The 144179-nt window shown below is 44.4% G+C and overlaps 1 protein-coding gene and 1 long non-coding RNA gene across 2 annotated transcripts; one reads left to right on the forward strand and one right to left on the reverse strand.

The window, feature by feature from the left end:
* Window positions 1-1412: 1412 nt before the first annotated feature.
* LOC138795268 (L-gulonolactone oxidase-like) lies at window positions 1413-74153 on the reverse strand. Its single transcript, XM_069974261.1, has 12 exons — window positions 73995-74153; window positions 69577-69678; window positions 68198-68323; window positions 57437-57531; window positions 49273-49363; window positions 48567-48752; window positions 25614-25721; window positions 23010-23086; window positions 3618-3767; window positions 3039-3203; window positions 2705-2795; window positions 1413-2097 (listed from the first exon to the last, which is right to left on the reverse strand). Exons 1-12 carry the CDS (start codon window positions 74151-74153, stop codon window positions 1969-1971), a joined length of 1479 nt encoding a protein of 492 aa, XP_069830362.1. The 3' UTR covers window positions 1413-1968.
* A 14536-nt stretch (window positions 74154-88689) lies between these two features.
* On the forward strand, window positions 88690-97855 carry LOC138795962 (uncharacterized). The gene is made up of 3 exons (XR_011363691.1): window positions 88690-88821; window positions 88909-89099; window positions 94214-97855. It is a non-coding gene; the product is annotated as an uncharacterized lncRNA (long non-coding RNA).
* Window positions 97856-144179: the final 46324 nt, after the last annotated feature.

A 144179-nucleotide genomic window follows, 5' to 3' on the forward strand; every position in this document is an offset into this window, starting at 1 on the left:
TCCCCCCTTTTTTCTTGCAATGCTTTCAATAAAGTTTTGGGCATATATATCTAAATCTTCATGTGATTTCTTTATTGATTCTGGATGTATTGGTAGGTGTTGAGTTAATAGCATTATCATCCAGAAACCTATGGTTTGGATATTGATCTTCTGACAACAGAATCTAGAATTTATAGGTGTAGTTCATAGAAAGCTCAGTCTGCCTCATGGCAGAAATGGCCCTGAATGTATGATTCCCATCATCATCCCTGACCCCAGGAGCTCACACTCTAATCTCCTATCACACAATGTATCATTCCCATCATCATCCCTGACCCCAGGAGCTCACGCTCTAATCTCCTATCACACAGTGTATCATTCCCATCATCATCCCTGACCCCAGGAGCTCACACTCTAATCTCCTATCATACAAAATGTATCACCCTAATCATCCCTCACCACAGGAGCTCACACTCTAATCTCCTATGATACACAATGTATCACCCTAATCATCCCTCACCCCAGGAGCTCACACTCTAATCTCCTATGATACACAATGTATCACTCTCATCATCCCTCACCCCAGGAGCTTACACTCTAATCTCCTATCACACAGTGTATCATTACCATCATCATTCCTGACCCCAGGAGCTCACGCTCTAATCTCCTATGATACACAATGTATCACTCCCATCAACCCTGACCCCAGGAGCTAACACTCTAATCTCCTATCATACACAATGTATCACCCTAATCATCCCTCACCCCAGGAGCTCACACTCTAATCTCCTATGATACACAATGTATCACTCTCATCATCCCTCACCCCAGGAGCTTACACTCTAATCTCCTATCACACAGTGTATCATTCCCATCATCATCCCTGACCCCAGGAGCTCACACTCTAATCTCCTATGATACACAATGTATCACTCCCATCATCCCTGACCCCAGGAGCTCACACTCTAATCTCCTATGATACACAATGTATCACTCCCATCATCCCTGACCCCAGGAGCTAACACTCTAATCTCCTATCATACACAATGTATCACCCTAATCATCCCTCACCCCAGGAGCTCACACTCTAATCTCCTATGATACACAATGTATCACTCCCATCATTCCTGATCCCAGGAGCTCACACTCTAATCTCCTATCACATTTTACACATTTTTAATCAACATGAAGTGACAGTCTTTACCACTAGAGGGAGCTCACTGCATATGGAATTACACAGCTGTTGTGAATACTGTATGAGGAGGGCCCCTAGTGGCCACTAGGAGCAATGCACAGCCTATTTCTGCAAATCCCAGTCCTCCTTATAAAGAGGTTAGATTAGATGTGAGAACCTGCAGCACTGGTGAGATTAAGGAGTGCACGCTCATCTTCTATATCGCATCCATGTGCTGTGTGTAAAAACTGACAACTGCTGAAATTTATTATATACGTTTATTATAATAGTCATAGTCACATACTCATTACTAGTTATTTTTAGTAAGGAAGAGGCCAGCTGGTACACAAAATAATAGACTTTAAAGTGTTTATTCTGGTTTAGAAAAACATTGCTTTCTTCCAGAAGTATTGCCACTCTTGCCAGTTAAAGTGTGTTATTGCAGATCAGTTCCATTGAAGTGAATGTAATTAAGGCGCAATACCACTCACAACCTGAGGACCAGGGGTGGCAGTGTTTATTTAAGAAAGCAGCTGTGTTTCTCTAATCCTGGAGAACCCCTTTAAAGACTGACAGGTTTCATGTGAGGTGAGTGATGGGACATGTGGTCCGGCCCCCCTCTCATGTATAGGGTGAACATGATGGATGGGGAATCATGAGTTGGTACCAGGTGCTACTGAGATACATCGGGGAAGAATTTCCTTCCACTATAAAAGGTTTCACCAAAGTCCAAAAATTTGGGAGAAAATTGAAACTTCCATGACTGGGAACATGGTGAAGATATGAAGAGACTATGGCTCCCCCGTCGCTCCTCCTCAGTAGAAGACTTTCTCCAAATACGCATTGAGGAACATTCCAGTGGGGTCCAGCTTCTCTCTGATGGATTTGAACCTGCTGAATGCCGGATACATCTTCTCAAAGTCCTTACGGGTGCATGTATGGGCCTAGAGGCAAATACAAAGTCGGGGGTCATACTCAGTACACGGAAGTGAGGGGGGGGGGTCATACTCAGTACACAGAAGAGGGAGTGGGGTCATACTCAGAATAAGGGGGGGTCATACTCAGTACACAGAAGAGGGAGTGGGGTCATACTCAGAATAAGGGGGGTCATAATCAGTACACCGAAGTGAGGAGTGGGGTCATACTCAGAATAAGGGGGGTCATACACAGTACACGGAAGTGAGGGGGGGGTCATACTCAGTACACAGAAGAGGGAGTGGGGTCATACACAGAATAAGGGGGGGTCATACTCAGTACACAGAAGTGAGGGGGGGTCATACTCAGTACACAGAAGCGGGGGGTCATACTTAGTACAGGGAAGGGGGAGAGGTCATACTCAGTACACAGAAGAGGGAGTGGGGTCATACTCAGAATAAGGTGGGTGATAGTCAGTACACAGAAGCTGGGGGTCATACTTAGTACACTGTGGGGGGTCATGCTCAATACATGGGGGGATTTACATATGAGGATCCAATGGGAACAAAATAAATTTTGAGTGGGGGGGGGGGGGGACTGGTTAATCAGGTAAAATGTCATGGGTATGGGCCATACCTTAGCCCAGTGGGGCCGTCCTGACACCCACTTCATGATCCTCTCATACTCTGCCCAGTAGTCCTGGTGGGGAACGTCCTTCCCATACGGCCTAAGGGGAAGAAACCAGTAACTGAACTCAAATAGTGACAAAAATAGTCAATTCCTTGACAGGACATTTTTTTGTGTCTTAAAGGGAAACTATTCACGGCCACATACCCCCATATTGGTGTTCACTATCCACCAGGAAACACTGGCATAAAGGTGGCCGCTAAAAAGCAACAGCTGTTCATGAGGTTGACCACAGGGGGCGCCCTATATGTGATCTGTGATGTCATGCATATGGCGCTCTTACCTGTACATGATTATGTTCATGTAGCAGCTGTCCCGCTGGTAGCATGGACTCAGCAAAATGTCGTCTCCTTTGGCGAATCGAATTTCGACAGGGAAATGTGCTACCACCTGGGGGTTCCTCTCCAGCCAGGATTTCAGCAGCATTAGAGCCTCTTTAGTCTTTTCTCTAGAAAAAAAAAACTCATCAGTCTCCCATCACTGACGTAACATCAGCTGAGGGGAAAAGTGGAGGAGGGGAAAGAGAAAACCGAGCTTCTAATTAGCAGTGGTGAGGAATCAGGGAGGTGAGTATTACTTATTTCATTTTTACAAAAATGTCAGTAAACAATTTTGGGTTCACCTTTCTGGGTGATCACAGTTTGTAGATGGGGGAACAGATTGTCCATGGTGGACATCATCCTCCATACTCAACCCCCCCCACCTCCCGAGCTGAAGCTCTGTCTGTCTGGTGATGCACATGTACTGGAGGGAAGGAGCAGACCTCACAGCCTGTCCCAGCAAATCCCATAATGATTGATGGGGTAAGAGTTTACGGAGTTTGGGGTGTTATGTGGAGAATTCATTTTTAACTTTCACTCACACGGGGATGGCCCAGTCCTGCACATGCTGCTTAAACAGGCAGTCGAAATTGAACACTTTGTAGCTGATGTCCACACGATCGCGTCTACCGGCGAACAGCAACCAGAAGAAGAAACGATTTATCCCCGGGACCAGGCGTGGAATAAAAGTGCTGATAACAGAGAACAACAGAGCAGAGTCGTGAGAGAAAACAACCATATCAACAGTAATGTACTGAGCACAGCAACAACCTCACTAACAAACTAAGAAGCCTAAGAACTGTAATATCTGCAGCACCAGATACGCTGAGCTATGTCACCCAACACGTACAGGGATCTTCTCCATATCACTGGTGGTTCATAGTTACTACTACTTGTGTGGTTGGGGTGGGGGTGGCCTCCTGTAGTGTCCTGCTATGTGTCTCTTTTTTCTTTCTTACACCTAGGCTAAAGAGTTTCTCTGTGGCATCACAGTTAGGACAGTGAGCTGCTGTACCTTACTCCAACCACTAGGTGTCATACAGTATAGCTGCAGTTACCACTGGTTTAGCTATGCACACCCCTTCCCCCTATAGTATGCACTTCCTTTAGTTATAGTTAGTGCTTGACTTCAGGCCAGGCAGGACACGCTATTCCTGTCCTCTGGGTCTAACTCCAGGCAGAGACGACGTTCTACACTTGTTCCAGACCAGCTAGTTACCCAACCTTAGACCAAACCCCTAGGGAAGCCGGAGACGAGGGAATCTCACCCCTTGCCTACGCCGTGGATTTTTCTAACTTCAGGGCAGTCAACCACCTAAAGAAAGGAGAGGACTATAAAGACTGTACCGCAGTAGAGCACGGTACTGACTTATGGTCCTTTTACACGGAACAATTTAATGCTCGTTTTTGCACGATAACGATCAAATTCGAACAATAATCGTACGTGTAAAGGCAGCAAACAATCAAACGACGAGAGAGAAATCGTTCATTTTGATCTTTCAACATGTTCTCAAATTATCGTTGGTCGTCGCAAAAAATTCGCAGATCGTTCCGTGTAAACATTCTTTCAACGATTTCACCTATGTGTGAGATAGGCTAAACGATCGGATAACGATTTTTCCATTCGATGTATCGTTCCGTCTAAACGCTGATCGTTATAAAAAAAAACATCGTTCATTCAAAATCCTTAATCGTGCGATTGGGCGAATTATCGCTACGTGTAAAAGTACCATTAGGCTCCGTGCACACAGAGCAAAAGTGGCGGAATTTCACAGCAGAATTCACCACTGTGGAATGCCTTGAGCCTCCATGTCATAATGACAGTCTATGGGAGGCTCGCGCGCCTCTTCTCTCTGCACTGAAGAATGAACATGTTCTAGAGGAATCTTCCTCATCAATTGCTCAGTGTGCATGAGCCCTTACACCCGGCTGAGACGGAAAGATACTACTAGCTAGCTCCATCCAGTGACAGGAGACCTGGGACTTGTAGTACCCAATTAGGATGGAAACCCGACACTTAGGGTCATATATGCTGAGAACACATATATATATACTTGAGTGTGATGATTACTTAAGAACACTATAGAGACACTTCACCACATCCCGGCAGAGTACTCACTAATTAGGCACGGGGGCCTTCCTATCTGGCCCATGACACCTTCTACTGTTTATTTTCCTATCAACTCATCTTTTTGTCCGTTCCTATTCCTGCTGTGGTTTTTTGCACCTGAGCCCTGTTACTGTACTAAAGATATTTTTGCTAAGTAAAGTTTGGACTTTGTTAAAGTGGGACTCCGTCATCTCTGCCGCTGCACCTGCACTTCACAGTAGTCCTAACCAAGGTCTGGTTGCCGTGTGTCCGGAGGTGGGTGTTACCGCTCATGGCCACCATGACAAGTATCCCCCAAACACCAGAACCCACCAGCAGGCCCAACACCAGTTCCAGCAATCAGGGTCACGGCACTCCTACTGTAAAGTTTTATTCTGGATTATAATGATCCCAATAGAGAAACTTTTAGAAAGATCACTTGTAAGGGAGAGAATCTCGTCTGTAAAGATGTAGAAACTCCCTTCTGGATTAAGAGCGAGGAATATGTAAGGATTGAGCTCGAGCACATTGTATAGAGTCTTCAGCGTCTTTACAGATTATGTCCTTAATGAAAGATCTGTTCAATCCTAAATAGACAGATATTTTGAATATTCAGTGTTAGAGGAGGATTATAGCTCCTGGGATGGAGGATTCCTAAACCCAGAAGGCTTCCAGTCTCCTAAAGTTCACACATACATTTCAGCAGCTTGTAGGATGTGCTCTGGATTTTGATGTTAGTATCGGCTGTTCTTCGCAATAATCCACACAAGTAAGTAGCATACAAATATCTGCACAGGAATTTTATTTATATATATATATATATATATACAGTATATGAATCATCCATAAAGAATAAAAGGTATAGGAAATAAGACATGCCATCTAAAGTATATATGGAAATATTAATCTTTTCTGGTGAACCCCGACACTAGGTGAGGACAGTTCAGACCTCAAAGAGAACATGGACCAATGGGCTTACATAGTATTTTGTATGATTGCACTCATGAACACTTTTAAAAATGGTAATGAACGTAGAGTAGAAACACATGGAAATGCATGGAATTCACTATAGTTATTTACATGTCCTGTAGATGAGAGTTCAGGGACATTGTGCACCAGCACCTCTCATGCCTGAGGTCACAGGTTTGGAAGCCCCTTAGGTTATTATAGAGGAGGAGTGGGAGAGCTGTGTATCGGGAAAGGAGACTGCATGCTAAATAGACCTGAGACATTACAGAGGACCCCTACTCAAACCAGCAAGTATGGAGGAGTACAGCCCCAATAACATAATCATGCCGGAGAACCTGTGTGTGCACAAGTCAGTTATCAGACAGTTAACTTGAAACTCCAAGTTTTCTGGTTATTATTTACTACCTGGGTCCAGTTGAGTGATTGGCGGAGTGGCTATTTCCCATATGTTGGGACACAGAAGAAGAAGTAGTTTCTCACCTGCACCTATTCAAACTAGCTCCATCTGCCCCTCCCTGCCTGAGTGTTATTGCATTTGTGCATTCCAGTTTTTAGGCACTGTGCATTCCTGTTTTTCGGCACTGTACTGCCTCTCCTGCTGACAACCCAGCTTGCTGACACTGTATACTCGTCCGGTTCCCTGGTGCCTTTCATCAACTCTGCTTTCGCATCCTGGAGTGGGATAAAGGTGAAGACCTAGAGGGCACGTAAGACTTTCCTCCCTGGTGTGGCCCAAAGCTAAACCAATAGAGGAGCCCAGTGGGTCCACACGCACTGTCTGTTACACACTTACAGTGGGGACAGACACCTTGAGAACGACACTGGCAGGGGTTCAGCAGCACATTAGTAAAGCTTTTTATGTTATACTGTAAATGTACAATTTATCATTCAGAATATCGTTTAAGCCTTGGTTGATCCATATTCTTCCAAAAATCATGAAGTTCCAACCACGAAGACTGGAAAAACCTCTTAATATCTTCATAACGTATATGTTTTCATGGGGGGTCCCTAAGCTGAACCCACTCCATTCATGGTAGGTACTGGCTGCTGTCAGTGGTCTTGATTAGAGATAATGCTGATCCTGTCCAATAGTGACCATGGGGCAATCCTGTCTCCTTGTAAATTGCCACTAATGGCCTCTGTAGCTGCCATGCTTGTTCGCCTATTACACCCTGCCAGAGGGTATAGGGTTTTGGCTTAACAAGATGAAGTAAAATGAAGGATGGCCTTAAAACATACAACTGGTCCCATAAAAAACATACAGCTCTGTAGATGGAAAAAAATATAAGTAATGGCAAGAAGAACAAAATAATAAAATAAAATAAAAAAAGCTAAATTTGCTAAAATTAGTTTTGTAGGAATGACTCCAAAAAGAGAGAACTGTACACTTGCCACCAGTTTTCCCAACAGATCACAGCTGATTGATGGAGCTGCCATCATCTGGTCAGCCTCATAGAGATTGCTGAGGGCCCCTTTGAGACAACCGGCAGTGATCAGTCAGTGACCCTGGGCATGTGGCTGGTAGCATTACTCTCACAATATCGATGTCAGTGCTTTCCTACCAGCAGGGACATATACTGTATGAGAGGCACTGGCTGTGTCATCTCGCCTCTATCATTGTGATTCATTCTCGGACTCCATTGACCGATCTCATATGTTCTCATCAAGAAGAGTTGAAGTATTATGTAAATAGAACATGACATTTCCACTAATCTCTCCCCGCGGGCGGCCGTCAGATTTCGTGGTCATCTGGTGAAGCAGATGTTACCGTCCCCAGGCCAATAAAAGATGTAAATGTCTGAGAGATTCCGACAAACCCGCACTAAGCATCCTGACAAATATCCATCCTTCACTCGACTGGGGACACAGAGCTAAACGTTAAAGGAACAGGAACTGGCTCTGGCCATATCCTACATAGGACTGACCAAGATTTAAAGGGCAACTCCATCCAAGATGAAAGTTAAGCCGCCAGGCAGTGATAACATAGTGATAACACATAATATAATGTGCCACTGACATGATGCTATTTCCTTGTGACAACAGCGGACAGACAGGCCATAGATTAGGGTTGCTACTCCTGACAACAAGGAAGAAGGTGACAACTGCAGAAAGTGGTGTATTCTTTCCAATCTGACACAGTGCTCTCTGCTGCCACCTTTGTCCATGTCAGGAACTGATAGAAAACCACAGAAAACTTCTGCTCTGGACAGTTCCTGACATGGACAGAGGTGGCAGCAGAGAGCACTGTGTAAGGCTGGAAAAAAGACACCACTTCCTGCAGGACATACAGCAGCTGATAGGTACTGGAAGACTGGAGATTTTTAAATAGAAGTCATTTACAAATCTATATAACTTTCTGACACCAATTGATTTCAAAGAAAAAAAAAATAATGACAGAGTACCCCTTTAATGGTTCCAAACCACTTAGGAAACAAATTGAAGTAATACTCATTCATGTGGAGCCATTCTGACACATTTACCTTGTTCTCCATCAATCTCCATGGGTTTTCTAATCTTTGTGTGCAAATGCTTTATATAGACCAGGATGTATCAACTACTAATTTACTCTGTGATGTAGACATGCTATGTAGACCCCGCTCACCACAGTCACTCATACACATACAGTATGCTCCTGGTGTTATCCCCTGCAGGGTTCCCATATTCTGACCATATCCTGACCTGCTTTCAAGGAGGATTGGAATCCTGGGGGGTTTAAGGGTGTACAGGGTCCTGAATGTACAGTACAAACACTGAGCTCGCTTCATAGTGGGTGAGGACCGGCTGCTATCAGCAGTCGGGTCTTTACTGGTAATGACGTGCCGCCGTGATTGCACGGCTTCATCCCATTAACCCCTTCAATGCCTTGATTGTGGCATTTAACTGACAGTGACAGGAGCTTTAACTGACTGCTCGAGGTCTAATACTTACCTCTGTGCAGTCAGCTCGGCGATCTGCTCATAGAGTCTGCCACAGGTCAATGCCATAGCACTGACCAGTGCTTAAAAAATTATATATATATATATATATATATATATATATATATATATATATATACACACATACATATACCACTTCATATATAAAACACATAAAAATAATTAAACATTATCATAGCATGCATAATTTTCCGATTTATTAAGCTATAAGATTAATATCCCAGCCCCCTCAGTAACACCCACTGCTGCTAATCCAGCCCCCTAAATACCACCCACTTCTGCTAATCCAGCCCCCTCAGTACCACCCACTGCTGCTAATCCAGCCCCCTCAGTACCACCCACTGCTGCTAATCCAGCCCCCTCAGTAACACCCACTGCTGCTAAGCCAGCCCCCTCAGTAACACCCACTGCTGCTAAGCCAGCCCCCTCAGTAACACCCACTGCTGCTAAGCCAGCCCCCTCAGTAACACCCACTGCTGCTAAGCCAGCCCCCTCAGTACCACCCACTGCTGCTAATCCAGCCCCCTCAGTACCGCCCACTGCTGCTAATCCCGCCCCCTCAGTAACACCCACTGCTGCTAATCCAGCCCCCTCAGTACCACCCACTGCTGCTAATCCAGCCCCCTCAGTAACACCCACTGCTGCTAATCCAGCCCCCTCAGTAACACCCACTGCTGCTAATCCAGCCCCCTCAGTAATACCCACTGCTGCTAAACCAGCCCCCTCAGTAACACCCACTGCTGCTAAGCCAGCCCCCTCAGTAACACCCACTGCTGCTAATCCAGCCCCCTCAGTACCACCCACTGCTGCTAATCCAGCCCCCTCAGTAATACCCACTGCTGCTAAACCAGCCCCCTCAGTAATACCCACTGCTGCTAAACCAGCCCCCTCAGTAACGCTCAGTAATGTTTTTTTTAGCGGAGTACCTCTTTAAGAGGTTAAGTGTGCAATGGCAACAAAGACTATTTCCCTATTATTTCAGTGATGGGATGTCATTGTAGTGAATGAACACTAGGTGGCAGCAGCAGACTGTTATTAAAAACGTCCGTATACAAGGTAATCAAACTATAATCTACCATAGGGTCTAAGTATCTGTCTCTAGTTGTTCAAACTATTTTAACATATTAGGAGTTTAAGGGTTACTCCGGGCTTGGGTTAGTTTTATTGTATGGCCGGGGAAGGGGTGGAAATAGAGGCCGCCGGTCACTTACCTCCCCGGTTCCAGTGCCGGGGCCCAGATCGTGCCGCCCCGTTCTCCCGTCCCGCTGCTGCTTCCTGGTCTGAGCTGTGGATCGAGACGTGACGTTGTGGGACCCCGGGACCCCGCTATGACCACTTAATCGCTGAGCTGCCTTGAGACGTCACGTCTCAGGCCGCAGCTCAGACCAGGAAGCGGCAGCAGGATGGGAGAACGGAGCAGTGCGATCTGGGACCCGGCTCTGGAACCCGGGAGATTCTTTTTAATATTAGCAGATGTCATATACCATTTATGGCCGGGTTCACACTATGTATAACACTATGTGTCACAGTACCGGCTGGATAAACTTAAAGGAGAAGTCCGCTGAAATTTTTTTATTAAAGTATTGTATTGCCCCCAAAAAGTTATACAAATTACCAATATACACCTATTACAGGAAATGCTTATGAAGTGCTTTTTTCCCTGCACTTACTACTGCATCAAGGCTTCAGTTCCTGGATAAAATGGTGATGTCACGACCCGACTCCCAGAGCTGTGCGGGCTGTGGCTGCTGAAGAGGATGATGGCAGAGGGATGCTCAGTGTCCCTCCAGTGCTGTGTCCCTCAGTACAATACTTTAAAGGACAACTCCGGCGAAAATTTTTGGGGGCTTATTTAACACACATTACAAAGTTATATAACTTTGTAATGTGGTTAAATACCCGGTCTGGCCCCCTTCCCCCACTTTCCGACCCCCGACCCCCCACCCCGGAAGTTAAAGAATATATACATTACCTATTACGGTCGTCACGGTCCTCTTCTCTGGTGTCGGGTGACGTCAGAGCTGGGGGGCGGTCCGGGTCTTCTTCCTCTTCGGCGTCTTCATTGAGAGCGAATGGGAGAGAAAAGGCTGCTGGTGCACATGCGCACCAGCAGCCTTTTCATTGGCTGGAGCGCATCACATGGCTTCCAGCTTGCTCAGCCCTGATTGGCTGAGCTTGCTGGAAGCCATGTGATGCGCTCCAGCCAATGAAAAGGCTGCCGGTGCGCAAGCGCACTGGCAGCCTTTTCTCTCTCATGGACCCGGAAGCAAGAGACATCGCTGGACGGCGGAGGCAGGTGACGGTGAGGAGGACGGCGGGCGAATGGAGTGGCGATCGTCACCGGAGGGATGGTGAGTATGGTGTCTGTGTGTGTCTGTGTTTTTTTTTTTTTTTGGGGGGTCCCGCCGGAGTTGTCCTTTAATAAAACATTTTACCAGACTTTCCCTTTAATGTCTTTTTATTTGGGATGTGGGCGCATTCCGGTGTGCCCGCATTCCAATTACCCATAACCGACAATGTAAAGTGCGGCCGGAGCCACACTTTACATTGTCTGCACTGTCAGTCTTGTGCGGCCGCTATTCAGTAAATAGCGGCTGCACAAAACTGACATGTCAGTTTTCGGTGCGCCGCACGGAATCCCGGCCGGAGTGTATACTATGTGTATACACTCCGGCCAGGATTCCATAGTAATTAAAGCAAGCCACCATTTCATAAAATAACGTTTGTTGAATGAACAACGGCCGTTGTTGAATGAAATCATACGTTGTCTGAACAGTGTTGCACAGGTACTTTAGTGCTTTGCAGGGAATCTGTTGTCTGTATTTGCTGCCATAGCTTCAGACACGCTTGTACACCTTGACATACTGGACATTTCCTAAAGCCGATAGTGGCTGACAAACTTATATAATGCAGACAAATAGCTGAAATAAGCATCAAACTCCTAGATGCCAACGCTGTCTCAGAGGAATCACAGGAACGATGATGTTAATATTTAAAAGGTTTATTTGGAATACGCACAGAGTATATATATAAATATATATAATCTCCTTTTTATTTTTAGCCAAGTGTCAAGGAGGTGGAGCCGAGCTGCTCTGCTCCACCCTCTCCTCCCAGCCTCTCCTGGTCTGATGCACTGGGCTTTAGCAGCAAATATAGACTCCCCTTATTTTCTATTTTCTTATTGCTGTGGTTTTGGAAGTGATCAGGTGAATGTCACCTCTCCTTCCAGCCACATTTTTTCTTTAAGGGTATAAACACACACACCGTATACGCAGCGTATTTACTACTGCGATGCGCAGCAAATACGCAGCAAATATGCAGCAAATACGCAGCAGATTAGATCTAAATAACTGAACACAGCATCAAATCTGCACCATCAAATCTGCTGCAGATCTGCTGCATATTTTCTGCGTATCTGCTGCGTATACGGTGTGTGTGTTTGTCCCCTAATGGTGCGTTCACACCTACAGGATCTGCAGCTTATTTTCTGCAGCAGATTTCATTTAAATAACTGAATACAGCATAAAATCTGCTGCAGATCTGCTGCAGATCCTGTAGGTGTGAACGCACCCTGAGGCTGGGTTCACACTACATATATTTCAGTCATATTGTCGTCCTCATATTGCAACCAAAACCAGGAGTGGATTAAAAACACAGAAAGGATCTGTTCACACAATGTTGAAATTGAGTGGATGGCCGCCATTTAATGTCAAATATTTGCTGTTATTTTAAAACAACGGCTGTTGTATTGAAATAAAGGCCGTTATTTACTGTTATATGGCGGCCATCCACTCAATTTCAACATTGTGTGAACAGAGCCTTTCTGTGTTTTTAATCAACTCCTGGTTTTGGTTGCAATATGAGGACCACAATACTGACTGAAATATACGTAGTGTGAACCCAGCCTAAAGGGGTATTCCTGCCTGAAGTAGTTATGCCTTATCCACAATATCCACAGGATACATCATAACTAAGAGCTATTACATGGAAAGATTTGTTCAAATGATGTGATAATCTTTCCATGTGACTGTGGGCAGTGATCAAACAACAAATGAGAAGTTGTTTGTGTGTTGTTGGTCGTTTTAAAATGTGGTGAGCGATTTCTGATCCTTCTCAAAAGTGCTTATTTAGCGATTGTTTAGCGTTGATCGGAGAACAGGGAAATTGAATGGAGCTGTGGGCCACTGAAAAGAGCCAAATGCAGCAATCATTTCTCCATTGTACTCCAGAGCTGCAATCACTATTCTGCTAGTGGATATATTTCCAGACATAAATTTACTTTTTTTCCTCCCTGCATAGCAAGAGATGCAATTTCCAGACTTTACCACTAGATGGCACTCACTCCCTGTTTGACCAATGGAGATTATCCAGGCACAGTATTAACCCTTTTACAGAAATTTTGGAGAATTTCACCATCGTTGCTGATATAACAAATAACAGGTTTTCCGCAGTCACACATAATAAGCTTAGATACCCCAGTTTGGCAGTAGAGAAAGACACCTAATAGGCCTAGACACAACAGACAGTATCACAGATGATAGGATTAGATACACAAGCTGGATAATCAGAATGGTGGTATATGATAGGTCTAGATCACAGAACCTGCAGCCTAAACAGCTTTGGCTGTCCAGACATGATGGGAACTGTAGTTTTGAAACAGGTTTGATACCTGTTGCCTTGATACACAATCTCCACTGGCAGTATCACAGGCTTAGATACACCATTTAGAACATCCCTCTACTGAAGCTTCAACCAGCTAATGACTATACAGCCTGTGGGGAGTTATAACATCCGTCCACTTGGGTCCATGATAAAACATTACTTACTCAGCCGCCATCGTCACGGCTGCTGCAGAACCTCACCAGATAGTAAATAATTTGGCAAGCCTATTCTCTGAACTTTTAAAACATATGCCCCAGCTGCTGCAGAACATCCAGTATACAGGCATATAAAAGTATGGAGGAGGAAGATGAGTTTGTTGACAGATAACACATGAGATAACGTGGCCGACGCGGCACTCGCTGTGTATTATGATTAATACGGATCTTACAAAGTTCTTTTGAAGAGTCATTAAGGGTTCAGTCTGTCGATTAAAGGCAGCGCCATCCTTTCAAGTCTCAACGCCTGTGGCGCCGTCTGCCGAGGCTTCCGAACCAACCTCCCTCCACTCATGCTTCTTCTTTCCAGCTTTGAAACAAGAACTTTTATGCTAATGAACATATAAAGCAAGGAGTAAAATGCGTCGGTCCCAGCCGGGTATGGAACTAAAAAAGACGCTCTGCATGGGGTGAGGACATCAGTGTCCTAGGACACCTAGGACAACCGGAATCTGTCAATCTACCTGCAGAGGTAATATCATGTGCTAATTAGCGAAACGCGTCAACGTCTACGAGAAATAGGGCGTGAAATGATTCATTTGTTACATTTCTCAAGAATAGAAGAAGAAGAGAGAGCCTTAAAGGGTGTTCATGTAATTGCTAATGATGATGTTACCTACGGGAGATTGTGCTGAGATCAGAGACATTGATGCCTGCCAGGGGAACAGTTGTTAGGGATGGCAATGTGCTAGGTCGGCTGACACGCAGATGTCATCTGGGGAGACGGCGATGGATGGGATAAACCAATTGTCTATGCACTAGAATCCTCTCTATATAAGCCTTATGTCTGCTATCTAAACGCCAAGATCACAGGTATCGGCACCAAATCTACCGGCACATCAGGCAACAAACTAAATCCTGCTTGTCCAGAGGACAACCCCTATCTATACAGGGTATGTGCACACTGAGGAATCCAGGCAGATCACCTGCCGCAGATTCCGCAGCTTGCCCTCGCGGCTGCATGCATCTCCGCCTGTGCCATAGACTCCATTATATGCACAGGCAGATTCTGCCATCCGCCAATTAATTTCCCTTAGTCAGGTATACAGCTCTCTAGATCTTGGGATAGGATCCCACATTTGCCCAGAAGCAGATAGGTGTAAAACATGTTTACACTGAAAGGAAGATGCAGATAATGGCAAATGGACCCAGACAAAGCAATAAACAGGATGGAAACCAAGGACGGCAGCTTTCGAGGTGGGAGCTTCAAACTTTAAACTTTCTCAAATCTCCTTCACAGGCTCTACCAAAAATTAGTTTGCTCATTCTTAAGTCTGGTAACCCATCAAACTATCATCTTTGGTCTGGCACCTACTAAGATTGGTTTCTTAATCAACTTTCTATCTATGGTCTAGAACATTAAATAGTCAAAATCTGTAGTTTTGGCCCAGAATCATTTCATGTGTATGAGATTGGGTTGCTCTAATAAGCTTTGGGTTGCTTCATGTAGTAAACTCAATCATCCAGGGTTCCTTCAGCATGTCCTTGTCTTGGGAATAAAATCAATGAAAGTTGAGGTTGCTCTGGTGCCCTATATGACCGCTATTCCCATTTTTTCCTGATTTGACTTCCTGTTCTCTTGCGGTATTGACCTGACCTGCTTTGTCCCACTTTTGAGTCCATTCTTACCTTTATTTACAGTACATCATGGCACTGCAGACCAGTACAGCCTTACTGTCAATACCCGATCCCGACTAATGTACATGTGGATGATCTACACCTCATTCTCATTGCCCTTAGTAATCTTCCTTTCTACTACAGGATTCCCTTGTATTCTGTTTTTACCTAAACCAAATTAGGTATCATGCATGAAGTTGTTTGACCAGTTGAGGACCTCAATCCAATGCCTAAAGGTGAACTGTGCCATGTCGGTTGGTTCTTCTCTGGATTATTGTACAGACTACAACATTTTACTTTATCAAATGTCCATCTTTGGTGGATAGATTCATTACAATTCTGTTTGTTCCATTGAAGTCTTGCCTTGCCAACAAAACTTCATCACGTTGTTGGTTCTGCTTACTCTTGGCTTTGTAACATAGTTTGTTTTCCCACTTTTTATTGCCATCCTTGTTTCAACACAAATCTGAACATCCCATCATGGCTCCATAACAGGGTTTTCCTGGCTCATGAACACTCAGTCACAGGTCCTTCCCATCTGAACCATCATGGATCAAATATAGGTTTTGTCATCATATGTATTCTCCATCACAGGTTCTCATTTCTAATAAGGAACCATAACCTGTCTTGTTGTTCCATCAAGACTCCAATTACATCTATCCCTGCAACAAAACCCTTGTTGTATCAATAAAACCTATTGGCTGGTCTGGCTATTCCATCAAGGCTTCATCACAGTTCTTCTTGCCCAGTCAAGGTTTGGTCACAGGACTGTCTGAATCATCATGGCTTAAAGACAGTTGTCTGTTTTCTACCTCAAGTCCTATATCCAATTATGGCCTCACCACAAGCCGTATATTCTATGATGAAAACAGCGATCTCTCACTGTTAGTCAGCATAATTTTCATGTTCTTGGCCGAAGATTACGCCAACTAACAGCATGGGACGAGCGCCAAGGAGGAAGGTAAGACACATACCTTCCTCGGAGTTCTCAGCCTCCCAGACGCTATAGGGGGCTATCAGCAGGTTAGACAAAGCTGTTCCCCTTTGGTGGAGCCTTTTTGGATAGCTAGAACTGTGCTGGAGCTTTGTTAGTGCAGCCAGACTGTGATGGAGTCTTGATGGAACAGCAAAATCTACAGTGGTTTGATCATGGGATATACGACTTATTGTGTAGTTTCCCTTTAAAGGTCATGACACACCCTGAGGCTCAAATTAAGGTTCATAGAAGATTCGTGACAAGGTTGGGTTGACTGGTGACGTGACGAAGACTTTATTATGTGTCTGTGTAACCAATGAACCAATCTATTGTAGGTAAGGCTACACTATCAAGGCTCCATTTTGGTTCTAACCTCTTATACAGATTTCCTCAATGATCATTCCACCTTGAACAGGCTCCATCATAAGGCAGATCAACCCATCAAGGCTCTTATAGAAGTCTGTCACCTCATCTGGTCCTCCCAGGAAGACACGATCATTGGTAACTCCCCTTAATCATCCTGTAGACACCCACAGTGATGTTTCTGCCGCCATGTTTTTCTAATTCTGAACATCTCATTTAAACTTCTGGAATCCGAGGCCCTGCTATATAACTAGCTGCCAGATTACATTGAAATTACAGTCCAGCCTTCTGTTAAACATGGATACGGTATTATATGTCGCTATCAATCTCCGCTAGATGTAATTCTCCAGGTGATGACTATGGTAGTCACAGCAGATTATATTCCAACACAACAGTAAATGCCGTCCCTAAGTCGCCGTCACATTATATCTAGAAGAAATGTCTGGTTCTCTACATCCTACATCATAACAGGACGTGAGAGTGACAGTAATGATCTGGAGTTATGGATGGAGCCATCATTTACTATACACTACCAGGCGGGAGACGGGAGGCGCTGAGTAATAAAGACGTAGCACAGATGTTCTAGAAAGAAATGTGTTCTGGTACAAGGAATACTACAGGATAAGAGAGAGAATTACAGAAACATTCTATCTATCTATCTATCTATCTATCTATCTATCTATCTATCTCCTATCTATCTATCTATCTATCTATCTCCTATCTATCTATCTATCTATCTATCTATCTATCTATCTATCTCCTATCTATCTATCTATCTATCTATCTATCTATCTATCTATCTATCTATCATTTATCTCCTATCTATCTATTTATCTCATGAGAAGTGACTCTCCCAGTCATCTCCTATTGGTATGGGGCTCTATGTAATGGGGGCCGGAGAGTTGTTTCTGTATCTTCCATAGTTGTAAAGCTCACTCTCTATCTTCCCCTTTCCTCATAGACACCAGAGATAAAACATTTATACCTTAGCTGATGGATAGGTCCTATATTTGATCAGAACAGCCCTTAAAGACCTTCTGTTGAAGGAGTAATGATCATGAAGGGAGATCGGCAGTGAATCCATCCTCTCCTGAGCTCACATGTCCAGCGCTGTATCCACACCTCTCATCACCACAGAGAAATGTGTCCCAGAGCCAAGGAGCAGAGCTGTGATTGATCCGCTGTCCGTTGCTCTTCCATTCACACCACACACAGATGAATCCGCTGCTCTCTTCCCCGGCCTTATACTGTATATATATATCTCCTCCTGCCAAAAGCTAAAACCCGCTAATGTCTCTATTTATCACTGTCTTATGAGATCTTCACATCATGTCTTCTACACCCCATTATTATCCATGATAGAAAACCACCAGACAAAAATGTGTTTATAGATCTTGTTAACCTGATTCGATAAAGACTGACTCTATCTATCTATCTATCTATCTATCTATCTATCTATCTATCTATCTATCTATCTATCTATCTATCTATCTATCAATCTATCTATCTATCTTATGTGTGATAGTATAAATGCAGCACTCTGGATAAGTAGGTAGGTAGGTGCCACGGGGTGTCTGTGTGTGACCAAACGGGCTGTAGCTAAATGTAGAGAGTCACCGCAGAACTCCAAAGAGTGCTGCGGTGACTCTCTACGTTTATCTATCTAACCAACAAACTTCCACAACGGAGAGCACTCAGTTCGTGATGCAGGGTGCCAGCAGCTGGAGACTGATTCCATGTCTCCCCACCATATATTCACAAGAATTCTGCGGCACTTTCTTTAGTATTAAAATTCCAAAGTGTTTTATTCCATAAGAAGTAAAAATTACAAGCAACGTTCCCACCTCATCTCAAGGCCTCGATGCTTGAGAAAGGCCTCTTGTGTTTTTGCATGTGGGAGCTACAGTAGCGTAGAAAAAAAAGGAAAAAATTGGTCAGCTCTCGTAGAACACTGTTCACACTAGGCAGGAGCACGTTGCCATGGCTGAAATTGCAAACACACAAAAACACAGAAAAATGCAACGGCTCACCGCGAAAGCAAGATACAGACCCACCATAGATGTGAAAATAATTAAAAGCAGCCCCCCCAACTGCCCAAAAAATTCCCACAAAAATAATGAGTCTCTTGGTTACTATTTGCAAACAGCGTAAACTGCCTCACCACGATAAGGTGGACTCATATCGAGGCAGACCCTACACTGTATGTACACTATGGCCTCTCCATGGCGTATAATATGCCTATGCTCTGGGCATGCAAGATCCGTCTAATACCTGCAAAAATAATTGCATCACCTGGGTGAGACAGGTGGAGTGCACGACCAAATAGAGGCAGCCACTCCCCCATGGCAACGTGCTCCTTCCTAGTGTGAACAGTGTTCTAGGAGAGCTGACCAATTTTTTCCTTTTTTTTCTGTTTTCCAGTTGGGGGAGTGGCTGCCTCTATTTGGTCGTGCACTCCACCTGTATCACCCAGGTGATGCAATTATTTTTGCAGGTATTAGACGGATCTTGCATGCCCAGAGCATAGGCGTATTATACGCCAAGGAGAGGCCATAGTGTACATACAGTGTAGGGTCTGCCTCGATATGAGTCCACCTTATCGTGGTGAGGCAGTTTACGCTGTTTGCAAATAGTAACCAAGAGACTCATTATTTTTGTGGGAATTTTTTGGGCAGTTGGGGGGGCTGCTTTTAATTATTTTCACATCTATGGTGGGTCTGTATCTTGCTTTCGCGGTGAGCCGTTGCATTTTTCTGTGTTTTTGTGTAGCTACAGTAGCGTACCACTCAGATCCTCTGTCAAGTGCTGCAATGGTACCGCAACACCTGCCAGCCCTGCGTTACACCATGTTGCAGACCCCTCTGTCACCCTGCCACCAAAAGAGAAGCTTTTACCTCTTCAAAGCCTTTGAACTCAATCTACTTGAACCCAAGCCTGAAGTGCCAGCAAAAAGGACAAACCAACGAAAAGAGAAGATTTTGCCTCTTTTGTGCCTTTGAACCTGACCAGCTTTTTTACGATTAGCAAGATAGTCAACACTGTTCCACTTGCTACATTTGCTCAGGTACAGATCTGGGCCATATACTGTACATGGTGGTGAATCACGGCATTGAGTGGAGGTAGGAAGTTTTACCCAGGACTCTCTACAGTCCACGCTTGTTTTTAGTCCAAAGAGGAAAGTCAGGAGAGGGATCGGTTCTTCGTGGTCTGTCTTGCTAAACTTTGTCAGCTTAGGTCTGAATTAGTGACTCATGTAAGCCATTTATGTGGGACTGTGTTACAACTTAACAATGGGTAAAGTCTTCCTCAGTACTCCAAATCTGAGAGTCTGATTGGACACTACTACTCCCAGCTAGCCCCCAGCGTAATGCTCATCATTCCTTGTGGCTACCACATATCTATTTTATCTTTCTATCTATTGATCATGTATCTATATATCAGTCTCCATACAGTGGGATTGGGGTGATATGGATGTGCTATTAACTTCTATTGGAATCACCATATAATTTTGCTTTATATAATGGTAAGTCCATGAACAGTCGATTACTGAGGAAACGTTACGTTCAAAGCCAAGATAAAAAGGTAAAAGTTTTTTTCATGTCACTCCTCAAAAATCATCAAAAGACAAAGTCGGAGTATCCAGCGAGTTCATTATATCCTGTTATAACCATAGAGAAACCCTGCAGGGCAGAAATTAGGAGGGCTGGGGTGGTCTGTGGAGAAGACAGCTTGTATGTACAGTGCTGTCATAGTACTGTGCAACTAACCAGCGTTGCATGAAGGCTTAAAGGGTTTATCCAGCATTAGAAAAACATGGATACTTTCAGAGGCAACACGACTCTTGTCTTCAGTTCAGGTGTGGTTTGCAATTAAGCTCCATTCACTTCAATAGAACTGAGTTACAAAAAACTCCCCTCAAACTGGAGACAAAAGTGGTGCTGTCTCTGGAAGAAAGTAGCTATTTTTACTAACACTAGTAGTAGTAGTTCAGTGTAGTCCAGAGCGGCGGTTCGGCGGGCTTACTGTGATGGATATCAAAATGTACTGTTTGATTACATTTATGGAATACTTTGGGGAGCAAGGACACTTCCTCCCCAAAGTATTCCATAAATGTATTCAATCAAAAACATACTGTATATTACATTTACATACACATCCATTGTAATTCCAATGGAGTGCCCAGCAGGAGCGCACTATATATAGAAGTCAATGGAACTCATTGATTTCTATATATAGTGCGCCCCTGCTGGACACTCCATTGTAATTACACCCCCGGTTCGTGACGTCACTTTTTTTTTTATAGAGAATCTGAAGTCTCCCTGATCTACTAAATTAAGGGAAATAGCCCTATATGTGCATTTCTCATAATTAATGTACATTAGAAAATTAATAAGTAATAACATATTAAAAAATAGTTTGGGCCGGACTTCTTTTTTTAAAGGAGAAGTCCGGCCAAAATTATTTTTTTATATGTTATTACTGATGGAAAGTTTTCTAATGTACATTAATTATAGGAAATGCTCATACACTGCTATTTCCCTTAATTTAGCAGTGACGTCGCGACGAATGGTGTAATTCCTATGGAGTGTCCAGCAGGGGGCGCACTATATATATATATATATATAGAAGTCAATGAGTAACATATATAGTGCGCCCCTGCTGGACAATCCATTGGAATTACAATGGATGTGTATGTAAATGTAATATACAGTGTTTTTGATTGAATACATTTATGGAATTAGTATTCCATAAATGTAATCAATCAGTACATCACAGTAAGGCCGCCGAACCGCCGCGGCCCGCCGCTGCCGCCGCTACTGAGCGCCCGCCGCTCTGGACTACACTCAACTACTACTCTCATCACCTGCTCATAGCATGGGAGAGTAGTAGCTGGGTTATATCTCTGAGATCGCCGCCGCCGCTGATGCTACTGATGCCGCACAGGGGAGCCGCTCATAACTGCAGCCATCATCCTCCTCTGCTCCCCCCTCCTGCTGCTACTTCCGGGATCCGGGCAAACTTTACACTATATGATGGCTGACTCCCCGCTGTAAGGAAGAAGCAGGAGGGGGATGATGGCTGCAGTGAAGAGCGGCTCCCCTGCGCGGCATCAGCAGCATCGGCAGCGGTGGCAATCACAGAGATATAACCCAGCTACTACTGTCCCGTCACCTGCTCATGCTATGAGCAGGTGATGAGAGTAGTAGTTGAGTGTAGTCCAGAGCGGCGGGCGTTCGGTAGCGGCGGGCGGCAGCGGTTTGGCGGGCTTACTGTGATGTACTGATTGATTGAAGGACACTCTCTCCCCAAAGTATTCCATAAATGTATTCAATCAAAAACACTGTATATTACATTCACATACACATTCATTGTAATTCCAATGGAGTGTCCAGCAGGAGCGCACTATATATAGAAGTCAATGTTACTCATTGACTTCTATATATAGTGCGCCCCCTGCTGGACACTCCATAGGAATTACACCATTCGTCGTGACGTCACTGCTTCTGAGATAATTCTAACACTTCCTGATACACTAAATTAAGGGAAATAGCAGTATATGAGCATTTCCCATAATTAATGTACATTAGAAAATTGTATAACTTTCCATCAGTAATAACATATAAAAAAAATAATTTTGGCTGGACTTCTCCTTTAATGCCTCTTATAACCTATGTGCTCATGGATACACTGCCCCCTAGTGGCAACAAAGATTAATATTCAATATCCCTGGTGGTCTAGGGGAGTTACAGATTCACGGTGGTCTAAGAGGGTTATTGGTTAACTCAAAATACTGGCTATGGGGTTATGGGTTATCCTCCCACTACCTCTGGTGGTTTTGGGGAGGGAGCATATGTATCTAATATTATGATGGTTTTGCTGGTGGTGGTGGTGGATAATAATAATAATTTCGTAACATACTTTACTAGTGTATAGTTTGGGATAGCAAAGGGGTCAATGGAGGTGGACTGGGGGAAAACAGAACATTGTTTACTGTAACATAACGACTGACTGATCGGCTAGGATTCAGGGCACATATAGTATGGGTGGTGACATTGCAGCCATGGGTGGTGACATTGCAGGCATGGCTGTAGATCTTTGCACAGTACCTTATCCAGAGGAGGAACTCCAGCAAGTAATATCCCACAAAACAATCCCAGAACCAGCTGGTCTTGAAGGAGGGCGTCTGCCGGAAAGAGAAACCACAGCATTAGGGGATGTCTATAGCAATTCATCAGACTGGTGGGTGTTCACAGAGAGAATGATTTCCTTATAGATTGCAAGCACTCGCGGGCAGGGTCCTCTTCCCCCATGTACCAGTCTGCCATTTGCCTTCATGTAATGTGTTTTTGATCTTGCAATGTTCCTGTTTGTTACCCCTATCGCTTGTATAGCGCTCTGGAATTAAGGGCACTTTATAAATAAATAATAATAATCCCTCATTTATAGAGAGAAATCATGACATCCATCCTCTATAGAGAGACACTATGCCGATCCATCCCTTATCTATAGAGAGAGCCATACCAATTCCGCACAGAATCCAGCCACTAAGTGGGCCCCACAGGGGCAGGGGGCCTGCACTTCCCGGGTGCTGATACCGCCTGGGGGGCCCACTACAGACATCTGCCATGCTGAGCTGACACTTTAGAGTCTGAGCCTGGTGGGCCCCTCTATTGGCCTGGGCCCCAGTGCAGCTGAACAGGCAGCACAAGGGATAGGTCCACCTCTGCCGATCCCTCATCTATACAGAGACACCTTGCCGATCCCTCATGTATACAGAGACACCATGCCGATGCCTCATCTATGGAGAGACACCTTGCGAATCCCTCATCTATACAGAGACACCTTGCCAATCCCTCATGTATACAGAGACACCTTGCCGATCCCTCATCTAAGGAGAGACACCTTGCTGATCCCTCATCTATACAGAGACACCATGCTGATCCCTCATCTATACAGAGACACCATGCCGATCCCTCATCTATACAGAGCCACCATGCCGTTCCCTCATCTATATAGAGACACCATGCTGATCCCTCATCTATACGGAGACACCATGCCGATCCCTCATCTATACAGAGACACCATGCTGATCCCTCATCTATACGGAGACACCATGCCGATCCCTCATCTATACAGAGACACAATGCCGATCCCTCGTCTATACAGAGACACAATGCCGATCCCTCATCTAAGGAGAGACACCATGCCGATCCCTCATCTATACAGAGACACAATGCCGATCCCTCGTCTATACAGAGACACAATGCCGATCCCTCATCTATACAGAGTCACCATGCCGATCCCTCATCTAAGGAGAGACACCTTGCCGATCCCTCATCTAAGGAGAGACACCATGCCGATCCCTCATCTTTACAGAGACACCTTGCCGATCCCTCATCTATACAGAGACACCATGCCGATCCCTCATCTATGGAGATACAACATACCAATCCCTCATCTATACAGAGACACCATGCCGAAACCCCATCTATACAGAGACACCATGCCAATCCCTCATCTATACAGAGACACCTTGCCGATCCCTCATGTATACAGAGACACCATGCCGATCCCTCATCTATACAGAGACACCTTGCCGATCCCTCATCTATACAGAGACACCATGCCGATCCCTCATCTATACAGAGACACCTTGCCGATCCCTCATGTATACAGAGACACCATGCCGATCCCTCATCTATACAGAGACACCTTGCCGATCCCTCATCTATACAGAGACACCTTGCCGATCCCTCATCTATACAGAGACACCATGCCGATCCCTCATCTATGGAGAGACAACATACCAATCCCTCATCTATGCAGACACCATACCGAAACCCCATCTATACAGGTCCAACAATTCAGTATATAGTCAGATGGGCGTGAACTTTATTTTGATAGTGAGCATGACTGGGTGTGGTTACACAGTCGAGGGTGTGAATATTTAACAATTAAGGAGCATGTATGCTTAATATATATACCCCCTGACTGTATAATAACTCCTATCGCCTGAAGGTCGCGCTCAATATTAAAATTAGGTTCTCGATCATCTGACTATAACCTGAATAGACAAACTATAAATCCTCAAGTCTAGGGAATAGGAGGACAGGGCTACAAACTGCATCAAGTAAGGTTTGTACTCAGGGCACCCTAAGCTATTACTTCTATTTAAAAAATCTCCAGTCTTCCAGTACTTATCAGCTGCTTATGTCCTACAGGAAGTGGTATAATCTTTCCAGTCTGACACAGTGCTCTCTGCTGCCACCTCTGTCCATGACAGGTACTATCCTGAGCAGGAGAGGTTTTCTGGTTCAATGTTTTTATTAGTTTTTTTAAGAACATATTACAAAAGAGAAAATCTATGTTAACTTTACTGTTGGCAGGAGAAGTTTTCTATGGGGATTTGCTATTGGTCAGGACAGTTCCTGACATGGACAGAGGTGGCAGCAGAGAGCACTGTGTCAGACTGCAAAGAATACACCACTTTCTGCAGGATATATAAATGTGAATGTGAAACAAGAATGAGCTCTGATTTAGGAGAAACATACAAAGTGGCATTGTATAATAAGTGCCCCCTGCCTGTGGATGACTACAATATACAGTATACCTGGTCTGCAGATAGAGAAGTTGGATAGCCGGAACTGGAAACACAGAATCCCTTAGAGAACAGACAGTGGTGGAGTAATATACAACATAACCGCTGATACCTTGTCTGTAGGGTCTTGATAAGTGATGCTGACATTGTCCGTATGTGGAAACCAGAGGAAGCGGAAATATTCTGTGGAGTTTAAGTGTCTGTCAAGATTGTCAAGAACCTGCAAAGAAATAAGAGAAGTGATCACAACCAGAGCAGCAAATGGGATAAAGGCTGGGGGCGGTGAATTAGTTGGTGATTTAGCAACTACATACAGACTACAACTACATCTCACTGGAGGGTGCTGGCGTGCCACGCCGGCGTATCTATAGATTGCTTAGATGCGATTTTAATGGACTAAATAAAAGCAAGTTTTAATGGTGAGTGCACTCTCGTTTCTTTTCTACTACAAGTATTGGATGGACTGTGCCTTTCTGAGTAGTTTGCACCACCTGAACTTCAGTCACGCTCTGTTTCCCCAATCACCTGCTAATCCCAAGGGAACCCTGTCCCTAAGTATCCCGTAGTGCCGACCGCTTTACCTGTATTAACTCATGTATCAGAGACCTGCACGTGGTACATGAGGCAATATGGTTTGATCAAATTATATACCAACATCCTGGCGAAGTTTTTTAAATGTAGCCGAGAGGCATTGTTGTAAACCATGGCTGTAAGGTACAGCCACTCCTCTTTCGCTAGGTCTGTATTATAGTAGTTATATTCTTGTATATAGGAGCAGTATTATAGTAGTTATATTCTTGTACAAAGGAACAGTATTATAGTAGTTATATTCTTGTGTATAGCAGCAGTATTATAATAGTTATGGACAGAGAGAGAAAGGAGCGCTGCACTTCACACCTATGGCTGACACTAATGCCTCACGGCTACATTTAAAAAACAACTCCAGGATGTTGGTATATAATTTGATTAAACCATATTGCCCCATGTACCACTTGCAGGTCCCCTGGTTCAGTAACTCACCACTGTGTCAGTCAGCGGCCGCTGACCCTGCAAAGCAAGCACAAACAGGGAAGGGAGGCCACAGAACGGCCCTGCAACCCCAATGTCAGAGGACCAATCCCCAAGGGCCCCCCAAAACCCAGCAGGCACCACCGGCGGTGAAATCTGCAACCAAGCAACAGAAGTGTGAACATGGTCTAATCACTCACTATTGCTGCTACAGGTACAATGGGAAAGATAGGAGGTACTAGTCATGTGTGCACAGGTGCCTCCTGCTGATTGGGGTCACATGGGTCTTACCAGGAGGAGTGCAAGGAGAGAAAATAGCGTTGCACCTCACACCTATGGCTGACACTAATGCTGAAACCTGCACGTGGTACATGGGGCGATATGGTTTGATCAAATTATATACCAACATCCTGGCGTTGCTTTTTAAATGTAGCCGAGAGGCATTAGTGTCAGCCATAGGTGTGAGGTGCAACGCTCCTTTCTCTCCATGTCCGTATTATAGTAGTTATATTCTTGTATATAGGATCAGTATTATAGTAGTTATATTCTTGTATATAGGATCAGTATTATAGTAGTTATATTCTTGTATATAGGGGGTAGTATTATAGTAGTAATATTTTTGTACATAGGGGTAGTATTATAGTAGTTATATACTTGTATATAGGAGCAGTATTATAGTAGTTATATTCTTGTATATAGGGGCAGTATTATAGTAGTTATATTCTTGTATATAGGAGCAGTATTATAGTAATTATATTCTTGTATATAGGAGCAGTATTATAGTAGTTATATACTTGTATATAGGAGCAGTATTATAGTAGTTATATTCTTGTATATAGGAGCAGTATTATAGTAGTTATATTCTTGTATATAGGGGGCAGTATTATAGTAGTTATATTCTTGTATATAGGGCAGTATTATAGTAGTTGTATTCTTGTATATAGGAGGCAGTATTATAGTAGTTATATTATTGTATATAGGGGCAGTATTATAGTAGTTATATTCTTGTATATAGGAGCAGTATTATAGTAGTTATATTCTTGTATATAGGAGCAGTATTATAGTAGTTATATTCTTGTATATAGGAGCAGTATTATAGTAGTTATATTATTGTATATAGGGGCAGTATTATAGTAGTTATATTCTTGTATATAGGAGCAGTATTATAGTAGTTGTATTCTTGTATATAGCAGCAGTATTATAGTAGTTATACTGTTGTGCATAGGGGGCAGAATTATAATGTTACTAGATTTACATGTTTTCCCCAGTTACATAAATCTCAGCAGTGACTGGAGTTGTCCTTTAATTAAAATCTTAATCAAAATAGAACAAGACACATGAACACAGTTTTGCCATGTAGACTATAAAATGTGGTTAAATACACCCATAGCATGAGGGAGGTGACATTAATGTAGGATCTGTCAGTGTTAATTTTGATAATGCAGGATGTCAGTGATGGGGGGATGGGCGACGCTGCAGGCGGGCGGTAAATGCTTCTTATATGTTCAGCCATACTTCTAAGTCTCCTTCAAGGAAAAGAGCATCTGTACATCGCTCCTTAAGGAAAGCATACATTTGCTCGGCATTTGGCTTCCCAGCAGGCAGAACATCACTATGGAGACCAGCAATGTAATATACAGAGATTTATAATGGAGTGCCGGGATGATTTACAAGCCTACTGACAAATGTCACGGCCATCTTAAATATTGCTACAATGTTGCCGAATGTAAAGATGAAATAAAAGGCGATTTATTGCAGCGTGTGAGATTGAAGGGCGCTGCAGGGAGATTACATTGATCTATATTATCTCCTGTCTGTTTGTTTAAAGCTTCAAGTATGAAAACAAATAAAAGGGAAAAACTCAAATATTTTGAACTTTTTGATTCATAATATTTGGATTTGGATTTTTTTTTACAGATGCTTCAAAAGTATGCCACAGATGTAGGACAAATTCAGGTTTGTTAACGGTGGTGTCTATCGATTTAAGGAATATATGGGGGGGGGTGCACTGTTCGAGGTCTCATCTCTTAGGGTCTGTTCACACTGAGGAAAACAGACGGAAATTCTGAGCGGAACCCCTTTTGTGTTTATAGCTGAGTTTGAGGGCAGGCACGTTATAGCAGCAGTGTGTATAGCTGAGTGTAAGTGCAGGCACATTATAGCAGCAGTGTATATAGCTGAGTGTAAGTGCAGACACATTATAGCAGCAGTGTTTATAGCTGAGTGCTAGGGCAGGCACATTATAGCAGCAGTGTGTAAAGCTGAGTGTAAGTCCAGGCACATTATAACAGCAGTGTTTGTAGCTGAGTGTGAGTGCAGGCACATTATAGCAGCAGTGTGTATAGCTGAGTGTAAGTGCAGGCACATAATAGCAGCAGTGTGAATGGCTGAGTGTACGTGTAGATACATTATAGCAGGAATTGAGAGGATGGGAAACACAAGGGCTGATAGAGACTGCAGGGAGCATGAAGGTATGAGCAGGGTATATGTGGGCACAGTATAGCAGCACTCTTTGTCCGGGGAGAGAGGGATTACAGCTATGAAGAGATTACCCCCACAGTGCTGTCCCCTGATGCAAGCCCCAGCCTGAGGTGGATCTGCCCTGATTTGGAAGGTGAGGGAGACTTCCTGGGTCAGAGTACAGGGCTGTAGACCCCGCTATGTAGACCATACCCCTCCCCCACTCCCTCTCCCACCCAGTATAGGGACCTCTTAAACCAAGTTACATTTTGGAAAAACTGAGCTCTTCTGGCAAAGCGTTCTCAATCCAAGTTACTGTTAAACCAAGGTAACACTGTATACTGCTAAAAGTAACAATAAATGCTGTGACTGTAAAGGCAGATTTTTTCTAGGTCAGAGCCAATCACTGTATAATATTATCAACCTAACAATAGAAGGTGTCCCCTTCCCACACTGTACATAAGTTTTTATATGCCTACATTTGGAGTTGTGCCCCCACCATCCACAGTGTTACAGTGCTATAATATGTATCCTACCGCAATGTGATAGCGATCACTGCATCAATGGCAATGATGAAAGTCACTAAGCCCCACATTTTTACCCCAGTAACCATTATCAGAGGGGTACTGGAAAGAGCCGGGTACCAGCAGACCCAAAGCATCAAAAATATGGGGCTCTTGGTCTGGGGCGGTAGCAGGCTGGTTTTATTAGGCAAAGAGGGGCCAAATAATTTCCCTTCCCTTCCCACCCTGGTATTACTAGGCTGCTGCTGTTTGGTTCATTACCTGGCTGGTTATGGAACAGAGGGGAAACCTATACATTTTTTAAAATTATTTATTTTTTCATGAAACAGTTTGGGGTCCTCCTTACACTGACAGTTTTTAGGTGTATGTGCAAATGCACGCACACCTAAATAGTAGCACCACGGATCTAGGGAAGGGACAGAGAGTGGGGTACCTCTGCCAGCACCACACAATGTAATCACGGGTGGTCACTCATATCTTGTCATGTATGTGAGATCATTGGGCTCTACTACATTCACTGCACAACATAAGTGCTATATACTACAGAAGCAATCAATAGACCACAAGTTCAAATCCCCTTTGGGTCAGAAAAATTGGGCAAATATGTAAGTATGGCAAGATATATATATATATATATAGTAATTTAATAAAAAATACACATTTGATACCGCTGAGTCTATTTCATCCCGTATCATAGATTTAATATCCTGCATGGATAAAACTAAGATCCTGAAACTAACATATGCCGGTCTTAAATAAAGCCCCACCCCCCTTCACCCTGCAGGGTTTAAGAGGCCCATCTAAATCATGATAAATAAGGCTCCCCCAGTCGACCTATCGGGTGAGAGGGCTGTACATCACCAAAAAGTGCAAACTTTTTATGTACCACCCGGTGGTACATAGTCATAATGGTTCATATTTAAAGCTTCAAATTGTCCTGCAAATATGGCTTGTGCAAAATTATTATATTATTGCTGCATTGGGAAGGAAATAAAGTTGTTTTTTTTTTAAGTAAAAAAAAAAAATAAAGGAGTTATCCGGTGAATTTTGTTTCTTTCAGATCCACTGGTGTCAGAAAGTTGTATAGATCAGCAATTTACTTCTATATCAAAATCTCATGTCTTCCCATACTTATAAGCTACTGTATGTCCTGCAGGAAGTGGTGTTTTATTTACATTCAGACACAGTGCTCTCTGCTGACATCTCTGGCCAAGTCAGGAACTGTCTGAGCAGGAAAGGTTTTCTATTGGGATTTGCTACTGCTCTGGACAGTTCCTGACATGGACAGAGGTGGCAGCAGAGAGCACTGTTTCTGAATGTAAATAAAACAACACTTCCTGCAGGACATACAGCAGCTGATAAGTATGGGAAGACTTGAGATTTTTAAATAGAAGTAAATTACAAATCTATACAACTTTCTGACACCAGTTGATTTGAAAGAAAATAATTTTTCGCTGGATAACCCCTTTAATTATCAATAACTACTGCATGCCGTCACAGGATGGCAATAAAAAAAAAAATTAGCCCATCTATGACTATGGAAAAATGAAAGTTATGTCACCCTGAAAGTGGGGATGAAAAAGTGTTAAAAATCACCCATAATAAAGGCCATAACTGGTTGCAGCGGCTATGAGTTAAAGAGGTTCTCCGCTTTAGACAACCACTTCTTAGGATCCGTTCACTATATGCTGATCACAAGGTATCACTCCTGCTAAGACCCCAGCGATCAGTGGCTGTAATCTGTGGCTGTAAAGTGTTTAGTTACCCAGCAGTGCCACACCTGGAGAAATGAAGAATTACACCATCTATAGACTGTAATGCAGGACAGGACAGACACCCTCAAAGAGTTACGCTTTCTACACTCAACTCATCACAAGCAAAATCAATGGATCCAAATTGGAATTTACCCAACATTTTAATGAATTTGCTGAGCGAGTCTATGGGTCACTTCTGGAAGGTTGGGAAATTGATTTGCCTCCTGTATCCTATGGATCGGATGAATGAGTATATCGGGCGACAGATCTGGCATCTCCCACAGCGAGCTGTGAACTTTCCCCATCGGTGGCGCGACGCTCTGCAGTTCTTGTGCATCGCACCTTCCTGGAAAGATTTAATTGACTACAGGAAATCATTCCATCTGGAGAACATCAGAGCAGAAATAATAGAGAACACGGCCTATCAGGCAGATTTACACACAACGCTGAATCTTAATTCAATTCCTTACGCACATTAAGCAAATTAAGTGGTGTGGATTCTACAATTGCATCAAGACAGGTCTCTAGGTAACCAAAAATATACGGATATGTGTATATATGAGTATATATAGAACCAATGCCGCTCCAGGCACTGAGACTGAATGTGCAGCCAAGGTGCTAGACAGTATATAAATAATAGTGCCATAGGGGGGCCACATAATTGCATCTTCACGCCTTTCATATGTGTCTTTATATTTCCGCCATGCAGTGCCCAAATGATACCGCCACATGTACACATACTATCTGAAAATGCTGGAGTGTACATAGAATAAGAAGGGCAAATATGAAAGTTCTAGAAGAAATAGAAGGACTTGAGAATTTTGATTACAGGTAAGAAAATTGGTGATTCTTAATGTCAGGTGGCTGCCGCAAAAGCTTAGAATAAAAAGAAGATATGCATCGCCATATTCTGACCCCTAGGGAGCTGTTTACATGGGCTGTCACGGGAGAGAGGAAGGAGATCAAAGCAGAGACAGAGAGAACAGCTCACAGACCGTTTTTTGTGTCTTCAGCAGAAAACAGCAGCTTAGAACTGGGAAAAGGAGACTGAATAGATTGTAACAAGTATGGAAGGAATTGTTAGGCACTAGGAGGCGGTATAATTCAACATGTATGGATTGGAATAGCGCTTTAAAATCTAGTCATGTGATCACTTATACACTACATTGTAATAGGGTACAAGATAGAGGATTGGTCATTTTACAAAGATGCAATTTTGAGAAACAGATGACTGATCTCAGGGAGACAAGCCAAAGATAACACTGTAGGCTGCTACTTAAAGCGCTCAATGCAGTGAAATCCTAGGTTCATTGCTCCCTGGGACACATGAATATGCAAAAAAGAGCCCGTGGAGCCTCATTTGAAGGACCTGGCCAAGGGGTGGCTCCTGTAAGGAAACCACCAAACCACCATACTAAGTGGGCCTATAGGTCAGTGTAATGACAAGGGAAAAACCAAGGCCAGGTATCCATCCACAGACAGCTGTTTCGGGGTGTTGCCCCTCATCAATGTGGAGCAGGATTCTGGCTAGGTGTGAGCAATGCTTAGTAAAGCCATATAGAAAACAGATCACTGATTTCAGGGCTGCCGGCTAAAGCGCTCAATGCAGTGGAATCCTAGGTGCATTGCTCCCTTGGAAACATGAATATTCAAAAAAAAGAGCCCGAGGAGCCTCATTTAAGAGTCTTGAAACACAGAACTAGCCAGATATTCCTCCGTTTTTGGTAGTTTCAAGAGGTGGTTTTGGTGGTTTCCTTATTGGAGCCACCCCTTGGCTGGGCCCTTCTGGCTAGTCCTGTGTTTCGAGACTCTTAAATGAGGCTCCACGGGCTCTTTTTTTTTGCATATTCGAGTACAATTATAGCAGACCAGGAGGCCTTCTGACTGGCAACGGGACTGTGATCAGTGCTGACACTAATCAAGAGACCAGGGCGTGTAACACCCAACACCCACCACCCACCACCACTGTTTAATAGTTCAGTCCCCGACATGGTCATGATCAGAGTTACCTCCAATCCTGAATGATGTCATAAGGAATAATAGCAAGCACCCAGCATGTATGGAGCAGGCTGAGCTGCTAAGCCTGCTCCAAATTACCCTACCACCGCCATCATGTAATAGTAGATAATATCGCTGTATCCTGTTATCCAGAGTCTCTAGGTACCCTCCTAGAAAAGGAGATGCGACTCCATATTAATATGAAATCATGTTTTAATAAAACGTACAAATACTCCAAACCAGTAAGTGCTGGACTTACTTACTTATCTTATCTATATTAATGCTTTAGCCGTGTATGAATATTTTTATTCTATAAATATTCTATTACATACTAAGATCTGAATACAACAATCGCTATCACGGAAAGAAAAGAAGAATCGTTAGGATGTTCGTCAGCTGTCCCCGCCGCTCCTTTTATGTAAAGCTGAGAAGTATTTATACGGTGCGGAGGAAATGAAGAGCCGCTCCGGAGCGCGGCATCCACACAAGAACATCTTTACAACAAAGTCATTGTTCATCCTATGGGTGGAACAGTTTTCTGTCACCATCGTACAATACGAGCTCGGCGCTGCATTTCCATATTGTTTTTTCTTTTTTTTTTTCATTTCTTAAAAGCGGCACGGCGCTGACAGCAACAGATGTAGCAGAGCTGAATGTGTCATTTAAAGGGAACACCCGAAAAGTTTTTTTTTTTTTTGTGTTAAACCATAGTTTGGGGAACACAAGTTGTACAGGTCACTGGCCATGAATGCGTGGTCACCCTACACTGAAGTAAATGGGATTTATGGAATCCAGATCTCATTTCACCATGTATAATTCCATCTCAGGCAGTAATTTTCCCTGGAGAAGGTTATTTTGGCCGCTTTGGAAACTTTCCACAGTACAAAGAGCATGAGAGATAATGTGAGCCGATCAGGGAAATCTGCACAGAACAGAAGCCGGAGGATTAACCTGCGCTCGGCATCAGACACCCGGCATTATATAGATACACGGAAGCCTTTTATCGTAATGGCAGGCACCGTGCCCTCTGCGGGATATCCTCCTGCCAATCACAGGCTGCCTCACTGAAACCTAAAAAAATCTTGTTTTATCTTTGTATCAAAGTTTTAATTTTGTTCTGATGTTTGGGCTGACCTTGAGCCTTGTGTCTTATACTCCAATCGCATCCAAAGCTCCTATGACAACTCTGTAACTATAAAACTATACAGTGGCGAGTGTGAACGCTACATCTCCCACAATGCAATACAACAGGGCAATGCTCTATTGGAAGGGCAGGGTCATGGGGGGTTATTTGAACCCATAGAAGTAAATAATGTTATGTACTGCACCACCTACTGGAGGTAGACACAGTAGTAATGAATGTATGTAAAAATTATAGGTTGGGTCCCCAAGAGTGTGAGTGGATTTTCTATCTGGCTCATCTCATAACAGTAGGTCCCTGAGGAGGGGGTCCTCACTACAGCCATAGGGCAAATGCATATTAATTGTCTTTATTATTAAACAAGACATCAGTGTTTAATATGACTCATCTGGTATATATGGTATTGTAGTATGCCCCCCTCCTTTAGGTGGTTTTCCTCCCTGTAGGTAGGACCCCCATAGGTAGTTTGCCCCCTATTAATAGAATGCCTCTTAAGGCAGTTTGGGCCTGTAAATAGGATCCACCTGAGGTAGTTTACCTCTGTAAGTAGGAACCCCCTATAAGTAGTGTTGCCCCCTGTAAGACATCCCTGTAGATATTATTCTCAATGAACAATAGGACCCAATATAGGTAGTAAGCCCCCTTTAGGTAGGACTCCTTTAGGTAATTTCCCCCATTGTAATTAGGACCCCACATTAGTAGTTAGGCCCCTTTAAGTAGGACTCCGTAGTTAACATCTACAAATTACTAGGACTCCCCCATACATAGTTAGCCGCTTTTAGGTAGAACTCCTGTAGGTGGTTTACCCACTGTAATTAGGACCCCCATATAGGTAGTTATCCCCCTGTAGGTAGGACTCTTGTAAATAGTTTAGCTCACAGTAAGTAGGGCTTCTCTATGTAGTTTTCCCCCAGTAAGTAGAAGCTCCCCCATTGGTAGTTACCTTCCTGTAAGTAGACCCTTGTAGATATTTTAATCCCTGTTGGTAGGACCCCTCTAGATAGTTTGCCCCCAGTAATTAGGACTCCCATAGATAGTTAGCCCACTTTAGGTAAGACTTCTGTAGGTAGTTTGGCCCCTGTAATTAGGACCCTCCTATAGGTATTTAGCCCTCTGTAGGTAGGACTCCAGTAAGTGAGACCGCTGTAAGTAGTTTGCCCCAAATACATAGAATCCCCCAATTGGTAGTTACCCACCAAGTAGAACCCTTGTAAATAGTTTAACCCCTGTTGATAGGACCCCTGTAGGTAGTTTGCCCACTGTAAGAAGAACCCCCTGAGCAAGCTTCTTGTTTACAGCTTGGTCATTGGCACAGTGTGTTATAATATGGCTCCCTCAGACTCCATCCGAGGTGGCCATAACTGCAAAAATTCTTATGCAGGCTGCATGCAGCCCTGGTATACACACATATTAGTTGTCTTCCTAAAGCCAATTTATTATGGTAGAATTAGTTTAAAACTTCTGATTTTGCTGTATGAGAATAAAAACAGGGAGTGCTGTTGCGTTAAGGTTAATCAGACATATTTGATGCCACCTTTGGTAAAGAGCAGTACTGCAAGTTAGAAACAACTAAATTACACAAAGGATTCTCTAAATGCGCGTCCTGCAAATGTCAGATTGTAATTGTAATCCCCCAAACAGAGATCTAGAACATTCCGACACATTCTTCAGCTATTTTTATTAGAAAGATAAGATAAATCCCCTCCAAACCAGCAGGGTGGGTGGGATTATTAGTCGAGTAGGGCAGACTTCATTTGGATGTATGACACCTCAATGTCCTGTAGTGAGAGGGATGGAAACTTGTGGGAAGATTCAGCTTTATACACATCAGAATGGCTGCGGAGCTGCGCTCACTGTCCTACTGGGAATTAATTAGGGCTGTGCGGAGCCTGACCCAGAGAACAGCTCGGAGCATTTCTTACACACATCTCACCGTGTAATCTGCCTGAAATTGCTTTATCCTAAATACCACAAGCGCCCACGTCCACCACGATCTACAGACACGACGGATGGATTATCTATTTACATAAAGACCTTTCATGGTGATAAATAAGAGAAAACAATGAGAAATGTGATAAATAGGAAGGAAATAATACACTGCTGACAGCTATACAGAGCGTATAGAGCACTATATCATACAATCCAGATCCCCTATATTAGTGACATCCCAGTGCCCCATAGTGTCCCATAACACAGATCATTACAACACCCCATATTAGTAATATCCAAGTATCCCATAGTGTCCTATAACATAGATCACCATAATGCCCCCATATTAGTAATACCCCAGTGCCCCATAGTGTTCTCTTACATAGATCAAATGCCCCAGTGCCCCATAGTGTTCTATAACATAGATCACCATAATGCCCCCATATTAGTAATACCCCAGTGCCCCATAGTGTTCTATTACATAGATCACCATAATGCCCCCATATTAGTAATGCCCCAGTGCCCCATAGTGTTCTATAACATAGATCAAATGCCCCAGTGCCCCATAGTGTTCTATAACATAGATCACCATAATGCCCCCATATTAGTAATACCCCAGTGCCCCATAGTGTTCTCTTACATAGATCACCATAATACCCCCATATTAGTAATACCCCAGTGCCCCATAGTGTTCTATAACATAGATCACCATAATACCCCCATATTAGTAATACCCCAGTGCCCCATAGTGTTCTATAACATAGATCACCACAATACCCTTATATTAGTAATACCCCAGTATCCCATAGTGGCCTATAACATAGATCACGTGGTGCCACGTGGTTGGTGCGTGACCTTGTGGAATTATACCTGTACTTTGTGTTTGCCAGCATATGGTATTAATTGTTTGTGGGTTTTCTATTTTAATTGTATTATTAAAAGTTTAAGTTTTAATGGTGTTTTCCCCAAGTATCCGTAGTAGATATTTTTTGATTTATATATGATTGCCGTAAGGGGAATTTATTCCAGCACTATAGCTGGATTTGGTATTTTTCTGTTTTGATTCATAAAGCATGGCCGGCTTTTTGGCCTCCGGAATCAATACGGAACAGTGGTTAACCGAGGCATCTGATGTATTTTCTGATAAAATCTATGCACAAAAAAAATACACACCGTCTTTGAAATCTGCTTTCAGAGAATTGACCAAGTTATACAAGGAACATACCACTTCTTGGTGGGAACTAAAAAGCTTGGAAAATTACCTGAAAAATCAAACTGTACCAAGGGGTCTTAGGATTAACCTGGTCCCCGCACCACGAATTAAGTCCCCTGCATTAATGGTTAAATGGGAGAAGGAAGCCACAGCAAGTTCACTTAGGTTCATGCAGCATTTGCTGGACGAGGAAAAAATTAAATTGGCTTCCATTGAATTGAAACTTAACGAGCAAATAGAGGTCACCAAACAATTCTCTAATGAGTCCGAGTATTTGACTAAAGAAAACCAGCTGAAGAGTAGTATTGAACGCTTTCAGTATCACTTGAAGGAGAGAAAACACAAGCAATTTGTACGAGACCGACAAGATTTTAAAGATAACAAGGTCTATAATTTCTTTAACAAAGGAGTACCAAAAGAGTCTGATATTGAAGCGTCTTCAACTGATACTGAATATTCGGACTACGAGCAAGAAGCACCAGTAAGGGGCAGAGTGAGGGGTCGTAGAGGGAGTAGGTGGGGCGGAGGAGCCTCACGGGGGGGAAGAGGGCGTGGTGATCAGCCTTTTTTAGACAAAAACTACCCAGTCCCATACCCCCTGCGGAATCGGAGACAGTTCGATTAAACGGTAATTTGCAAGTTATTAATTTGTCCAGGCGCTGTCTCTCCACGACAGAGATGTGTGTGTTGAGCAGAGGTCTGGGCTTTGTGCCCACTGGCTCTTTTAATAAATTTAATTGGGCAAAGGACCTTCACCTGTTCGCACGTAAGTTACATTGGCACAAGTTCCATCGTTTAAAAGAAAAACAGAAATGCCAAGAACTAGGCCTTACTAGAGATGTTCTGGAAGGCGCAAATATATTGGTGGATCTTTTGGTTGAGGGTGAAAGAGCTAGTGGGCTGGGGCCATTCACCACACTCAAACACAAGAGTGTGAGAATGCCTCCATCAAGTGAAATTTCTTGTGTAGACGTTTTTGTAGATCGGGTCATGAAAGACCTAGAGCATGTGAAAACTGGATATTCCCATAATTTGACTAAGATGGAGATGGATGCGGTTAAATCTCTAGAGTCAGATAGGTCAGTGGTAGTTAAACCCTCTGACAAGGGGGGGAATATTGTTTTAATGGACAGTGATCAGTATCGTATCATGTGCATGAATTTATTGTCCTGTACTGACTGTTATGAGATTTAGCGAACTAACCCCACCCAGATGTATCTACAAGAATTAAAAAATCTGGTGGAGAGAGCAAAAACCAACAATCTTATTAGCGACGAAGAGGCAGAGTTCCTGATACCCAAATTTCCAATAATGGCCACATTTTATGCTTTACCAAAAGTCCACAAGGGGACGACACCATTGAAAGGGAGGCCGATAGTGTCTGGAGTTGGGTCTCTGTCACAGAATGTTGGTATTTACATCGATAGGGTTCTTCAACCTTTTGTGACGGGGTTACAATCGTATACAAGAGATACCACTGACCTCTTGACTAAATTGGACGGTATTGTTCTGGAGGAAGGTACTCTATTAGCCAGCATTGATGTGGAGGCTCTATATTCATCAATTCCACATCAGGCTGGTTTGGTAGCAACGAAATACTTCCTTCAGACCAGAGGCTGTCAATATGATGCACATAGTTGTTTTGTGCTGGACCTTCTGGAGTTTACCCTCACAAGGAACTATTTCACCTTTGATGGACGGATCTTCCACCAGCTCAGAGGGACCGCAATGGGGAGTTCGTGTGCCCCGGCTTACGCGAATCTCCTTCTGGGCTGGTGGGAGGAGTCCTTGGTGTTTACGGAGGACAACTCTGTTTTTGTTGATAAGGTGGGCATTTGGGCCCGCTTCATTGATGACATTTTTGTCACATGGAGCGGGTCCAAAAAGGATTTCTCTGACTTTGTGGCAAGACTGAATGTGAATGAGGTGGGTCTTAAATTCACCTATGAGGTTCATGAGACTAGATTACCATTCCTAGATATACTCATCATCAAAAATGAAACAGGGGGTCTAGAAACAACGGTGTTTAGGAAACCTACCTCAACTAATGCGTTACTATCTTGGCAGAGCCATCACCCCCGTGCTTTGAAAGCGGGTATCCCAAAGGGACAATATTTCAGGATGAAAAGAAATTGTTCCACACAGGCAGAATTCAAAAAGCAGGCGGATGATCTGCGTAGCCGATTTGCCAACAGGGGTTACCCTGATGACATCCTTCGAAAGGCATACCAGGAAGCAAAAACAATAGAACGCACACAGTTATTAACACCACGCCAAAAACCAGTTAGTGAAAACACCACCAGACTTATAGCCACCTTTGATGGAGCCACAAAAGAGGTAAAGAAAATCTTAGAGAAACACTGGGACATACTTCTCCTAGATCCAGATCTCCAGGATACTGTGGCTGAGAGACCACAGGTGACCTTTAGGAGAGGTAGAAGTCTTAGAGATAGACTAATCAAAAGTCATTTTGAGGGTCCTAAGGGACCGGGAACCTGGTTGGACAGACAGATGCCTGGCTGCTTCAGATGTAGCGGTTGCATAGCGTGTACCCACATTGACAAGTGTAAATATAAGTATAAATATATATATATACATATATATATAAATTTATATATGTATACATATATAAATAAAATGTAAAATAAGAGTAATGTCAACGGTAGACGCTATGAGATTAGGGATTTTATAAACTGCCGTTCTAAGGGCGTAGTGTACAAGGTATCATGCTCTTGTGGATTGGAATATGTGGGGAAGACGCGTAGGGAATTGAGGAGGAGGGTGGGGGAACACCTCAGAGACATTAGAGTAGGAGCTGATAAACCATTGGCAAGACATGTTAACAGTGTGCACGGGGGAGATGTCAGTGATGTGAAATTTGTGGGCATAGAGCTGGTCAGGCCAAATCCCAGAGGGGGAGATTGGGACAGATTGATTTTACAAAAAGAAGCCCAGTGGATTTTCCGCTTACAAACTGTGGTACCAAAAGGCTTAAATGAACAACTAAATTTTGCGTGCTTCTTATAAACTGTCTTACTCATTTATTTTCTCCCCTTTGTCCCTCCGTGCCTTTTTCTTTTCTTTCCTCCTTCTTCCCCCCCCCCCCCGCCGCAAATCGTCCCCCCTCCGCTGCAACTAGTACCCCCGCCCCCCCCCCTCCCCCTCCCTTCCCGTCCCCTTACCCTTCCCCCCCCCCCCCCCCCCCCCCCCGCTCCTTTCTAACCCGTCTCTTTATTTTGGATTTCAGTTTTTCAAAATGATGTTTCTCATACCCGTCCGATTTGTGTTAGTGTACAGTTAGTGCTTAGGTTGATCTAATTCAGTAAATGATTTTCGGAGGATTCCATATACAAAGCCGGTAACGGCATAATGTTTGTTTATTTCTGTTGCTGGGGGCGTGGATAGACACGTCACGCGTCTCCATGGCAACAACCGACCCCATACGGTGTATGCGCACGGCCGGCCATTCTTTGTGACGTCATTGGTCACCGGAAGCCGAGCCGGCGTCCAGGGAGCGTGGATCATGGCGTCCGGAGAAAGGTAATTACATAAGGGACCCCATACTAGACGATACCAGGGATCACTAGTTCAGTCTACAGGTAGCCACTGCACCAGACTGCATCTCGGCAGGCCCCGGAGCTAATACAGTGCATCGGCTTATTACGTACCCACTGGTATAGTTTACAGCATCTGGCACTTTAGCAAGGGGATATGTTTACCTGCACAGGACACTTTTTTGTAGTCACTACTGTGACTACAATTAGGTACTTTGTTATTTATGCACTTTAATACCCAGATTAACTCATTCCCTCTTTTTCGCCATTCCCCTGATGATAATTGGTATATCCAATAGAAACGGGCTACGTCGGGAGGCAGATTTAGGGTTTTTATAGGGATTGTATTTCAAAGGATAGATCGGGGCAGGGGTCGCCCTTATTAGGGCGAGTGCCCCGACAGACCCTGTGCGAGCAGGGGTAGAATCATATATACACACACACATACTTAGGGGCATATAGGGAGAGAAAAGTAGGCCTGCTAATTGTGAGTGTATACCCCTGCTACATACTGGACCATGGAGTGACACACCATGAAGGATTTGGACAACTGAATGGGTGAGATCGTACCTTTTTGCTTTTTCTACCGCATTCATTATCTTGGTGTGGATTAGGGTCCAGGAGTGCCACGTGGTTGGTGCGTGACCTTGTGGAATTATACCTGTACTTTGTGTTTGCCAGCATATGGTATTAATTGTTTGTGGGGTTTTCTATTTTAATTGTATTATTAAAAGTTTAAGTTTTAATGGTGTTTTCCCCAAGTATCCGTAGTAGATATTTTTTGATTTATATATGATTGCCGTAAGGGGAATTTATTCCAGCACTATAGCTGGATTTGGTATTTTTTTATAACATAGATCACCACAATACCCCCATATTAGTAATACCCCAGTGCCCCATAGTGTCTCATAACCACCAGATCACTACAATACCCCTGTATTACTAATACCCAAGTGCCCCATAGTGTCTCATAACCACCAGATCACCACAATACCCCTGTATTACTAATACCCAAGTGCCCCATAGTGTCTCATAACCACCAGATCACCACAATACCCCTGTATTACTAATACCCAAGTGCCCCATAGTGTCTCATAACCACCAGATCACCACAATACCCCTGTATTACTAATACCCAAATGCCCCATAGTGTCTCATAACCACCAGATCACCACAATACCCCTGTATTATTAATACCCAAGTGCCCCATAGTGTCTCATAACCACCAGATCACCACAGTGCCCTCCAAATTAGTAGTACCTCAGAATCCCATAGTGTTGTGTAATACATATCACCACAGTACCCCCATATTAGTAATACCCCAGTATCCCATAGTGTCCTATTACATAGATCACCACAACCCCCCCATAATAGTAATACCCCAGTATCTCATGGTGTTCCATAACATAGATTACCACAGTATCCCCATATTAGCAATACCCCAGTATCCCATAGTATCGCATTACACAGATCACCACAGTATCCTAAATTACTAGCTAAATTATAACATAAAAACTGCAGGGACACTATATTAATGTTAACTAAAACTTTGGTAATTATGAAAGGTGGTAGGAGGGTGCTGCGCCTTCAGACGATTACCTCGCCAGTGAATCGAGACCACAGTTCTCATTAACTGAAGATTTTGATTTTGTGGTTTATAAGACTTTCTCCTTCTTATTAATCGTTTTCACACTCTCTGTTCTGAAGGTTTTACTGCAGGATTATAAGTAAATTATCATCATTCCTCTCTCGGCACACACCACAATCCCAGACTGCAATATGATTGGTCAAGAGGGTAACCAATACATCCAACAGTAATACACATTCACAGTAATACACATCCAGATAGTACGCGCTCCAGCACACCTTTGTCCTCCCCCCCAGGCTATGTACCACTAACGAGAAAATAAAGATTGTCAAACGTGGTGAGCAGGACCGCCATCAGGAATTTCGGGGCCCCATACAACCAAAGTGTCTGGGCCCCCCACATTAATAAAAAAAAAATTGTGTGTTCGACCCACGCCTTGCTGGGAGGTATAATTTGGTTCAGATCAATTCTAGAGAACTGGCTCATATACCCCATTTTCCCCAGTGGCTTAAAATGTAACCTCTGTTATACAGTTATAAAATTGTAGAAACTAAATGTGAACAAGGTGCAATTCAAATAGACACTTACTTGTATAGCTGTCTCTTGTGCTCTGTATGCAGTGCATTATATTCACCCTTGCAACGTACAATTTATAGCGTGTCTACAAGCCCAGCGGGGCTCATTATGACGGAGACTAAAACTTATACAAGAGTGGGGTAGGGGTTCCCCTGTATTCAGAATGCTGTTGAGCACTAGGCAATGCCCCGTCTGGGATTATTGTATTTCGAGGGTCTGGGGGGCTGTTTGATTTGTATATGTTCACCAATATCCCCCCCCCTGGTATGCTCACTAACATAGAATATGTTGATAAGGCTAATATAATGAGGCTGTTCCATGTTAGTGAGCATATACAAATCCCCCCCCCCAGGCAGACTAGTTTAGCTCACCCAAGACAGTGATAGCGAATACATGGCGGTGAGAACGCTTTCTAGGAGATCCTGTTTGTGCAGCAGAGGTGTCTTTATCCTGCTCTGCATAGACCCTCGAAATTCAATAATCCCAGACGGGGCATTGCCTAGCACTCAACAGCATTCTGAATACAGGGGAACCCCTACCCCACTCTTGTATAAGTTTTAGTCTCCATCATAATGAGCCCCGCTGGGCTTGTAGACTTGCTATAAATTGTACGTTGCAGGGGTGAATATAATGCACTGCATACAGAGCACAAGAGGCAGCTATACAAGTAAGTGTCTATTTGAATTGCACCTTGTTCACATTTAGGTTCTACAATTTTATAACTGTATAACAGAGGTTACATTTTAAGCCACTGGGGAAAATTAGATATATGAGCCAGTTCTCTAGAATTGATCTCACACACAGACACCAGCACACATGTATACAGACACCAGCACACATGTATACACACATACAGACACCAGCACACATGTATACAGACACCAGCACACCAGGGCACAATAAAGTTTGAACTTCTGCAACCTGGAGAAATCACCTGATATCACCTGCAGTCCTATGTAACACCACATAACACAGTGGTATCTCTGAGTACAGATAATGTAGTAGATTTCACCTGCAGTCCTATGTAACAGCACAGATAACACAGTGATATCTCTGAGTATAGATCATGTAGTAGATGTCACCTGCAGTCCTATGTAACAGCACAGATAACACAGTGATATCCCTCTGAGTACAGATAATGTAGTAGTCACCTGCAGTCCTATGTAACAGCACAGATAACACAGTGATATCTCTGAGTACAGATAATGTAGTAGCTGTCACCTCGGGGCACCCCTACTAAATGATGTTCTACAAAATAAGAAAAGTGTCATACAGTGACTCACAGGTGATGTCTTCTTTGATCTGAGGCGTCACTTTCCCTTTTCCTCTCCATCCGGCCCAGATCTCCAGGATGATTCCTTCCAGATATGTTTCATCTTTTCAGAACCTGCGAGACAAACAATTTAGGCTCCGCACATTTCTAGCAACTTCCTTCCCTTTCTCCCTCCTGTAGGCTCCCATAGTAACTGCGCTGTTTGGTGTTATGTGCAGTAAAGCGAGTAGGAATGTGGGATGCCCCCTGTATGTAGGATTCCCTGCTGTGCCCCCTGTATGTAGGATTCCCTGCTGTGCCCCCTGTATGTAGGATTCCCTGCTGTGCCCCCTGTATGTAGGATCCCCTGCTGTGCCCCCTGTATGTAGGATTCCCTGCTGTGCCCCCATGAGCTAATAATGCCCCCAGAGGTTCCCCATGAACTGTTAATGCCCCCAGAGGTGCCCCCATGAACTAATAATTCCCCCAGAGGTGCCCCCATGAACTAACAATGCCCCCAGAGGTGCCCCCATGAACTAATAATGCCCCCAGAGGTGCCCCCATGAACTAATAATGCCCCCAGAGGTGCCCCTATGAGCTAATAATGCCCCCAGAGGTGCCCCCATGAGCTAATAATGCCCCCAGAGGTGCCCCCATGAGCTAATAATGCCCCCAGAGGTGGCCCTCCTTTAAAAAAATAATGCCCCCAGAGGTGCCCCCATGAGCTAATAATGCCCCCAGAGGTGCCCCCATGAAGTAATAATGCCCCCAGAGGTGCCCCCTTGAACTAATAATGCCTTCAGAGGTGCCCCCATGAGCTAATAATGCCCCCAGAGGTGCCCCCATGAACTAATAATGCCCCCAAAGGTGACCCCATGAGCTAATAATGCCCTCAGAGGTGCCCCCATGAACTAATAATGCCCCCAGAGGTGCCCCCATGAACTAATAACGCCCCCAGAGGTGCCCCCATGAACTAATAATGCCCCCAGAGGTGCCCCAATGAACTAATAATGCCCCCAGAGGTGCCCCCATGAACTAATAATGCCCCCAGAGGTGCCCCCATGAACTAATAACGCCCCCAGAGGTGCCCCCATGAACTAATAATGCCCCCAGAGGTGCCCCAATGAACTAATAATGCCCCCAGAGGTGCCCCCATGAGCTAATAATGCCCCCAGATGTGCCCCCCATGAACTAATAATGCCCCCAGAGGTGCCCCTAAAAAAACACAAACATCATACTCACCTAATCCACGCTGTGTGGCTGCAGGGAGCAGCTCTCTTCCTCTTCGGGCTCCATCTTGTGAGCCGCAGGGACGGGACCTCCGGCAGGCGTGATGACGTCACATCATCACGCCTGCCGGAGAGGTCACGTCCCGGCGTCCCATAGGCTGCTGGCATGAAGTTTCGTCAGCCTATGGGAGGGAATACAGGAGGAGGACGCTGACAGGTCCTGCTCCTGCATTCTGATCGCTTTAGTGTTCAGCCCGCTCACTGTGCGGGCGGAACATCAAAGCGATCTGTGCATCCCGAGAAGCTGCGCGGCCGCAGCTTCTCGGGATGCTCAAAGAGACAAGTGGCAAGGGGGGCCGTGCGGGCCCCCCTAGCGTAGGGGCCCGGTCGCCATGTCGACCGCTGCGACCCTTATAGCTACGCCACTGGTCCAGCGTCTATACAGTCGTGTCGCAGTATTATGGTAGTTATATTCTTGTATATATGAGCAGTATTATAGTAGTTATATTCTTGTACAGTATATATGAGCAGTATTATAGTAGTTATATTCTTGTACAGTATATATGAGCAGTATTATAGTATACTTGTACTTCTATACTCCCTGCCCTGTGACATGTAGAGAATTATTTTATTCTCTGAAAGTCTTTCCGGATTTAGATCCTATTACCCATGTACCAGAAGCATCTATGGAAATGCTTTTTAAGTCTTTGGTAGAAACTATTGATCACAATGTTGTTTATGATGAGGTCACATCTTATTTGAAGTAAAAATGCGATCAATTCTCAAGGGACTTTGATTTCAGCCAATGAAATGACAGAGAGATAGAGAACAGTTATGACCGAGCCAGAGGGTAAGGGGTAATGGCCTTTCTGCTAAATTAAATGTAAATCTATGTAATGTATGAAATGAGATGGATCGTAATTTAGTAACTTATATAGCTTCACAATCACACATGACAGATTTAGATACAGCAGCTCAGTAGAGTGTATCACACATGGTCAGACAGTTGTTCACATCGCATCATAGCAGTACTCTATTTTTTATAATGTGCTTAAGCCTGATGTAAATACATGACACATGGTAGGCTTAGATACACAGGAGGGGCTGACTATGTATGGATGTATACAGCTTCTATTAAATGTGGAATATTCTACCATTAATGGAGTCAGAATGGTGGCCATATTTAAATAATATAAAGTTTTTTGTCTTTTTTTCACTTAAAGGGGTATTCCCCCCAAAATTATTTTTGCATTAATAGGTTGCCCACCCGTAGCTTTCCATCTTTCCAATCTAAAGTTATTACGGATTCTGCACAGTTTTGCCGTTATCTAGATGTAGTCACCCCCACGGAATGCATAGAATCATCAGCAATGAGTCCAACCCGACACGCTCCCTGCTCCCTGCCCCGACCCTCCGAGACGGCATCACGTGTCCTCAATGGGCCGGGTTAGGCTTCTAACCCAGCCAATCACACACTGTTTAACCCCATTAACGCCCACCCTCCATTGTGTGCTCCCCCTCGCCACGGAGCGCACCTGGCTCACACCCTGTATCCCTCCACCCGGAGCGTACCCGCACTCTGTGCTAAAAAAAAAACCTCCCCCCCCTGCAGCTCACTCGGTGGCCGTACCTGCGAGTGCAGTCCCGTCCCCAGCCGCCTGCCTCCACCGTGTAATGTAGGCAGCTTCATGCTCCACTACCCTGCGCCTGTCATCCCCATAGAGCCGGCTTCAGTGCGGGCTCCCCGCATCACACTGTGCCCCCACCCCCCTTGCTAACACCTGGTGGACGCCCGTGGACCCCCGCGCCCCCCTCCGCAGCTCACCCGGTGGCCGCTCCTGTCAGCAGTGCATTCCCGTCCCCGGCCGCCTGTCCTCACCATGTAATGTACACAGGCAGCTGCATCACACTGTGCCGCCGCCAATACCCCGCCCCCCCCCCCGCATCACATTGTGCCGCCACCAACCCCCCCCATCACACTGTGTCACCTTCTCAGCTCCGCTACAGTGATCACCTTTCCAGCTCCGCTACAACCTCATCACCTTCTCAGCTCTGCTACATCAGGACCAATCAGGCAGAAGCATTGCATGATGGGAAATGTAGTTTCCTATCTTGATTATAGACCATCTTTTAGAAAAACTTGTAAGTCAGGAACAGCAGCAGCTAGAAAGACGGGGGACGGCTCAAAATACTCAGGGGGACTTGATGAGTAAGACCAGCTAGGTTTAGGGGCATTTAATTTTTTTAGCTCTTGGGGGGAATACCCCTTTAAATCACTTGGATCAGATGTCTAGAATTGATCAGAGGTCTGGGGGACACTAAGGGGCCTATTCCACTGAGCGATAATTGGCCTAATCGGCACAATTCAGCCGATTATCGCTCCGTGGAATAAAGAGAACGATCAGTGGATGATCGGGTCATCGGCTGATCGTTCATTTAGGTTCAAACCTTAAATCGTTGGTTGCCACCCGCGCATCGCTACGTGCGGCGGGCGACCGACGATTTGAAAATATCATACTTTACCTCACCAGGCTGCAGGTCTTCCCCTTCTCCTGGCCACGGCCAGTAATTGGCTGAGCGGTCTGTCAGTTCAAACAGGCCGCTCCGAAGCTGATGCTGCTGCGCGGGACCGGAAGAAGGAGAAGACCTGCAGCCTGGTGAGGTAAAGTATGAAACAGGGGCTGCAAGGACATCGGTACCAATGTCCCTGCAGCCTTCACTAAACAATTGTCGGGCCGTGGAATAGGCCCAGTGAACGGCGCTCGTTTACATAGTTGATCGGGCCCTGGTCAGCCCGTGGAATACCACCCTAATTCCCATAGATGAGACTATGAATTACCTCTTGCAGGGTGGAGGAGTACTGTATCTCTTGCAGGTGGAAGGCAGCTTTGCATTGCAGAGTGATGGTGAGAATGACCCCCAGAGACCCTAAATGAAGTCTGGCTGCTTGGAAGATATCAGAATTCACGGACTCTGAGCACTCCATAATCTCACCCGATGCTTTCATCATGGTCAGTGCCACAACCTGTGTATAATAATAAGGAGTAAGTTTAGTATTGCGGTCATCAGTCTGTAGTCATACTGTACCCAGAAGTTTTTATACTAAGGACATTTAGCGTGTCTTCTGAGTTAATCATTGGGGGTCCTTAATTCAGGATTCTCCTTTGTTATCCTGGAGGACCCTGCACATCCACATAATACACAAGCAGCCAGTTGATTGTAATTAGAAGAGTGTAATACCTCAGATCTCCTGCGGGGGCACTGTAGAGAAGCTAAACCAAAACTGAATTTAATAGCAGTTCCTCCCACAGATTCTAGCTTATACCTGATTGTCCCAAAAAATAAACATTATATTTTTGAGACTATAGAAATGATTATTATTATGATTTTTTTTTTTCTTTCCAAAAACGGCTACAGACAGCACTTCCATACATTACAAGGATGTTCATTAATTTAAATGGGGATTAAATAATACTTTATTTAGCCACTGGTGGCACTGTAAGGAAATTGAAGGCTTGACCCCATCTTCTATCATGTGACTGTACCTGTGTAGACAGAATGCCATGCGTGATGCCCGTATTGTGGGTTCCTGTCCCGATAACTCCACCAGCTGCGACTTCAGACACCGCTCCAATACTGAGGAATAAAACAAAATGTGATGGGAGTGATAAGACTGCACCACCTGCACAAGATCCCCCAGACAGAAGACCATATGATTTCAGATTACCACTGGTTTCAAGCATAAAAGGCTCTATAGAGAAATCAGACCCCTTTGGCACCATGTATAGACTCCTCTCACTAAGAACATAGAAATCTCTGGGCTATACCAAAGGTGTCTAATTCATCCGTAGAGCCGATTCTCCAAGATCACAGCTGTTCCAATGAGATCTTTGCAAAAATCTATTATCTATTAGATCTGGATTTCCCCTTTAAAAAGGTACTCGGACAAAAAAAGAAACCTTTCAAATCAATTGGTTTCGGAAAATTACCGTATTTTCCAGCATATAAGACAACTTTTTAAACCCCCAAAAATCTTCTTAGAAGTTGGGGGTTGTCTTATACGCCGGGTACGTTCGCCCCATACGGTTGGGGGGCCAAAAATGGCCCCATCCCCACAGTATGGGGCGACCACTATAAAAAAGAACCAAACATTTAACTCACCTGGGGCCATTCCGGGCATCGGTGCTCCTCCCGTACGGTTTCCGGCGCAGGCAGTGAACAACGTACAATACCTGCGCCGGAGACAAAAATCATCAAATCTCTCCCGGGCAAACGAGCGTCTCATCGGAGAGGCTCGGAGACGCTTGGCTGCCGAAAGAACTTCGGGCGAATAAGTGAGGTCCTTGAAAGTTCCCGAAGCCGCTCTCATTCTTCCGAAGCTCTCCTGGCAGCCGAGCCTCTCCGAGCCTCTCTGATGAGACGCTCGGCTGCCCGGGAGAGGCTCGGCAATCTCCGGCACAGGTAGTGTACGTCAGGGGCTGCTGTCAGGGAGAGGTTAACATTTTCTGGCTATGAGGTGAACCCCTGACAATCTTCTTAAGAGTCAGCGGTCGTCTTATATGCCCAGTCGCCTTATACGCCGGAAAATACGGTATATGGATTTGAAAATTACTTCTGATTAAAAAAAAAAAAAAAAGGTGCTGTATATGCTGCAGGAAGTGGCCAGAGTAGTAGCAAATCACCAGAGCAGTAGCAAATCCCCATAGAAAACATCTGCTGCTCTGGACAGTTCCTGACATGGACAGAGGTGGCAGCAGAGAGCACTGTGTCAGACTAGCAATAATACACCACTTCCTGCTGGACACACAGCAGCTGATAAGTACTAGAAGACAGGAGATTTTTAAATAGAAGTCATTTAAAAATCCGTATAACTTTCTGGTACCAGTTGGTAACAGTTGATCTTTTGACAAATTACCCCTTTAAATGCTAACAATGTCTTTGCATATGAATCTATAGAATAGAATACGAAACGTTGTTGTGTTATGTTTCCACGTCCAATCACTTTCTATCACCAGTGAGCTCTGGACAACTGTCACCCATTCAAGACCTTGTAGTCTTCCAACAGCTAGAAGGATTTGGAATGATATAAGATCTTCATAGTAAACCTAAACTTACAAACTTTTTCCAGTACAAAGTCCATATAGTGGCCACAAGATCTCACAGCTCGGCCCAAAATGATCAGTTGGCAATTTGATATGCAAATAGCGACATATGACAAAGAACACCCGTCCGCGGATCAGACAACCTCATCAATATTCATTCCTCCAAATACTGCAACACTGTGTCACCTCCGTTCCCATGAGATGGAAAATTCCATCATCTCAGGTGTTGGAAGTGACGTTCACGGCGCCGCGCCAATTCATCAAATGTCAGTGGCAATTAAAATCTCGTGTCAGCCAGCTGGGCCCGCGTCTCCTGGGAAAGTCTTGTGTCCACACTTATGTCCTTAGAGAACTACCCAAGTTTTGGTAAAGTTCCTCACATTTGCATAGAGATGGCTATCTTACCAAACTACAGGATCAGAACACTCCTCTCCTGAAATACTCTGTGCTGCTGGGGATCCTGCTCCTCCCACTATAAATCTGTCTGTGACTATCCAAAACATCAGCACACTCTCCTGAAACACTTTGGGGGAGATTTATCAAACTAGTGTAAAGTAGAACTGGCTTCAGATTCCACTTTTCATTCCTCATATATTCTTTAAAATATGAAGGGTGGAATCTGATTGGTTGCTAGGGGCAACTGAGCCAATTCTCCTTTACACCAGTTTGATAAATCTCCCCCTTTGTGCTACTGCCAACCATGCTCTCCCTTCTCTAAACTAGTATGCCTGTGGCCACCCACAAGATCAGCAAACTCCTCTTCTGAAATACTCTGTGCTGATGTACCTGGGTACCGACTGGAAAATCTTGGGACTAGGAGAGGAAACCATACTTGGGGACCATCCTTTAACCCCCACACTTTGTTGCAACAGCATTGTTAGGACATATACACATTAGCATTAACTGTGTGGTTAACCCATGCAGAAACTATTTCTGTGCAGCTCCAATATAGTAATCGGCCTCCTCTGTTCTGGCCCCATATAGTATTAGACCCCTCTGTACAGCCCCCATATAGCATTAGATCCCCTCTGTGAAGCTCCCATATAGTATTAAGCCCCTAAGTGCAGCTTTCCTATAGTATTTTTCCCTATGTGCAGCCCCCTTAGTATAAGGCCCCTATCTGCATCTACCTTATAGTATTAGACCCTTTGGTGCAGCTCCCATATTGTATTAGGCCCCTCTGTGCAGCCTCATATAGTATTAGGACCCTTTGTGCAACGCTCATATAATATTAGGCCCCTCTTTGCAGCTTCCATATAGTATAAAGCCCAGCTGTGCTGCTGCCATATATTATTAGGCCCCTCTGTGCAGCCCCCATATAGTATTAGGCCCAGCTGTGCTGCTCATATATAGTATTAGGCACATCTGTGCGTACCAATATACTACTAGGCTCCTCCGTGCATCCCTTATATACAAGTAGGTCTCTCTGTGCACCCCCATATAGTATTAGGCCCCTCTGTGCAGCCCTGACACAGTATTAGGTCCCTCTGTGCAGCTCCCCTATAGTATTCGACCCCTTTGTTCTTAATTTCCCAGAAGATTAGCACACTCCTGTCCTCAAACACTCTGTCCTACTGGGGACCCTGCTCCACCCACTTAATAATTCTCAGGCTATGACCTCTCACAAGAATGACTGCTCTCCTTCAAAGAAAATTCAGTGATGAAGGTGAACTTAGAAGGTCCCTACAGATTAGCATCTGCTGCCCTGTACTTTCATCTCTAACATCAGCATAAAATATAAAGAATAGAAAAGGGCCCGACGCATTTCAGGTCCTTGTAGCCCCAGGGCAGATTTTTTTGGCAGCGACCATCAGCTTTTTATCTTGACTTACAAGAGAAATGATTTTGTACAAAGAAGGACGTATAAAACTCCATCGCGCTGTAATCACTTTCCCTGTTCTTCTCAGTAACTTTTAGAGAACTTTTCATGTTTCAGAAATGGAAAGATGAAGAGAAAGTTTATCAACAGGAAACTAAAATGTCATCATAAAAACACTATGGAAAAGCGAGTATTGACTTTTCTATAAAACAAGAACAATCCACACAACATAGAAACAGTTTAATGGGGGCGTCTGCGTCTTGAAGCCAAAAGCTTCAGAAAGTCCTTCAGAACAAGTCCTTGAAACGTCTCTTTCTCATTTATGTTGCATCTGTTGTGTCAGGATTACAAGCAATATGGCCACCAACATACATGGAAATGTATGTTCAGCCAGGAGCTACTACTCCAGCTGATATATATATATATATACTGGCCAGTTCAGCCGGAAAAGAGTAAAAAGCTATGGGCAGACTCCTCTATCTGTGGCCTTGTGGTATCCCACCATGGGTGTTTCTAGTTTGGGCACCTGTCGCAAAAGCCTTGTACTTTAAAGTAAAGTGGTGATGTAGGTGTATGAAAGTTTCACCACTAGATGTCACTATGTATCACTTTGTATGTATTGCAAAGCTGTAGTCATTCAAGAGTTACTGTCTTATTATGTGATTCAGTCAGTGCACCAATGAGAAATGCCTACCCATCTCTATTCTCTTCTCTTCTGCACACTCTCTTCTCCACCACTCACAGGGACTGTTACACACACACCATGTAGAAAGTAGTCACATGGTCACCTTTAGTTAGTTCTTCTTTGAGGAGTTGGACACGCATAGATCAGGCAGCCCTGCTGTACTTAGCCAAGAGCCTTGCTCTGCAAGTTTCCCTGTCCGGGAAAGACCAGCTGTGGTAGTGGACACACGTATGGAGAAAGCAGAGACTCTTTTCCTAGCAACTACACTTACAGTCAAGATGCAGTGCTAAGTACATAAGGAGGAGAAGTCAAAGAACACCCCAACCCACACCGTGAACCTCTCTGTACAGAGCAGGGCAGTATCCTAGACAGAGGAACTAACCCGGATAGAGAAAAGCAGCCATATGTAAGGCCTACGTACTCTTATCTTGAAGCGCAGGTGCCACCAGGACATGCTCGGACACTTAACTCAACTCAGGTAACCAGGACTGGGACTTGTGTCACCCTCGTAGGGCACTGCAGGGCAGAAGGTGGTATAGCAACACTCAGGTCAAAACACAGGCACAAGTATTCTCTTCTTCTCAAGAATCTTCCAAGTATTTCTTCTCTCAAGTTCCAGCAGAGCTCATTACTAAACTTGGTCGGGGCTCTTCCGACAAAGTCCTCTCCACTTCTCTGAACTCTTCCCTTCTCTACTCAGCACTCAACTAAATCAGAACTCCTTTATTCTGCCTCAGCACCTCGGCATCTCTCAGCACAGATTCAGTGAACTTAAGTTTGTATCTCAGCTTATTTATTTTACTGGGACTCCGGGTGGGTCATCTCTCCACTCCAGACCACCGTGATAAGAGCCCAAGGGCCCAAGTTGTAAATCTGTTTAGGTCCTGCAGGAAGTGGTGTTTTTTTTCTAGTCTGACACACTGCTCTCTGCTGCCACCTCTGTCCATGTCAGTAACTGTCCAGAGCAGTAGCAAATCCCCATAGAGAACCTCTCCTGCTCTGGACAGTTCCTGACATGGACAGAGGTGGCATTAAAAAACACCATGTCAGACTGGAAAGAAAACATCACTTCCTGCAGGACATACATCAGCCGATATGTACTGGAAGACTGGAGATTTTTAAATGGAAATAGTTTGCAAATCTGCAACTTAAGGCTATGCTCACACAACATATTTTTTCGTATTTCTACGGCCGTTGTTGCCGATTGCAACAAAGGCCGTAGTTAATACGAGAAAATACGTTGGCCAGGTGTCTATGGGATCCCGGGCGGAGCGTATGCACATAGTATACGATCCGGCCAGTACCCCTAGCGGTGCCCCAAACAACTGACATGTCAGTTTTCTGCAGCCGCTATTCAGCGAATAGCGGCCGTAGAAAACCGTGTCAGTGCACACTATGAAGTGAGCGGCTGCTGGCTCCATAGCATGCAGAGGGGAGTTCTGATGCCGGCGCACACGGATGCACCCGCATCAAAACTCTGCGGGCCAAAAGATTATCCGGGCGGCGATGATCTTTTCAGAGACCGGCCGATCCGTGACCCGGCCGGGTCATGGAACGGCTGGTCTCTTACGCCATGTGAACATGGCCTTAATCTGTAATTTTTTCATTTACAACTTTCTGACACCTGTAGATTTAAAAGAAAAAGATTTTCGCAGGCGTTCCCCTTTAAGCAGATAACATCTACTATCCCTGGCTTTTGGGGAGAATCTGCATAACTGCTTTAAACTCACTGAAAACTACATAGAACAAACCCAGATTGTGCCAACATATCTTGATTCCACAAATATTACAATCTATTGGCAGAGCCAATTGCTCCCCACAGACCCCAAAGTCCATGACGCACAATGTAACATTGATCACAGCATCAGATCACTGTGCCGGTCAGAATGTAGGGATAATGGGGCACATGATCCAAAGATCCCGACTCCCGGCTGAGCGGACATTCTGCCCTCGGCTGTAATCATGGCGCTGGCCGGGTCTCTGCTAATCATTTACTTTGATTTTTTCCTATTATGTCGCCATGTTGTGTAATGGCGCTCTACAGATTTCCAGGAAAGGTGAGCGCCGCAACACGTATCTCATTTTACCGGCCCCGAAAAGTGACAGCCAATCAATAGGAAGAGGTCAAAGACGTGACAACACAATCCCAGCCCAGCTGAAGCTGAGATATAAATCAACAGCGAGTGCTGACAGCTGACGACCAGACCATGTCACATGGAGGAGACCGGCGTCCCTGAGATTCCCAGATACGGAGGATTACTACACACTGAAGTCCTATGTGACCTGCAGTCCTATGTAACACCACAGATAACACAGTGATAACTCTCTGAGTACAGATAATGTAGGAGATGTTACCTGCAGTCCTATGTAACACCACAGATAACACAGTAATAACTCTTTGATAATGTATATCTCAGCTCCTCTACATCTGTATCGTGTATAGCTGAACTGTATCACCCCGGTATATAGTGCAGAAAGCTGTGTCCCCCCTCTGCAGTAATATTTGGGGGCTCCCATCTCCTGGATGTTCCTATATTAGCTGAATTATTTATTGTCCCCTATTAAATCCCTTTGTGGCTAATCCCCGGCCTCCTGACATTGGCCTCACACCGAGGGGGGGCACTGCTGTAAACACTTCAGCCGATCAATACTCAATCAATGGCCGCAGACATTTATCAGCACATCTCGTGACCCCTGTCAGACAGGATAGGGACGTGCAGTAAAGTGAGGAGCTGTCACTGCTGCAGCTTAGAATTATTCTCCGCTGTAATGGCAGTCATTTCTCCAAGCACTGACTCCACATATACAGCAGCTAATGGGAATGAGCAGAACTGCAGTGTAAAGCATAGGGGGGACTGGTGTCAGGAATCTCTGATAAGAAATAAGGCAAGGAGCAGTAAGTGAGTGAAGGGGGTCTGGGCTGCGGTTTGAGGGTCCGGTCTTGAAGTCTGGTCTAATGGTCAAATTAACTTGGTCTAAATTCTGTAGTTTGGTCTGTGGTCTCAACTATCAGTGGTCTGATCTGGGGTCTGAATTCATTTTGGTGTTTGGTTTGACACCTGAAATTTTTAGGGGTCCAGCCTGGAATCTTGTTAATATTAGAGGTCTTGTCTAGGCTAGTGTGTCATTAGGGCCCGCTCACACTACAAAATCGGTGCCGAGATTCTGTACGGAACCCCCCGCGCGGCCTTGGCACTGAAGCCTGCCTTCTATCTGTTTGAATGGGAGGGCTCGCGTGCTTCTGCTCTCCACACCTCTCTGCTCAAAGAAATGACATGTAAATTCTTTGAGCAGAGAGGCACGGAGAGCGGAGGCATGCGAGCCCTCCCATTTAAACTGATAGAAGGCAGGATTTGGCGCCAAGTCTGCACGGAGGGGTTCAGCAGGGAATCTCTGCGCCAATTCCGTAGTGTGAACGGGGCCTTAGTGGTCTGGTCTGGGGTCTCATTACTGGGGTCTCATTATTGTTAGTGATCTGGTCTGGGGTTTTATTACTGTTAGGAGCCTGGTCTAGAGTCTTTTTATTGCTAGTGATATGGTCTGTTAGGGGTCTGGGGTCTTATTACTGTTAGGGGTCTGGTCTGTGGTCTCAAGTTACTTAGTGCTTGATCTGGGATGAATTGATTTCGGGGGGTGTTTGGAAATAATTTCGGGGGTTGGTCTAGAGTCCCAGATTATTTAGCACACATAATTCACACACACACACACACACACACACACACACACACACACACACACACACACACACACACACACACACACACACACACACAGATTTATCAAACATGGTGTAAAGGCAATTGGCTCACTTGCCCCTAGCAACCAATCAGATTCCACCTTTCATTCCTCACTGACTCTTTGGAAAATGAAAAGTGAAATCTGATTGGTTGCTAGGGGCGACTGAGCCAGTATCACTTTACACCATGTTTGATAAATCTCCCCCACTGGGGGCTATTAGGATTTTGTTCTAGGTGGTGGAACAGGAGGGGCCCTTACTGAGCCTTTTTGACCAACCGCAACTACTAGAACCATGAGGAGAGCAATACAACATACACAGCATACAGGACAGGATTCCCACAGTGCCACCTGCTGGAGATACTTACTTAGACAAGGCCATCCCATTCCTGGCGAGCACCTCATTCACCTCGGTCAGGAGAATCCCGGCCTCCACTGTCACCTGCTGCTTATCCTTATCCATCTGCGGAAGGAGACAGAAGAGCAATGAGAACAGGAGGGCAGTCACAAGAGCCCAGACCATCCCCAATAACTCACACAGATGTACAGGACAGCCATGTCCTGAAATACTCTGTACTGCTTCTACTTCTAAAGTCTCAGACTGTGACTCCCCCACAAAATCAGCACACTCCTCTCCTGAAATACTCTGTAGGAATTGATCCTACTAATATGTAACTGACAGTCTGTTAACTTCCATAGCCATATTCTGAAATACTCTGTGCTGCAGGGAGACTTGCTCTTTCTGGTAGTCTATGACTTCCCACAAGAAAAGCACACTCCACTCCTGAAATTCTCTCTGCTGTGGGGGGCGCTGAGACTTCCACTATGTAATCCTGAGTCTTTGACCTCCCACATGATCGGCATGAAATACTCTGTGCTGCTCTTTCTATTACCACATGTTATCTCCTTGCCATCCTCCCTTTATATGCAGCCATGTCTAGAGGACAGGTCTGGACTGTATAGTCCAGTGCTGAAATGCTCTGTGCTGCTTGTAAAGTACACTCCTGATGTGGTGGGAGCCGGGGCGCAACAACCCAGGGGGGCAGATCTTGGGGGCACCACAAGGGCACTTATCATGATAGCCAAAAGTGGGACCAGCTGGCCACCCCTGGATACACTGGCTTGGCAGCACTGTGCACTACTACGCATTGTAGTCAGGGGCGCCGCAATGATGAGGCGACCTGAGTCGTCTGCCTCAGGCGGCGCCACCAGCTATCTTCATGGGGGCGGCATTCAGGGCTGCTTTAACCAGAGGGCACATGGTGCACGTGCACCGGGCCCACTGGTTAAAGGGGCCCCCCCCCCGAGCAGGCCGGCCGTTGCTATGTGCGACCAATGCGGTCGCACAGGGCTCCGGCCACCAGCCTGTCAGGGGGGACCGCCATGGATGGGTAATCTACTTACCCCTCCATGGCGCCCCCTGCAGGGCCCCCCCGTCCGCCGCTGCCCCCGTCCGCTGCTGCTGCGGCGCTTCAGCGCTGCAGCAGCAGCGACACTGACAGAGAGAGAGCGCCATTGGCTCCCTCCCTGTCAGTCACTCACTCTTGTGGCCGCACTTCCTGCGGTCACAAGAGGCCGCACTCTCCCTCTAGCGGCCGACGTCACTGGAGCGTCGGCGCGAGGGTAAGGGGAGTGCAGCCTCTTGTGACGGGAGGAAGTGCGACCACAGGAGGGAAGAGAAGAGGAACGCGTGGACCCAGGTGAGTAACAGTGTTTGTTTTTTTCAATGTTATATGGGAGGGGGAGCTATATACTACGGGGGGGGGGGGTTTAGGGGGGGCACAGGGGGCTATATACTATGGGGGAGGACGGGGCTATATACTATAGGGGAGGACAGGGGGCTATATACTATGGGGGAGCACAGGGGGCTATATACTACTGGGGAGCACAGGGGAGCTATATACTATGGGGGAGCACAGGGGGGCTATATACTATGGGGGAGCACAGGGGGCTATATACTATGGGGGAGCACAGGGGGCTATATACTATGGGGGAGCACAGGAGGCTATATACTATGGGGGAGCACAGGGGAATATATACTATGGGGGAGCACAGGGGAGCTATATACTACTGGGGAGCACAGGGGAGCTATATACTACTGGGGAGCACAGGGGAGCTATATACTACTGGGGAGCACAGGGGGCTATATACTACTGGGGAGCACAGGGGGCTATTTACTATGGGGGAGCACAGGGGGCTATATACTACTGGGGAGCACAGGGAGCTATATACTACTGGGGAGCACAGGGGGGCTATATACTATGGGGGAGCACAGGGGACTATATACTATGGGGGAGCACAGGGGAGCTATATACTATGGGGGAGCACAGGGGACCTATATACTATGGGAGAGCACAGGGGACTATATACTACTGGGGAGCACAGGGGTCTATATACTATGGGGAGCACAGGGAATCTATATACTATGGGGGAGCACAGGGGGCTATATACTATGGGGGAGCACAGGGGGGCTATATACTATGGGGGAGCACAGGGGGCTATATACTATGGGGGAGCACAGGGGAGCTATATACTATGGGGGAGCACAGGGGAGCTATATACTACTGGGGAGCACAGGGGAGCTATATACTACTGGGGAGCACAGGGGAGCTATATACTACTGGGGAGCACAGGGGGCTATATACTACTGGGGAGCACAGGGGGCTATATACTACTGGGGAGCACAGAGGGGCTATATACTATGGGGGAGCACAGGGGAATATATACTATGGGGGAGCACTGGGGAGCTATATACTATTGGGGAGCACAGGGGACTATATACTATTGGGGAGCACAGGGGAGGTATATACTATTGGTGAGCACAGGGAGCTATATCATATTGAGGAGCACAGGGGTCTATATACTATGGGGGAGAGCACAGGGGGGCTATATATTATGGAGAGCACAGGGGGGCTATATACTATTGGGGAGAGCACAGGGGGCTATATACTATTGGGGGGAGCACAGGGGGGCTATATACTATTGGGGGAGAGCACAGGGGGGCTATATACTATTGTGGGAGAGCATAGGGGTCTATATACTATTGGAGAGCACAGGGGGACTATATACTATTGGGGGAGAGCACAGGGGGGCTATATACTATTGTGGGAGAGCACAGGGGGGCTATATACTATTGTGGGAGAGCACAGGGGGGCTATATACTACTGGGGAGAGTGCACAGGGGGGCTATATACTAATGGGGGAGCGCACAGGAGGGCTGTATATAACTGGAGGAGCACATGAGGGTCTATATACTACAGGGACACCTTAAAACTATGGAGGCACAGAGGGGTGTAACTATGTAGGAGTACAGAGGGGTGTAACTACTGTATAGGGGTACAAGGGACCTAACTACTGGATGTGTTGGAGCCTAAAATATTTGTCTGGCAGATTCTGGAGAGAAGATTCACAGCCAGGAGAAGACTTCAAGGTGGCCCAGGCTGGATGGAGAGAAAAAGAAAAGGTGACAGACTCTGATTGGAGAAAACACCCCCGGTGAGTCACTGGATGTAACTGCACTCTGTTATAGGATTGTAGTGTTAGGGGTCATGATGTGGCGGTATTATGTAATGGTATCATTGGTAATATCTTTCTGTTTTGTTTAGTGCAGTTTTTATGTAATATGTAATCACTGTATTGTGGAAATAGTGTTATAAGGTAACTACTGTATGTATTGGGGCTCTTGATACAGTGTGGGGGCAAATTCAGTACATTATACAATGTGCAGAAAGGTAAGGGGGGGGCCACTCTTGAGGGCTGTGCACTGGGCCCACCAATGTATTAAAACGGCTCTGGCGGCATTCAGTGGCAGATTATAATATGGGCGGTTCGGGCGGCCGCCCACATTATAATCCGCCACTGATTGTACCATGTACTGGAGTCCCCCCGCGCCCGGGCAGTATCTGTAATGAGATGCTGTGAGCGGGGGAGACTGTATTCATAAGCGCCCCGCTGTACTAAATCAGCCACGCCGTGCTGATACTACAGCGCGGCGCTTATGAATACAGTCCCCCCCGCTCACAGCATCTCATTACAGATACTGCCCGGGCGCGGGGGGGGGCTCCAGTACATGCATTCCACGTCCGTGATCCGTCAGGATCACGGAACGTGGGAATGCAGCCTTAGTCCCCCGGGTGATGTGCGGCTGCCGGGGGTGTCCCGTCCTGTCCCCGGCAGCGCACGCATCAGAGAGCTCCCTGTGCGCCGGAAGTCACAGGCGCACGGGGAGCTCTGTGATGCGCGCGCTGCCGGGGACAGGACGGGACACCCCGGGCAGCCGCACATCAGCCGGGACCAGACCAGAGAGGCTCGACGGGGGAACGGAGGGTAGGTGAGTTGTGTGCTGTTTTTTGTTTTTTTTTTTTTATCTGCTGTGCAGGGGGGGGGGGAGAGGGGGACCATCTATAAGGTAGGGTGGAAAGAGGGGGACGATCTATAAGGGAGGGGGGAAAGAGGGGGACGATCTATAAGGGGGGGGGCATCTATAAGGGAGGAAGAGAGGGAAGAGGGGGACCATCTATAGGGGGGGAAGGGGACCATCTATAAGGGAGGGGGGAGAGGGGGACCATCTATAAGGGGGGAGAGGGAAGAGGGGGACCATCTATAAGGGGGGGGGAGAGGGGGACCATCTATAAGGGGGGGGGAGAGGGGGACCATCTATAAGGGGGGGGAGAGAGGGAAGAGGGGGACCAACTATAAGGGGGGGGAAGAGGGGGACCATCTATAAGGGGGGAAGAGGGGGACCATCTATAAGGGAGGGGGGAGAGGGGGACCATCTATAAGGGAGGGGGGAGAGGGGGACCATCTATAAGGGGGGGAGAGGGGGGACCATCTATAAGGGAGAGGGGACCATCTATAAGGGGGGGAAGAGGGGGACCATCTATAAGGGGGGAAGAGGGGGACCATCTCCTAAAAGATCAGCACCCTCCTCTCCTGACATCCTCTGTGCTGCTGGGACTTCTCCTATAGGATTAGCACCCTCCTCTCCTGACATCCTCTGTGCTGCTGGGACCTCTCCTATAGGATTAGCACCCTCATCTCCTGACATCCTCTGTGCTGCTGGGACCTCTCCTATAAAGTCAGCCCCCTCCTCTCCTGACATCCTCTGTGCAGCAAGGGACCAAACATTATGTTTATTGGGGACAGCAGTGGGGGGGGGGGGGGGGCAGTAGTGGATTATAATGTGGGCGGATTGACCGGGGGGGGGGGGGGGGCGTCATTATATAGTTCGCCTCGGGCAGCAGAGAGGCTAGAATCACCCCTGATTGTAGTTGCTGCAGCTGAGTAAAGTAGTGAGTGTTGTACGTGGTGCAGGTGCTGTGTAGGAGGAATGACAGAGTCTCTGATAAAACTTAACCACAAAATAGTTTACTGAATCGCTTGAAGGACAGTACAAGATCACAGTCTCTGAATACAATAGGAAAATGCAAAGTAGTAGAGGTGGTCAGCGCCCAGTAGAATGGATATTGTTTCCTTATAGCTCAATTTCGGAGCCCGAAGGTATAACCCCTGGATACCGGGGTGTGCACATTAGAAGAAAGAACTGGATTCCTTCAGCTCACGTAAAATCATTAAATTTTATTTCAATAATTCATTAAAACGACAGCCGACGCGTTTCGAGCCTAGCCTGGCTCTTAATCATGGCATCTGGAATTTGTGCGATCATTGGAGAAAGAAACAAATGCCTCCCATATCAAACACAGAAAGTCTCTGAACGGGAATGGGACAGCAGGAAAGACGCTGGTAGCGCCGCAAGGCATGGCTAGCATCTCTTTAGTTAGAAGAAATAAAGAAGCAGTCCTGCACAAGGCACCAGGCGTCAGGCCTGGAAGAACACTCTTAGCAGGCTCTGTGTATACTCTTTCTCATATACTGACAAGAATAGCAACAAGAACTGAGCCTATTAGTCCCACCCCATTATAGATATATAAGGCTAACAGGGGGGGGGGGAATATGATTGGGCAAAAGACACAGGATAACCCTCTCTGATAGGGTAAAAGCCCCTGAGGTAGCTAGCTCAGTGATTGGTTAGTAGAAATCATCAGACAGTGGCAGGAAATAGGCATCATCAATCAGTTAACCCTTACATACTTTTGGACCATCAGCTGTGCAACACATTAGTGACATCTCTCAGCGCGTGCACCGGGCTGCAGCGGCTGAGATCTTCATCACCCGACCACCTCCAGAAGCGGGACCCGGCGGGATTAGGTGAGTATAGGGGGCTCTAACGGGGTCGGGAGCCTGTCACCCCAGCACGGGGGGTGACAGGTTCCCTTTAAACATAGATATGGTACCGACCTATATTTGTTAGGAAGAACAGTGGACCCCGCTCTGGGACACTGCACTGACATCCTCTGTGCTGCTGGGAGATGTTGCTTTCCTTTACTGCCCCCACCCCTCCCCTCTTTCTTAGAATTAATGACACTTTGACTCCTCGGGTCTTTTCTAGAGGAGTCGGATTCCCAGCCTCTTACTGATAAGGCAGCGGCGCACGCAGCTCTGAGGGAATAAGCAAATCTTCCTCCAGGCGTGAGAAGCTCCTTCACATCAAGTATGACATCTGCCCAATTACAAGGCCCTGATGTTCGGCTGAGGTTTACAGCCTGCGTGCCGAGATAATAGAGAGTGCTTCCTGAGTGCGGTAATGGCTGCACCTGGATCCAGTGCCCTCCATAGTGCGAGGAGGAAAACAAATAAAACGCAGAGAGACAGCGGGGCAAAAGCGACCTCCAACAACGGCCATGGGTAACAATGAGGATTCAAAAAAAAAAAATATATATATATATATATATATATATGACATATAGGTGACCACCACTGATAGCTGCCATGGCACCTGGGGCAGCTCTGCGTGTGTCAGTCTTTACAGCCGTTCTGGAATTCCATTCAATTCTTATATACTTCCATATTTATAATCACTTATATAGCACCAACATATTGTGCAGCGCTGTACAGAGATGGGAGAGTAATCAGGCCTTGTGTAGCGGAGCAGTGTCCCGTAGCAACCAATCAGATTCAAGGTTGGAATTTGATAGGTTGCTATGGTAACTGCTCCACTGCCCCTCTGCATAAAATTTGATACCTCTCTCCAATCACAATTTGTCCCCATTAGGAGGGTAAATCCTGAATTAAAGAGGTACTCTGAAAAAAATTCCTTTTTTTTCCTAATTAACTGGTGTCAGAGAGTTATAAAGATTTGTAAATTACTTCTATTTAAAAACTCTCCCATCTTCCAGTACTTATCAGCTGCTGTATGTTCTGCAGGAAATGGTGTGTATTCTTTCCAGTCTGACACAGTGCTCTCTGCTGCCACCTCTGTCCATGTCAGGAACTGTCCAGAACAGGAGAGGTTTTCTCTGGGGATTTGCTACTATGCTGGACATTGAACTGTTCCTATAGAAGGTCCCCTTTAAGAGATTCCTATGTAATATCAATGTCATATTAAGCCGTCACTGGCCCTTTAAGGTCGACAATTCAGCCCCAGTCCATTAAATTACTGGAACCAGTGATGTCAGTGAAGCAGAAGGCAATCTGTGTCCCAGCATGGGGGTGCAGAGCTTCGAGGCAGAGGATCCTCTCCGGTGTGCAGCGGGAGAGACACCATGAAAAATCTGCTTCGTTTTACTTTTACAACTTTGTCGTCACAAATCAGAAATCTCAAGGTGATCTGAGACATAGAACCCCAACCGGGACCGTCTTGTTATACCTCTGGCTGCTACAGTCAGCTCTGTCAGATGGTCCTTAAAGGGGAAATACTTACAAACCCTATGGGATAGAGTGTGCATAGCAACAGACATGGTATTAACTCAGGACTGCGTTGTTAAAGTAATTATCCAAACCTGGAAAAACATGGCTGCTTTCTTCCAGAAACCTTTTCTGTGGGTCATTGTATGGATGTAATTTTGCTCCTCAGTTCCATTGAAGTGAATGGAGAGTGATTGTAATGGAATACCTAGTATGTTCTCCAGGAAGTGGTGTATTCTTTCCAGACTGACACAGTGCTCTCTGCTGCCACCTCTGTCCATGTCAGGAACTGTCCAGAGCAGGAGAGGTTTTCTATGGGGATGTGCTACTGCTCTGGACAGTTCCTGACATGAACAGAGGTGGCAGCAGAGAGCACTGTGTCAGATTGGAAAACATACACTACTTCCTGCAGGACATACAACAGCTCATAAGTATTTGAAGACTGGAGATTTTTTTTTACAAAGAAGTAATTTAGGAATCTGATAAAATAGTTAAGGAGTCGGGGTTCACATACTTTTGTCCGTGTGTTTATAAGCCACAGATGAGCGCTAGATCGTCTCTCCGTCCGTATTCCTATCACCTCCGCGCAGAGACATAGGGCTTTGAACATCCGAAATGATATTTCTAAAGAAGCTATTGAGCTCCTTTGTGGCGGCAGACGCGTCCGTGAGGCTTTATTTCCTAAGACGGATTTATCCCCGAGAAATGATTTATTTATCCGGCCAATGTAATAGAATAAAAGGGCAAATTAAATGGGACTTTGTGTTTGAATAGAATTTATGTAGAAGAAGAATCAGGACGGGAGCGGTGTGAATCATATCAGGCTCCAGGGGGAGGAGGAATGAGGTGGAGGATTATTAATGCCCGGAGTGGTAGATGGGGGGGGGGGGCGGACGCTCTCCAAGTGTCTTCTAACAAGTAGGGCCAGCGCCTTCTCCCTAGGACAGACATGAAATGACACTAAGCTGCGCTACCAGCGGATACACTTTATATAAGAGGCTGTATAGCCCCGGGATCTTATAGAGAAGTAATAATGCACCCCCTATGCTGATCAGGGTATGGGGCTGCACTTCTCTACTCTGCTTATAGGTGGAGCCACTGAGGTAGCTCAGAGAGAAGTCTTGTCCTAGATAGCTTGGACTGTAGGTTGTGGCAAATCCTGTACCTATCATAAGTGTCTATGGGGATACTATTTTAAAGAGTACCTGCCTGGTTTTTAACCCTACAGAGGGGTGACAGGTGATGGTAGTGCTGTCACTGCTGTTATTGAGAGTCCCTTCCATGGTTTACAGCTATTTTTCATTCCCAGGGGGCAGACCCAGAGCTAGGCTGTTTAGTAGTAGTACACACAGTATCCTTTCCCTTACTTCTCTGGCCAATGACAGCATATACTCCTCTCTGCTACTCCATGACATAGTGCTGGTGAAAGTGCAGTGGATACTCTAGCTGGCACTGTGCTGGGATGATGATTTATACAGTACACACTACTGCTATCCAGCTAAAGAAAGGGTGATGATATACTGCAGCCATGCGGACATGCAGCCTAGATAGACTAGCATCACACATGGGGCAGCTGCCCTAAGCTTTATAGGTGGTGAGATTAGAGCAAGCTTAGATTTACCTTTGAGGAACAGTGTGGATCATCTTCAGCAGGGAAAATGGCTCAGCTTGCAGCTACACAGCCCAGACTTTCTCAGGCTCTCTTCTGCACAGAGCACATGCTACGCACCCCCCCCCACACACACACACACACACAAACAGGTAACGCACACCAGATTGCAAAAAAGTGAGACACAGTGATGAAGACTGTGACCCCAAGTGGTTAAAGTGGACCCCAAAATACAGGGCCTAGGTTTTATACTTGTCCAGCCCTTAGTTTACTAACATGGACAGGCTGTGCATTCTACCACATTGTTATCTATAAATTAGATTGAGATACCGCCACACTGCCCCTTGTGGTCATCAGTGGTACAAAACTAAAAAAAAATCCAGTGTGTGCAGTGGGAACCAAAGTTGTACTTCCCGCCCCCTCGCCATTAGTTTGCTCTCACCCTCTGGTCTCCAGTTACTCCCGGGTCCCTGTATCATCACATGGGCATTCCTGAGTCGGTGAAGTTGCAGGAGCTGCAGGAGGCTGGCGGGGGTCCATGAGCAGTAATGCATCGTCGAGGGTCATGAGGACCAAAAATCCTGTGCTTGAGTTTTCCCTTTTCCTTTTACCCTGAACGCCCCCCCCCCCCCCCCCCCCCCCGTATTATACACCAAGGGGGGGGGGGCAGCCTTCTCTATTGCTCCCTTACATTCCTTTATTTCCCCATTGCCCTAATGTGTAAAGCAGGACGCCGATAAATTCTACTTTAAAGAGATATTTCCAGGACGCCGCTGCTTGTTAAGAGGATTAAATATTGACTGTGTATTGTCCCAGCTCCGTCCGCTATCGATCACATCAGTTACTCCGTCCTTTCTTTTATTCTGCATTTTCTTGACTTGCATGTAAAGCGCTATACGCAGAGAATAATCAGCGTATTGTGAACAGCGGCAGCGTGTAGAGCCGGCAGTGATGGCACCAGCAACGTCCAGCCTGGGGATTGTGGGGGATGTTATTCCTTAGGGTCCTTTTTTATAGCAGATAGTGGGCCGTGTATGGAGTCAAGCGAGTAGCGATCAGCGAGATTAGTGCTAACTTAAAAGTGTGATTAATCGTACAGCCGGGCCACACAGAGTAGGACAGATCTAGATTATATACATGCTGTTCACAGCAATGTGTGGAGTTTAGACATAGTCAATGCTGAGAGGACAATTCCACTCCAAGAGGATGTTTCTAATCCAAACAGGGAAAACTGGCAAGTCAGGAGAGGTAACAGATCCTCAAGGACTCTCTTGCATCATCAAACCCTTTATGGGTTTTTAGTCGCAGTAAGTGTACGCCCCTCTAGGTGTTTTACAGTAACGTTACCATGAGTCTTCCTCAGTATACCACAACGCAACTGCTAATGGGAAATGGGACCAAATGCTTACTGTAGCGTTAATTGCTCTGGAGGACGAAATTCTGTCCCGTATTACATAGACAGGACTCCGTCCAAAGGACTCTTCCAACAAGTACGGATTGTTTAGAATCCCTTAATGGGTCAACCTGAGCTCACAAATAGTGTGGACAATGTATAGAGCAGTGTTTCTCAACTCCAGTCCTTAAGACCCACCAACAGGTCATGATTTGAGGATCTCCTTAGTATTTCACAGGTGATACAACTATAGATGTTCTTTTATTTGGGAAATATTCAAAACATGACCTGTTGGTGGGTCTTGAGGACTGGAGTTGAGAAACACTGGTATAGAGTATTAACAGGGATGGTCGCACTTCATTATGACATTAGGATGGTCTATACCTTTAAGACTTTGTTCATTTTATCCATTCGGATCATGAAATCGTCGGTACAGGCGATGTCCGAGGGAGAATGTCCTCCCCCAACCACCTTCACCCTCTTACTCCTCTGCCGTGCCAAGTCCAGGATCTGAGGACAAAGAAGAGAAATCCCATCACTATTCAGGCATCACTATTCAGGCTATAGTTTTACTTTTATCGACCAGCACTTTGCTCTAAAAGCAGTGGTCTGACTAATATATATATATATATATATATATATATATATAGTATGCATATGTATATGTATTATAGAGTATATATACACTATGGGGGACATTTATGGAGACCAGCATACTCGTACACCGGTCTAAAATTAAGCTCCTCCTCCAATTACTCCCTGGATTCAAACCAACCTGACCTGCACCTGCCATATGGTGGGCGCAGAAGTCTACACTTGCACCTGTGCAGGTATAGGTTTCTGACATGATTTACGCTGAGCATGGTAAATAAATCTATTGGGCGAGCAGAGGATACAGCTTGTGTACGCGAGGGAGAAGAGGAGATTCTGCGCCTTCTCCCTGGTGTATGCCAGTGGCGAATATTTTATAAATGTGTCCCTATATATCTTTACATCTGCACTTTATTGATGTATATACTGTATATATCAGCCAGACCACTGCGTTTAGACCAGAGTGGTGGTTGGAAACCTACAAAATTATTGGAGGTAAAGAGCAGCCTATCAGGAGAAGGAGACAGGTTTGCTGTATGAATGTATTTGCAAAAATGTTCAACCTGACGAGTAGTACAAGTATGACTATATGAGCTGAGATGGAAATATCCCTTTAAGTATATCAGCAGCAAACCCTTCCCTGCTGTCACGTTTGTTACAATGTACCAGCGCCGGTAAATTGTATCAGTCTGGAGTCTAGAGGATTCCGCTGACTGGATACAATTGTACTTAACCCTTAGCTGCCAATAATAGAGATTTTCTTCAGCTGGAGCAGGCAGAGAGGAATGTGGAGCCCTGGGAAAGTTGGGTCTTGGGGTATAGGCTCCCAGTCATATAGGAGAGTATGTACAGCAGACATTGCAGGGCTAGACAAAGAGTTTTAGTATTACAAACATTTGGCATTAGAGTGTGGCATTAGACTTCCATTAGAATTGCTCATAGCTAGTGATGAGTGAACTTGCAGAATTTTGGGGTTTGACTAAACCCAAACGCTCAGCATGAGACTCCCAGCAGCTGGAGAAGTTGGATGCTGCCCTAGGGAGTCATGGAAAACATGGATACTGCTATAGGTGGAACTCGAACGTTTAGCAGGATCGCTCACCTCTACTCATAGCACACAGGATAACATAACATTGGGGTTTTATATGACCGCCCATGGTCATTGCACTCACTTCTTTAACCTCTTCCGCACTTGTTGGTTGGAAGTAAAGTTCAGGGCTGGACCCGTAGGTCTGAGCCCAATTTTGGAACTTGTATCCTCCCCGACCCAGCACCTAAAATAGACAGAAATGTCAGTACAATATAGCATAAGGAAAGCAAGATTCTGCATGGCATGTAGTAACTGACACCTGCATAATATAACTGTAGATGAAAAACTGATTGCAGTAAAACTTTCCACCAGGTGGTGGCACTCTACTATACTACCACATGGGCTTGAACTCTCTGGTCTCTGTGGAGCTTATGGACTCTTTTTTACACCATGTGGGCAAACCTGGTACTGCAAGAAGCAAACTTACCAAAGATTTTCCATGCTATGAGGTGAACAAACTCTGTCAGAAGACAATCTTCCTATCATTAATCACAGTAGGCTATAGGTATCGTAAGCACAGCATCCATATTAAACAAATCCAACCTTATGGGGTCAGAAAAAAAAAGAACCGCCATACTATGTATATAAAAATATGTCTAAGCCTAAGCTATCCTTCCCTGTCTTTGGCTTGTATATCCAAGTGCAAGTGGCTCTTCATTATATGCCACAATAAAGGATGGCCTCGGTTCTGACATAGTAAATAATACCGCTGCATAGACTGAAGTACATGTAGTAGTAAGGAAGGAAGGAAGGAAGAAGAGAGCAGTGCAGAACATATACTGTGGCACAGCTAAAGATCAGTGTAGTGCATGGAGTACAAGAGCAGTACAGTACCTATAGTACAAGTAGAGAGCTGTACAGTACATGTAGTCCAGGTACAGAGCAATACAGTACATGTACAGGTAGAGAGCAGTACAATACATGTACAGGTAGAAGTCGTTCAATACAAGTAGTACAGGTAGAAAACAGTACAGTATATGTAGTACAAGAAGAGAGCAGTATGGTACATGTAGTATAGGTAGAGAGCAGTACAGTACATGTAGTCCAGGTAGAGAGCAGTACAGTACATGCACAGGTAGAGAGCAGGTACAATACATATACAGGTAGAAAGTCCTTCAATACAAGTGGTACAGGTAGAAAACAGTACAGCACATGTAGTACACAAAAAGACCAGTATGGTACATGTAGTATAGGTAAAGAGTACAGTACATGTACAGTACAGTATAGGTAAAGAGAGTGCAGTACATGTACAGGTAGAGAGCAATACAATACAATACATATACAGGTAGAAAGTCTTTCAATACAAGTAGTCCAAATAGAAAACAGTACAGTACATGTAGTACAAGAAGAGAGCAGTATGGTACATGTAGTATAGATAGAGAGCAGTGCAGTACATGTAGTCCAGATAGAGAGCAGTACAGTACATGTAGTACAGGTAGAGAACAGTACAATACAATACATGTACAGGTAGAAAGTCATTCAATACAAGTGGTACAGGTAGAAAACAGTACAGTACATGTAGTACAAGAAGAGAGCAGTACAGTACATGTAGTACACAAAGAGAGCAGTATGGTACATGTAGTATAGGTAGAAAGAATCACAATCTATGTAGTACAGATAGAGAGCAGTACAGTACATGCAGCACTGGCAGGCAGCAGTATATGTGGTACAGGTAGAAACAGATAATAGGTGAATGCATTTAGTCATACAGATGTGTCCCAACAATTCATACGCATCCCATAACAACAATCCATGGTATTGTATAGTGAATGTGGTTTACAGTGAGCAGAAAAGAACATTATATGTTAAAATTAATACAATTTGAGGGGCACATGATGTCTTTATAAGAGTCTGAGCCTGAAATCCTCTTTCTTCAGAGAGATAAATAATAAAATCCTGGCTTATACCCACCACTAGAGGGAGCTCACTGCATATGGATGTACAAGCAGAAAGGAATTACTATTACTTTCTAAGGGGCATTACTAGCTTTATATTCACATCTTTAGTGCGTATTACGGGGACTTTAACACATTACTTTGGGCAGTTCCCCTTTAAGAGCACTGAGAATCTGGTCCCTGGTCTAATTACTTTAAGAGACCCGGTCAGCCATATTAAAGCTCTACTTACAATATTATCATGACAGGTCTGAAGATAAACTGGGGATGCAGAATTACACTGCCAATCACTGACTATTGTAAAATCAATGTCTGCCTGAATACATATATACTGCTCAGGATAACGGATGGGGGGCAATGTCCGACCTTTATGCTGAAGACATAATTCAGTGGTTCATTCCCATCATAAACCCAGAGTGTGACAGAAAACACAGCCAGGCCCATATATTAAACTAGTTTTACACCAGGTGCTTCCAGGAGAACTGCTGACCGTCTATAGCTGCAACCATCAATTGTGAGACGTGGGGCAGGAGCAATCTGTTATAGGCCGCGCTCCAAAGACTTCACTGACGTTACTAAGAATCCCAGCCATGGACTCATTTATAGGAAGAAGAGGAAGAGATATACAGCTCAATGAGATGTATTCAGTCTCCTCACATCAACAGCTGTCTGGTTTGGCAAAATTGTTCCAGACAGTATTGCCATTCAGTGGCGATGCTAATGCTGTGCAAAAAGGACATGGTACTGTTGTGTGGGGGCACAAAAAGAACATGATACTGTTTGGTGGCGGCACAAAAAGGACATGGTACTGCTGTGTGAGGGCACAAAAAAGACATGGTACTGCTGTGTGAGGGCACAAAAAGGACATGGAACTACTGTGCGAGGGCACAGAAAGGACATGGTCCTGCTGTGTGGGGGCAAAGAAAGGACATGGTAATACTGTGTGGGGGCAAAGAAAGGACATGGTACTACTGTGTGAGGGCACAAAAAGGACATGGCCCTGCTGTGTGGGGGCACAGAAAGGACATGGCCCTGCTGTGTGGGGGCAAAGAAAGGTCATGGTAATACTGTGTGGGGGCAAAGAAAGGACATGGTACTACTGTGTGGGGGCACAGAAAGGACATGGTCCTGCTGTGTGGGGGCACAAAAAGGACATGGTACTGCTGTGCAGGAGCTAAAAAAACCCATGATACTGTTGTGTGGTGGCACAAAAAGGACATGGTACTACTGTGCGAGGGCACAAAAAGGACATGGTAGTACTGTGTGGGGGCACAGAAAGGACATGGTACTACTGTGTGGGGGCAAAGAAAGGACATGGTAATACATTGTGGGGGCAAAGAAAGGACATGGTAATACTGTGTGGGGGTAAAGAAAGGACATGGTACTACTGTGTGGGGGCACACATAAGCACTTTTGCTTACTAGGACATGACCATATAGACTGATATACAATGCAGGGATGAAGCATGAAAGTGGCAAATACAGATGTGAAAATGGAGGCAGCACCTTATTAACTATTATATACAAGGCAGAGGACAATATGCAATGCAGGGAGTAATATTATTCTATTAAAGGATTGTCTCTATCTATGAATCCATGAGCTGCACTCCACCCTCAGCCCTGCATTAGGCATAGCACATTGTATGAGTTGTATCTAGATTGTTCCAGCTCAATGAAGGATATTGACCAAGTTAGAGTAGCAATAAGTCTTGATTTTAAAAACATCTAAAGTTTTGTGTCTACAGCTCCATTGCAGACCTGTGTGTCTCCATGGTTACAGACTACAAACAATCCTGCAGTCAGGGGTTAACTCTCTTCCATCTGTCTGTTCTACTACTGTCAGGTCAAGAGAACAGAAGGAGCCGAGTAACACATGATGAATTACCAGACTACATAGGATTTGCTTGTAGTCTGTAACCATGGAGACACATCGATCTACACTGGATCCCAGTATGATTTCATGCTGGAAATGCAGTGACAATGATTCGTACAACATGTATAAGTTTCAGTGACACTATGGTCCACCTTCATTCTGACTGCTATCAGGATTGAAGTAAAAATTTTACATGCAGTAGTCAACAAGTATCCTAAAGGATGTGTTTGTCATTGGAAGGGATGCTGCAGATATAGTTATCTGAACTATGAGAAACCTCCAATCAAGAGCACGTGGAGGTTTCTCAGATGGTACATGGTTGATCAGTTATCCACTGGAATTTGGTCACGTTATTACCATGATCTATGAAGGTTCCAATACCCAATGGGTAACTGGTAAACTGTGTACCTCTAGGAGGTTTCTTTACTGACCACACATGGTTTGACACTTAGGGCCCTATTACATCAACAGATATCTGACCAATTTATCTGACAGATTTTTGAAGCCCAAACCAGGAATGGACTATAAACAGAGAACAGGTCATAAAAGAAAAACTGTGATCTCTCCTCTTATCAAATCCATCTCTGGCTTTGGCTTAAAAAAATCAGATAAATTGGCCAGAAATCTGTTGGCCACTGTGATGGGACATCTTCTTTCTTAGGATCTATGGAGGTTCAAATACTCAGTGGATAGCTGGCCGATTGTATAAATCTGGGAGGTTTCTGAGACTGACCACACATGATTGTTCATTTATACAGTAATATGGGAAATCTTCTTTCTTGGACTCCATGGAGGTTCCAATCCTTTTGGATAAGTGGTCTATGGTGTGCCTCTTTAAGGTTTTTGAGGCTGACAGTACAAGGTTGTCCACTCGTGCATTGGGTTTGGACATATTTTTACCTGGGAAACAATGCAGGTTCCAATACCAGTGGATAAGTTGTCAATCAAGCAACATAGTTGTCAGAAACCTTTAACTGCTCTAGATGGTTGCTGAAAGGGTGGACCACTTTCTGCAAAGACTGGGACACTTTCTTGTCTGGGATTCATGTAATTTCCATTCCCCTGTAGATAAGTGGTCAATCTGTATCTCATGGAAGTTCCTGAAACTAACCACACGTGTTTGGCCACTTATCCATTAGGTTTCCGATTTCTTTTCACCTGGGATCCATGGAGGTTCATTTTCCAATGGAAAAGTAGTCAAACCTCTAGATGCTCTAAAAAATTGTTGATGGAATTGGCCATGTATGAATTTGAAATGGGAAACCTTCTGGATAAGTGGTCAATGATGTTTTGGTGTAAGGTGTATGAAATGGGAAACCTTCTGGATAAGTGGTCATTGATCTTTTGGTGTAAGGTGTAAGAAATGGGAAACGTTCTGGATAAGTGGTCAAGGAAGATTTGGTGTAAGTTGTATGGTTATCTACTTACCCTTTGAATTTTAAATGCCTTTCAACCTGGGGTTCATGGAGGTTCAATTCCCAATGAATAAGCAGTCAATCGGGTAACAGAGGTCTCAGAAGCCTCCAAGTGCTATAGGATGTTGCTAACAGGGTTGACCACTTATCCATTAGAATAATAACATCTCTTCATTCAGGATCAAGATGCACCATCAATATTCTGGCAAAGTCTTCTATTGAAAAGCCTACCTAATTCCAGTTTGGTATCGTCACTTACCATTGTGGCCCTATGAGTCCCTTAGATGATCCGGCCTGGTTATCCTGGTATTGGGATGTCTAGTTATGATAAGAGAGGGTGACCTTCATCTCAGGGGTATTTTATCAGGTAGCATGAGGTTGTCGACTAAGCAGATGTCTCGTAACACTTGAAGGCACCTGAGTTACAGATTCATGGTGCATATTAAGAGCAGGGTAATGTATAACCTACTAGAGGCTGCTGGCCCATATCTACAGGGATTCCCCGGACTGGCTCCATCATTCACCAAAATGGCTTTTTAATGACAGCCGGTTCTCTGATAAATATCCAGACTCTCGATTCGAGAGGGAAAAATATTGTGCAATGTCAAATATCTGATGAGACGTTATGACCCCTCATATATTATCGAGAACTCAGAGTCCTTAGAACCAGGGTTCTGCCATATTAAATGTAGATTATAGGACCGTCTATCCTATATCTTGGTTTCTGTACAGCTGCTTATAAAGTTTATGTTTATGTATCTATATAACATTTTCTGTCACTAGAGAAAGATTTTGAGAAATAACTGGTTTGGGCAAAGAAAAGGAAAATTAAGCACCAGCAGTTATAAATACAGAATAAAGTCGAACATGTGGGACTGGGAAAATGTCCGTATTACTATAGGTGCATTAGTCAGGGTTGCAACTCCTGGGGCCTCAGGGATTCTTACAAAAAAGAGGACAATCACCTTAAATTATATTCTCATTCTGAAGGCGGCATCCACCACCATTAAAGGGGTTATCCAGCGCTACAAAAACATGGCCACTTTTCCCCCTCTCTTGTCTCCAGATTGGGTGGGGTTTCAAACTCAGTTCCATTGAGGTAAATGGAGCTTAATTGCAAACCGCACCTGACCTGGAGACAAGAGTGGGGCAAAAGTGGCCATTTTTTTGTAGCGCTGGATAACCCCTTTAAGTGGTTGGAGTTACCTAAGTAGAACATTGCGGCAAACACGGGGGGACATTGGAGCTGTCGTTGTCTGTCATAAGTCTGTTGTCTGTCATAAGTCTGTCGATAAGGCTCCTGAAGAGGGGAAGGTAGTTTCTGTAGAGGAACCTGTGGCTGTTTATTAATGCTAATAATGGGGAATACAAAGAATAACCCCTACTACACAACCTTAAAGCGAATATACCAGCAGGTACATTACTTTAAGATTTTTACATCAATAGACCGGCACTGGTGCGGGAATGCCGGTACTGCTGTCCTCTTTTTTGAACGGCAGTCTGGTTTCCAGTAGTCTGGTCACCGGCCCGGCCTGGAGCACTGGAGGTCCCCCAGTGTGACGAAATTGATTCTAATGGAGCTGTGTCACAGAGGAGAGACAAAACGTCACACTCGGGACAGTGCTTCAGGCTGGGCCGGTGACCGGGAATAGACCGGCGCCGGCATCTCCGCACCAGTCTATTGATGTAAAAATCTTAAAGCGGTGTACCTTTTGGTACATTCACTTAAACTCTTACCCTAACTCCCCCAACCTGCTAGAGCCCTAGTCTCAGGTCGCAGGGATGAAGCAAAATTGGTTATGAGTTACGCCCCTGAGCATTACATAAGGTGGGAAAACACCAGGTGAAAGTGAAGTATAAAAGTAGACAAATATTAATGGACAGAAAACTGAAAAGTACCAACCAATGCCTGAGATATACATTGCATTCTTCCCACTTCTCATCTCTTACTCCCTTTAGTGTCCTAAGGAGTCCCCATTGTTTTTACAGTCTAGCAATAATAATAACTTTTATTTATATAACACCAACAGATTCCACAGCACTTTACAATTCTGGGGGTACATACATAGACAAAAATCAGACATTACAGAGATATACATATAATTATCCATACAGTACATGAGGAGTGAGGTCCCTACTCGCATGCATGAGCTTACAGACTATTAGCAAATCTCCTCAGGGGCAGGGAAGGGGAGGAACTAAATTATTTAGTCCTGAGTTACGCCCCTGAGGATTACATAAGATGGGAAAACACCAAGTAAAAGTCAAGTCTAAAAAGTCCTGACAATATTATTAGACAGTAACCTGAACTGGATTAACCAATGCCAGGCAGCTGCTAACAAGACAAACAAAATAGTCGGACGCCTGTGGCATAATACAACTTTGCCTAAAATGTTAAGGCCGACACAAGCCCAGACTGACTAAAACTGCAAAAAAAAAATCCTGAATCCCGAAATGTATGGCAGAATTCTTCACTTTATCGCTAAGGCCTCTGCGTACCCGCAATCTGATAACCAGGCAGAATCCCTTCTGACAAGTCTCTGTACGCGGCTAAACAGCGATGGTATCCGGCCCAACGTGATCCCGATCTGCACTCCATTCAAGGATTTTACATTTGCGCTTGGACAACAGAATGAAGGCTTTTAACTTAGATCTGGATTAGCCGCTATAATACAATTTCTAAATGGAAAAAAAATTGTTCAAGCCGCAGGCGAGATGGCGGCGTCTTTTCAATCAGCTTAAACTTGTTGGTATCTTTTCAATTTAGCAGTGTAAAGATTTGCCAAGTAAATGGAGAATGCCGGCCGTGCTCGGGAAGTAAAATACTGCACTGCTATTCTGTGTCTTCTGTGTTCTAATAACTGATTGAGACTGAGAGCTAACAGGAAAACAGCAGAATTGTGAATGCAGCTCTGGAGGTAGCTAGAAAACATGATGTAAATCAAAGTATGTTATGCTGCGTTTACACGGAACGATTATCGTGCGAATTTGCACAATAACGATCAAATAATAATAAATAATAAACAAATAATAATCGTACGTGTAAACGCAGCGAACGATCAAGCGTCGAGCGAGAAATCGTTCATTTTGATCTTAGAACATGTTCTAAAATCGTCATTCGCAAAAAATTTGCAGATCGTTCCGTGTAAACAGTCGTTCACTGATTTTTCCTATGTGCGAGATAGGCACCCTTTAAGGACGGGGCCAATTTTCGTTTTTGCGTTTTCGTTCTTTCCTCCTTGTGTTTAAAAGGCCATAGCACTTGCATTTTTCCACCTAGAAACCCACATGAGCCCTTATTTTTTGCATCACTAATTGTACTTTGCAATGACAGGCTGAATTTTTGCATAAAGTACACTGCAAAACCAGAAAAAAATTCAAAGTGTGGTGAAATTGAAAAAAAAAAAAGCATTTCTTTTATTTGGGGGGTATTTGTTTTACGCCATTCGCCCTGGGGTAAAACTGACTTGTTGTGCATGTTCCTTAAGTCGTTACGATTAAAACGATATATAACATGTATAACTTTTATTGTATCTGATGGCCTGTAAAAAATTCAAACCAGTGTTAACAAATATACGTTCCTTAAAATCGCTTTTATCCTTTGGTCTATGGGGCTGTGTCAGGTGTCATTTTTTGTGCATGATGTTTACTTTCTATCGGTACCTTGATTGCGCATATACGACATTTTGATCGCTTTTTATTACATTTTTTCTGCATTTGATGCGACCAAAAATGCGCAATTTTGCACTTTGATTTTTTTGCGCTTACGCCATTTACCGTGTGAGATCAGGAATGTGATTAGTAAATAGTTTGGGCGATTACACACGCGGCGATAGCAAACATGTTTATTTATTTATTTATTTTTTTACTTTTATTTAAAACATGGGAAAAGGGGGGTGATTCAAACTTTTATTAGGGGAGGGGGCTTTTTACTAATAAAAATACTTTTTTTTTTTCTTACACATATACTAGAAGCATATACACTCTGATCTCTCATTGAGTACTTTGCTGTGTATATATACAGCAAAGATCAATGAGATCGGCACTCGTTTGCTTTTGGCTGCTGCGTCGGCTGGCACCAGACACGGAGATCGCTCCTCCGGGACAACGTCCCAGAGGAGCGATCTCCGCCGCTAGACACCAGGGAATGGCTGCATACGATAATCGGAGGCAGCTGTCAACTTTGACAGCTGCCTCCGATTACCTGATTAGCCGGCACGGCGATCGAACCGTGCCCGCTAATAGCCGCGGTCCTGGGCTACACGCGGCACCCGGGATCGTGGCGGTTCAGAACACCTCCTGGGGACATATGACGTACGGGTACGTCATATGTCCCTAAGAGGTTAAGCGATCGCAAAACAATCGCAAAACGAATTTTCTGTGCGATATATCGTTCCATCTAAACGCTGATCGTTATAAAAAAAATTGTTACTTCGAAATCGTTAATCGTACGATTGGGCGAATTATCGTTCCGTGTAAACGCAGCATTATACACTCAAGTATTATGCATTGGTGTCATGTAATTTCACTTTATGGGTGTGGATACAAATGGCGCCACCATGCAACTTTGCTCTAGGTTACTAAAAGACATATTGCATAAACATTTTTTACCACAAATAGTAAAATTATAGTAAAAAGTATTATGCATGAACCATATATGGTTGCCATATTTTCCTATTGTGTTTAGCCAACCTTGCAGATAAAATTGGCGCCAACATGCAACTTCTCAATGAGCTACTCACATCTCATGACAGTGTTTTTAGAAGAATTTTTTTTCCTGACAATACTGAAATGTTGCAATATTGGGTGTGTTGTTGTCTCCAAGTAAATCAATATTAACACAGTCTCAATACTTTCTGCAGAAAGAGCCGCACTCCATGTTTCCTCCCGGTCATACTTCATCTGCATCGGCAATCCTCGTACTCAGCACCTTCTGCCCTGTTGTCTACAAATCCTGCAAACATAGTGACATCAATTACTGGGGACTGTACAGCTGAGTGGAGCAAGACGGATGATATAAAATCAATCTACAAGAATGAAAACATAAAGCCACCTGTAAAGCCTTATATCATAGCGCACAACAAAGTGCATCTGAGAGACTTAGAAAAATAAGTACGAGCAGGAAAGAGCCGAGGCCACACTCATATACCTAATACTATACAGTAACTACATATCCAATATAGTAACCTACACTACAGAAACACTCATCAGTGATAAAAATACTTTCATACCACAATGTACAAATATTTACCACTATGTAGATATAATACTGCTCCTATATACAAGAATATTACTACTATAATACTGCTCCTGTATACAAGAATATTACTACTATAATACTGCCCCTATATACAAGAATATAACTACTATAATACTGCTCCTATATACAAGAATATAACTACTATCATGCTGCTCCTATATACAAGAATATAACTACTATTATAATACTGCCCCTATATACAAGAATATAACTACTATAATACTGCTCCTATATACAAGAATATAACTACTATAATACTGCCCCTATATACAAGAATATAACTACTATAATACTGCTCCTATATACAAGAATATAACTACTATAATACTGCTCCTATATACAAGTATATAACTACTATAATACTGCCTCCTATATACAAGAATATAACTACTATAATACTGCTCCTATATACAAGAATATAACTACTACAATACTGCTCCCTATATACAAGAATATAACTACTATAATACTGCTATATACAAGAATATAACTACTATAATACTGCCCCTATATACAAGAATATAACTACTATAATACTGCTCCTATATACAAGAATATAACTACTATAATACTGCTCCTATATACAAGAATATACCTACTATAATGTATAAAATAGAAAATAAGTCCAAGCACTCACCGGATGAAGGGATCTCTTTGTGCGTTTATTCAGACATCACAGGGAGGGAGCGGTGGCAAGGGTGCGGGAGCGTGTAGCAGACAACTGTTTCGCGCCTCAGCGCTTTGTCTTTGTCTTTGGTAAGACTTGACAAAGCGCTGAGGCGCGAAACAGTTGTCTGCTACACGCTCCCGCACCCTTGCCACCGCTCCCTCCCTGTGATGTCTGAATAAACGCACAAAGAGATCCCTTCATCCGGTGAGTGCTTGGACTTATTTTCTATTTTATACATCGTACTGCCCTTGTCTCTGTTCGAGCACCGCGGCTACTTACCAGTGCAGTTTATTAGCCCTTAATCCGACTCCAGCGCACAGCTACTGATTGAGCAGTATTCAGACAGTGCCGGCACCTGTATCTTCCTGAAGCATTATACCTACTATAATACTGCTCCTAAATACAAGACTATAACTACTATAATACTGCTCCTATATACAAGAATACAACTAGTATAATACTGCCCAATATACACATACACAATCGGAAACGGGATTCATCAGAGAAAATGACTTTACCCCAGTCCTCAGCAGTCCTCTCCCTGGACCTTTACCCCAGTCCTCTCCCTGTACCTTTTGCAGAATATCAGTTTATCCCTGATGTTTTTTCTGGAGAGAAGTGGCTTCTTTGCTGCCCTCCTTGAGACCAGGCCTTGCTCCAAGAGTCTCCGCCTCACAGTGCGTGCAGATGCACTCACACCTGCCTGCTGCCATTCCTGAGCAAGCTCTGCACTGCTGGTAGCCCGATCCCGCAGCTGAAAAACTTTTAAGAGACGGTCCTGTCGCTTGCTGGTCTTTCTTGGGCGCCCTGGAGCCTTTTTGGCAACAATGGAACCTCTCTCCTTGAAGTTCTTGATGATGCGATAGATTGTGGACTGAGGTGCAATCTTTCTAGCTGCGATACTCTTCCCTGTTAGGCCATTTTTATGCAGTGCAATGATGACTGCACGTGTTTCTTTAGAGATAACCATGCTTAACCCCTTAGCGACCCATGACGTATCTGATACGTCATGGTGCCGCGGGGGGTGTTCAGAGCGGGGTCCCGCCGGGACCCCGCTCTGAACGGCGCTGATCCCGGCTGACATGTGCAGCCGGGCAGTGCCTCTGTTAGCCGGCGCGGGTCCCGTTGCCGCACCGGCTAATTAAGCACTTCAATGCAGCTGTCAAACCTGACAGCTGCATTGAAGTGCTGTATGCACACTATCCCTGGTGTCTAATGGGTCGGGAGATCCATTCTTCTGCCCGTGCCGGGCCTCAGCGTCGGAATGACGCCGATCCCGGCTCGGCAATAGATTGCTATGGCCTGCAGCAGGCCATAGCAATCTATGACCGATCTCATGGATCTTTGCTGTGTATATACACAGCATTGATCTGTATGAGAGATCAGTGCTGTCTATATACAAGTCCCCCAGGGGGGCTTCTAGTCCATGTAAAAAAGAAAGTAAAAAAGTGTTTTTATTAATAAAAAATCCCCTCCCCTAATAAAAGTCCAAATCACCCCCCTTTTCCCATTTTATAAATATAAATTAATAAATAAACAAATAAATAAACATATTTAGTATCGCCGCACACGTAATCGCCCGAACTATTAATTAATCACATTCCTGATCTCGCACGGTAAACGGCGTCAGCGCAAAAAAATTCCAAAGTGCAAAATTGCGCATTTTTGGTCGCATCAAATCCAGAAAAAATGTAATAAAAAGTGATCAAAAAGTCATATATGCGCAATCAAGGTACCGATAGAAAGAACGCTTCATGGCGCAAAAAATGACACCTCACACAGCCCCATAGACCAAAGGATAAAAGCGCTATAAGCCTGGGAATGGAGCGATTTTAAGGAACGTATATTTGTTAACAATGGTTTGAATTTTTTACAGGCCATCAGATACAATAAAAGTTATACATGTTTCATATCATTGTAATCGTAACGACTTGAGGAACATGCATAACAAGTCAGTTTTACCATGGGACGAACGGCGTAAATGCAAAACTCCCCGAAATCAAAACAAATTAGTTTTTTTTTCAATTTGACAGCGCAAATGATTTTTTTCCGGTTTCGCAGCATATGTTATGGAAAAATAATGCCTGTCATTACAAAGTACAATTGGTTTCGCAAAAAATAAGCGCTCATATACGTCTCTAGGTGAAAAAATGCAAGCGCTGTTGACTTTTAAACTTAAAATGGAATAAGCAAAAGCGCAAAAACGAAAATTGGCTTTGACCTTAAGGGGTTAACAGAAGAGAAACAATGATGCCAAACCAAATAATGATGCCACAATGTTAGCTGGTCCTTTTAAGGCAGGGCTGTAGTGATATTGAAATGTGTTTTGGGGGATAAAGTTCATTTTCTAGGCAAATATTGACTTTGCAAGTAATTGCTGTTAAGCTGATCACTCCTTATAACATTCTGGAGTATATGCAAATTGCCATTTTAAAAACGGAAGCAGTAGACTTTGTAAAATTAATATTTGTATCATTCTCCAAACTTTTGGCCATGACTGTACATATTAGTTCTATCACATAGGAATGAGTAGAAATCAGAAATCTGTAAGTAATTGAGGGATCTCATATTCTATACTGACTGAAGTCAGGGATTCTGGGAGATATGCAGAGGTTCCAAAGATCAGTCAGTATTGTGAATTATTAACCAATGTAGAATAACACTCAGGTATTTTATTAACCCAATTACAAGTAAAATTAGGTAAGTGTCCAGGTAATGTAGCTGCTAAATAAGCCGCATGTAGGTAAATCTACTTCTGGATACAAAGAACTCGTATGACCCCAGTATAATTTAAAGCAGAATAAAGAAAATGAATCATCTCTATTGAGGTTTTCACAGTGGACACAGTGAGCTGATGTTTGCTTTGCTGCATAGACTAGGACAAGATAAGCAGAGCCATCTCATGTCAATAGAGAGTAGGCCAGATAAAGAATTGCATAAAATGTTGAATATTTGACAGTGTTGTTAAGATTTGAAAAAATATTTATAATACCGCCATAGTGTATGTCACAGTCAATCATTTGTAGGGGGAAGGGCAACAGAGGCAGTTGTTCTTATTGCTCAAGTTCTGTGAATCTCCTTGAAGAAGACTATTGTCTTTTCTCTGTATTTGTGGCTTAGATGAGTATATACCGCTATATAAACTCTTCCATCGCTGCACATAATTAACAGAGGGTTCATTACATTTCTCAGTGCATTATGAGTTCTGCTGCAGTCACTGGGAGGCAGGAGGGCGGATGAGCCGAGAAGGTCGTTGAGTCCAGTTTTATTTCCGTCCTTGTGATTAATTTCATTGTAGATATTACTCCAATTCAACTGCTGTAAATAAAATCTCAATGTCCTGACCCAGAAATAATGCCGCCATCTCTGCAGCATCAATGAGCTCTCAGTACTGACAATATATTATCTATTCTAATCAGTATCAAGAATGTTTGCCAATTATTTACTTGTTTGTTGCTTCTCTACCAGCTTCAGGGTGGGCAACCTGTGTGGTCTCTCGTTCCTTAAAGGGAAAACATCTGAGACTTATGACCACAAATCTGAATAATAATTGTATTGCATTATTTTTTAGACCTTGCTATAAGGAGATGTTATGTATGGAGCTCTAATTTAGTCATTAACTGTATGTTGGTATCATTTGTGCAATGTCTAGAGACATTATTGTTCAGTGTATAGTGTGGTGGTTCATTATATGGTGGTAATATTACTGCACTGTTCTAAGGCATTATTTTTGCTGTATATAATATAGCGGTATTATTTGTACACTGTTCTAAGGCATTATTTTTGCTGTATATAATATGGCGGTATTATTTGTACACTGTTCTGATGTTTAACCTTTGCTGTGTATGAAATGGTGGTTTTATCTGGTCTGATCTTCAAAAAGGGCTCTCGAACTTCCCCAGGTAACCATAGACCCGTAAGCTTAACGTCCATTGTGGGGAAACTATTTGAGGGGCTTATAAGGGACTACATCCAGGAATATGTAGTGGCTAATAGTATTATAAGTGATAACCAGCATGGTTTTACTAAGGACAGAAGCTGTCAAACCAACCTAATATGTTTCTATGAAGAGGTAAGTAGAAGCCTGGATGGCGGCGCGGCTGTGGATATCGTGTACCTGGATTTTGCAAAAGCGTTTGACACAGTTCCTCATGGACGTCTGATGGGTAAGTTAAAGTCTATCGGTTTGGAAAATTTAATGTGTAACTGGATTGAAAACTGGCTTAATAATCGTACCCAGAGAGTGGTGGTCAATGATTCCTACTCCGAATGGTCCCCGGTAATAAGTGGTGTACCCCAAGGGTCAGTACTGGGCCCTCTTCTGTTTAACTTGTTTATTAATGATATTGAGAATGGAATTAACAGCAATGTTTCTATCTTTGCAGATGACACCAAGCTTTGTAGTACAGTACAGTCTATGGAGGATGTGCAGATGTTACAGGATGACTTAGACACACTGAGTGTTTGGGCGTCCACTTGGCAAATGAGGTTCAATGTGGATAAATGTAAAGTTATGCACCTGGGTACTAATAACCCGCATGCATCATATGTCCTGGGGGGAGTTACTCTGGGAGAGTCACTGATGGAGAAGGATCTGGGTGTACTTGTAGATAATAGACTACAGAACAGCACACAATGTCAGTCAGCTGCTTCTAAGGCCAGCAGGATATTGTCATGCGTTAAAACAGGCATGGACTCTCGGGACAGGGATATAATATTACCGCTTTATAAAGCTTTGGTGCGGCCTCATCTGGAGTATGCCGTCCAGTTTTGGAACCCGATTCATAAAAAGGATGTTCTAGAGCTGGAGAGGGTACAAAGACGGGGAACTAAACTAATAAGGGGAATGGAGCATCTTAGTTATGAGGAGAGATGAAAAGAATTACATTTGTTTAGTCTGGAGAAGAGACGTTTAAGGGGAGATATGATTAACTTATTTAAATATATAAATGGCCCCTACAAGAAATATGGGGAAAAGATGTTCCAGGTAAAACCCCCTCAAAGGACAAGAGGGCACTGCCTCCGCCTGGAGAAAAAAAGGTTCAATCTCCAGAGGCGACAAGTCTTCTTTACCATGAGAACTGTGAATCTGTGGAACAGTCTACCACAGGATCTGGTCACAGCAACAACAGTAGAGGGCTTCAAAACAGGGCTAGACAAGTTCTTAGACCAAAATAATATAAATGCATATGTATAGAACCTATCACCCCTCCCCCTTCCCTGTATCCATCCCCTCCTTGGTTGAACTTGATGGACATGTGTCTTTTTTCAACCGTATTAACTATGTAACTATGTAACTGTTCTTAGACATTATTTTTGCCGTATATAATATGGCCCTATTACTTGTACACTGTTCTAAGGCTTTATTTTTGAAGTGTATAATATTGGCATTATTATTTGTACACTGTTCTAAGGCTTTTATTTTTGCTGTGTATAATATGGCGGTATTATTAGTGCACTCTTCTTAGGAATCATTTTTGCCATATATGATATGACGGTATTATTTGTACACAGTTCTGATGCTTTATTTTTGCTGTGTATGATATGGTGCTATTATTTGTACACTGTTCTGAGGCTTTATTTTTACAGTGTATAAAATGGCGGTATTATTTGTACACTGTTCTGAGGCTTTATCTTTCCTGTGTATGATATGGCGGTATTATTAGTGCACTGTTCTTAGGCATTATTTTTGCCATATATAATTTGTCGCTATTACTTGTACACTGTTCTGAGGCTTTATCTTTGCTGTGTATGATATGGCGGTATTATTAGTGCACTGTTCTTAGGCATTATTTTTGCCATATATAATTTGTCGCTATTACCTATACACTGTTCTGAGGCTTTATTTTTGCAGTGTATAACATTGGCAGTATTATTTGTACACTGTTCTGAGGTTTTATTTTTGCTGTGTATGATATGGCAGTATTATTTGTACACTGTTCTGAGGCTTTATTTTTGCAGTGTATAATATGGCACTATTATTTGTACACTGTTCTGAGGCTTTATTTTTGCAGTGTATAATATGGCAGTATTATTTGTACACTGTTCTGAGGCTTTATTTTTGCAGTGTATAATATGGGGGTATTATTTAGCACTGTACAATATATCGTCCTGGCCGGTACATCGCACCGGCTGGTGGTTGTTACCTCGGTGACACTGATTTTCCCGCACTGGTAGTAATGTCGGATTCTATAGCCTGTTTTTTCCAAAATATCTTCACCGGAATAGAAAAATGTAAAACACAAAGGAAATTGGATAGGAGTTGAATAATGGGAGTCTAATATCTTGTCGGTAATACGGTATTATTTGTCCAATATTACCCTTAGACGGTAGTTTTTACTTCTTGTCTGCCCCGGCCCTCTTTAGTGGTTACATATTCAGTAGACATCAGGGATCTGCCCGGAGTTTTTTGTTATCGACTTGATATTAATGGAGCCGCTCAGTCTTCTTGTTCAAACATAAAATAATTCCTAAATGGGATGTAATGAGTCGGAGAAGAACGTGAGCGGAATGATGTAACGCTGAGAGCGTGTGTTATATCTATAGCTATATCTTAGCGTTACGTTATACAGCTACAGTATACTGTATACAGCTCCACATCTGCTACAGCTACAGTATATACTGTACAGTAAGCTCCACATCTGCTACAGCTATAGTATATATAGTAAGCTTCATATACTGTACGCTACAGATACAGTATAGACAGTAAGCTTTACATATGCTATAGATACAGTATATAGAGTAAGCTTCACATACGCTATAGATACACTATGTAGAGCAGGAATGGGGAACCTTCGGCCCTTCAGCTGTTGCAAAACTACAATTCCCATCATGCCTGGACAGCCAAAGGCTGGAGGACCAAAGGTTCCCCATCCGTGATATAGAGTAAGCTTCACATACGCTATAGATACAGTATATACAGTAAGCTCCACATCCTCTATGATCTTTCCTAGATAAATCCTTTACAAGCTATTGCAAGGAGTTTTTTTTCTCAGAAGGGTCGTGTAATGGTGCGTGTGCGGAGATCCCCTTTATATCCGTAGTGCAGGCAGGGGTCTGTATGGAGGATATTAAAAAGACAAACGTCTGCTCTAGACTTGGACAGTGCTGAAATGTTAAATGGATGTTAATTCATTTTCGCGAACTTTGCAGGGTTAAAGTAGTGCTCAGGAAGGTTGAGCTGCAGTTTCCTATCAGAGGATGCAGGTCTGTATAATATGACCGCCATGAAACCTGAATTTAAAACTGTGCAGGTATAAGGGGAAAACAAGCAGAGAACTTTGTGAATGTTATCCTCTTTCTTTCTCGGTAATGATTCTCTCTTGGAGGCAGTACACTATGGGGGAGATTTATCAAACATGGTGTAAAGTGAAACTGGCTCAGTTGCCCCTAGCAACCAATCAGATTCCACCTTTCATTACTCACAGACTCTTTGGAAAATGAAAGGTGGAATCTGATTGGTTGCTAGGGGCAACTGAGCCAGTTTCACTTTACACCATGTTTGATAAATCTCCCCCAATAACTACATGTGCTCTAGACTAGGACGTGGCTAGGACTCAACTAAACCAAGTCCTGCCCTTATCTAAGAAGTGGGCTGTGCTAATGAGGCTTCACACATATAATCTAGCTAATTCTGCATGCCTTGCACTTTCCATTAAAAAATCTTAACTATTTCAGTATTAATCTATGTCTTGCAGGAAGTGGTGGATTCTCTTCAGTCTGACAATGCTCTCTGCTGCCACCTCTGTCCATGTCAGGAACTGACCAGAGCAGTAGCAAATCCCCATAGGAAACTTCTCCTGCTCTGGACAGTTCCTGACATGGACAGAGGTGGCAGCAGAGAGCACTGTGCCAGACTGGGAAGAATGCACCAGTTCCTGCTGGACATACAGCAGCTGATAAGTACCGGAAGACAGAGATTTTTAAATACAAGTACAAATCTGTATAACTTTATGACACCAGTTGATTTGAATTTTTTTTTTTCCTTTGGTGTACCCTTAAAATGTTTTTCATATTATTTACTTAGTGAAAAAAAATCTCTACAATTCAAATTTTACCCCAGTGTAAAATATTTGTGCCACTTAGGCCACCAGTTTGTCATCCATCATAATAAGTGTTATAAGGAACTATTGCAAAGTTAGAAAACTTTACTGTCATTCTTCTTAGGAAATCTCCCGAGGACGCTCTTCACGGCTAATCGCATTACCGACATAAGGTAACAGCACGCAGCAATCTGCTAACAACGCTAATTACAGAGGCGGCTTATCTGACAATAACAATTCCTGTTTATCTTCATTGCCAGGGACGTGCGCGCAGCCAGGGTGAGCGTCCTTACAGGGAACCGATCCCTCGTATCAGTGACAAGATAATAAGTGACTGCGCAAATCGTATCGTAATAAAGAAATCCACAGTCACAATGATTTATCACATAGCAAATCCAGGAGCAGACGATACTGTGAGCACTAATGAAAATCCGGGAACTAACAATAACTGGTAAGACTCTCAAAGCTATGTGACTATAAGTAGACATCTGTAACCCAACCAGCAGAATAGTGAGTGCAGCTCTGGAGTATAATACAGGATTTAACTCCATTTTGTATATATTATAAATACATTGGTGGTAACTGTTACTGTATAGGTCAATGCCATTTTGTATATCAGTCAGTGGGCACAGAATCTTCTATTCTTACATAGCGCAGCATCATATCTCTGTAGTGACAGCTGACTCAGCTTAGTCTCTTCATACAGACGACTGAACAGGAGCGATCTCTGGATCTGCATTGTTCAGCACCTGCACTGTTCTTGTCACAGATCCAGAAATAACTGCACAGCGATGCTGTTCCTTAAAGTTGGCTACAGGATTGTGTTTCTACCATTTAAAGGATCAATAGACCAGACTGAACCTTTCCATGTTTCCACTGAAGAACACAGCAGTCAGTCTGGAATGGCTGATAACAGCCAACAATAGAATGTCACCAGCACAGCAAATGAGGAGGAGGCAAAATGTAGGTGTAGTCAGGGGTGCTTCTGACATGAGGCCAGTTGAAGTGGCTGCCTCAGGCGGTGCCACCTGCTGTCAGGGCCACTTCTCCCATAAGGCGGAATGAGGAATCCATGAGGATTCTGGGGTCCCGGAGGGGGCAGTAATTGCACAACTCTGGCTGCTCTATGTAATCTGCTAAACTGCTGCCTGCCTCCTCCCCCATCACAGTCTGTACTTGGAATAAGCTAAGCTGCTGCCTGAATCCTCCCCCTGCAGCACAGTGCCTTCTGGGACAGGCTAAGCTGTTGCCTGGCTCCTCCCCCTGCAGCACAGTGCCTTCTGGGACAGGCTAAGCTGTTGCCTGGCTCCTCCCCCTGCAGCACAGTGCCTTCTGGGACAGGTTAAGCTGCTGCCTGGCTCTTCTCCCATCAAAGTGCCTTCTGGGACAGGCTAAGGTGCTTCCTGGCTCCTCCCCCATCACAGTGCCTTCTGGGACAGGCTAAGGTTCTTCCTGGCTCCTCCCCCATCACAGTGCCTTCTGGGACAGGCTAAGCTGCTTCCTGGCTCCTACGCCATCACAGTGCCTTCTGGGACAGGCTAAGCTGCTGCCTGGCTCCTCCCCCATCACAGTGCCTTCTGGGACAGGCTAAGCTGCAGCCTGGCTCCTCCCCCATCACAGTGCCTTCTGGGACAGGATAAGCTGCAGCCTGGCTCCTCCCCCATCACAGTGCCTTCTGGGACAGGCTAAGCTGCAGCCTGGCTCCTCCCCCATCACAGTGCCTTCTGGGACAGGCTAAGCTGCTGTTCCCTGATGAACCCCTAACTTCCTGTGCTGTGCTATGGGCCTAAAATTAGTCCACACTGAAAAATACCCCCAGCCACCCTGTTTATATGGTACACACTTGCCTACTTGCATCCTGTCACTGTCAGGGCAGCAGATGCATGAGCCCCGTCACTGCCTCTCTAAGCCCCGCCCCCTAATTGTAGAGAACTCCTTACTCCAGAATACAGGAAATTAGACAAGGTAAACTCTGGGCCTGCAGTATATATTATAAAATCAGTCTGCCATTTGCCTTCGTCAAAATGAGGCAGTTGACGAAGACAAATGGCCGAAACGTGTTCTGCTGTTCACACTTTTATGGTTTATGGAACCGAATAAAATTACATGATGATGAAAGTGGTGAGTGCTGGGATTTTCATCTAATTTGCTGTACGCTACTTTCCTCGTGCACCACCTGCATACACGGAGTGCCGCTCTGATCTTTTTCCTGCAGCATATATTATGACACTGGTGAGGAATATGAGGAATGTCGGCTGGTCTTTTCTACCTTCTTCTCTCTTCTTGTGCAGCTTCTTAGTAGTACTGTCTGCATATATTGTATACTGTATATGTAATGTACATACATGTGACTGAGTGTATGATAATGTGCATACATGTGACTGAGTATATAATAATGTGTGCATACAGCATGCATAAACTGTATAGTCAGAATATATGTTGTTATATCAGCATTCCAGAGGCTCCAGAAGACGCTAACCAGGGAGTCTCAGCATAAATTAGGTATTAGGATGACACTTTCTCTGCCACCGCTCCTAACAGTGCTCCCAGCCAAAGATTAGGACAACTAACAGCGTGGGACCAGTGCTGAGGCGGAAGGTTAGACACCTACCCTCCTCCTCAGCTTCCCGAGTGTTATAGGACACTATCAGCAGGTTAGATTCATCTAACCCCTTTAACTGTAAATGCCACTAATGAGCACTTAGTTATATGTGATACTCTGATTGACAGAGTGATTAGCCAGTGGATCCTCGCTCTGCCAAGTCGGTAAACTTTTCTTTATGGCATCAAGGGAGTAAATTATACCTCTGTATGTCTATCCTGCCCGTTTATATCTCTGACAGAAAACTCAATTGTAATGCGACTTCATCCGAGATACCGACTCATGGAGCACACCCACAATTTATTATTGTCACAGAACCCTTATTTATGGATCTGGATGGGACAAAACATGGCTGCAACGCACAGGCAACTCTCCAAACTTTCCTTATGTCTCTACAACACTGAGTTTTTAAAAATGTTCATTGTTCCTTTCTGAATATGCAGTGGTTCAGATTACATAGAAAAGCAACAATTGTGTAGAATTCATCCCGGAGAATAATAAATCATAATTAAAAACAGCTGCCAGCCGCTTCTTATTTAACTAATGAGGGTTGTCTATTAGTATTGAGAAGAATTACAATTCATATACTATACAGAACTAAAAAAGAAATGATTACTATTAAACTGCCTCTTACTGACTCCTGAATACAGGAATACTACAATAATACTGTATAACTACTATAATACTGCTCCTATATACAAGAATATAACTACTATAATACTGCCCCTATATACAAGAATATAACTACTATAATACTGCTGCTATATACAAGAATATAACTACTATAATACTGCCTCCTATATACAAGAATATAACTACTATAATACTGCTCCTATAAACAAGAATATAACTACTATAATACTGCTCCTATATACAAGAATATAACTACTATAATACTGCTCCTATATACAAGAATATAACTACTATAATACTGCTCCTATAAACAAGAATATAACTACTATAATACTGCTCCTATATACAAGAATATAACTACTATAATACTGCTCCTATAAACAAGAATATAACTACTATAATACTGCCCCTATATACAAGAATATAACTACTATAATACTGCTCCTATATACAAGAATATAACTACTATAATACTGCCTCCTACATACAAGAATATAACTACTATAATACACGAACTGGAGAGAATGGAACGGCTGCACATCCCATCTATGGCTGATACTAATGCCGCTAGGCCTATATTAAAAATCAACACCAGAGTGTCTGTATATGAATTGATCAAGCCATATTGCCCCGTGTACCACCGCACAGGTCCTCTGGTCCACACTGGTCCCTACGCTAACTCCACACCGCAGGGTTGGTGGCCACTGACTGGCACGGTGTGGACTTAGTGTAGGGACCCATGTGTATCAGATACCGGCACGAGGTACATGGGGCAGTATGGCTTGATCAATTCATACACAAAATTCTGATGTGTTTTTTATTTAGCCTAGGGGCATTAGTATCAGCCATAGGTGTGAGGTGCAGCACTCTTTTTCTTCCCTGAACCGCATAACTACTATAATACTGCTCCTATATACAAGAATATAACTACCATAATACTGACCCCATGTACAAGAATATAACTACAATAATACTGCTCCTATATACAAGAATATAACTACTATGGCCTCCCTTCCCTGACTGTGCACGCCTGCGGGGGTGGTGGTCACTGACCGGCACAGTGTGGACTTAGTGTAGGGACCCATGTGTATCAGATACCTGCACGAGGTACATGGGGCAGTGTGGCTTGATCAATTCACATACAGAATTCTGATGTTTTTTATGCAGCCGAGAGGTACTAGCATCAGCCATAGGTGTGAGGTGCAGCACTCTTTTTCTTCCCTGAACCGTATTTTGTTTCTCTCTTTTCTCCGTGTTTTGCACTCCTCCTGGTGAGTCCCACATGACCGCAATTAGCAGGAGACACCTGAGTGCTCATGGTTTTAATCCCTCCTGTCTGTCCCATCATTTCCTAAACCTCAATAGATCCGGACTGTCCCTTTGGGCCATGATTGATACATCTCTTCCTATACCCAGAAGAAAGGTCTATCATTCAAGGCTTAGGATGTGCGGCCCCAGGGATGTTCAGGTTTTAGCAGGTTTGGACAAACCCAAAAAAAGTCATTCTACCCTGAAACATATTCTGTACTATTATAAGTCCTGGGGGTATCTAAGTACTGGGAGCCATTGTTAGGACTGCTATAGGTGAAGCCCGGGTCTGCAGTCTAGTGGCCCGCCAGCGTCCTAACAATACTGTTTTATTTCTAATGTTATCAAAAGAACGAGCAAAACCTGATAAGTCTCCACTGTACTCACTATAATACCGCTATCCGGGTCACTAAATATTATCCATACAGACTGCAGCCATCAGTCTATGGGCATCAGAGTTATTATTGAGATTTATTGGATGATTTTGTCTTTGGGGAGAAGAAGCAGGCGGTTATTATGGGATTTATTGCAGCGTCTATAGCGGTATGTATTCCAGGATATTAGTGTGCGGCACATTGCCGATCCTCACACTCACACAGACTGTTCTGTTTTCAGTTTCGGATCATCTTTGGGGAAATATATTTTTCATTATACACAGAGGCAAAACTTCTCATTGTAAGAACACTGGGGAGAGGCAAATAAATAATTTATTATCTAGTATTACATACATAGCGGGCGTCAATTACTGGGAAAATTATTCTCATGCTCTGACATCACGTGTGTTAAAGTCTCTGTTCACATCAGAAACTTCAGAGCTGTAGGAAGTTCACAATATTGCTTCACATTTTTCTACCATTGTCTCGCTGTGCCTCTGCCTGAGTGATGGTGATTTCTGTGGACAGCACACCAGGTGGCTAGGTGGAGTACTGCATGTAAAAAAATACATATAAATAAATATGAACTCAAACCATTAAAAGTGTATAATTGGTATTTGCTCACCTTTCTTTTTCTTTTCCCTCTAGTGTGGACGGAATCTGTCTCTGCCTAGAATGGAGTCTATGGCACAGGCGGAGATTCCGCGAGCAGCGGCCAGCGACGGAATCTGCAGCGGCCTTTCCACGCATATTCCGCAGTGTGCATGCATATGCTTCACATTCATCTGAAGTGGAAGGAGTCTTTCTATTGTCGTTTATGTCTATGATGCTTGCCATAAAGCATGTAACTAAATGCTGTTAAAAACAGCTCAGGCAAGATGGCAGCCCCCATCCCCCATTTCCAAAAAGTGGAATTATTTTCAGGAAATAGAAACAGATTAGGAAAAAAGTATTAGTATCTGACTCTAATCGGTAAAAGAAAATCTAGGTAAAGCATTCCCTTTAACATACCGCCCCCGTAAGTAGTCCCTGTGGTAGCCCTTTAAAGTAGATAATTTCCCCAATGTAAATAGTCCCCCTGTGGGTAGCCCTCCATGTAGATAGGCCCGCGTATAATTAAAAAACTCAACTGCCTTGCAGCTCTGCACACTTCCGACATATGTCAGTGCTGCATTATGTAACTGTGAGTGTTTCTTACAATTGCTCACAGTTAAAGAGCCAGGTACAGGTTCGATGAGCGCTCTTCCAACGGCAGGGGACACCACCTGAGGCCATGACTCCATGTGGCTTCATAGCATAGGTGCCCCAGCGTGTGGCCTACCAGACAGTGGTGTGGCCCATCGTAAAATCCATGTAAAATAGGAAGAAAGGGGTGTGGTCTATCTAGATAGAGCTGTGACACTTGAGAAAAGGGGTGTGGCCTATTGGGATAGAGATGTGACATTGGAGGAAAGGGGTGTGTCCACCCAGGAAAGGGGTGTGACGTGGAGGAAATGAGTATGGCCTATTGGGAAAGAGATGTGACATGGAGGAAAGGGGTGTGCCCTACCAGGAAAGGGGTGTGACATGGAGGAAATGAGTATGGCCTATTGGGAAAGAGATGTGACATGGAGGAAATTAGTTTGGCCTATCAGGAAAGAGATGTGACATGGAGGAAATTAGTTTGGCCTATCAGGAAAGAGATGTGACATGGGAAGGAAGGGGTGTGGCCTACTGGGAAAGGAATATGTAAAAAATGATGGTATGTTACCTTTGCCTTAAGGAAGCCAATGGTTGGTATAAACTGAAACTTAACAATGAAAATTTAGGCTCCATTACACCCAGCAGGCCGCTTGCCCTGGTCATTTTAAAAAATGGAGAAAAGATCATCAGTTGTTGCCCTCAATTGAGCCTGAAGAGGTAAATAAATGCAGGCCTAATCTGAGCCCTGAAAAGCTCCTATGTCAGGCCTAGGTCTGTGTCTATTCTGGGTCACATGGTTGTAATTTTATTATCTTCAGGGTATTTCGGGAATGTAAACGATATATAACCGCCCAGTCTATATGTTATAAATTATACACAAAAAAATTCCACAAATCACCATAAATTCTGTGTCTGCATCTTTTAGGGAAAGGAAATCCTATAAGATTATCCCATCAGAAAGCAATCAAACCCCTGAATGTAATGTATATATATATATGTATGTATATATGTATAGGTCAGTATTTTTACTAGATATTCATTTTATTTCAATCTCTTTCCTTTGCAATGTGATAGCCCTCGCGGGGCCTGTAATTCCCCTCTGGCGCTCGGCTTCTATATAAAGGAAATTGCCCTCCCATATGTAATAATAGCCGCATTATCAGTTATAATGAACGTATATGAGGATTGTGGTTTCTTCCTTGTAATTTGTGCTAATCCGATATCCCTCGTGTTTCATACCATTAATCACCGACACACGGAGCCGCAATATCCAACATGAAGGATTCCAGCAGAATCCCGGTCCCTCCGCCAGCCGCATCTCGTTCTGTGATATCGGTAAAAGCTTTCTGATGGCTTTTGAGCGTAGATCCTCGGATACATTAGACGCCGCCGCTCGTGCGCACCGATAGAGGTAATGTATCTCAGGACGTAATGAGCTTGACTCGTAGGCAGAATCACATTAATGTAAAAGCAGGAGACAAACACAAGGGTCAGGAATTCTACCTGGGGAATATAAAGCGGTAGTGTCTACTGAGGAGCCTGTCTTATCAAGGGGAGAATCAGGTATAGGGGGAAATGATGAGAGGATGAAGGGGTCACGGATTGTAGCTGGCCAAACACATGATTTGGAAGACATCTAATGTGCGTCAGAGCAATGTTCAGCCTTCAAACATCATTTAACAAGAGTTCCAGGGGTTAAGAGAAATTCTAGGACCCAATTTATGTCACGTACACAGGGCTCGCTTTATCACGTGACTCGGGTGCAACTGCTCAGAGTCGATCTTTCACGCTCTCAATCTCTCACGCCCCTACACTCAGGCCTTAGATTAGAACAAGGATCACCCTGACTCAGCCTTCCACACACCCACCAACACAATATGCTGCCACCACCCTATCTATTACGTTATTGGGGAGACAGGGAACCCCAATAGTGTTCCACTTGCAAGCAGACACACCCACACGGTAGAGTAAGCCAACTGGTCATACACATGCACTCTTGACGGAGCTACCTAGGTTCGTTTTAGGCTACAAGACAAACCATCAAACTTTTAGGTTTAATGAATTAAAATGGACAGTACTTGGTTACAAAAAGAAGGTTAACAAAAGATATACAGACACTGCAAACAATGAAAACAAAAAGGATAAAATAAGAAAGTTCTAATACTTAGCACAGGATGCGTTGTATAGGTTCTTCCTTCCCAGGGGATATGGGCTTACAACGTGGTGCACAAACCAATTCGATTGGATCCCCATCCCGCTGTACCCTGCCGTCTAATCTGACAATCACTATCAATGGCTGCACTCTGTCCCCTGTCCCCTAAGTCTACTGCCTTGGGGTCACCTTTGACTCTGCCCTGTCTTTTAAACCGCATATTCAGGCCCTGACCACCTCCTGCAGCTTTCACCTCAAAAACATTTCTAGAATCCGCTCTTTTCTCACCCCTGACTCCACCAAACTGCTGGTGCATGCTCTCATTATTTCCCGCTTGGACTACTCTAACATCCTCCTCTCTGGCCTTCCATCTAACTCCCTTGCTCCCCTCCAGTCTATCCTTAATTATGCCGCTTGACTAATCAACCTTTCCCCTCGCTTTGCCTCAGCCTCTCCCCTCTGCCAATCCCTCCACTGGCTCCCCATTGCCCAACGTATTCACTTTAAATTATTGACCATGACGTACAAGGCAATCCACAACCTGTCCCCTCCGTACATCTCTGACCTTATATCCTGTTACCGTCCCTCACGCCACCTTCGATCCTCCAGTGACCTCCGTCTGCGCTCCCCCCTTGTTTGTACCTCACACAACTGCCTCCAAGACTTTGCCCGAGCCTCCCCCATACTCTTGAACTCACTACCCCGACACATCTGGCTCTCACCCACCATCAAGTCCTTCAAAAGTAACCTAAAAACCCATCTCTTCAAACAAGGCTACAACCTACAATAACTCTGCATCCCACTTGAATGGCTGCACTTTACCTCCTGTTTCTCTCCCATTACCTTATAGATTGTAAGCCCTCGCGGGTAGGGTCCTCTTCCCCATGTATCAGTCTGCCATCTGCCTTCATGTAATGTGTTTTGATCTTGTAATGATCTTGTTTGTTACCCCTGTCGCCTGTATAGCGCTCTGGAATTAAGGGCGCTCTATAAATAAATAAATAAATAAATAAATAAATAAATAAATAATAATAATAATAATAATAATAATAAAGGGCTTCACGCCAGGACTGGTGATGAAAAGTGCCTACCACTGTGATGTGCCTAATCTTTGGTGTTCTGTGGAACAACAAGAATCAGGAGTTCCTCTTAGGAGCCATCTGGTGAGCAACCTTCTCTTTTTGAGACAGTGAGTATACAGTATGCAATCCTTCAGAGACTGAGCAGGAAACAAAATGAAAAACGTCACTGTAGTTAAAAATAACTTTTGACCTGGACTGACGCGTTTTGGCAGTACAAACCTTCCTCAGTAGTGTTGAGCAAACCTGTCAAACTTTTCAGGTTCAGCAATGTTATTCAAACCCAAACGCCCTTTGTTCCTCGCGGCTGCCAGGATGTTCCTTGGATGCTGCCCTAGGGCTGCCAGGAAAACATGGAGACAGCCATAGGCCATAGGTTGTATCCATGTTTTCCAGGACTCCCTAGGGTGGCTTCCAAACTTCTACAGCCACAGGGAATCAAACACTGAGTTTTTGGGTTCGGATAATATTTGACAGGTTTGATTAGCACTACTCCTCAGCTGTCTGGCTTTTACTGTCGGAAAATGTCCTATGTTATTTACATGAAACTGTGAACATGTGATTCTACAAATAAATCTGCTGGAGAGTGCCGGGTCTTCTACTAACTTCATGTAGGATTCCTTTACCTCATGCACCACCGGACTATGGAGTGCTGTCTCTACACAGGTACTCCTTAAGGACCTTTATAGCTCCTAAAACTCAGGGACTCCCCTTGCTGTTTTTTACACCAGTGGCTCAGTCCTCTTTTCCTGTGGCCCCTGTGCAGCCCTTGGCATCGGGGCCCCATTGTCATCCTTGCTTTCAGTCACTTTTACAGTTCCATCTGCTCACCCAGCCTGCTGACTACATCCATTCATCCTGTTACTCCATTGCTATGCACCAGCACCTTGTGTGTCAGGACTGGCCACTACCCATACCAGGACCACCTTGTGTAGTGACCTGGCATCTTCCGGCAGCGGAATTCCAGCTCATACGTCCTGTAATGGGACAAAAGGTGAAGACCTGGTGGGCAGTTAAACTCCGCTCCCCGACCTGGCCCGAAGTTAAACCAGTGAGTTGCAGTTTATTGAAATCTGGATTGTCTGCATTCACTACTGTTACTCCTGTTTGTTTGTTTTTTAGTTTAGTTTTTTTTTTACTAAAAGACTTTTGGTGAAGTTAAAGAGTCACTGTCGTATTTTTTTTTTTTTTGCAGAAATCAATAGTCCAGGCGATTTTAAGAAACTTTGTAATTGGGTTTATTAGCCAAATCTGCCATTATCTGCATGTAAAAAGCCTTTTCCCAGGTCCCCCCCTCCTTCCTCTTTTTCATCCACTCTGAAAAATCTGAAAATTGTGACTTGTTGCAGGAGTCGTACCCTGTCTGTTCTAGGGAGAGGGGAGGGGGGAGGAGGAAGGAGGGAGTTAGCCGGCAGCAGAAAGCAGATAACAGAGGATTACAGGCACGGAGCTGGGTGACAGCTGTAATCCAAGCTCAGACAGGTCACTGGTGACTGTCACAGGAGATATCCCGTGAGGGATTTGTAGATTAACTCTTTGTTGTCCTGTTTTGGTCTTTTCTTTAGCTCTCTCCATAGGAGAACAATGAAGACAGGGGGGAGAGCTTCAAACTGCTTTTTCATGATAAAAATGCATTTTTTCGGATAATAAACCCAATTACAAAGTTTCTTAAAATCGCCTGGACTATTGATTTCTGCAAAAAAAAAATTCACGACAGTGACAATTTAACATCTGGCTACTGGGGACCATAAGAGATGAGGTGACTGGCCAACCACTTACAAGTTGGGTAAGGAGAGCTGAGATCAATATACTGTAGACATGGCAGTGCCCAAATAATAGAGCCCATAGGTGAGAGTTATGGCTGTGCCATATGCATGTCGGGTGGAGCATGGAGCTACATGGCCTCAGAGGACTTCAGTTTTGTATGGAACTCTCTTGGCTTCTTGTTCCTCTACATATACTGTACATAGTGTGATGGAGCATGCCATCATCCCAGTTCTGTTGGACTGGTATATATCCCTCTATTGTAAATCTGAACTATCCAGAGGTACAGCAGAAGCCCTATTATAGCTGTGACCATGTCCTAACCGTGAACTGCAGGGACCATACACGACGGACCATGGATTCTAATAATGCTTCTACATATGTGTATATGGGGGCACATACCCAATCCTTGGGACCCTCGAGGAAGTCACAGATTGTTCTGGGGACCCTGTCATGTGACCGACTCCACGCTTCCCATCCCACAGCAGGGCCTCCTCTCTGTACACAGATATCCACAGCCGCTCCACTTCCCAGGACTTCATCCTCTTTGATAATTGAAATTAGTTGCATGTAAATCCTGGGAAAAAAGAGACAAAGGAGGCGAATAATTGGATCAATATGAGAATAGGAGAAGAGCGTCTTCAGGGGGGAGAGATCTCACAATGAGAGCTTCATTAAGGGAATGCTCCGGATTTACATTGGTTCAAGTTCATTCTTTAACCCTTTATTGCCTGCAGCCAGCTGAAGCTTTTATGTCGCTGCTACATTTTATAATAATTTTTTCCATGCGTCCAGGAAGCCAAAGCTTTCAGATTTCTCTCTCCGCGTCGTCCTCTGAGGGTTTGTTTTTATTTCTGTCATTTTAATAACATCTAAATATAATGTGTTAAATATGTTTTATTCGTTTTTTGAGAACAAACAAAAATTAAATGATGATTCCGCAATTTTTTATTTTTTTTTTACTCTTAGGCTATATTTACATAATGTATTTTTTTATGACAAGAACGACCATTGTTTGCAATGGAAACAACGGCCGTTCTTGTCATAGAAAAATCTATGCAAAGACTGGCCGTTCACACAATGTATTAACAGGTCAATTATTTTTGGCCGTTGTGCATTAAAATCAATTCCATTTTCAGTGCAACAACTGCCGTTGTTCTTACATTGTTTAAACATGGTCTTACAGTGATGCCCAGTTAATTTTTTTTTTCATTATTTACTTCTTTGGGGCCAGTTCACACGGAGTAAAACTGGCAGAATTCCAAAGCGGAACTTTTCGCCGCGGTATCCCGCCAGCCTCTGTGTCATACTGGCAGTCTATGGGAGTGCTCGCACCTCCTCTCTCCTCGTGGAAGAATTGACGTCAATTCTTCCGAGCGGAGATGCAATGAGAGAGGAGGTGCCCAAGCCCTTCCATGGACTGCCAGTATGACATGGAGGCTGGCAGGATTCTACCAGTTTTACTCTGTGTGAACTGGCTCTTACACCTAAACATGTAAGAAAAAATATATTTTTTTAGTCGCTTAAAGGGGTATTCCCCTCAAACATTACTTTTGATATTTTCCTGCCCATGGTTCTCAGCTGCTGCTTCCTACTGAAAACACAAAAATCTGTGTGTGAGCTTTACTCTCCGTCTCCCCCTCTTCCCCCTCCCTTCTGAGACAGCTGGCAGGCTTTATCTGCAACATTGTAGCTTCTTTGTAATGCTGAGAGGATTAATCACAGTTAGTTCATCAGCAACTAGACCTCAGATAAACTCTCACAGCATTACAAAAAAGTTACAATGTTGCAGATACAGGCTGCCAGGGACTTGTTTACATCAGCCGTCTCAGGGAAGGGGGAGTAGGGGGAGACAGAAAGAAAAGCTCACATACAGATTTTTGTGTCTTCACCAGAAAGTAGCAGCTGAGAACTGGGGGAAGGATACTGAATAGCTAATAATAGTATGAAAGGACTATGGGTAGCAACATATGAAATGTTATGTTTGAGTGGAATACCCCTTTAATTCAAAGAACTAAAACTTTTACCTTTTTATTGATGTAGCTGTAGGATAGTTCATTTTTTACACAATGAGTGGTAGTTTTTTATTACCATTTCATTTAATATTCTTATGACTATTTTTAGGGGCATATGACTTTTTGATCAGTTTTTGTGTAAGTTTGGGGAGCACATCGGTCTGTATGATGGCGGCAGCAGCCATTCCTTATAATGTTATTGACCATACATGATGCTGCTGCACCAGGGGAATAACTTTTCACCCCCACCTGTGATTTACTGACGTGACCCGAGACCATTAACCTCCCAGCTCTCTCGGTAACACACAATATGGCTAAAATATAGGCTTTCAAGTTTATTGGTCGTCCTCCAGCAGGATTAATGCATTTTATGTTGCATTATCGATAGAAGTAGTTGACCTTGGTGATGGCGGGATACGCGGAGGTTACAGAAATGACGGTCGGGTCTATGGACTTAAATAAGGGGGTGACGAGGATGCAGGAACTCTATTAAGGAATTCATTATACTGTCGGGAATGGTCATGTGTATAAAGCAGCTGCCAGGCTTATACTAGAGAGACAATTCCTATTAAACTGTACAGAAAAGGAAAAAATATCTACTGCTGCAACAAATCATCTCATCCCTAGCAATAGATAGATAGATAGATAGATAGATAGATAGATAGATAGATAGATAGATAGATAGATAGATAGGAGATAGATAGATAGATAGATAGGAGAGAGATAGGAGATAGATAGATAGATAGATAGATAGATAGATAGATAGGAGATAGATAGATAGATAGATAGATAGATAGATAGGAGATAGATAGATAGGAGATAGATAGATAGATAGATAGATAGATAGATAGATAGATAGATAGATAGATAGGAGATAGATAGATAGATAGATAGATAGATAGATAGATAGATAGATAGATAGGAGATAGATAGATAGATAGATAGATAGATAGATAGATAGATAGATAGATAGTTATGGTAAATAGAAATAATATAGAGGCACTCTGAATTTGATAATTCCTTTTCTTTAGAAGGATACACCAGCTCGTAGTGAGTGATATATCTCTTCCAGGGCTGCAGTCACAGCTTATACTGATCAGTACTGCTCTATAATGTGCTCCATGCTGTTGCTTCTGATATAGAGATATAGGGCGGCAGGATCTCCTCTTCTGTATTTGTGCAGCATCATAACAGTTAGTCTACACCCACTAGCACAAGGACAATTATCTTTAGCAGAGGAACTGTATATTTTTCCACTTTTGTTTTTTTTCCTAATTTCTGACAAGGACTGCCACATGTCACTAAGGAAGGGTAACAGAAAGCAATTTTTAGACAGCTTGTAAATGGTGAACTTTTATTGTTGGGGCAAATTTATTTTTTATTAATATGATTCTTTAAAGGGAATCTATCGTTAATGTCACAGTGCATACCCAGTATACTCCCCTGCAGAGCATTGTGTGATGGGCACGGTTCAACTCCGCTCCCCCTGCATGCACTATGTTACAGAGCATGCCCACACCACTCTCCCGTAGATCAGTATATGGCAGGTACACCTCAGCTCTCCTCCCCCTTCCTGTACTATGATCTCTGTCTATGTTACAAAGCATGCACACACCACTCTCCTGTACAGTGGCTTAGCTATAGGGGTTGCAGGGGTCGCCATGGCGACCAGGCCCCTACGCTAGGGGGGCCCGCACGGCCCCCCCTTGCCACTTCCTCCTGTGCTCCCACAATCCGGGGGGGGGGGGGGGCGCGGCAGGGGCGGGCGGGGCTGGGGAGCATATGCCCACCGACTCAGTCCCCCCCGTGCAGTTAAATTGCCGCGGTCGCCGGACCTCTTGTGAATTCAGTGAGCTTCCGGGACGCCGGCCCCGGACGGAAGCTCACTGATGCAGGACCGCGGCGCCCGGATTTCTCCTCGCTCCTCCTCGGCAGCTGACATGTGACGTCATCACGTCCTGGCGCCGCGGTCCTGCATCAGAGAGCTTCCACCCAGGGCCAGCGTCCCGGAAGCTCACTGAACTTAAAAGAGAAGCTGCCAGGCCTGAGGGAGATCAAGGATCCAGGTGAGGTGAGTTTATTTATTTTATTTTATTTTTTCATTTTTTACATAAATGTTGCAATGTGGGGGGCTGCACAAGGGGTCTATACAGGGGGGGGGGGCTGCACAAGGGGTTTTTACTATGAGGGGGCTGCACAGGGGGTCTATACAATGGGGGGCTGCACAGGGGGTCTATACAATGGGGGGCTGCACAGGGGGTCTATACTATGAGGGGGGCTGCACAGGGGGTCTATACAATGGGGGGGCTGCACAGGGGGTCTATACAATGGGGGCGGCTGCACAGGGGGTCTATACTATGAGGGGGGCTGCACAGGGTGTCTATACTATGAGTGAGGCTGCACAGGGGGTCTATACAATTGGGGGGTGGCTGCACAGGGGGTCTATACTATGAGGGGGGCTGCACAGGGGGTCTATACTATGAGGGGGGCTGAATAGGGGGTCTATACTATGAGGGGGGGCTGAATAGGGGGTCTATACTATGAGGGAGGCTGCACAGGGGGTCTATACTATGAGGGGAACTGCACAGGGGGTCTATACTATGAGGGGGGATGCACAAGGGGTCTATACTATGGGAGGGGGGCTACACAGGGGGTCTATACTATGAGGGGGGTTACACAGGGGGTCTGTACTGTGGGAGATCTACACAGGGGGGCTACACAGGGGGTCTATACTGTGGGGGGCTACACAGGGTGTCAATGCTGTGGGGGGCTACACAGGGGTTCTATACTGTGGGGGGCTACACAGGGGGTCTATACTGTGGCGGGGCTACATAGGGGTCTATATCTACATTATCTGTACTCAGAGATATCACTGTGTTATCTGTGCTGTTACATAGGACTGCAGGTGACATCTACATTATCTGTACTCAGAGAAATCACTGTTATCTGTGGTGTAACATAGGACTGCAGGTGACATCTACTACATTATCTGTACTCAGAGGGATATCACTGTGTTATCTGTGGTGTTACATAGGACTGCAGGTGACATCTACTACATTATCTGTACTCAGAGATATCACTGTGTTATCTGTGGTGTTACATAGGACTGCAGGTGACATCTACTACATTATCTGTACTCAGAAGGATATCACTGTGTTATCTGTGGTGTTACATAGGACTGCAGGTGACATTTACTACATTATCTGTACTCAGAGATATCACTGTGTTATCTGTGCTGTTACATAGGACTGCAGGAGACATTTACTTCATTATCTGTACTCAGAGGGATATCACTGTGTTATCTGTGGTGTTACATAGGACTGCAGGTGACATCAGGTGACTTATCCAGGTTGCAGAAGTTCAAACTTCATCGTGCCCTGCTGACAGTTTATTATGGGAGTTGTAGTTTTGCAGCATGTAGCTCTTCAGGTTGCAGCACTACAACCCCCATTGTTTCCAACTGGCAGTTTATGATGAGAGTTGTAGTTTTGCAGCTGGAGAGTCAAAGATTGGAATACAATGATTAGACAATGACACAGTACAGTCCATTAATTATAGGGGGCAGTAGTGCAGTACATGAGGTGGAGGCAGTGACAGTGCATTAGAACATGGTGGCACATTAGAGTAATTGGATATAACATTAGATATGACTTTGCCTGATCGGGTGAGATGGGGGGCCCCAAGCTAACATTTTGCACCAGGGCCCATCAGCCTTTAGCTACGCCCCTGCTCCTGTAGATCAGTGTATGGCAGGGACACCTCAGCTCTCCTCCCCCTTCCTGTAAGTAATTTCACGACTTTAAATTAGTAAAGCGAAAAATCATGGCCCCTTTCTTCCAGAGACAGCACCACTCCGATTTCCAGTTTGGGTTTGGTTTTGCAACCCAGTTCCATTGAAGTGACTAAGCCTAATGGGAAAACCCTGTCCGAACTGGAGACACAAGAGTCATGCTGTTTCTGGAAGAGAGTGACTATGTTTTCTAAATCAGAATAGCCCCTTTAATGTATATGGTACTATACACTGCATGTGTGTGTAATATGAACCCATAAAACTCTATGGTCCCTTCTTGTGGCACGATGAACATCTATAGGCCTGTAATATGAGCCTGTAGGGAACATGTGGCTCTTTGATGAGATTTGTTGGCAGTGACTACACAATGTTATTGGTCAGTATCCGGCATCTGGCACTAGTATATAATCTGATGTATACAGCAGCACGGTGGAGCTCTGATCCCTGCTCAGGAATAAGTGCTGATCTGTAGGTATCCCCCCGGGCTGGATTTGCTGTCCAGGCACATAGTATTAATCACTTAGCAGATGGAAAGGTTACGGCTTATGTTGGTCAGCACTCACCTACCTGTGAATGATTACTCCAATCTCCTGGATTGCTATGCGGGTCCAGCGGTGCGGAGCACCAGATGTAAATGCCAAAGTCCGGGGACGGAATGAGAAAGTGCAGGATTCATGGAACATCCAGTAACTGTACAACCATTTCTAGCTGCTGGTTAATAATCATTTCCCTCGGACATTTATAACCATTATAATATGGAGATAATGACCCTAAGTACAAGTGTTATAATGGCGATTAGACATAATGGTTGATCTCGCTGGCAATGCTGTCATCTGTTCTTCTCTCCGCGGGTTATATGGGTGATACTCTTCTCTATTCATGATCTAGGTGAGGAGTCTCCCTCTAATGGTCATGGGCAGATTTCTAGCCAATCACAGACTAGGACAGGCTTGGTGGCCACTATGGGGCCCTTGTATAGAAAGGGGACCCACCCGTAGTTGTTTTGTCCCTTTTGGTGGGTGTCTCCCATAGTGGTGAGAACCTGTGCAACTGAGAGGAGTGTGTCAGACTAGAAAGAATACACCACTTCTTGCTGGACATACAGCAGCTGACAAGTACGGGAAGACTAGAGATTTTTTTTTAGAGGTAAATTATAAATTTATATAACTTTTTGACACCAGGTGATTTGAAAGAAATAAAAATCACTGGAATATCTCTTTAAGAATTTAGATATCAAATAAGGCTGCCAAAAATTTGTGCATTGGGGTACGATAGGATATGGATAATGTGAAATAGGACATCAGGCAGGGGTTATATACTGATGTACCTTAGTGATGTTCGTGAAGGAAAACCCTAGACAGACTGCAGTTCCTAAACAGACTGCTGACAGTCTTCTTCTGCTATAGGGGAAACAGCTGCCATGAAGGGTTGACCTTGGTCACCACTAGAGATGATCGAAACAGCGCTAATTTTCAGGTTCGGACCATCGGCAATTGACTCCCCTTGCCTTCCTGTTCCGTATCTTACAGGACAGGGATACAGCCTAGGTAAAAGGCTGTATCACTGTTTTTCAGGCGGCACTCGGGCTGTCTCCACCTTCCCCACGGAACGGGAAGGCAGCGGGAGTCAAATGCCAATGGTTTGAGTTCAAACGAACCTAAAAATTTGCGCTGTTCGATCATCTCTAGTCACCACTAGTGATGAGCGAACTTACCGGAAGTTTGTGCTTGGCAATATTTCTCTAAATCCGAATGCTCTGCATTTGATTCATGGTGGAGAAGTTGGATTCCACCCTAGGGAGTCTTAGAAAACATGGATACAGTCATAGATGGTATCCATGTTTTCCTGGCAGCCCTATTGCTGCATTCAACTTCTCCACCAGGAGTCAAATGACCAGAGTTCAGATAAACGTTGCAGAACACAAACTTTTGGCAAGTTTACTAATCACTATTCACCACCATGTTTTGATAAGCCCTACATATACATATAGCCACAGTTATTAGGGTACTCAGGGTGCACCAAGAAAACATTCTGCTCACCATTACTTTTCCTCCACCAGCCTGACTTGTTGACTGGTGCTTGTGCGAAATTCTAATAATTCTAAAAATGACACAAAAACTCCAAAACCATCCCTCCCATTCTTATGATTCGGACATTGGCTGCGTTCTGTGTTCTATACTGATTCTTTTCTAGAGTCCAATGAACATAAAATCTAGGAGTAAATGAACCTGTTAATAATAAACTCCTCTTGGCCGGTGAACAGGATAATAACAATTACAGTTCTACACAAAAATATTACACCTAATGAAGAATGTCACCATGAATTATAGAGGGAATCCATTCTCATCTGGAAGCCGGTAAAGACCAAGACATTTCCACGACTGCTGACTTGGTTGTTTGAGCCTGGAGTATTTGTTGGAGTCAGCAAAGTAAACAAAACTTATGAAGAGGATCATAAACTATAGTCATCCACCGCAATGGAGCACTAAATTCCTTAACAAGAGGAATGGGAGAACAAGAAGAACAACAAATCCATGAAGATGTCACCATCTACACCAGGGGTGGTATACAATGGAGGAGACCAGCCAACTTAATGAAACCCAAATCTGGGGGGATAAACTGAATTTAGGCAAATTTGGTTAAGTTTAGACTAGAACATTTGGAGGAATTCAAGAGAAATGGAAGATTAACATATCAGCAAAGGTATCAACATCTAAACCACATGTGGGACATAATGGAGGAGACCAACCAACATGCCAGTGCCCAAACATGGGAAAATAAATACAATTTTAGGTAATTCCACCAAATTTGCTTTGCTTTAGACAAGAACATTTGGATGAACTCAAGAGAAACAGCAGATCAATAAGGACAACGTCAGCGAAGGTGTCAACATCTAGACCAGGCACTGGTGGAATTACCAATATATAATAGTCATGTCTGTACATCAGAGTAGTGTAGTAGTGTCCGTACATCAGAAGATTTTTTTTTTTCTTACCATCAAGAGCCTAACACCACAGTGGGGTCTGTTCACCGCTGCAGCCACTGAATGGCAGAGTGGGCTAAATCTTACCTGTTTGTGACATATCCCAAAGCCAGGAGAAGATAACATCCAGCAGGATACAGGAGCCCGGTGATGCGGCCCAGTGCGGGCATAGGGGCCAGTAAGCATACCTTCTTTATTATATTCCCCCAATTCCTGTGGGTAATGATTTTTTACCAACTGGCCAGACTTCTCCTTTAAGAGTAGTCAGTATAGATGGTCATATGAAGGACCCAGCACAGCATTTTGCCTGACATTGCCAAATCCATTGTTTTTGACATGAAAAATAGCAAGAACTGCAACCAATCTGCAAGTCCAACCAAAGAATAGACAGATTCCAATATAACACAGTGAGGTCCATCGGCCACTGTTGTTGTCTGCTGTGTGATGTTTGGGACTGTTGGGACTATTGGAAACCACAATACAAATGTGAACAGAGTTAGAGGGGATTCATAAGATATATTGAATATAATGACTCCATTCCTAGACACACACGATCGCCAGATCAGTTTGTTTGTAGTCTGTAACCACAGAGACACGTGTAAACAAATCGGCAGAGAATTCTTAAACAAGACTTTCTGCAGTGCATGTAATTACAGGGCTTAGGATAATAACCGGGTGATAACATAGAGACTGTCTCTCCCGGTGTCTATACTTGAGAAAAAGTTGTGTTCTCATTAGGAGAAGAACCGTCAGTGGAAAATCTGACTCCGCTCGGTTAATTGATGCTGATATTTCATATGAGAGGAGGAGAAAAGAGCGGAAATAAAGCCTGTAATCAGCATTTACCTAATTATACGGCTAAAAATATAAAGCATGGTGGGAGCGACCGACACTCCGAGGAAACAGGAATAAGAAGAGTAAAAGCAGAAGTTGTATTTATAGATTTCCCTATTTTCCTTAATATAAAATGAGTCACATATAAAAAAAACATCAACTTTTATAACTAATATAGTAGTAACTGTATAGGATGTGTAGTATTATACTATTGTAAAGAATAGAGTCTTGGATTCCCTTGACCTCCGCTAGTGATGGTGTAAGCTGCACCAGGGATCGGAGTCTAAGGGTACTATTACACGGAACGAGAATCGGCCCGATTCTGCCGATTATCGTTCCATGTAATAAATACAACGATCAGCCGATGACAACGATCATCGGCTGATCGTTGATATCGGTTCTAACCTATTTTCGTCGGGCGCCGACCACGCACTGCTACGTGTAATAGCGGTGCGCGGGCGGCGACTAACGATATACATTACCTATCCACGTTCCAGGGCTGCGGTCTTCTTCTCCCCGGGTCCCGCGCTTTGTAACGTCAGAGGGGCCTGTCAGCTGACAGGCCGCTCGGCCTGTGATTAGCTTAGAGGCCTGTCAGCTGACAGGCACCTCTGACGTTACAGCGCGCGGGACCCGGGGAGAAGAAGACCGCAGCAGCAGCCCTGGAACATGGATTGGTAATTTATGCAGTTATGCAAGGGCTGCAAGGACATCGGTAACGATGTCCCTGCAGCCCTTGTTTAACGATTATCGGGCCGTCTAATAGGCCCAGTAAACGAGTGGCGATCTAGCAGATCGCTGCTCGTTTACAGGTATTATCGGGCCCTGCTCGGCCCGTGTAATACCACCTTAAGGGGTTGCTGGTCTACACTTTGCGCAGCAGGTGACCCCCAGGTCGCTTACCCTGGTTTGGCTTGATAGGGGGGGAGGGCGAGATGCAGCTGGAGACACATAGACAGGACAGCAAGCGGGCACACAGCAGGAAGCTCTGCAGGACTCCTGGACAGGAACCAGGAGTCATGGTCAGGAATCTCATGTAGGACAGCTGGGACCACAATGCTTAGGGAAAGGGTCCATTTACACAGGAAGATTATCTGCCAAAGATTTGAAGCCAAAGCCCAGTACGTGAGCTCTGGTGTCCACTGCGAGAGTAGAGGAGAGGGAGTGGATGTGGTGGTGGCCTGGGAGATAAGATGCTGCAGCAGCTGTAACAACTAGCTTTAGTATTGGAAATAGTAGGTATATTCTTGTATATAGGAGCAGTATTATAGTAGTTATATTCTTGTATATAGGAGTAGTATTATAGTAGTTATATTCTTGTATATAGGGGCAGTGTTATAGTAGTTATATTCTTGTATATAGAGGCAGTATTATAGTAGTTATATTCTTGTATATAGGAGCAGTATTATAGTAGTTATATTCTTGTATATAGAGGCAGTATTATAGTAGTTATATTCTTGTATATAGGAGTAGTATTATAGTAGTTATTCACGGACTGGAGAGAGTGGAACGGCTGCACATCCCATCTACGGCTGATACTAATGCCGCTAGGCCTATATTAAAAATCAACACCAGAGTGTCTGTAAATGAATTGATCAAGCCATATTGCCCCGTGTACCACCGCGCAGATCCTCTGGTCCACACGGGTCCCTACGCTAACTCCACACCGTGTCGGTCAGCGACCGCCAACCCCGCAAGGCGTGCACGTACAGGGAAGGGAGGCCATGGAACGGCCCTGCAACCCCAATGTCACAGGACCAGACCCAAAAAGCCCCACCAAAACCCAGCCAGCACCACCGGCGGGGAAGGCTGCCCCCAAACGACACAAGTATGGATATGGTATTATGGTAGAATGGTATTCTGCTCTCACAGAATGGGGAAGACATAGGGTCCAGACATGTGAGCACAGGCATATCCTGCTAATTTTGGTCATGTGGGTCTTATAAAGGAGTGCTAGCTGTTCAGAGAGGGAGAATTGTGAAACACGAACTGGAGAGAGTGGAACGGCTGCACATCCCATCTATGGCTGATACTAATGCCGCTAGGCCTATATTAAAAATCAACACCAGAGTGTCTGTATATGAATTGATCAAGCCATATTGCCCCGTGTACCGCGGGGTTGGTGGCCACTGACTGGCACGGTGTGGACTTAGTGTAGGGACCCATGTGTATCAGATACCGGCACGAGGTACATGGGGCAGTATGGCTTGATCAATTCATACACAAAATTCTGATGTGTTTTTTATTTAGCCTAGCGGCACTAGTATCAGCCATAGGTGTGAGGTGCAGCACTCTGTTTCTTCCCTGAACCGCATTTTGCTTCTCTCTTTTCTCCGTGTTTTGCACTCCTCCTGGTGAGACCCACATGACCGCAATTAGCAGGAGACACCTGAGTGCACATGGTTTTAATCCCTCCTGTTTTTTCCCATTCTGTTTGCTGCAGCTATGGTGAGTGTAATTCCTTATCCAGACTTGTGCTGCTTGGGGGCGACCTTCTCCGCCGGCGGTGCTGGCCGGGTTATGGTGTGGTGTTTTTGGGTCTGGTCCTGTGGCATGGGGGTCGCAGGGCCGTCCCATGGCCCCCGTTCCCTGACTGTGCACGCCTGCGGGGTTGGTGGCCACTGACTGGCACGGTGTGGACTTAGTGTAGGGACCCATGTGTATCAGATACCGGCACGAGGTACATGGGGCAGTATGGCTTGATCAATTCATACACAAAATTCTGATGTGTTTTTTATTTAGCCTAGTGGCACTAGTATCAGCCATAGGTGTGAGGTGCAGCACTCTGTTTCTTCCCTGAACCGCATTATAGTAGTTATATTCCTGTATATAGGAGCAGTATTATAATAGTTATATTCTTGTATATAGGGGGCAGTATTATAGTAGTTATATTCCTGTATATAGGTGCAGTATTATAGTAGTTATATTCTTGTATATAGGAGCAGTATTATAGTAGTTATATCCTTGTATATAGGGAGCAGTATTATAGTAGTTATATTCTTGTATACAGGAGCAGTATTATGGTAGTTATATTCTTGTATATAGGGAGCAGTATTATAGTAGTTATACGGTTCAGGGAAGAAACAGAGTGCTGCACCTCACACCTATGGCTGATACTAGTGCCCCTAGGCTAAATAAAAAACACATCAGAATTTTGTGTATGAATTGATCAAGGCTCACTGTCCCATGTACCATCGTGCAGGTATCTGATACACATGGGTCCCTAGACTAAGTCCAAACCATGCCAGTCAGTGGCCACCAACCCCGCAGGCGTGCACAGTCAGGGAACGGGGGCCATGGGACGGCCCTGCGACCCCCATGCCACAGGACCAGACCCAAACACACCAGACCAGAACCCGGCCAGCACCACCGGCGGAATTATAGTTGTTATATTCCTGTATATAGGAGCAGTATTATAGTAGTTATGACCTGGAGTAGAGAGAGCGGTTGCCGGCACCACGTAAAACACAGGCGTCTCGGACCACTAAAAAGTGGCACGCGTAGCTCCCACGTTTGAAAAACAGACCCATGGAGGTGCTCAACTGAATTGCAGAAAAACGCACAGTGTAAATACTGATAAAGGAACAGAAGTTGGCACTCACCGCTTGGGGTCGTGAATATCCTTTATTGGAAGAACGTGGTACACTCAGCTGGGAAGGGGGAAGATGGTCACTAGTGCAACGAACGTTTTCGCCCTGTGATGGGCTTCGTCTGGTTGTGAACACGTCAGAGGAAGGGGAGGTGCTCTTATAACAATTGAATACAATGCAGATCTTTTTTGCTACAAACATGTTAACAAAAAACACTAAATACATTAAGGCAGTAGTACGTTCAAGTCATTTCTCTCATTAAGCCCCAGAGGACCAACAGCATTCAACTTTGTAATCCATAAAGTTTCTCTCACTAATAAGTTTTTTAACCAGTCGCTGCCATCGTTTGGAGGGTTAACCTTTTCAAATCCGATATATTTCAGACATTTAGGGTCGTTAGCATGTGTTGTACGAACATGATCTATTAGTCGGGGAACCCCCTTCCCTGTTCTAAGGGAGTAGAGATGTTCTTTGAATCGGACCCATAGTGCCCTTTTGGTTTTACCCACGTAAAAATAGAGAAAGGGGCAAATGATGGCGTATACGACATGTGTTGTCTTGCACGTTATCATTTCTTTGATGAAGCACTCCTGGTCTCCCAATCTAATATACGCTTTGGTGAGCAATTGCGGGCAATACTGGCATTATCCACATTTCTTATTGCCCTTTGGTAGAGAGCGTTGTAACCAGGTCTGTTTAGTTTTAGGGGAGGTGGCTTTGAGGGAATCGCCTATAGTCACGTTTTTCCTAAACGTGAGTATCGGCTTTCTCGCAGCTACATCCCTGAGATCAGTGTCTTGTTCCAATAGGAACCAATGTTTGTAAATTACATTACGGATGAACTGATTCATGGGTGAATTTTGTAACGCAAATGTGAACCTTTTGCCCATTACATCATAATTATTAGATCGTGTCTGGCTATGTGACTTGCGAAGGGAGGGGCGACTACGGGCTGCAGCTTTTTTATATGCAATGTCTACAATATTTTCTGGGTAGCCTCTAACCAAGAGGCTTGTTTTAAGTTCTTCTGCTTGCAGGTGGAATGCCTCATCCGTGTTATTGATCCGGCGGAGGGGGACCATCTGACTGTAAGGAATAGATTTTTCAACGGTGTCAGGGTGGGAACTGGAAAAGTGGAGAAGAGAATTAGAGGCGGTACTTTTACGGAAGACTTTAGTGTAAATCTTGTTATCTATGACGTCAACTTTTACGTTAAGAAACTCCAAGGATTGACCCCCAAAGGAAGAGGTAAAAAACATATTAACCTGGTTAATGTTGTTAAGAAAAGAAACAAACCCGGTAAATTGCTCTGGGGAACCGTTCCAAATAATAAAAATGTCATCAACAAAACGAAAAAAAGAAACAATGTGTTGTATAAAGGGATTTTGAGCAGAAAAAACATATTTATGTTCAAACCAAGATAGAAAGAGATTGACATACGTACAGGAGACCGGCGTGCCCATCGCAGTGCCGGTCATCTCCCTCGTACAAGAAACAATTGTTGCATAAAACAAAAAGCAAAGCCTCTTTAATAAAACCTCTAAAGGGCATAGATTGTTCTGCACGCCCGAGGACGTGGTCGATAGCCTCCACACCCGCATCATGAGGGATGCGGGTGTAGAGGCTCTCCACGTCCACGGACGCCAGAGAAAATCCGGGGAGCCATACAACTTCATCCAAGGCATCTAGAAAATCATTTGTGTCTTTCAGATATGTTGGGAATAAAGGAAGGAGGGGACGTAGAACCCAATCTAGATATTGGGATAGCCCTTCGGTCGCAGACCCGACCGCCGAGACGATAGGACGTCCCGGCGGCCGGGTCTGCGATTTGTGAATTTTGGGCAATAGGTACCATTTTGGGAACCTCGGGGAAGCCGGTATGAGCTTCTCAGCCGTTTTTATGTCCAAAACCTTGTTGGACACAGCAGAATGCAGCAGTGTCCTGAGTCCCTCCTTTATCTTGACTGTGGGGTTGCAGTCCAATTTGGCGTAAGTCCCACCATCTCGAAGTTGTCTGTTTGTTTCTTCCTGGTAGAGGATCCTTGGCCAAATTACGGTTGAGCCACCTTTGTCGGCTCTAATGGTAATTAGATCGGGGCGATTCTTCAGCCAGATCAAGGCCCTTTGTTCTTTGGCCGACAAATTGGCGGGGGCTGTAGGATAGAGTAGTGCCTTGGTGTCTTTCAGTACGGATTTGTAGAAAAGATCTATTGCTCCTCCCGGTTGGATCTGGGCTGCAAACGTTGAGGGGTTGCCTCCCATAAAGGGTCCTGTCGGACCTACGTGGGTAGTGGCTTGTAGTTCGTCTGAGCTGTTATCCAGTGTTGCTAATATTTTAATATTTTGCAAATCTGTCGGAGATGCCTCCTCGGGTCCGAAAAAGCCCAGTGGTCCGATTTTATATTGAGGTTTGGTAGATTGCTCTGTTTCTCGACTGAAAGTATGAATAGAAAAATATTTATGTAAGTTGATTTTGCGGACAGATTTATATAAATCCGCCTCAAACAGTTCATATGAAAAATCTTCGTTTAGCCCAAAATTTAACCCCTTAGACAGGAGTGATAGACAACCCTCTGGTAGTGTAATGTTAGTAAAGTTCACTACGTTAGGTGGTAATTGGTCCCCATCTATTGTCTCCACGACACCTGTTTCCTTTTGGGGTTCCTTTGGTTTTGCCTGTTTTCTCCTCTTCGTGCCCCCCCCCGGTGGATCGGGCGTCTAAAGGGGCCGACTGTGGTCGATTGGACTGATATTGTCCTGTTGTGTTATCGGACTGACTAGAGTCTGAATCAGTGGTGCCATAATCCATTGCTTTTTGTCTAAAACTTGTACTTCTCTTGCTTTTAGCTTTTTTGTGGTTCCAACTGAATATACGATTTTGGTCATAATCCGTTTTGTCACGGAGGAATTTAGACTTTTTTATTTCCTTGATTTCCTCTTGGAATTTTGATAGATGTTTCTCTAAGTTGTTGAAAAACGTTGCAGCTGCAGTGTCACCCACTCTGGATCGATATTCACACTTTGCTTTGCCTAGTTGCTCATTCACAAGTCCGTATTCAGACCTGTTCTTTTTAAGAACAATTGACATTAAGTTCATAGCGTGCTGGTGATGGGCCTCCTGCCACTCTTGAACAAAACTTTCATCTTCCTTGTATTGAGAGGGCATTTTATAGGTGCGTAACCCTCTAGGCACCCTTTTGCTGATGGCATATGACTCGAGTGAGTTAATAGTCCAGAATATTCGCGTTTCTCTCTCTGCCAGAGAGGAAATGCGATTCTCTAAGGATTTCAAGTTAATGACTTGAACTTCTTCCTTTGTATTGCAATTGACAAAAAACGCTCCTGCATCCACCCTTCCAGCTATTAGTGAATCACCTGCTACTGATGTGCTAATGTCCATGAGAAATCCGTCTTGTGAACTGCCGTGTGCCAAGGCAGGAGAGGTAGTCATTATGACCTGGAGTAGAGAAAGCGGTTTCCGGCACCACGTAAAACACAGGCGTCTCGGACCACTAAAAAGTGGCACGCGTAGCTCCCACGTTATAGTAGTTATATTCTTGTATATAGGAGCAGTATTATAGTAGTTATATTCTTGTATATAGGAGCAGTATTATAGTAGTTATATTCTTGTATATAGGAGCAGTATTATAGTAGTTATATTCTTGTATATAGGAGCAGTATTATAGTGCAAATTTTTTCATACTTAATTTACTTTCTTCGAGTCTAAAGGCAGCACAATAGGGTTATTCAGCTCCTCCTTCCATCCTCCTAGGAACGCCCACCTTAAAAAAACTGATTAAGCAGCACCAATACGGTAGTAATGTTCCCTTTAAATCACTCCCACTCACTCACTGACACGTGTAATAACATAGACTCCTAGATGATTCAAGAATTTAATAGGGTGGGTATATTTGTGCTGCCTTTAGACTTGAAGAAAGTAAAATTACGTAAGTATGAAAAAATTTGCACTTTCTTCTTCGTCTCAAGGCAGCACAATAGGGAGCTAAATAGCTACTAAAGGGTGGGTCTTACTGCTGCACACAGAACCGCCGTGCTAAAGGCTGGACCTTTACCTTGCATGTCTAGTCGATAATGACTGATGAAAGTAGATGTCCAGGATGCGGCATTACAGATGTCGGCTATAGGCACTTGTGCTCTCTCTACCCACAAAGTTGACGTAGATCTTGTCGAATGGGCTCGGAGTGCCTCAGGCAGAGGTTTTCCCTGAATCTTGTATGCTTCTTGAATAGCTGTCTTCAGCCATCTGGCTAAGGTATCGAAACTCGCCGACCTTCTCCAAGTAGATCTTCAGCGCTCTGGCTACATCGAGCGTGTGTAATCTCCCCTCTTCTTCTGAGGCAGCATTAGGGATGAATTTCTGAAGAAAAACTTCTTTATTGATGTTAGTGGTCGATGAGACTTTAGGCAGGAAGGACGGAACCGTTCTCAACAGAACACCATCTGGAATAAATTTCAGAAATGGCTCCTCCGAGGATAGTGCCTGTAAGTCGCCTACTCTTTTCGCCGACGTTACCGCTGTCAGAAAAACTGCTTTACATGATAGCCACTTTAGATCTGCTGACTCTAGCGGTTCGAAAGGCGGGCCTGTTAAGGCATTCAGCACTGTAGTTAAATCCCACGAAGATACAGGTCGTTTTACGACTGGTCTCAAATTCCTCAAGGCCTTGAAGAAGCGGATAATCAGCGGATGTCCTGCGAACTTCCCATCTGTGAAGGAGTTAATGGCAGTCATGTGAACACGGAGCGTGTTGGCCTTTAATCCTTTCAGGAACCCTTCTTGGAGGAACTGCAAGATCACAGGTAATTCTACAGCGGGAAAACTCTTTTCCTGTCTCCAAAGAGTAAACTTCTTCCACAATTTGGCATAGACTCTGTTTGTAGAATGCTTCCTAGCCGATAAGAGAGTATCTATTACCTGCTCTGAAAGACCTGATTGTCTGAACTTAGACCTCTCATATTCCAGGCAGTCAAGTGGAGATGGGAGAGTTGTGGATGATGCAGACCGTCCTGGCTCAGCAGATCCTGAACTTGAGGCAGTTTCCAGAAGATCCCCTTGGATAACCGGAGCAGTAACGGGAACCATACCAAACGGAAATGAACCTGCCTTTCCATGACGCTGAGAATGCATCGAGGATATCCGGTTTGTCTTTGCGATTCAGTGATGCGAACTTGTGAAGTTTCCGATTTTGTCTTGTCGCCATCATATCCCAGTGTGGTTTGCCGCATTTGCTGACTATTTGGGCAAAATAAGCTGGATTGAGTTGCCATTCGTTGGGGCTCAGGGTCCTGCGACTCAGAAGATCGGCTAGAGTATTGCTGGATCCTCTTATATGCAGCGCTGAGATGGACGTTACTGTAGCTTCCGCATTAAGATCTTGCATTCTCTCTCTAAAACCGGACTCCTGGTTCCACCCTGTTTGTTGATATAAAATACTGTGGGTGCATTGTCCGACTTCACCAGAACTGTCTTGTTCTTCAGCTGAGGCGTAAAGAATTTCAGAGCCAACCTCTCTGCTTTGAGCTCTTTCGCATTGGAAGACAACTTCTTGTCCACAGTTGACCAGGTTCTCTGAACCCACGGATCCCCCAGATGAGCCCCCCAACCCATTGCTGAGGCATCCGTGGTCAAGATCACTGGCTCGCTGGGACGAAAACTGCTGCCCTTGGTCAGATTGTTCATCATCAGCCACCAACGTAACTCTTTCTTCGCCTGCGTAGATAACATCATTGTTGATGAAAGAGAAGATGTTCTCCTGTCCCACGCATACAGGATCTCTTTCTGAAGACATCTCATTCTTGCTTTGGCCCAAGGGACTGCTTCTATGACAGAGGTCAATAAGCCCAAAGCACTCATAGCTTGCTGAATTGATACTCGAGGAGTCTTGATCAGAAGTAATATTTGAGCACGAATCTTTGTCACTTTGTCCGGCGGAAGAAAGAGGCTCATCTGTGACGTATCTATCTGAAAGCCCCAAAATTTCTTCCTCATTGAAGGGGAGAGGTCTGACTTCTTGACATTGATCAAAAACCCCACGGATTCTAGTAGCTGAAGAGTTAGAGACAGGTGATATAGAAGACGATGAGATGTTGTGGCTATGAGGAGCCAATCGTCCAAGTATGGGACTATTTGGACCCCCTGTAGCCTCAGGTGAGCTACCAGGACCACCACCACCTTGGTGAATACTCTTGGGGATGAGGTTAGACCAAACGGTAATGCTTTGAATTGGTAATGTTTCACCTTGGCTCCCACTTGGACTGCCACTTTGAGATATCTCCTGGATGCTGGATGAATTGGAATGTGGAGATATGCATCCATAAGGTCTATGGACACCATTACGTCGTCTTGCTGGATCAGACTGATCGCTGAACGAATAGACTCCATCTTGAACCTTTCTTTTCGGATGAACTGGTTCACGTACCGTAAGTCTATGATCAGCCTGGACTTTCTCTCTGGTTTGGGCACAGGGAACACCCTGGAATACACGCCGCTTCCTCTCTCCCCCTCCGGTACCTCTTCCAAAGCATGTTTTATCAGGAATTCTTTTAGTAATGATGGTACAAGGCTGCAACTTGGTTTGTTGACTAAGAAACGAGGTCTTGGCTTGTGGGCAAAATGTATTCTGTAACCTGTTCTTACGATATTTAGCACCCATTCATTGGTGGTGATGTCTTCCCAAGCTTGCCAGAACTTTAAAAGCCTTACACCTACCGGAGGAGGGGGGTTGGCGTCACAACTCATTTTTGGATTGTCTTTCGCCCTGTCTTCCTTTGAATTTGTTTTGGCTTCCTTTTTTGTCTGATCTGTACTGGAAGCTCTTGCGCTTAAAGGTGTTGCGGCCTTTACCTCGAAAAAACTTAAAAGGTTTCTTCTTCCCAGACATCGGAAATGCAATTCCTTTACCTTCCTTTGTGGGTTCTAAGATCTTCTCTAGTTGGTCTCCAATAAGTTGGCCGGGCTCGAATGGAAGACCAACAAAATTGTTCTTAGAGGCCGCATCTCCCGGCCACAGCTTGAGCCAAATTGCTCTTCTGACAGAATTCACTAGAGCTAGTGTTTTAGCTGAAATCTTCAGAACGTCAACCGGGAAGTCACACAGAAAATCGGCCACTGTTTTAAGACTCGAGACTTGTTCCAGCAGTTCGTCTCTCGGAACTCTGTCTTCTATTTGCCTGCTTAACTGGCTGAGCCATACACGTAAAGCTCTGGAAACTGGCACTGTGGCCAAGGCGGCTTTACTCAGGTCTGCGGCATTATAGTGAGCTTTTTTCAAGAGAACATCCGACTTCCTGTCCATAGCGTCCTTAAGGATAGAAGAATCCTCAGAAGTGAACAGAGTGTTTTTGGACAATTTGGCCACAGCAGTGTCCACTTTGGCTGGGGCTTCCCACGTTTCCGATTCCACTGGATCTAGACGATAAACCGACTTGAAACGCGTGCCTAGAACTACCCGTTTATCGGGCTTCTTTCACTCTTTCTCCATGATAGTCTTCAGCACCTGGTGCCCCGACAACCCGCAAGATTTCTTACATGGAAAATAATAAAGACTATCTTTATCTTGTGATGAAGACTTGTCTTTCTTTACTTCTACAATCTCTTTGACCGCCTTGATCAGTTTGTCAGCATGTTCTTTTTTAAAGAGGTAATAGTCCTCTGTAGGCGGCTCCTCTGCTTCTGAGGACTCAGAAGTATCTGAAGAAGAAGATGAAGAGAAAGACTCTGAGGATGATTTTTCCTTCTTTTTGCTAGACTTTCTCTTCTTTTTTGCGAAGTATTTTAATTGTACATTATCTTTGAACCAACTAAAGAAGGATCTTGCATCTTTAAGAAATACGGATGTTTCACTTTGCGTAACACAGCTAGCACATAGCCCAGACAAATTTAATGGCGCATACTGCTGACAAGCAGAACAGCTTTTATCCCTTTTGCACTTATTAGAATGTCTATCCTGAGATGAAAACACTTGTCAGATGGAATGCTTATAGTCGTCTGGTAATGGCTGCTCACATACTCTGCACATTCTGTGCTTTGCCTTGCTCCTCCTTCTCCCCACTGCACGACTAGACATCTGTAAGGGAATCACAACACATAGTTAGTGGGCTGGTTCCCACCCCCCACCTATGCGCACCAGCTGCTCCACAAACCTTCGCAAGAAGAGAGTCCGGCTGCCCTGCACAAAGGGTGCTGCTCGGCCAACTCTCTCAGCTTGAATAACCCGGCTAAGTCAGGCGCACGCGCAGACTCCGGGACCCCTCTGACGACATCCGGCCGCGTCACCTGATGAGCTGGACCAATCACAACTAGCGCCGCTGATCATGTGACACGATAGAGCTGAAACCGGAAGTGACGCGGCCAGGGGCGGACTTACCGTGGAACGCAGCCTCGGCCCTTGGAACGCACGCCCGAACGCTGCACCAAGGAACCGGACAGGAGAGCAGCTGAGCTTATGGCAGCACCGAATCCCGCACCACAGTTCTGGGACAGGTATGTCTCTCCTGGCAACTAGGTCAGGAACTACTGACCGATGCCGGCAGGTACCCTAATACACCCCAGCACCTAAGGCAGGGTACCTGCAGCAGCATATAGCCGCAGTGCTGAGGCATAACAGCCTCTCTGGAATAAAAACAAACACAAAAATAATGTTAGAACATGGTGGGCTAATTTAACCCTTAGGGGACACAGCCAGTTTTCATTTTTGCGTTTTCGTTTTTCCCTCCTCGTGTATATAAGGCCATAGTGCCTGCATTTTTCCACCTAGAGACCCAAATGAGCCCTTATTTTTTGCGCAACTAATTGTACTTTGCTATGGCAGATGTAATTTTTGCCTAAAATGTGCCGGGAAACCAGAAAAAAATTATATGTGTGGTGAAATTGAAAAAAAAAATGTTTTTTTTTTTATTTGGGGGGGTGTTGTTTTTACTCCGTTCGCCCTGGGGTAAAACTGACTCGTTATATATGTTCCTTAAGTTGTTACGATTACAACGATATGTAACATGTATAACTTTTATTTGATTTGATGGCCTGTAAAAAATTAAAACCTTTTAAAGAAAATATATGTTCCTTAAAATCGCTCCATTCCCAGGCTTATAGCGCTTTTATCCTTTGGTCTATGGGTCTGTGTGAGGTGTCATTTTTTGCGCCATGATGTGATCTTTCTATCGGTACCTTGATTGCGCATATACGACTTTTTGATCGCTTTTTATTACAATTATTCTGGATTTGATGCGACCAAAAATGCGCAATTTTGCACTTTGGGATTTTTTTGCGCTGACGCCGTTTACCGTGTGAGATCAGGAATGTGATTAATTAATAGTTCGGGCGATTACGCATGCGGCGATAGCAAACATGTTTGTTTATTAATTTATTTATTTATTTTTATTTATAAAATGGGGAAAGGGGGGTGATTCAGACTTTTATTAGGGGAGGGGATTTTGTGTTATTAAAAATACTATTTTCTTTTACTTTACACATATACTAGAAGCCCCCCTGGGGTTAGGGTTATTCCCCCTGGGGTTAGGGTTATTCCCCCTGGGGAACTTCTAGTATATGCACTCTGATCTCTCATAGAGATCCATGCAGTATAGTTATACTGCATGAATCCTTGAGATCGGTGTTCTATTGCTTTTGGCTGCTGCAGCCAAAAGCAATAGAATGCCGAGCCGGGATCAGCGCCATTACGGCGCAGAGCCCGGCCCGGGATGGATGCGGGGATCGCCCCCCCGCAATCGCGCCGCAGGGGTGCGATCCCCCCACTAGACCACCAGGGATGGATGTGAGCAAGTATTTAGAAGCAGCTGTCAACTTTGACAGCTGCTTCTAAGTACTTAATTAGCGGGCACGGCGATCGGACCGTGCCCACTAATAGCCGCGATCCCGGGCTACATGTGGCACCCGGGATCGCGGCAGTTCAGAGGGGGGTCGCCGCACGACCCCCCTCTGAACTCCCATAGCGGCACGAGGACGTTCAGTAACGTCCTGGTGCAGCTATGGGTTAAGGCATATACTTGGTATATATATATATATATATATATATATATATATGGTGCTGCTTAATCAGTTTTTTTAAGGTGGGAGGATGGAAGGAGGAGCTGAATAATCCTATTGTGCTGCCTTGAGACGGAGAAGAAAGTAGTTATATTCTTGTACATGGGGTCAGTATTATAGTAGTTATATACTTGTATACAGTGAGCAGTATTATAGTAGTTATATTCTTGTATATAGGAGCAGTATTATAATAGTTATATTCTTGTATATAGGGGGCAGTATTATAGTAGTTATATTCCTGTATATAGGAGCAGTATTATAGTAGTTACATTCTTGTATATAGGAGCAGTATTATAGTAGTTATATTCTTGTACATGGGGTCAGTATTATAGTAGTTATATACTTGTATACAGTGAGCAGTATTATAGTAGTTATAGTCTTGTATATAGAAGCAGTATTATAGTAGTTATATTCTTGTATATAGGAGCAGTATTATAGTAGTTATATTCTTGTATATAGGAACAGTATTATAGTAGTTATATTCTTGTATATAGGAGCAGTATTATAGTAGTTATATTCTTGTATATAGGAGCAGTATTATAGTAGTTATATTCTTGTATATAGGAGCAGTATTATAGTAGTTATATTCTTGTATATAGGGGGTAGTATTATAGTAGTTATATTCTTGTATATAGGAGCAGTATTATAGTAGTTATATTCTTGTATATAGGAGCAGTATTATAGTAGTTATATTCTTGTATATAGGGGCAGTATTATAGTAGTTATATTCTTGTATATAGGGGGCAGTATTATAGTAGTTATATTTAGAGATGAGCGAACCTGCCGAGGTTCGGGTTTGTTTGAACCTGAACTCTCGGCCTCTGATTCCCGCTGTCTGCAGCCTCCGTGAAGAGGGTGGATACAACCGGAGGACCGCCTGGAAAACTGGGATACAGCCTATGGCTATGGCTGTATCCCAGTTTTCCAGGCATACCTCCGGCAGGTTCGCTCATCTCTAGTTATATTCTTGTATATAGGAGCAGTAGTATAGTAGTTATATTCTTGTATATAGAAGGCACGCCAGCCCTCTGCGCTTTAAATATGCTTGGGGCGTTGAGCAATGCATGTAGTGCCGCACGCAAGGGGATGACGCAATTCCGGTCCGGCCGCGGACCGAAAGTAACTTTTCTAACTAAATAGACCTTGGAAAACCAGGGGCCAGCGTTCCTGCAATTGCACATGCCTTCAAGGAAGTAAGGAACAGCCGCAGAATACCATAAGTAAGAAAGAATTACTTACATGACTGTGCTGGCGCTGGCGGAGCGTCGGATGACGCACTTCGGGTCTGTGAAACGCAAACCGGAAGCAGTATGGCCACCGTCTGGACCGTAAGCCGGAACAGAGCGCCTGCCGGGGTGTGATGCGCAGGACTACACAGACACAGGGAATCACATAACCCGAACTCTGTGATATACTACTAAAAGGTATGGAGAACAGAGAAAGTACAGACTCACCATTTATTTGCAGGCCCGCATGGTCAGGAGCCTGGCGCCGAGGCTACAAAAAGCCCTGCTGAGCACTGTACAAGCAACATAGCCAGGCACAGCCACTGGCCGATGCATAAAAGGGGCCATATAATTGCCAGAGCACGAAAAATGGTCATCCCTTAGGCCCCTTTACACGTCCGGAAAAAGCACCCGGATTTCCGGACTCATACACTTCAATTAGTCACGGACACCCTTCCGGATTTTTCCGGAAGGGTGTCTGTTCCAGAAAATTGATCCGGAAAAAATAGGACATGTCCTATTTTTGTCCGGAATTCCGTCCCGGACGCCCCCATAGAAGTCTATGGGAGCGCCAGAATCACGGGCACTTTCCTGATGTACTTCAGGAAAGTGCCCATGATTCAGGATTGTTTGAGAGCCTGCCGGCACCCCCGCAACCTCAGCCCAGCACCTCTCTGCCCTCGCTACCCGCTGATCACCCCGCCGGTCTTCTGCACCTCCCCACTCTTCTGCCACCCGCACCCCCCACAGCCCCCTTCCCCCCCCCCGGACCTAAGCGCCGCTGCCCCCAACTCTTCAAACACCCCACGCCCCTCACCTGCCCTCCTGAATAGGGGGACAAAAAAAAACACAGTGTATGGATGATGCGGATCCGTACTTATGAGGTGTCATTAAGTTTAATTGATAAACCTGTTGTCAGGGATTTTTTGTAGGTGGGCGGTTCTGAAAGTAAGTAGGAGGGACCTATATCCCATGTGTCCTCCCTCTATACGAAGAAGAAAGTATTCTTGTATATAGGAGCAGTATTATAGTAGTTTTATTCTTGTATATAGGGGGCAGTATTATAGTAGTTATATTCTTGTATATAGGGGGCAGTATTATAGTAGGTATATTCTTGTATATAGGAGCAGTATTATAGTAGTTATATTCTTGTATATAGGAGCAGTATTATAGTAGTTATATTCTTGTATATAGGAGCAGTATTATAGTAGTTATATTCTTGTATATAGGAGCAGTATTATAGTAGTTAAGACACGAACTGGAGAGAATGGAACCGCTGCACATCCCATCTATGGCTGATACTAATGCCGCTAGGCCTATATTAAAAATCAACACCAGAGTGTCTGTATATGAATTGATCAAGCCATATTGCCCCGTGTACCACCGCGCAGGTCCTCTGGTCCACACGGGTCCCTACGCTAACTCCACACCGTGTCGGTCAGCGACCGCCAACCCCGCAAAGCGTGCACGTGAAGGGAAGGGAGGCCATGGAACGGCCCTGCAACCCCAATGTCACAGGACCAGACCCAAAAAGCCCCACCAAAACCCAGCCAGCACCACCGGCGGGGAAGGCTGCCCCCAAACGACACAAGTATGGATATGGTATTACACTTACCATTGCTGCTCTCACAGAATGGGGAAGACATAGGGTCCAGACATGTGAGCACAGGCATATCCTGCTAATTTTGGTCATGTGGGTCTTATAAAGGAGTGCGAGCTGTTCAGAGAGGGAGAACTGTAAAACACGAACTGGAGAGAATGGAACCGCTGCACATCCCATCTATGGCTGATACTAATGCCGCTAGGCCTATATTAAAAATCAACACCAGAGTGTCTGTATATGAATTGATCAAGCCATATTGCCCCATGTACCACCGCGCAGGTCCTCTGGTCCACACGGGTCCCTACGCTAACTCCACACCGTGTCGGTCAGCGACCGCCAACCCCGCAAAGCGTGCACATGCAGGGAAGGGAGGCCATGGAACGGCCCTGCAACCCCAATGTCACAGGACCAGACCCAAAAAGCCCCACCAAAACCCAGCCAGCACCACCGGCGGGGAAGGCTGCCCCCAAACGACACAAGTATGGATGTGGTATTACACTTACCATTACTGCTCTCATAGAATGGGGAAGACATAGGGTCCAGACATGTGAGCACAGACATATCCTGCTAATTTTGGTCATGTGGGTCTTATAAAGGAGTGCGAGCTGTTCAGAGAGGGAGAATTAGTATAGCATTAGTATCAGCCATAGATGGGATGTGCAGCCGTTCCATTCTCTCCAGTTCGTGTTTCACAGTTCTCCCTCTCTGAACAGCTCGCACTCCTTTATAAGACCCACATGACCAAAATTAGCAGGATATGTCTGTGCTCACATGTCTGGACCTTATGTCTTTCCCATTCTGTGAGAGCAGCAATGGTAAGTGTAATACCATATCCATACTGGTGTCGTTTGGGGGCAGCCTTCCCCGCCGGTGGTGCTGGCTGGATTTTGGTGGGGCTTTTTGGGTCTGGTCCTGTGACATTGGGGTTGCAGGGCCGTTCCATGGCCTCCCTTCCCTGCGTGTGCACGCTTTGCGGGGTTGGCGGTCGCTGACCGACACGGTGTGGAGTTAGCGTAGGGACCCGTGTGGACCAGAGGACCTGCGCGGTGGTACACGGGGCAATATGGCTTGATCAATTCATATACAGACACTCTGGTGTTGATTTTTAATATAGGCCTAGCGGCATTAGTATCAGCCATAGATGGGATGTGCAGCCGTTCCATTCTCTCCAGTTCGTATTATAGTAGTTATATTCCTGTATATATGGTCAGTATTATAGTAGTTATATTCTTGTATATAGGAGCAGTATTATAGTAGTTATATTCTTGTATATAGGAGCAGTATTATAGTAGTTATATGCTTGTACACAGTAGCAGTATTATAGTAGTTATATTCTTGTATATAGGAGCAGTATTATAGTAGTTATATTCTTGTATATAGGAGCAGTATTATAGTAGTTATATTCTTGTATATAGGAGCAGTATTATAGTAGTTATATTCTTGTATATAGGAGGCAGTATTATAGTAGTTATATTCTTGTATATAGGAGCAGTATTATAGTAGTTATATTCTTGTATATAGGGGGCAGTATTATAGTAGTTATATTCTTGTATATAGGAGCAGTATTATAGTAGTTATATGCTTGTACACAGTAGCAGTATTATAGTAGATATATTCTTGTACACTGTATATAAGAGATATATTCATATCTGTAGAAATGGAATTGTACCGCTGTGTATTGTTTAACACTGATCATATATAATCTACATTATAGCTAGCTAACATTTTTATTTGCATACACAGCACAAGGTTAGAAGGTCGCTGGTATTTTACTGTGTATTAACCATGGCCCAAAAATATAATTTGCCTTCAGGATTAGTTTTATTGCCGGTTGTTAACAATCTTGTCAGTTGTATTTCATTTGAGTATGGAAAGCAGGCCGGATAATAGCCGTCATTAATCTTATGATAAAACATGACCATAGCCGTGGGTCATATCCAGCCCCACGTTGACACTTCCATCTCTACACCTGGGTCTTCATTAGTACGGAGGGAATTATTGACAAGGAACCGGCTTCACATCACGCTGCTAAAATAAATGAGGCTCCCGCATTGTGCGGCTGGCGGAACAGCGGACTCCCCCACAAAAGAAACATGGACAGGGGGGCTTTAATTATATGCACATTAGATGGAAGTCCTCCAGTGATGCATTGACGTTGTATCAGATGGGATTGATTAGAATGCTTTATGGAGGGCATTCCGCGGAGCCTGCAGAGCTATATACAATGCATTATGTTGTCAATGTGCAGAAACAGAAATATGGAATACTGATAACAGAAAAACAGCAGCCAATGTTATACCGTCATACAGTGACACATACGTCCAATATACCTTTTGATCTACCTGTACATACATCAGGGATAGGGAATCATTGGCCCTCCAGCTGTTATGAAATTACAATTCCCATCATGCCTGGGTGGTGTGTGCTCGACCGGTCACTTGTTAGATTATACAGGGTGACTTCTCTGACTCTAACTCCATACTGACTGACTAAAAACTGACTTCCTTTCCTGTCACAGTCCACCCCTTGCTAGAACCTTCCGCCCAGCTAGAAGCGGTTCCCTTTTGAGACGGCTGATAGGAACACAGTTTACACAACATGACAATACATTACATCAGTCTAAAGGCCCTATTCCACAGAACGATTATCGTTCATAAACTCGCTCCAACGACCGCTTGTTAACGAGAATCGCTTCATGGAATTGGTGTAAACGAGCAAACGACAAAGGTGAAATCGTTCAAAATTTTTTTCAGCATGTTGAAAAAAAATCGTTGGTCTTTGAACGATAATTAGGGTACTGGGAAACAAAAGACAAGTGCAATCCTACAACTCGCACCCACCACAGCTATCCCTACCTGCTTGCCTCAGACAGTTACTAGGGACACTGCGGACAACTAGTCGACGTTCCTTACACTGACGCAAGTGAGACACAGGACGAGACAAGACAAACAACACAAAAGAGAATAGTCAGGAAAGCTAAGTCGGCAACAAACAGGCAACTACAGTACAAAATCAGAGTCCAAAAAGAATAGTCGAAGTCCAAAAGTCAGAGGTCAGGAAAGCAGGATAAACAGGTCAGAGGAATGCTAGCTCAAGATACACTAGGGTTACTAGGCTCTTTCACAGGCAGTGGACCTAGGAACCTAGGTGCTGACAGCTAACTGATCAGATCAGCTGTCAATCAGAACACAGACAGAAGTGAGTAGCCACAGCAAGGAAGGTGCAGGGAAAGCCGAAAAACATGGACCGGATCACAGAAGACACAAACAAAGAACGCAACAAGACCAGGAACGGACTAAGGTAAAAAAGCATTGCAGCGCACAAACAGCAGGCCGGCTGCTAAGGACGCTGTCGGCGCGCCCTCAGCAACCGGCCCTGCCCGTAGCCAGAGACGCCATTGCCAGAGGCAGGGTTCCTGACACTCGGCTTTTGATTGCCGCTGGCTGCCCGCTCCGTGTAGAGGGTGGATACAGGCTGAGGACCGTCTGGAAAACTGGGATACAGCCATAGCCATAGGCTGTGTCCCAGTTTTCCAGGCGGTCCTCAGGCTGTATCCACCCTCTCCACAGAGCAGGCAGACAGCGGGAATCAGAAGCTGAGAGTTCAGGTTCATATGTACCCCGAACCTCGTCCGGTTCGCTCATCTCTAAAGATAACTCGCTAATTGGTTTGTAAAATTAGAAATCTTTCAGTCGTTAGTAAAAAGGTTTAAAAAAAAGTAGAAGTGTCGTATGGTCATGATCACCCTGTTACACTACATATATCGTTCATGTTCCCACGTTTGTTATGTGTTATCGTTCGCTAAAAAAAATCGTTTAGTGACCATTAACGAGCGGTCATTGGAGCAAGTTTATAAACGATAATCGTTCTGTGGAATAGGGCCTTAAGCCCAGCCACTTAAGCTAAACACCAGTATACCGCACAGTCTGGTGCTGGATGTCTGTCCATGGTTCAATTCATGCCAAGGATCGGGAACAGCCAACAGGATTGGCACCACACTTCTGGGCACCAACAGTCTGACCACTCAAATCACATCTCAGGACCTTATACATGGGCCAATGGGCTTCACATAAGGATTGATGATCTTGGTGATGGATGGTAAATTGCAGAACCTTCACAAGGCTCAATCAATCGTGTGGTAAAGGATACCCGTCATAAAGGTAATATTTCCCAATGTAGGAGAATCGGGCTGACGTGGGGCATATTCATCTAATTCCCCCCCCTCCCCAAAGTCCGTTTTCTACTCCAGCAGTGTCTCTCATGACTCATGATGTCACAACTCCTTCTCCATTGGTGTCCTTTATAGCAAAGTTGAGATCTCACCCCTTCACTGTACATCAGACATAGGGACTTTACTGAAAAGCAAGAGTTGTGAGGTCACAGGTCATGTGACTTTCCTCCGCAGCAGAAAACAGACACATTTTCAGGGTAGAAGGTAATGAACTAGTCTGTTATGGACAAGGAGGGAGAATTATAAATACAAGAATATATTGGACGACCAATTTAGCATGGAAATTCCACAGCAGATTGAGTATGTGCGAAAGTGATCTAACGATAGCAGAGATGGCGGAAATATGACTATATCGGAGCTATTGGGCAACCAAAAGTAAATATTTTTGTCCATCTTTAGACCCTAGGGATTAAATAAATTAAAATTATCGACACCTTCATGCGATTTTGCGTGGAACTTATTTCCACAAAATAAATATACTGTGGAAATATACTGTGCAAAAACGGTAAGATGCAAAGAGTTGAGACGTAACACACAGGTCTATGTTCTCATAGATGCTAAAATTGCAGGTAGGCGTCAACTGAACTAAAGCTCCAGTTGGTGTCTTCATTTTTTCTTCACTTCCTGGTTTGGGTTTCCCATGATGCACTTTGTCTCCTGTGATGTCTAAATGACTCCGCTAAGCAACCTGAGTCATCTGACAAAGGGAGGCTGGACTAACAGGGCTTAGACCTCCCTCTTGATGATGTCATTGTCACAAAATGGCTGCCACAGAACAGCTTGGGGTCAACAGTCATTAGATAAGAATGAGTTTACTTCACTTCCTGGTGGGGGATAGAGGGGGGAAAAGATAGGGAAGGGGGGCAGATAGGTGATTGAAGCATATTACAAAGTTGTATAACTTTGTAATGTGTTTCAATTACTGGGAAAAAGCTTTTCGCTGGAGTACCCCTTTAATAGTGAACTGAGGGAGAACGAGGCAGCCATATTATGGACGCTAAAAATTGGCCACATTATAACTGTGATGGTTCATGGGCTGATTTGTGTTGTGATTGTATAAGCTCTGCTACATTCATCTATGTAATATCTATGATTTCAGGCTTTCCAATGGCTCAGTCATCAATGGGGCTATGACAAGTCATAAAGGTCCAGATGAGTTACCGGAGAGCAAGGACCACCAGTTCATATCAGTCAATATATAATCTATCTCCAAAATAGTCATGGATGAATCCACGGTGGTCTTTATTAGCTTACAAGAAATTAATTTAAAATTATTTACAAATATTTATTAATTTACAAAAATATTTACATGACAACAATTAAAAAAAGAATAACAAAAAAAAAAAAAAAAATGTTTTCCGTTCGATACGATCTTCAGAAATAATCTTGACCTCAGTTGAACTCTCAGTCACATATCATGTATTTTGCATGAATGGCACTTTCATAATTGATAAGCCGTACAGGAACCGGGCCCCTAAGGTGAAACATTTTGTGCTTTGTGATATTCTGTTCTGATTTCCCATCATGTGAATAATTACTGCGTCCCTTGTCGGCCTTGCGCTGACACCGGTGTATGCTACACACCCGACGTCTTGTCTACTCAGGTGGAAAAAGCACGGAATTCAACATTTCCATGTATAGACTCATAGACTGACACTCACTAAAATTGTGACCAGTAGACAGAATAGTAATAAAAATTTAATGAATAATAATATTAATAAGAAATTATCATGAAATAACATCTAGGCAGTCAGAGATGTGTCAATTTTTACCTTTCTGCAAATTTTATTAATGACTCCAATTTCCTGAATTCAATACACTTATGGGAAACGCAGGCTGCAATTCACATCACAACCACTGGGTGGCCACATACAGAAACATGTATGTCCTGAGGAGACTGACCAGCAGAAGTGTGAATTTATACTAATAGTGAGTGCAGCTCTGGTATAGTACATGATGTAACTTAGGATCAGTACAGGATAGTACATAGTGACTCCACCAGCAGAATAGTGAGTGCAGCTCTGGAGTATAGATAGAAACATAGAAGATTGTCAGCAAAAAAGACCGCTTGGTTCAGCTAGTCTCCCATTTTAGTTAATTCCTTTCTTATTAGCTTAGGATACATATATGTTTATCCCAGGCATCAGGGTCGTATCTGCCATGAGGCAAAGTGAAGTCTTCACCTCAGGCGGTAGATCATAGGACCCTGCAGGGGGCGTGCTCCTGCACAGTGAGCAGCCATGCATATATCCCAGGAAGTCTCCCTCAGCTTCCAAATCATAGCAGATCCATTCAGGCTGGGGCTTGCATCAGGGGACAGGACTGTGGAGGTAATCTCTTCATAACTGTAACTCCTCTATGTGCCCACATCTGCCCTGATCATTCCTTCATGCCTTGTGCAGTCTCTGTCAGCCCTTGTGTTTCCCATCCTCTCCATTCCTGCTGTACTGTGCCTGTACTTACACTCAGCTTTACACACTGTAGGTGCTATAATGTGCCTGAACTTACACTCACCTATACACACTGCTGCTATAATGTTCCTGTACCTACACTCAGCTATACACACTGCTGCTATAACGTGCCTGCACTCACACTCAGCTATACACACTGCTGCTATAATGTGCCTGTACCTACACTCAGCTATACACACTGCTGCTATAATGTGCCTGCACTTACACTCAGCTATACACACTGCTGCTATAATGTGCCTGCACTTACACTCAGCTATACACACTGCTGCTATAATGTGCCTGTACCTACACTCAGCTATACACACTGCTACTATAATGTGCCTGCACTTACACTTAGCTATAAACACTGCTGCTATAATGTGCCTGCACTTAAACTCTGCAGCTGCTATAATGTGCCTGCACTTACACTTAGCTATGCGCACTGCTGCTATATTGTGCCTGCACTTACACTCAGCTATACACACTGCTGCTATACAGTGCCTGCACTCACACTCAGCCATTCAAACCGCTGTATAGAAAAGTTTCTGTCACTGTACTCCTGCACAGCTCTGTGATTCTTACTTCCTGATTGGTCCATGCTGAACACACACCCCTTCCCCATTGCTGTCATGTGACCACACAGACCTCTCACAGCAGCCCTGCTTCTCTATTCTAGCCTGTTGTACTACGCTACTGCATTATGGGGATCTGCAGTTCCATTCTGTACCTACAAACTGCTGTTGTTTTACCTGGTTTTTGCATCTACCATACATTATACACCACATGCCGATTGCTATTCTGTACAGTAACTTATACTATGACATATTCAGCTCTTTCTAAATGTTTGTTTCATTTGTTTTACATGTTATTGAGAATAAAAAATCATTATTTTTACGGTGTGGAGCCAATTGTCTGCATTCCATTGATTTCTTATGGGAAAATTTGCTTTGGTTTAAGAGTGGATTTGGATTACAAGCGCCGTCCCAGAACGAATTATGCTCATAATCCAAGGCACTACTGTATATATAAAAGTTAATTTTAATAAATTGGTAAATAACCTATGGAAGGTAAAGTAATAAAATCTGCAGATAATTGTAAAATAATTGATAAATAATTATAAATAGAGATTCCTGAATAAGCGTCCGGTCACACAATACATGAGCCGCAGCCGGAGACGTTAATGACACCAGAACAATTAAGGAAATTATACTCTGAACATTTACTTTTAATGAATATTTTTCTAGTCCATCCTCCTGGCTGGTAAAGGCTTCTGGATGGACCCCGGGGCCCTAAACACTCAATCAAAGAGCGAAATTCAATTTGGAGGCAGCACGGCTTGGGTTCTGCACTCGGCAGACAATTCCAGCAAGGGCGCCGCATTCAAAAGGACAAGTGTCACTTAATCTAGACTATAAAAGCAGCACAATTGCCGAGTGCCCTTCAGCGCTCACCCCCTACAGATCCTTCGCTGGTAATTACACAGTCATTTTTCTTAATTCTATTCAACTATTATGGGAGCTGCGTCCTGGGGAAAGCCTCAAGATTGTGATACTGGGGGCTGCGAGGAGCAGATAAAGAGTATCCGGGGTTGTGGTCCAGACGGGGGATGCTGGTGTAATAATTCTCAAAATAATTGCCTCTAATAATTATTCAAAGCAAATTTGGACTTTTAAGATTGCAAATAAATAATTCAAAGGGGCAGCCCTTATGGGTAAGCTGTGTGGCCCTAAAGCCTCCATTTCCTCAGGACTAGAATTAGTCCCTAATGTGTATAGGGGCCGTCTGACTTCCAACAGTAGTGGAACCCTCAATGATTAGCTGTAACCTGTGGGGAAACCTGGCAGTAAGTTATCAATTCTCCTGCGGCGCCGCCACAGGGGATATTAGGTATTACAAAGTGACTAAGTGATTTAAATCAATAGCTTGCCTGTGTCATACAGGACAGGACCGGTCTCCTGAGGACGAGACGCTCTTGTATTTGCTCAACCCATGGCACTATGGGCTCTTCATTGTTTATTTAGGCACATTTTCTCCTTCTTCATGTCTTTGACTAGGTTAGACCCCCACCAATTATTATTATTGGTCTACAGTCAGACCTGTATTTAGAGTTTGTGCTGCCCTAGGCACTTTGCACGCTGATGCCCCTCCCCCTTCCTGTATACTGGGGTACTGTAATATACAGAATTCCCCTCCCGCCTTCATGTATACTGTTTACTAGGCCCTAACCCCCCCTTTTAGCATTTCAGGGCCTGGTAAACAATGTACATTGAGGGGGAGACCTGTATGACATAGTACACCAATGCACATTACAACAACACCATCAGCCCCCAATCCTCTGCAGATACCCCCACTCCCCCTTATTTTGCTTACCTCTGCCGGGCGCAGGCTGGCCCTCCTTCTTCAGTGTGGCACAGACTGTCCAGCAGGAAGAGGAGGCGGTACAGTCTGTCTTTACACTCTTCTCCAGTTTGGCAGCGGGTGAGCTGTCCCTTGTGGCAACTCCTTCTCCCATTGGTGAAGCAGCTTGTTCTCTGCTGTTCCATTAAGGAAGGAAGGAGGAACAGCAGAGAGGTGCTGCATTTCCGTCTTCTCCCCGGGTCCCGCGCGCTCCAGCTTCACAGCGGCTTCTCTCAGCTGACAGGCCGAACAGCTAATCACTGGCCGCGGCGGTCCCGGCCTGTGATTGGCTGAGCGGCCTGTGAGCTGAGACAGGCCGCTGTGAAGCTGCAGCATGCAGGACCCAGGGAGAAGCACAGAGGAAGAGGAGCCCTGCAGCATAGATAGCGATGTATTCCTCTTTTCATATCGTCAGCGTCGGCCGCGCACCGCTATTACACGGTGCATTGCGCGGTCGGTGCCCGACGATTATAGGTCAGAACCTTATCGTTGTCTTTATTACACGGAACGATAGTTGGCCGGTTTGGCCGATTATCGTTCCGTGTAATAGTACCCTAAGTTGTCTGATCCCAATCCTGAATGAGAAACAGATTCCGAGGTAGTTAATATAATGGTGATCGGTGACGAGCTTTGTCTCTGCTTTTAAAATAATTCAAAGTTACAAATCACTGAAAAAGTTGGGGGCTTTTTCCTCATAGGGATGAGTCTTGTTGTTTGTTTTTGTCACTGTGTCGAAGCTTCTGTATTATTTCAAAATTTTAAGAAAGCATTAAAAAAATAAAAGTTTTACCAGTATTGCTCTCTTGCATACCCAGAAGTCACACATTTCAGCACAAGGCTATTTCGTCGACCTTGTGAACCGATTGTCCTCCATTTTTCCACTCTCGTCGCCCCTGACTTGTTTGAGGTCTTGGAGCTAATGGTCAGTGTCGGCCGAGTTCATTCTCCGTGACTCGATGAAGAGGGAACTCATGTTTTATAAAACGCATTAGAAAATAAATGTCTTTGTACATTAAGTCACTGTAAAGGATCATTCTGGATATTGAACCTGACAAGCCCTACACTTGTAAATGTTGAATTATTGAGTATTTGTAGCTCTCAGTCTGTGAGTTAAAAAACAAGACAAGATACCTATAAAATGAATTGTTTTGTTGCTGTTTTGGGGTTTTATTTTTGTTTAATATATACAGTAAATAAGAAAATTCCAAATAGTCACATTAGAATTTGAAAAAATTTAATTTTTATGTTGAGTGCCTCGGGCATAGTGCCATGTGCTGATGCCAGTGGAACGTGGCGGCATGTAAAGCAAATGAAGGTGGTCCAAGCTAGGATTTGTGACCCTACCTCCAGCTCTACAGGGATCCGCAGCATAGCCCCACTTAATAGAGTAAAGTCTTGATAACTAATGATATATACACTGTATTAGAGCCTCCCATCTAGTAGTGTGTTGGTCTTTCTTTAGTCTATGGACCTGCAGAAATTAATTGTGCCGTAGATAAAACTATGTAATCATACCATTCTGTAGGTTTTTGGCCCATGTGCAGCCAGGACGCGTTGCCATGGAGCCGGCCAAGCTATTCCAGCATGGATATAGCGACCACCACTCCTTCCGGCAGTGACCGCCCCCACTGATGGAAACACAATGCCCATAATAATACACTAATGTCCAGTACAACCATGCTCCCAGTCCAGTGTACTGGTAATGGGAGCAAAAGCTGTCTACCTATGTGCATATGAATCTAGTGCCTACGTAATTACCGCATGTGGTCTGAACAGTGTCACCCAATTATAATGAATAAGCTAAATTTAATTAGTGATGACGTCAATGTGTATATACAATGACATAAATAATGTGTGAATAATAATGTGTGAATTATTGAAATAAATAGCAATAAAATATAAATTTGATGAGAAGTGTGTATGTGAATGCAAAACATGAAAGATGATAAATAAACATGTGTAATTATGTGACAAATGTTGGTGAATAAAATAGTTATGATTGTGTGTGTAAAAATATCAATTGCTAAAGTGCAAAAGTAAAGGTGCCAGCTAGTGCATGTGAAAAAAATCATGACATGTGAATAAAAATCAAAACGTGACCTCTAACCTTTAACAATGTCGCGTCACCTCCATGTACCAGCTTGATGGGTTTCAGTTGGTGTATGTCTTCCACCTCCATGGCTCGCCGGATGTCATGTACATGTTCACGCACTCTCATTTTCAATTTGCGAGATGTTAATCCTTTGTAAATAAGATTACAAGGACAGGTGGCATAATATATAACGCCTACAGTGCTACAGGTGATATGCTGGTTGATCTTAAAATTTTTGCTACCATCGCTGGACTTGAAATCAGTTGCCCTCACCACGTTAGGGCATGCCATACAACCGCCACATGGGTAGCAGCCCCATTTTGGGTCCTTGGAACCGAATACATTTCGGATGGCAACGCCCCTGTAGTAGCTCTTTACCAACATGTTGTTAGGAACCGGACAGCAGGACAAGACAAGACAGTGAGCCCTAAGCTCAGCCCCGCCCACTGTCCTCTATCTATTTGCCACAATCCGCCCTAAGATGGCGGCGAGCAACTTGGCGGCGGTCCCTGCACTGGCTAGGTGGGACACAAAGACAAGACAGACAGACAAAACACAATAAAGAATGGTCGACAGTCCGGGTCACAACAATCGGGCAGCGCAGTACAAAAACACAATCCAAAAAAACAAGGTCAATAAACAGGCAATATGGTCAGGGGCAGGCAGCAAGCAGGGATAGTCAGAATACAAGGCAAAATAGTCAGAATAAACACAGAGCTAAACAGAAGCAGAAGCAGGCTGAGACAAGCTCAATAACCAGCACCAGAATGAGCCGCAGCCAAACACTTATAGGGAATAAGGGGAAACTCCCAGCCCCTATTGGACAAGGCTCCTGGTATCAACTAAATCACCTGTGCACAGAACTGGCAGCAGTGTAACTCCTACATGGCCAGAGCACACAGCAAACGGGTGGGGCTGAACATCCTGATAGAAACAGGCCAGTGTTCAGACAGGGTTCAGGTTACAGCACAACACATACAAAACACTGAGTATCAGCGCCATCTCAGTCGCACAGCACGAGCCGAGGGGGCACACGGAACTCAGCACAGGCACATTCATGACACATGTCTTTAAGGTTTTCTGCCCGTTTATATGTAATAGCTTGGCCGGCTCCATGGGTCACGTGATGACATCATGGCGCCATGCCGTGTTGCGGGTCATGTGACCAGGAGTGTGGAGGCACCGGATACCGCGTCCTTCCGTAGTTACCGCCAGTGGTATAAAAAGGGACAGAGACACAGGGACAGCCATCCTCCTGGAAAAAGGGAACGCGAAACGTGCGTTGAAGGGGAGCTGGCACACATCCATACTTCAGGTATTATGATTCTGTACTGTATCTCTCTGTGTCTCTGTGTATCTCTCTATATCTCTCTGTGGGTCCTTATTGTATTTATTGGGCATTATGCAATATTTGTACTACTATTTATTACCCTGGGAGTAGTAGCAATAGTGTATAGTGTTTACAGACTCCTGTGCAATACATGAGATTTGTGATTGCTACTCATTACTTCATATTCTGTTATTACCCTGAGTGTGGATACCCCTGTGTGCATGGCTACAAATTTTAAAACTCCTGATTATGTATATTTTTATATATTGTGATTAAGAAAGGTGACTATTCTGATTACAAATTCTGGTCTGGTTTATAGGAACTGCTTTTGGCCATGAGGCAGGATGGCTTCTCACAGTTTCCTCCTCTATAGAATTAAAATCTGGGGACTGTGAAGGTCAAGGAAATTCTTCCCCCACCCACCAGCAGTGTTCCACAGAGACCTGGATCCATCTGACTGGCCATGTTACTTCACAAAAATATGGATCCATTTGACTGGTTAAGTTTCTCCACAGAGATTTAGACCTATCTGACTGGGCCATGTTTCTGCACAAAGATCAAGATCCATCTGACCGGACCATATTTCTCCACAGAGATCTGGATCCATCTGATCAGGCCATGTTTCTCTACAAAGACCTGGAGCCATCTGACCAGCCATGTTTCTCCATAGAAATCTGGGTCCATCTGACCAACTATGTTTCTCCACAGAGATCTGAATCCATCTGAACAGCCATGTTTGTTCATAAATGTCTAGATCCATCTGACCAGTCATGTATCTCCACAAAGATTTGGATCCATCTTACTGGCCATGTTTCTTTACAGAGATATTGATCCAACTGACTGGCCATGTTTCTTCACAGTAATCCGGATCCATCTGACCAACCATGTTTCTCCACAGTAATCTGGATCCATCTGACCAACCATGTTTCTCCACAGTAATCTGGATCCATCTGACCAACCATGTTTCTCCACAGTAATCCGGATCCATCTGACCAACCATGTTTCTCCACAGTAATCTGGATCCATCTGTCCTGCCATGTTTCTCCACAGTGATCTGGATCCATCTTAGGGGACATGTTTCTCCACAAAGATCTGGATCTATCTGAGGGGCCATATTTCTCCACAGTGATCTAGATCCATCTGACTTGCCATGTTTTTTTCCACAAAGATCTGGAACATCTAATGGGGCCATGAATCTCCACTGAAATCTGGATAAGAGATTGATGCAATTCGAGCATGCATGCAAGTGTATGGCATTTAATTACCGGTGGCTTTAGAAGTTGGATTCAGCCCTAAGGAGTACTGGAAAACATGGATATAGCCTATGGCTGTACCCAAGTTTTCCAGACAGTCTTAGGGCCGCATCCAACTTATTTTTTTATTTTTTTCCCCAAGAAGTCTCACCTTTTTTTCCCTTAGAGACAAAAGCGATAGAGCTGGTTGTCTGTTGTGGCTTTAGACACATCAGCCGGACCCCACTATTGTAATCAGCAATGGTTTCCTTACTGTGCTCCTCCTATTCATCAGAATGATTTCAGAGATCTTCCGCTGCTCCTCATTTAAGATTTGTTTTTTCCATCTACAGGATCCTCTTTCACCCACACCATCACTTTTATACTTTCCAAACAATAGCAAAATGTTGGCAGTGAGATCCTGGCTCGGCTAATCTAGCCTTGATGACCAGTTGCTCAGATCACTGGATTTTCACCTTATAATGTGGATTCCCACAGGGTCAGCATGTATGAGTGTTCTTTGACTGTATGTAATAGAGACTGTGAGGGTCTCCATAACAAATACGCCTCCCACCAAGAACAGTCAAAATATCCCTGGATGGAAATTCACATTCCAAATGGCGTCCCTCCAGTCTTGCCCATAGAGTGCAGCTTACAGCAGTTGCTATTCACTATATGGGATATACACCCCCATCAGCCATAATCCACAAGTGCACAAACATATTTCCCATTCGTCACACAGCAAGTGGGCTTGTGAAATGCCATGCTAGCCGGACCCTGGATGATGCATTCTCTACAATGGAGCCTTGATGGATGCTGCTCTCAGAAAGAGGAATAGACCTTCATTTAGTCAATGATTTGCTGGTCTCGGGCCCAGGAGAAGTTTAGCGGTATTAGGTTTAATTGGAGAACTAAATGATTCATAAATAATTCCATTTATAAAAGGCATTATGATGATAAGAATCCTTTATATGTATTTTCTAGATGGCTGCTCTGTGTATTAGTAATCTTCTTGTCCATTACTTATACTCAGCCGTATAAGTCACATCACTCCATGCATCAATGACAGAGAGGAAAGAAAGAGGAACCTAGGCGGCCATGTGTGATTGCCGGGAGGGTCAGGATTCAGCACACAATACAGAAATCAGAGATGGTTTTAACCACCTAAATGGGTACTCCCAGCTCAGCTTTTTATCCCCTATTCATAGGATAGCATATAATTCAGCTAGTATTACCTCAATTAGTTGTTCCTATATACAGTAGGTCAAAATTCCTGGAATCATCTCATTCAGTTGTGTCATGTGATCTCATGACCCCCTTAAAATTATATAGGTTTCTGTGCTTGCTTTCTGTGAGTCACCATCTCAGCCAGCAGGAGGTTCTCCTGTATGATGAAGTGGCATGGACTATTCTTCACTTCATCAGGTACTACAGATTATTGTACAGTTCTTTTCACGGTTAGGCTATGTTCACACTGCGTATCAGACCGGCCGTTCCGTGACCCGGTCTGTGCCCGGACCATCGCGGCCGGTACTTAAGTACCGGCCAGATGATCCATCCGGCCTCAGAGCTCTGATGCGGGAGCATCAGCGCGTGCCCGCATCAGAGCTTCCCATAGCCCACAGTGAGCCGCACAGCCGGAGCCGCTCGCTTCACTGTATGAACTGACAGGTCTTTTTGCGGCCGGAATTCACTGAATTCCGGCCACAGAAAACTGACATGTCAGTTTTTTCCGGCACCGCATGGGATCCCGGCCGGAGTGTATACGATGTGTGTACGCTCTGGCCGGGATCCCATTGCACATAAGGCTATGTTCAACTCCTCAAAACTACGGCCGTAGTTCTGCGGCGAGAACTACGGCCGTAGTTTTACATAGTGTGAACATAGCGTTATAATGGATTTCTTGACAGTGCTGATGCATCGTATGATGGCAGACCTGATGGGTAGAAAATGCAGTTTGAAATTTGAAAGTTAAGATGGTGGCTGATCGGAGGTCACATGACAGGGATATGGTAATAAAATGTATGGATGCAGCAGAGCTGGGATGAATCAGATGACACTGCAGCAATAGTGCAACTGGTGGAGAAGGAGAATGTCTGGTATAAGTTACCATTGCTTACTTGGCACTAACATATTTCACTGCACTGCACAGAGATTGCATACCTACCAACCAGGATGGGCTTTAGGAAATATGGACCATAAATGGAGAACTAAAATAAGCTTTTGTCACCACTCACACTAATCCCTTTTAGGGATCACAATCTAATTGCCCTGGCTAAGGCAAAAACCCTGTGACCATCTCTATAGGAAACCATTTAACCTATCACTAACAGGAAATGGTACACAGGGGAAGATTAGATTACCCTGGGCTGTCCACCCATCCTAGCCCCCCCCCCCCTTATGCTTGCTTACATCCCCCCATAGTAGATAGCCCCCTTTGTAGGTCCCTCTATATTAGATGGCCCCCTGTGTAGGTCCCCTTATAGTAGATGGCCCCCCTGTGTAGCTCCCCTTTAGTAGAATGCCCCCAGTGTAGTCCCCCTTTAGATGACCATCAATGTAGACCTCCTATAATAGATAGCCCCCATGTAGTACCCTATAGTAGGTGGCCCCACTGTGTAGCCCCCCCTTTCACAGATGACCCACTGTGTATGTCCACCTATGGCCTCCTGGCCTCCTGTATAGCCCCTTTGTATGTGTATGTCCCCCTATGGCCTCCTGGCCTCCTGTGTAGCCCCTCTTTAGTAGATGGCCCCCTATGTAGTCCCCCTATATTAGATGGCCCTCTGTATAGTCCCTCTTTTGTAGATGGCCATTAGTGTTGTCCCCCTATAAAAGATGGGCCTCTGTATAGGTCCCCCTATAGTAGGTGGCCCCCCCTTTAGTAGATGGCCGCCAGGGTTTTTCCCCCTTTAGAAGATTGTCCCCAGTGTAATCCTCCTTTAGTAGTAAAGGAAGAAAACAAAAAAGAACTCACCTATTGCTGCAGCTCTACTGCCCACCAGTCAGCTGCACATCACTCAGGGGCCCACTGAAGGAATCTCCACCTCAAGTCATGTGCAGCAGCAGGACAAGATCACATGTGGGCAGCTTGGATGGCTGTGGGCCCCGGGTGGCTGCCCAAACCACCTACATTATAATCTGCCACTAATGGTACATACGGTACTCTATAGTCTTACGCTGCTGCATATTCGAACCCAGGTCTCCAGCTTTGCATCTCACCACCTCCATTGTTTTTCTAAAACAAACTTCAAATTTCCAAAACCTTCTAAGATGAAGGAACCGCTACACTGAGGTGTCGTAAAGATTAATGTTGAGAAACAAGAGTGTGTGTATATAGAAAAGCTTGTAATTCTACGGTTTACTTTGAAAGCCAATCTCTCTCCTACTTGCAAAATTCCCAATTATGCCCATCAAAACCACTGAATACGCTAAAAACCAATTTCTTTCAAGTGCTATGAATAGCGGCTTCAATCATCTTTCCGGGCCCTCCAGGTGATGTAAATCCAAATGACTATTTGTGCTTTTTTTCGGATAATATCCTTTTTCGGTGTAGCTGTAGCTGTAACTCATTTCCCATTATAGTCGTGGAGCTAAATACGAGGCCGTGTTCGCATGTTTTCCTCTTCTTTATATCCACTGTCAGAAACAATTACAGCGATTGAAGTGATTGTTAAAGAAGGAGCTTTTAGAGAGTCTCCTCCATTACTGTAAATAAGAGCGTTTCACCCAGACAGAAACCTTTTCTTCTGTCAACTAAGAATATGGATTTACCTAAGAGCATTTTATTAAAGGGGTTGTACAGGACAGCAAAAAAAGTGGCTGCTTTTGTCCAAGAACAGTGCCACTCCTGTCCACCACAGGTTGCGCGTAGTACTACAGCTTGACCTCATTTTGGTTTTTCCATCTGGTGAAGGTATCCCTAATCTACAGGACCTTTCCACAGGATAACTGATCACAAGGGGTCTGATCACTAGGGCAGCACATGATCCTCAGAAGAGAGACCCACCACTCCATTCTGACCGGAGACTGGAGTTACTTTACAAGATTCCAGGAGCCTCAGTATTAAGATGTCAGTTTCCAGATAACAAGCAGTCTATACTTACCATCCACACTGCTTGTGATCTGACATTCTGCTCTCCAGTCCTCAGCCGCTTCTGTATCTTCAGGCCCCACCGCCTCCAGAATGAATGACAGCTGAAGGAGAAGGGGTTTGAAGATACAGCCAGTGAACTGGAGAACAGGGTGACGGATCACAAGGTGGTAAGTATAGACTGCTTGTGACCTGGAAACGGACAGCAATACATTTTCTATATACATACTGTACCTGTGCTGTCAATTTCCAGGGCTGCACAAACAATACAATGATCGTTCATGCCGCCCGGCAGCTTGATTTGTTGTGCTGCTTAAAGGCCCTGCAAATAAGCGCCGATCTCACTTCATTTGCGGCCCCCATGGCCATCAAATCTTTTAGTCTAAAACGACATTGGTGCATTGGGCACTGAGGTCGTAGCACATGCCCAGTGTTTGCCGGATAGGTGACGGATTCTGAAGTTACATTCTAGCAGGTTATTTGGTAGAGTTTCTTTTTATTTTATTTA

This window comes from Dendropsophus ebraccatus, chromosome 6 (assembly GCF_027789765.1).
Source record: "Dendropsophus ebraccatus isolate aDenEbr1 chromosome 6, aDenEbr1.pat, whole genome shotgun sequence".
Lineage (NCBI taxonomy): Eukaryota > Metazoa > Chordata > Amphibia > Anura > Hylidae > Dendropsophus > Dendropsophus ebraccatus.

Coding starts and splice junctions, on each gene's coding strand:
- LOC138795268 (XM_069974261.1), bottom strand. CDS start 74,153: ATGTCCAAACCCAATGCACGAGTGGACAACCTTGTACTGTCAGCCTCA. Junction 23,087..25,613: donor ATCAAGACCCTACAGACAAG/GTATCAGCGGTT, acceptor TCTTTCCGGCAG/ACGCCCTCCTTCAAGACCAG. Junction 2,796..3,038: donor ATGAACATAATCATGTACAG/GTAAGAGCGCCA, acceptor TCTTCCCCTTAG/GCCGTATGGGAAGGACGTTC.